General features: G+C 35.0%; 3 protein-coding genes across 6 annotated transcripts; 1 reads left to right on the top strand and 2 right to left on the bottom strand.

The window, feature by feature from the left end:
* Positions 1-39847: 39847 nt before the first annotated feature.
* On the top strand, positions 39848-83431 carry LOC149559273 (uncharacterized). 4 transcript variants are annotated; one of them, XM_089833196.1, is made up of 6 exons: positions 39848-40094; positions 53927-54079; positions 81116-81223; positions 81309-81563; positions 81825-82011; positions 82695-83431. In XM_089833196.1, the coding sequence occupies exons 3-6, from the start codon at positions 81179-81181 to the stop codon at positions 83072-83074; spliced, it is 867 nt and encodes a 288-aa protein (XP_089689322.1). In that variant the 5' UTR covers positions 39848-40094; positions 53927-54079; positions 81116-81178; the 3' UTR covers positions 83075-83431. The 4 variants fall into 4 exon arrangements, with proteins under 4 accessions (XP_089689322.1, XP_089689323.1, XP_089689321.1 ...); XM_089833197.1 differs by lacking the exon at positions 53927-54079 and having other exon boundaries at positions 81128-81223; XM_089833195.1 differs by lacking the exon at positions 53927-54079.
* On the bottom strand, positions 63760-65578 carry LOC149559275 (uncharacterized). The gene is made up of 3 exons (XM_089831331.1): positions 65227-65578; positions 64784-65092; positions 63760-63860 (listed from the first exon to the last, which is right to left on the bottom strand). The coding sequence occupies exons 1-3, from the start codon at positions 65576-65578 to the stop codon at positions 63760-63762; spliced, it is 762 nt and encodes a 253-aa protein (XP_089687457.1).
* LOC149559274 (uncharacterized) lies at positions 65737-67707 on the bottom strand. The gene is made up of 4 exons (XM_089833194.1): positions 66952-67707; positions 66580-66812; positions 66312-66464; positions 65737-66170 (listed from the first exon to the last, which is right to left on the bottom strand). The coding sequence occupies exons 1-4, from the start codon at positions 67623-67625 to the stop codon at positions 65743-65745; spliced, it is 1488 nt and encodes a 495-aa protein (XP_089689320.1). The 5' UTR covers positions 67626-67707; the 3' UTR covers positions 65737-65742.
* Positions 83432-144179: the final 60748 nt, after the last annotated feature.

The raw sequence follows: 144179 nt of genomic DNA, 5'->3' as shown, positions 1-144179 counted from the left end.
TGTTGGAAGGCATGAAGGTTGAGATCAAAGAACCAATTGTCATGTTTTGTGATAATACAACTACATTAACATATCAAAGAATCTAGTAATGCATTCCAAAACCAAGCACATTGCAATAAAATACCACTTTGTCAAAGAATTGGTGCAAGACAAAGAAATTAGATTGGAATATGTCCATACAAAAGAATAGATTGTAGACATATTTACCAAGCCATTACCTAAGAATGCATTCTTGTATCTAAGACATAAGTTAGGGATCATTCCCCTATCCAAAGCTCACTAAAATGAAGTTTTAGTGATGCATCAACAGGAACCAAGTTGAAGATCTATCAATTGATGTAGCATAGTCAAGGGAACATCACATATGAATCAGTACTCAAGGTACATTGATACTCATTTGGTATGTTTTGTCTTTGGCATGTGTTGTCAAAGAGGGAGATTTTAATGTCATATCTTTCTGAAATTTTTTTGAGGGAGAGTTTACAGTCTTTCTAAGAAAAAATTTGAGGAAGAAGCTATGTAATTCCTTCACAAAGGGTGATTACTGCATTAGAGAAGTTTGTGGCATAAAATCTAAGAGGGAGAAACTTTCTATTAGAGAAAGGCTTGTTTTCAAATTTTATTGTGTTATGACATGTTGTGTTGCCATCGATACCAAAGAGGGAGATTGTTGGATACAATTGTCTAATTGTGTGTTGTCTTTGATGTTACACAAATATCATATCAATTGGCAGATAGGGCTTCCTAAGCTCACTTGGTCAGCAAGGAAATTTTCCTTGTCTATCGAGCATTCCTAGAGATTACTCTACGTAGACAGTGTCTACTGAGCTCACTCGAGCATCGAAGGAAATTATGGTAGAAAGTAGTGTTAATCAAGCTCTCATGGTTAATGAAGAAAAGTCGGTTAGAGTTAGTGTTCATTGAGTTCACTCAGTTGCCAAAGAATTTTACAAGTTCACAGTGTTAACCAAGCTTATGTTGGTTAACACAAGAAATCTTTTTAGGATTAGTGTTTACCGAGCAAGGTCGACCAATGAAGGATTTTGTTAATTTGGGATATAAAGTTTAATTATTTCAAGTATTGATTCCAGCTGACTGAGGTAATGATTATTGATTATTGTAAGTTGTACTTAAGCTAACTTGATAATCTAAATGGTATAAATGAAAGTTCAAGATGAGATTCTAGTATGTATGAGTGAGTATGCAAGTGTATTGATTGTTTAAAGAGGAAAGTGTGAGTGAATTTGAAGGATGGCTAGATATCCTTAAGGAGAAACAAAGTTATATTTGATCAAGAAGGATCTAGCGTGAAGTAGAATAGAGATCTGTAGCCAAAAATTCAGTTGCATCTCATTCAGGTCATTTCATTGTTACTTTTTTACCATTGTAATAGTGATTCTAAAATCTCTTAGTAGAGTTGGTTTAACAGCTAGTTGTAAATCCTCTAACAAGGTGACAATTCCATTGAATTATTCTAAAGACCTCTTGCAAGACCACTCCTAACAAGGTGATTATATCCTCTAACAAGGTGACATCTAACAATGTGTTTTGTAACCTTTAACCAGGTTGGCTCCTAATAGGGCTGACTTTAGAAGAGTGAAAATCAATAGCTAGTTACTTGGTAGTTTTTTCCATATTGGGTTTTCACATTAAATCTAGTGTCTCATGTGTTCATGTTATTTCTTTTATGCTTGCATGTTAATCATTGTGAATGTTTAAGATCTATTAAAGTACAACATACATTGCATCTACCAAGTTACAATAATTTATGTGTCTTTATCAAGTGATAACAGTAATTAGTTTTATCTAACATATAGGGTCCATCTATATTTGCAACATATGTATCTATATATCTTATTTTCCTACCCTTGTGATCTCTATGTATGTATGTACATATGTATATACATATCTATACATATGGATATGTATATATGTGTGTGTGTATACAAATACACACATGTGTGTATGTATGTGCGTATGTATGTATATAAACAAAGAGATCTATGTATATATACATACATGCATATATAAATGCACACATATGTGGGAAAATATAAAGAGATACATGTTTAGAAGGAAAAGAAAAGAACATTTACATAGGTACCTCTTCTCCCCCTAAAGAAAATTGCAGAGCACTACTACATTTGGGTCTGAATACACCACAAACTACACTGTCATCACAAATTGTCATTGCAATTTGACCCCGAAAATTGTAGTGCAAAGGGCACACAAATCATAAGGGCACAACATGACAACAAAATCATAGAGTAAGGGCATGGAGATCACAAGGGCATAAAAATGAAATGCGGAGATCACAAGGGCACAACAATGAAATGCAAGGATCAAAAGGACATGACAACAAAATTGTAGATCTCCACTGATCTCTACCAAGGGCATGACATCAAAAAAATTGGGTAAAGAAAAAAAGAATAATGATGCCTTCTGTCTCCCTTGACTTCAAAATATAAAGAGATATTATGTCTTTTTGGCTTCCAAGAAGCCATAACATGAAAGAAATATATTGGCTCTTAGATGCCAAATAAATGTGTCAAGTGTTCAATCAATTTCAAACAAGAAAAAGAATAAAAGGATGGAAGAATATTTGAAGGTTATAAATTGAAAAATATTATGGTGTCACTTTATATTTATATCTATGTGTACGTACATAGGTATATATTAAAATAATATGGTGAAAGATCATTCAAAATCCTTTGAGGTACATATTATATTTTAATTAAATTATTTTATGTTTTAAATTATTTATTTAATAGCTCATGTGGATCTTTTAGTTGTATCCTAAATTTCAAGTCGCTAAGTCCTTACCAAGGTAATTTAAGGTCATACCTGTCAATCTTGATCATTGGACTAAGCTAGTATCGCATTTTGTTGATCCCTTTTAGCAATGCCTCCCCACTTCATCTTCTCCTACAATCACCCATGAAATACTTCCACAATAATAAAATTTTCCATAATAATTTTCATATAGATATTTAAAATAATTTAATTATTAACCATAATTCCAAAATCAAGCAATTGTTAAACATCACATGACAAATAATGGATAACAACCATCTTTATTAATAGTTAATACAATAGATATAAATAACTACCTACTTCACATGATTATGAAAGAAAAATCCATTCAATCTAATGGATATAAGAAAATTTAAAATTAGGTCAAATTTTGGAATGTAACATACCCCCCCCCCCCTTAAAATTTTCATTGTCCTCGATGAATATCACAACAAAACTTAAACAATATCTATTTAGATTATTTCAAGAAAACAAAGGTTTAAGTTTTAGCCCTAAAGAAAAGATGGGGGTATTTATGAAAGAGTTTGTGATAATCTTCCCAGGTGGCATTATCTTTTTCATATTGATCCCACTAGAACTTGCATTGAGTTACTTCTCGATTTCGTAAGTGTAGCTTACGCACCTCAAGTATTCTGAGTGGTTTTATTTCCACCAGCCCTAGTTCTTGCACCTATAATAGGTTCCAATCAATTATATAATCATAATAAGTAATTTATTTCTTAAGGTATGACACATGGAAGATATCATGCATCCTTGCAAGGGTTGGTGGTAAGGCAGTTTTGTAGGCTGTTGGGTTCACAACTTCCAATATCTCAAAGGGTCCCGCATACCTTGGGGCTAACTTGGCATTTTTACCAAAATTAATAGTACTCTTATGAGTTTTTACTCTTAATAGCATCTTTTCTCCAACTAAGAATTCCCTAGGTGTTCTTTTTGCATCTACATAACTTTTTTGTCTGTCGTTGGCTTCCTTCAATCTCTGATGAATTTGGATAATTTGTTCTTCCATTTCCTTAAGCATTTAAGCCCCAATAATAATTTTATCTTCCAATCAATTCCAACTCACATGATTTCTATATTTGTAGCCATATAGAGCCTCAAAGGGGGCCATTTTAATGGTGGATCGGTAGGAATTGTTATAAGTAAAATCTACTGAAGGTAAATACATTTCCCACTAGTATTGCCGATCCATATAGTTAACTCTCAAAAGATCTTCTAATACTCTTTGGCGTTCCAAGAATCTTGCCACAAATTTTTTTTATCTCCCTTCTCATTTCTTTCCAAAAATATAGAGGTTTTATATCTGACAAAATTTTAGTTACTCTAGGGTGTCCTAAATATGGAGTTGAATGAGATTCTTCCAAAATCATTCTCTAAAGTTCAATTTTGTTAGGTATATAAATTCTATTATGATATCTTAACAATTCATCCTCTTCTATCTTAAATTTTGAATACTTTGGGTTTTGTGAGTCTTTGATGAGAGCTAGGCTGATCTCTGCATAAAATTCATCATGCTCTAGATGTTGTAAAATCTAGTCCATTAATCTGAAATTTATAGTAGCCATTGCAAAAATGTGTCTCCTTCTACTTAAAGCATCTGCCACTTTTCTTTCCTTGCCCTTGATGTAACTTATGTTAAATTCATAGTCTGCTAAAAATTTCAGCCATCTTCTTTGTCTAGCATTAAGATTTGGTTGAGTAAAAATATATTTTAGGCCATAATGATCAGATTGTAGATCAAAAGGTTTTCCAATCAAATAATGTCTCTACATTTGAAGAGCATGAACAATAGTTACCAATTCCAAATCATGAGGGGTGTAATTTTTCTCGTAATTCTTCAATTTCCTAGATTCGTAAGGAGTTACCTACTCATCTTGCATTAGCACACCTCCTATTCCTTCTCCTGATGCATTAGTTATAACAATGAATTTCTTTTGTGGGTTAGGTACTCTTAATATAGGTGGTGTGGTTAACTTTTCCTTCAAGTATTCAAAAGTTGATTGACATTTTTCCATCCATACAAACTTCCTTCCCTTTCTCTAAAGTGATGTAATTGGGTAGGCTATCTTGGAGAAATTCCTGACAAACTTTCCATAGAACCTTGCTAATCCCATGAAACTTCTAACTTCTGTCACATTTTTAGGTATAGGTCATTCCTTAATTGCCTTGATTTTTGATGGATCTACAGCTATTCCCTAAGCTGATATAATGTGTCCTAAATACTAAATTTCCTTTTGATAGAAAAGCGCACTTAGAAATTTTTTTGTACAATTTATATTCTCTTAACCTTTATAAGACTTTTTCTAGATGTTTTTCCTCTTTCTTTGAATAGATTAGAATATCATCTATAAATACTAGCACAAACTTATCTAGGAAATCTTGGAATATGCTATTCATTAAGTTCATAAAAGTTGTTGGAGCATTGGTTTTTCCAAAAGGTAACATTATGAATTCATAATACCCATACTTAGTTTTGAATGCAATTTTGTGAATATCTTTGTCCTTAATATGAAGCTAGTAATATCCTAACCTCAAATCATTTTTTGAAAATATTGTTGTGCCTTTCATTTGAACAAAGAGGTCATTAATTCTAGGAAGTGGATACCAGTTCTTGATAGTAACCTTATTGAGCATTTTGTAATCTATGCATAATCTCATAGTTTTGTCCTTCTTTCTAACTTACAATACTGGGGCCCCCCATGGTGATACACTGGGTTGAATCAGTTTCTTGTTTAACATATCTTGTAATTGTATTTGCAACTCCATTAATTTGGTGGTGGTCATTCGATATGGTGCCCGAGAAATGGGTTATGCTCCTGATAACATATCTATAGTAAAATCAAAGACTCGAGATGGAGGTAGACTAGGGAGTTCTTCAAGAAACAAATCTTGATAATTCTTTAGGTAGGGATTTTTTTTTTGAAAGATTCCTTTAAATTTTCTCTAATTTCCCCATCTTCAAAAATGTACTCATCTCAATAAGTGGTTTTTATAGGATCTCTCATATCTTCAACTCTTATTGCAAAAATCTCACAGACTTTTCTTCTACATTTCTTAAGTTGCATGGTAGATATTTTTTTTGATTTAATTTCATGTTTAATCCCTATAATATTTGTAGATTTTCCTTGGCCATCCAAACAATCTTCAATTTTAGCAAGATAATTCACCCTGGCCTTATGCTTACTAAGCCAATTAATTTCAATAATAATGTTGTAAGACCTAAGAGGTACTACATACAGATTCAATTCAGTGGACAAATTTGGAAAGTCAACTCGAGCCTCAAACAGATAGTACTCTACCTTAGCCCTTGACTGGTTTGCATACTCGACTATCCATGGTTTTTTCCATAAAACTAGATCTCTTTGTAAATCTACTTAATAGTTCAGGTGATATAAAATATTCAAAAGCTCTAGTATTAATTAAAATAGAGACAGGGTTCCTGTAGATCTTACTTGGTGTTTCAATCAGGCCTATTTGTTGTTCTGCTTGGCTATTGTCAAGGGTTGTGTGGATTCTTTGTTGATAAACATGTTGTCGTTGTTGTTGTCGAAGAGGTGGTTAGCATGGTTGATAAGTGTTGGGTTTGATAGTGCATTTATTAGCATAATGATATCCCCCACAATTGTAACATCCTAAAGATGGCCCCTTCTTTTCATTTCCCTTATTATTTTTACTTGTACTGAAATTACTTTAAAATCCTAGATTCCATTTCCTTTTGATTTTGGCTTGCTAAACTTATAATCCTTAAACTATTTCTTTTGAGATCTAGTATCTATACCTTTGGTATTCTAGTTTGTTTACCTTTTATGATCTTGAATGGAGTCATCTCTCTTGATTTTGTATTCCTATCGAACAACCTTCTCTAAAGCTTCTTCCATGCTTCAAGGTATGAGAACATCAATCGCTCCTCTTATTCTATTATTCAAACCCATAATAAATTTCCTCATTTTCAGATTTCTATCTTGTTGATATGGCGGTACATACTTTAGTAGTTAGTTAAATTTCTCCTGTTACTTGCATGTAGTCATGTCTCCTTGCTTCAGGTTTTGGAAATCCAACAATTTTTTGTCATAAAAGGTTTGAGGTAACCAATTATTCCTAAAAATGGTTACAAATTTTTCCTAGGTAATTTTAGTGGTTTTAATGTTTTTCTCAACCTCGGTGTTTCCCCACCATGTAGCAGCTTCTCCAGTAAAGTGATATATTCCCCAAATTGCTTTTGAGGTTTCTAAAAGGTTCCTAATTTCAAAGTATTGCTCCATTATAGTTAACCAAGCCTTTGCATCCTCTCTAGATTTAGAACCAACAAATTTGGGTTGTTTGATCTTCTTAATATCTGCGGATAGATCACTCACTATTTCTTGTTTCTTTTATTTTTCAGTTTGAGTGGGTGAAGCTTTTGAGGTTTTCTTGTTGTGTTCAAAGACTTCTATCTCTGTTTTGGGAGGAGGTGAGGATTGCATTTCCTCTTGGTTTTGCCCCATCTAAGTGGTCATCGTGTTCATTCTTTTTTCCATACTCTCCAACTTCAATTTTGTTTCTTGCAAGATCTAAATTAATAAATTAGCATTTTCATGGGTCATGTCATGACTTGCAACATTCTCATCATTACTCTTTTTTTTTTTTTACTAGTTTAACCTAGAAATTTACAAAATTTTGTGTCCATTTATTGTATACATATTTTTAAGTGTTCCTACAACAAATTCAAAGAGTTTGTGATTGAATATAACACATGAATAAACCAATTTATTTAATTAACTTTAATACTTTTGCTACACATTCATGGCAGCTTTATTTACAAAAATTTCCTCTACTGAGGATGTTTACATCATGGAATTTAAACTTCAACATTCAGTCCTGATTCAAATTTGTACATATCCCGCACCATCTAGGATCTGTGGAAATGTAGAAGAGAGTTTCCATAACAAACGTTCTAGTTTTGAATTATTTTATTCCTATATGCTACTTTAGTAGTAGGAGTCCACCTGACTCTTTCCTTCTTCATTTGTTGCAATGCTTGGTTCAATGTTTCATTGTCTTGGGGCATAGAGCAGCAAGTGTAATCAAAGTTTGGCATGTTTTTAATTAAGTATAAGAAGATGGGATGTCGAACCTTCTTGTAGGGTATTTTATGTACTTGCATCCTATACAATTTTTCTATGAATTTTTAGGTTTACATGGAAGGTAGTGTGCCCTAGGTTCAGTATTGAACCCAACGCTTTGATGCCATATGTAACAAATGGTTTTTCATAACAAAAACAAAGATGATTTATAAAGAGTTTTTTCCAACAAATTATTGAACAAATAACTAAATTCCTTTTCACAGGACATTAACTATTTTATCTACCAATAATTAATTGGAATAACCATGTTCAATTGAGATAACTATATCAATGATCATATGAAACAATCGTCAACTATAATAACCATATTAATGATTAACTGAAAGTAACTATATCAATTATCAATTGAAATAACTAGATTAACGATTAACTATCTTTTTCGACATACAACTAAAGTAAATTCTTAACATGGAAAGATGAAAAAGAAAACATACAAGTATTATCCGTGGGTCTTTAGTTGGTTGTGCAAGCCTCAATTTTCGGTAAGAGAAGAAGCATTGACTTAGGCTTAACCTCCCAACCTTGAACCACACTTATCCCCACACAATCTATTGAATTAGAAAGGCCCTCCCTACCCTAGGATTGGGCTTGGGATACTTTTAGTCCCTAAGTATTTTGGTGTTTAGAATGTCTGCATGGATATGGACAGACATGTCTACGTAACTGGCACCACTAACATCAAGTGATCATAGATGGAAAACATGCCTTTAAATGACCTTGGCCAAGGTTTTCTAATGGTTTTAATGACCTGATCATGACCACTTGAATTGGCAAAAGGAAACAATAATAAGGATGAGCATGAGCTATTAATAAAATGATTTTAGTTTTTTTAATTCATCATATCTTACTTTTATTTCTATGTCATTGCAGATTCCATCTCACCTCTTCACCTTTTCCATGGCTAAAAAATCAGAGAGTCCTATGTACCCAAATCTCAAAGTAATCGACTCTGTCCATTGATTCTCAACTTATTCATGATATATATATATATATATATATATATATATATATATATATATATATATATATATATATATATATATATATTCTAGCTTATCACAATCTGTGATTTAAAGAAGATGTCCTTAAAGATTTGTAGAAAATATTGTTTAACTCCAATCTTGAATGGCATAATAAATCATGATCTCATAACATGGTTACTTGGTTGTTAATTTCCATAAACAAATCTAATTTAGTGAAGGTCTATCCTCTAATATCAAACAAGATATTTTTCATTATGATATAAGTTGTAGCTTACTACTATGTAATTCAGTTTTCTCATAACAACTGATTAAGAAAAATTATATTGTAATGTTGGATTTGGATATCCACATAACTTGGAATAATCTAAAAATGGAGCCTTGTTGGATGCTCAGTAACCTACCTGACTTTTTCTTGCAAAGATCTCAAATGCAAATCCTAGTATGAGATTGCTCACAATTTCTAGTAGAATAACTATATATTTAAGAAATCATGGGAAGGAAAGATGTAATGGTTATAATTCAATAACAGTAGTGATATTGGAGCTAAGAAAAATGTAATTGGTAATATGGAAGAAGGTGGTGATGAGCACAGAATTTGAATGTATAAACAAGAAAATCGAGTGAAGAAAAAAAGAATAATGATGCTTTTCATCTCCCTTGACTTCAAAATATAAAGAGGTATATTGTCTCTTTGAATTCCAAGAAGTCGTAACATGAAAGAAATGTATTGGCTCTTGGACCTTGGACACCAAATAAATGGGCCAAGTGTTCAATTGGTTTCAAACAAGAAAAATAATAAAAGGATGGTGTATGCGTGAATATGCGGCCTATGCTAACACACACACTTCAACATGGTCATTGCATGCGGATTCATCCTAAAATGAACATTGGATTGTTCATCCAAAAATCAACCTACAAAGCGACCTGTTGCCTTCTATCTAAAGGGAATTGCTTGTCAGATATCCTCAGATCTGAGGTGTTTAAGCAACCAAACCCTGTAAGAACGAAGGATTTGAAATGAAATTAATCTATATGATTATGAAGATTAATCTAGAATGGAGTATGCATTTAATCTAAGAACAAGTAAAAAAAATTATACTAAATGTATGCATATTAAATCTATAAGAGAATTGCCAATAGTGGCATGTTGTGATGGTTAAGTTGTTGTGTTTTTATCCTTACCATCAAGGTTCAAATCTCATGGGGATGAGGTCCCCCATTTGTGGCCTCACTGGTTCATAGCTCTAGGTCAAAGCGTTTACCCCTCTTTAAATTTTTTTTTTTTTTTAAAAAAAATCTATAAGAGAATTAAACTAACAATGAAAATCTTATGAAAATAAGGAGCTCAAATGAATCCACAATCCAATAGAAATTCAATGCAAATTCTCATTCAACCTCTTTTAAAATGAAGAGATGAGGGTCTCTTAAATAGACTTTCCTAGAATCCATCAACGGTTGAGATCGATTTCAATCAACGGTTGAGATTAAAGGTGAAGTTCAGTCATAAAGGAAGATTCCCAAATTAAAGGGAGTTAACTAATTTAATTTGAGTAAAATAAGGAGTTAACTGATTCAATTTGAGTAGAAAAAGGAGTTAACTCCTTTAACTCATTTTTGATCAATAGTGAACTGGAAATTTCCTTTTTTGAATTGAAGAGAGATTTTGGTGAAATATTTAATTAAATAAAATGAGATATGCTCTCATAATTACCTTTTCTATTTAATTAAATAATCCTTTAATTAATTAGAGACACTTCTTATTTAATTAAATAACTTCATTTAATTAAGTAGGAATGGCTTCCCATTTAATTAAATAACTTTGTTTAATTAATTAGAAGTAAGTACTCCATTTAATTAAATAATTTTCTTTAATTGCTTAGAAATACCTTTCCCATTTAATTAAATAATTACATTTAATTAATCAAGATAGGCATATTTATTAAATTAAATAAATTTAATTCCATAGTACATTAGCCTTAAGATATAATTTAATTTAATTAAAGTATAAATACTTAGTAATTAAATTAAATATTAATCAATAGGTTTAATGTGACTAATATGAGTAAATGCTATAGGAATTAAATAATAAGCATGATGAATGCAGATTTAGGTTTTCTGCATTTGACAATTAAGTCAAGTAGCGAGTAGCAGAATGAGAATTGTCTATTAGAATAGGTCTTAGGATTGATCAGAAATAGACCAGAATTGGTTAAGATGGAAATGAGCCAATTTTGGGGTATTACAGATGGAAGAAGATTTGAAGGTTATAAATTGAAAAATATTATGGTTTATATCTATCTACATACACCTAGTATTGGTCTCAAAACGGTTTTGACATTTGAGTGCCAACACACTTAAACAATTCTTCATTCAATGCCAAGCTACAATGCATGCTGAGACAGAGAATTCAACAAGTGCCAAGTGAACTTCAAGTGTTGAGCAATCTTTAGGTGCCAAGTGAAGTTCATGTTTTGAGTGATGTATAGATGCCAAGAAAAGCATAGGTGCCAATTCACTATAGGAGCTGAGTGAGCTAGTTTTTCTATATGTGTCAAGCATCAGCAATTAGTATGTGCCAAGTAACACATAATCAACATATGAGTTTGTGCCATCACAAACTCAGATGTAAATCATTTTTGGAGCAAACATGGGATGAATCTTGAAGGATCTTGAAGATAAGGTCAAATCTTTCACATTACCTATGTGATTAGCTTGCAACCAATAAGAAAAATGTAGAAGGCATGCAACCAATAAGAAAAGTGCAAGGAATGAGTGGGAAATAAATATTTAATATTGATCGTAGATTCATACCTAACCATAAGTCTTCAAAATCTTTAAAAGGAGGATGAAACCCCTTTATATATGTGGACGAGAGAAGTGCATGGGTGATATATAGTGAAATCCATAGGGAAGTTTGAAAGACTTGGTGAAGAATGGAGCAGTATTGCAGAATCCAATTATTGAAGAATAGAGTATCAGATCCATGAAGAGTGTCATATCAGATCAAGCAAGGATCAAATCAACAAGAGTAGAACAAGGATCTAGAATCAGCACTTGAAGATTGCAAAGCTATCAGGTCAAAGACTTTCTAATACTTTCTAGCAATTGTATTAGATATGGAAATCCTATGGACTTAGGTTGGCCTAGTAGCCATTTGTAAATCCTTTAACAAGTGGCATTCCAAGTGAATGTACAAAAGTCCTTTAACTAGGCCTAATTTTAGTAGGGTAGTGAAATCTTTTAACTAGGTCACTTTTAACAAAGTGTAAATTCTTTAACAAGATAGGCCTTTCATAGGGCAGACCATTGGAAGTGGTCAAATATTGTAAGCTTGAATAGTTACACATTGCTACAGTGATATTTTGTGGGTGTCATCCCCACCCCACTTTTACCTTCTCATTTTGGAGGATTTCTGTGTTACAAAATTTGTGTGTTGTCTATTTTCATTCATGTCTTTACTTTCATGTTTATTAGATAAATTTGATGCATGTAAATAGTTTCAGTTAATGAATTTAAAGAGGTTAAAGTTGTTTACTTTTGATTCACCGCCTTCCCACTCTCAAAAGTAAATCTTCCCACTTGTTAACTCCAACAATTGGTATCAGAGCCTAGTTCTTACAAGAAGGAGCCTTACAGCTTGGAGAAAAGATCTAAAAATGGAAGTCTACAAACTTTGGAAGATCATAGAGAATCGGGCAATTGACATACAACTTGCTTTACATAGTTTAAAAGAAGGTAGAGGAGAACTTAAAAAGTCCTTAAAAAGAAAAGAGATTTTCATAGCTGAGAATGACACATAGTACAAGGAGATTGACACCTCAAATCTATTTTCAAATAGAGATTCCAAAGACTTTGATGCAGCAATAGCAGACCTAAGGGAGAAGAATAGAGCTCAAGTAGAAGAAATCAAGATACTCAAGCTTGAACAAGAATCACAAGCCATGATGCTTTGTGAGGTGACTGAACAGAAAAAAAAAAAAGTCATTGAAGACAATCTATGATAGAAGAAGATAAGAGAAACCTAGCTAATAGATTGAAAGAAAAATTAATTGAGCTTGCAAGAATCTCAAACATGCAGCTAGACACCCTAAGTCAAATGATGAATGCACACCATGAACTAAATGTCAAGGACATTGAGATCTCTACACTGAAAATGCAAAATGAACAACTAAAAAATGACTTGAAAAGAGAGAAGGAGATTGTAGAGAGCTTCAACAAACCTAATGAGGTCATCAAGTACTTTGAGTAGATATTGAAATCACCAAGGGCCAGTAATGATACTTCAGGACTAGGTTACCTAAGCACTGATCAAGGAGAGTCCTCCAAGACTGTAGAAGAAAGGGGTACCAAAGGTAAGAACACTAAACCTACTTGTCATTTTTGTGGTAAAAAGGGACATACCTCTAATGTATGCAGGAACAAGAATTCCCATCAGCATGATAAGCCTAAGAATGCAAGTTATTGTCATAAGTGCAAAAAGCAAGGACATCAAGCACATAACTACAGAACTAGGACTATCAAAACACCAAAATTTGAAGGTGACTACTACAATTGCAAGAAGTATGGACATAGAGCTTTTGAGTGTAGATCAAAGCCTATGTGGACATCAAATTAGGCATCAAGGGAAGGCAACCATGGTCATCACCACAATTGGGACTACAACACCAGGTATAGCTGTCATTACTATCAAGAATATGGACACATTTCTAAAAATTGCATAAGAACACATTTTAGAGGGAACTATAGTAGACGGTTGAGTCAAACCACATGTTTTAGTTGCTTGAAGACTGGTCATTTCAACAGGAATTGCCCAACTAGGTCAAAGGCACCCAACTCAAAGAATGACAAAGGTAAAGAGAAGATAGATGTTGAGCACATCAAAGGAGAAATGAACAAGACAAAGAAGAAGAAAGATAGGAGTAGCACAACAAATGAAGGGATCACTTCACCTAATAGGTCAAGTGGTTACACTTCATCAAACTAAGCAAGAAAAGGCATAATGGACTAATTTACAAAGTTTCACCATACATCAATTCCTAGAAAAGAAAGTACTAAAGAACAGATCAACATGAACAAAGATACAAAGTTGAAGATTTCATAAGTGTTGCCGACTTGCCCTTAGATGCCAAGTAAAAATTCAATACAAGTCGAGTTGATTATCAAGACCATAGGAGCCGAGTTGGTAGAAGGAACCGAGTAAAGAAGAAATCTTAGTTGAGGCTGAGCAAGTAAGACCACAATGGAAGCCGAGTGATGGAAAGATAATGGAAGCTAAGTGGATAGTTGTAAACCTACTAAGCATTAAATGAAATGAAAATAGGGTATATTATCCTATTTTCATTCATTTTTCTTCATTGCAAACAAAGAGCAAATACAAGAAAGAGCGCAAAGAAAATTCCAAGTAGAAAATCCAATGTGTAAGAGGATTTCAATAGCATTTAAGCATATTTCCATCGATTTTAAGGTATTTACGACTATGCCGAGCAACACAGTATCAGTTTTCTTTATGTTGAAACCCTAGTTTGTGTAAAATGTCATCTAGCCAAAGAAAAACTTAGGAGAAGGAAACATTTGAAGTTCAATTAGTGTCCAAAGAGGTTAGGCAACCCAATTTTCATCCAATCCCAGAGGTTGCATACAAGAATGACCTAATCAGAGCCATTTCCATCATACCCCCAAAAGTTGTAATGGTTCAAGATGTAAGGAAATGTTATAATTACAAAATAGGAGCCATAGGTGATATGGAAATGAGGAGAAATTGTGTGATAATGGGGTATTGAAGGAAGAATACAAAATTGTTGAGAGGAAGGGTTTAACGCGTGCCCTAGAATTATCCACTATTTTCAAGACAGAATGGATTAGGTTAGTATTGAGCCGAATGCATGGTGGTAGTTTATGGTTGGAAGACATGCCCATCAAGATCACAAAGAGGATTGTACATAGAGTAATAGGGCACCCAACCCTAGATCGGCCAAAGACTCTTAGGAGTGATGCCAAGGAGGCAATTTAGAAGAACATAGGTGCAAAATAGAATAAAAGAGGGATGACAATTAATACTATCCAAGACCCTCTAGTTGACTTTGTTGTTAGGGTTATAGCACACAAATTTTATCAATCTAGTAGACTCAACAATGTGCCTTGTATTGTAGTGGATGTTGGATACAAACTAGTGAAGAAGGATCATACATATGATCTTGCAGAGCTACAACTACAACAGATCAATGAAAATTTGGTAGTAATCAAAAGAACAAAAGGAGCACAATGCAAATTTGGTGCAATTTTGATATGTATTCTTTTATGTATAGAATAAATTCCCTTCTTTTGGAAAAGTGACATGGAATAATGATAGGTCAATCATAGCTCAAGTCAATGAATACATAAAGCATATGGGAGCTAATTTTGAAACCTTGATGACTAGTTATTTTGGGGATTTTAAGAAATCAATGAAGCAAAGACTTAGAATTCTAGTTTCTTTAGTGGAGAAACATGTAAATGAAGTTTTTTTCTTGTAGATATTGATTTCACATACATACAAGATGCCATACCAAGAGTGAGATGGTTGAGACCTCTTGGATATGAGATAAACATAGACGAAGCATCAGCAGCAATAACTGCACTACTTGCAGAGGAAATTGACAAGGATGCACCACATGTTGGAACTTATGACACCATGAGATCCAAAGTGGATATGGAGTTCAAGACTACCTCCACCTTAAAGAAGAAGGAAAAGCTTGTAAAGAAGCTGAAAGTCAAATTTGGGGAAGGAACTGTAGAAGAAGCAGAGGAAGAAGGTGAAGATGCTAAGAGAGATGAAGAAGAGCAAGATCAAGGGCCACTTTCCCTAACCCAAGGTATGGGAGAGGATTCAGATGAAGAAGAAGGTGTCGAGCAAGAAGCACCAAAGGCTATGACAAAGAAGAAGAAAGCTCAAAAGCAGCCACCTGCACAACCCAAAGGAAAGAAGAAACCTGGAAAGCCAAGTCCAGCCAAGCCAACCACAAGGGCTAACACCAGGGCTACAACACAAGGGGCAAAGGAGTAAGAAAAAAAAAAGGCAATAGAACAAGAAAAACTTGTAGAATAGAAAAAGAGGAGGTAGTGTGTTGCACCTCTAGCATCAAACGAGGAGAGAACAGAATCTGATGAAGATCAATTTAGATTGGTAAGCCATTCTACCACCTCTAAATTGGAAAATATTTGCAATAATATTAGATATAATGCAAATTTATGTAGTCTAAAGACCATAGATTTTAATAAGTTGGCAAAGGAACAACAAAGCATAGTAGAAGAGTCTATCTACACTATGATGGTTAAGTTCAAGACTACCCCACTTGAACTAGATAGCTCAATGCCTAAGGAGCTAAGCTAATTGGTTGAAAATAAATGGCATTACTATCTCAAGATGGAGAAATAAATTAGAGAGTCTGAATTGGCTCATGTAATGCTAGACCTTACTAAAGGTCAAATAACAAAGGCTAATAAGAAGCATGGGAGCAAATTTGCACCCAAATACAAAGCCTTCAATATTTTGCAAAATCAAATTGAAGATATTGTTCAAAAGTCCACACAAATATGGAAATTAATATATGGTTTGACAACTATAAAGGAAGGACAAGAAGACCCATTTGAGGGTAGGAATGATGAAGAAGAAGAAGAGAATGAGGAGGAGGAAGAAAGTACTTGAGAATGTATTCTCATTATACACCAAGTTGTGTGATTCCTCTTATTTCACATAGGAAACCAGCCAAAGAATAATGAGCTTGGAGAAAAATCTAAAGGTTTCTAGCACTCAATTACCAAAAGATCCAGCTCAGAGTGAGAAGCATTTTGTAGCTACGCTTCACACATAGAAGGAATTAGCTATGTTGATAGTAGAGGAGGCCAATATTAAGACAAAATTGATGCAAATTCAATCCTCCATAACTCCACATCTGGAAGTACTTCATGAGGAGCAGGCTTATGTAGAAAATGTTCTAAAGAAAGATCCAAATCTTCCTACTTTAGAAGGCCTTGTTCATCTTGTAGCAGAGACAACCATCTAGCACAAGTCATTGGAGATAACTTTAGATAATTGGGATGCTTCTCTCAAGATGATTATAGAGGTAAATAAAACATTTTTGGCAAAGTATTCTATTCATCCTTAGGACCCTTTGCATTAAGTGTCAAAAAGGGGGAGAATAAGAATATTCAATTCATTATTTATTGCATCTAATAAAAGGGGGAGACATAATGTTTTGGGGAGATATGAATAAGAATGGTTACATAATACATTCTTTGATGGAAGCAATAAAGAATATCCAAAGGATTCAAAAATAGGGTACATAGATACAGATAAAGGCAGATAAGGCAAAAGAGTATCAGATATATCAACATGAGACATATTCAACATGAGAATTTTAGTAACAGGAATGGAAATGGCATAACAACTCAAGGGGAGTTACAAGATTTTGAGGTATACAAATTTTTTGAGTAAGTTTTTGAAGTCTTGTACATATGCCAAGCAAGAATATGTAGTATACTCATGGAGATCAAATTTATAATGTTTAATTAAGTATTTTTGCCACTCATGTCAAAGGGGGAGATTGTTGGTCTCAGAATGGTTTTGACATTTGAGTGTTAACACACTTAACAAATTCTTCAGTCAATGCCAAGTATAATATAGATGTTGAGCTACAATGCATGTTGAGCTAGACAATTCAACAGGTGTTAAGTGAACTTCAAGTGTCGAGCAGTCTTTAGGTGCTAAGTGAAGTTCATGTGCTAAGTGATGTATAGATGCTAAGCAAAGTATAGGTGCCAAGTCACTATAGGATTCAAGTGAGCCAATTTTTCTATATGTTTCGAGCATTAGCAATTAGTATGTGCCGAGTAACACAGAATCAACATATGAGTTTGTGCCTTCACAAACTCAGATGTAAACCATTTTTGGAGCTGACATGGGATGAATCTCGAAGGATCTTGAAGATAAGGTCAAATCTTTCACATTACCTATGTGATTAGCATGCAACCAATAAGAAAAATGCAGAAGGCATGCAACTTGTTGGGACTCAAAATCGAAGCCCTGATTTTGAATACCATTGAGAAATCAAGCCCTATAGACGCTTTTTGATGCATATGTACCCAATTGTACATTTGAGGCCCATGAGGTGATTAATGTTTCTAACACTTTGCATTCAGTGCGTCTACTCGTCCCATGATGATAAATTGTCATTTCAAGCCATTTAGTGAAGTTTCATTTTGAGCAATTGTCAATTCTGCATTTTTGCCTAATTGTTAAACAACGACAGGAGGCTATGTTTGCAATTGAATATCTTGCACCCAATTATGTTTCATGACTTTCCACTTTGGGAGTGTTTAGTGCTCATACCAAAGAGGCTATGTTTCAGATTTTGAGTCATTTTGAATCTATTTGACTAGGTTTTGAACCCCTCAAAGTTGGACATTTAATATTGTCATGCTGATATGAATTGTTCAGAATTCTGGAAGGCCCTATTTGATCTATTATAATTTTGACCCAGTTGACCAAAATGAGAAAATTCCTTTTGCATTGCATTTTAGAGGTTAGAGACATGCTATGTTTCCATTTTGAGCCTATGAAAAATCCATTTGATCAGTTTTCAAATGCATTTCCAAATGCAATTTGTAACTTTTTACTGGTGTCAAAAGGTGTAGATTGGTCGATACCCTTGTTCCAAATGTCATAAATTGAGATCTGTGATAGATGAGACTGAATGGATTGTACCACTATGTTATACTCTGAAAATACTTTAAGTGTTCTAGTTTGCAAGCTTTCACAAATCCATTTGCACACTTTTCTAGGTCAATTCCATTTGCAAAAATCACTTTTCCACCATTGTTTCAATCTGTAAAATCTGAGTAGCCTACTTTGATTGCTTTTCGTTTGCATCCAATTATTTTTTATGAGCCCAAATTGTAGATTTATACTCCCCTCATGACAGTGAACCAATGCCCAAATTTTCGTGCCCCCAAGTGTCCGTTTACCCAGTTTTCAAAGCCAAATCCAAATGTGAATTATGGTTTTCTGACATGTTTACCTGCAAGTAATTCTGAGAGGGCATCTTTGGTGGTCAATATCTTTTGACTGGTAATTTGTCATGAGATGAGATTCAATGGAGTGCAAGTATGCAAAATAGAGAATCAGTGGGTCAAATTTTAGAGCCCAGTCAAGTGTTTGGGTCAGTTTTTAAAGCTAGTCAAAGGACCCTCTAGCATTAAATTGACAATTTGTAGATTAATGGTAAAATGATCTTTAATTGATGGTTCGGTGATTGAACTTATTTCTAATCAGTACGAGAGGGTGAATGGATCACTTTAGCACTTCAAGTGTTTGGAAATGAAAAAAAATTTAGTCGGACCCACTTGGGGCCCGACTAATTTCATCATATTAATGTAAATATGTATGGAATAGTGATTCTCAAAGGTTTTCAAAAGGGGATAAGTTATGAAAGGGAGTCCTTGAATTTTAGCTAACTTCCATGAAGAACAATGATGTTGTGGCAATGTAGAATAGAACATAATGAAGGTGCCTTGAATTTTTTGAAAGACATACAATGTTATTGCTTGGATAGTGCCAAGGATGAGAAGGGTTTCAAGTTGGAATTCTTTTTAATGAGAACCCATATTTTAAGAATAGTGTGCTAACAAAGATATATTACATGGAAGATGAAAATGAGCCTATTCTGGAAGGTGCAGTAGGAACTAAAATTGAGTGGGTACCCGGTAAGAATTTGACCTAAAAGGTAATGAAGAAGTAGCCTAAGAAGGGAGCCAAGAATGCAAAACCAATGACCAAAATTGAGAAATGTTCAAGTTTCTTCAATGTCTTTGATCCTCCCAAGGTTCATGAAGATCTTGTAGGAAGATCAATGGCCCATTTTGAAGAAGCCAAAGATACAAATAGGCATCAGCTATGAAAGCCCATGAACTTCCCTTTCCAATTCATTTGAAATTCAAGTAAAGATTAAGTATGCAAGTAGACAAACTTTGGCTAATAGCCGACCATGATGAAGAAAGCAGCAATGGCAGGGGAGCCCTACGCAATAGGGTAAAAGAAGAGTAGAGGTAGTAAACAAAGGTAGTAATGGGGCATCAGGCACATTAAAGTGAGGCAAGAATAGCCACCAACAAAGAAGACCCACGCATACAAGGAAGGAAAACTCATAGTCCATGGCAAGATGTGACAGGGGAGTTTTGAGCAAGGACAACATGATGAAAGGAACCTCATGCCAGTAGCTTTTGAAATGGAATTGTGAAACAGTCAACATATGCAGATTAGAAGGATGTGTTGAATAGAAGGAAACTCAGGAGAGATTATGGGAAGTGTGAGGAAACATATGATGATCGTCAAGTATGATCTACTACTAGATCTGCTCCTAATTTTGCTACCAGAGTTGTAGCTGCAAGGTGATCATCTCATAGAGATAGCTATGGAGCACATGGATCAAGCTATGTAGATGGTGCACCATGTGGGGTGTCAAGGATAGTTGTTCGACAACCATATCCAGAGGAAACTTATGGTAGGCATGTGGATCAGGCATATCATGATAATTGTGGATGTGATTATGATATTGTTGTATCTGGGTCAAAATGACCTTATACTGTTGTGGATGAGCCATCAAGATACGTGGATCTATCAATTAGGCATTCTAGACCTCAGATGGATTATGGAATTAGTGGCAGTGCATCATAGTATGGAGATTATGGTGAATCTACCAAGCTCAGACAAGGCTCTTAGTTAGGTTATGGAGGTGGTGCTAGACAATATTCTTATGGATTATATGATGGACATCAATTTGGCATGGGTTGTAGAGGTTCTGACTCATCTTTGTATTCAAGTCGTGGCATGAGCAGAGGAAGAAAACAATAAAATTGATTATCCCACATTCCTTGTGTGGATGAAGTTTTAGCTATTTAAATACTACTCCACTCTAATACCATGGTGTCTTAAGACAAGAGCCTTTTAAAAAGCTGAATGCATGCGTGGGGCCCCCGAGGCCAACTTGGACGTGGTTGACGGCAGGAGGCGATCTACAAAATTTTGACCAATCAATGGAGCATGCTGATGTGGCAAGATGCACCCAAATGCCAACATGTGTCCTCATCCAGCATTGGGCGCATGCCCACAAAATTAAGTTGCTCACTAGTTAAATAATGCGGGAATGCACCTAATTAACACGTGGCAGCAGGTCCCAGATGAAGTGAGGTGGTGCCAAAACAGCAAGTTTCAAACCAAATGCTAAGATCTTGACACATGGTGAGATCAGATGGTCAGCACATCCCCACAAAAGAAAGTTGCTCGAGAGTTAAGAAATGCAGGAATGCGAGAAAGCGCCACATGGTAGTGGGCCCAGGTCGATGATGATGTGGCTAATGCAAATCATAGACCATTCAAAGAGCACCACATGGAAGTGACAAGGTAGGTGCTAATTGAGTAGTGATGTGGCATTCTAGGTAGTGATGTGGTGCTCATACTAGCCAATCACGAAGCGACAGTGGCAATCAGTCAAACTAGGTTTGACCTCAAATTTCAAAAGTGAAGCAAAAATAAAGATATTTTAAAAATATATTTTTAATCATTTTATCAGAAAAGGGGCATGTTCAGAAGTCTTTTAAATTCAAAAGGGTTTTATTCTAAAGTTGAAACTTCAGAAATTAGTTTAAATTTTTGAATTTTAAGAAGTGTAGACCTAAGTCATATAGCAAGGGGCATATTTTTCAAACTGACTTTTAGGGGGTTTCCAGAAGGCTAGTATAGCAATATTATATATTGTCGAAATTGGAAGAAGATGAACTTTTTGATTCTGGAATTCATTTTTGCACATGAAGCCATCTATTTGAGCTATAGGAGGTTTTGTCCCAGATTCCTAATTTGCGACTATATTCTAGTGCTGAAGTTCAAAACTGATTTCTGGCATGGTATGAACTGAATGAACATAAAAGATAGTGAAAATGTAGTTGGGGTCAAATTTGATCACTTTTAAGTTAGTTGAATCAAGGTTTTATCAGCATTCTTGATGCATGTCAGATATTTTGGGTTGTATAAAGGTTTTCATCATTTGAACAAGAGATATTTACAAGTTTGTTACAAAGTAATGATGAAACCAAATCAAATCAAATGAGTGGAAAGAGGAAAGAGGTTTTGCAACTGAAAAGGATTGAATTTCAAGTGGAAACATGTCATTCTGAGATTAGATCTAGGAATTCACCTTTGTCTATATCTTTCTTTTTTTCATCCATTATAGGGGTTCCAATCTTGAGTTTTCTCAGATCCGTGATACCACTCTTCAGCATTTTCTCTTGTATTGAGTAGCATTTTAAGTTTTATATATATAGTTCTTGTTTGTTAGGTGATTTGTGAAGTATTTTTGTACATCTTACATGTATTTGTTTTCAGGGAGAATGAATAAAGCACAACAAAAGGGGTTTTTAATTTCAATATGAATCTTGTCTCTTGCTCATAGATTTGTAATCTTTTTTAGTTTGTGAACAAAGAAATGAATTAGGTTGCATTCTATTTAAGGATGTATGTGATTGAAATTTCTTTCTTGTGGAACAAAGAGCCATGTAATTGATTGGTATTTATCACAGGGTTTGCAGATTTCATGATGGGATAGTCTAAGTATGAGATTCATTTTGATGCAGGTGTCTATTCACAAGGTGAAAGATAGATCATGAATCTTGATGTAGGAGTTATTTCAAAGATTTTCAAGAGATGTATGGTTATAATTCATGTAATTGCCCAATAGATAAGGCATTGGTTAGAGATAGGATCACTAGGTTTTGTTGCTCATACCTGGGTCTTGTTGTTATCAACATATTAAATCAATTTTCCCATTTATGTTGAAAGCTATTCAAATCTTAACCCTCACTTAGCTTACTAGTTTCATGGGTCATGTTATTAGTTGTTTCATGCTTGTGATTTCTTGGTTAAGTATAGAAGATTTAGGGGTTTCATCTATTATTCTAGATCTTGATTATGCTCATTGCACTGGTCACATAATTAGATCTTAAGAGGTTCACCCGCCTAGGTTTTGCAGAGCTTGAAGTGAAGAAGGAGTGTAGCCTTATAGTTGGCCTAGGTTCTTGGTGAATTGTGTCCATTATTGGAGATAGCTGCCCATAGATGCATTATTTCCTTGCATACCTAGTTATTCAAACTCTATTAAATCAGGAACCAACACAACCAATAAGAAAAGTACAAGGAATGAGCAGGAAACGAAGATTTAATATTGAGCATAGATTCATACCTAACCCTAAGTCTTTGAAATCTTTAAAAGGAGGACAAAACCCCATTGTATATGCGGACGAGAGAAAAGCATGGGTGATATATAGAAAAATTTAGAGAGAAGTTTGAAAGACTTAGTGAAGAACAGAGCAACACTATAGAATCCAGTTATTGAAGAATAGAGTATCAGAACCATGAAGAGTGACATATTAGATCAAGCAAGGATTAGATCAACAAGAGAAAAACAAGGATCTGGAATCAAAAATTGAAGATTGCAAAGCTATTAGGTCAAATACTTTCTAATACTTTCTAGCAATTGTATTAGATATGGAAATCCTATGGACTTAGGTTGGCCTAGCAGCCATTTGTAAATCCTTTAACAGGGTGGCATTCCAAGTGAATGTACAAAAGTGCTTTAACCAGGCCTTCTTTTAGTAGGGTAGTGAAATCCTTTAACTAGGTCACTTTTAATAGAGTGTAAAGTCTTTAATAGGATAGGCCTTTCATAGGGCATACCATTGGAAGTGGTCAAATATTATAACCTTGAATAGTTAAACATTGTTGTAGTGATATTTTGTGGGTGTCATCCCCACCCCAATTTTACCTTCTCATTTTGGAGGGTTTCTGGGTTACAAAATTTGTGTGTTGCCTATTTTCATGCATGTCTTTACTTTCATGTTTATTAGATAAATTTGATGCATGTGAATAGTTTCAGTTAATGAATTTGAAGAGGTTAAAGTTGTTTACTTCTTATTCACCCCACCCCTTCGCCCACTCGCACCCCCTCAAAAGTAAATCTTCTTACTTGTTAAATCCAACACGTAGATATATCAAAGAGGTGGCATCATTTTATTATAAAGAAAATAATATTATGGTGTCACTTTATATTTATATCTATGTGTATATACATAGGTATATATTAAAATAATATGGTTAAATATCATTCAAAATCCTTTGAGGTACACATTATATTTTGATTAAATTATTTTATGTTTTAAATTATTTATTTAATAGCTCATGCGGGTCCTTCAGTTGTATCTTTCAATTCAAGTCACTAGGTCCTTACCAAGACATTTTAAGGTCACACCTGTCAATCTTGATGACTAGACTAAGCTAGTACCCATTCTGTTGATCTTGTTTAGTAATGCTTCCCCCCTTCATCTTCTCCTGCAATCACCCGTGAAATACTTCCCCAGTAATAACAAGTTCCATAATAATTTTTATATAAATATTTAAAAGAATTTAATTATTAACCATAATTCCAAAATCAAGCAACTACTAAACATCACATGACAAATAATGGATAATGACCATCTTCATTAATAGTTAATACAATGGATATAAATAACTAACTACTTCACATGATTATGAAAGAAAAATTCGTTCAATCTAATGACTATGAGAAAATTTTAAATTAGGTCAAAATTTGGGATGTAACAAGTGCTTCCCATGGGATTTGTAACAAGGGCTTAACTATCTCCTGTGTGCTATAAGTTGAGTGGTTTTATGGGACATTGAGAGATCGATATTTTTGTGCAATAACAACCCCATTCTAATAGTTTAACCATTGAGGAAACTCCATAGTTAGGTGCACTCAAACTAGAGTAATATTGAGATGTGTGACCTCTTGGGAAGTCCTAATGCTTCACCTTTTTTAGCATCACCAGATCCAATAAGTGCTAAGTGTTCCATTTATTCTCATGAGAGATGGATTCATGTTGAATCACTACTCATGAAACATGGGTCAATGAGTTTGACTCAAAAACTATACAGTTAAATCCTTAGAGCAATAGCATAACTTGACTTGTTGTGAAAATTATCTCCTACTTATCAACTGATGAGCTTAAGGGGATTTCTAATGAATGGTTCATAAGGCACAATACTTGGTGTAAGAGTAATTAGATATTTTCTAGTTAACTCTTTTTCACTTAAGCAAAACTTTATGCATATAATAATTAATTATTTTATTAATTTTTATCATGCAACCTAGGTTTTACCTTTTAGTTTTTTTGGATCTCCTTCTATAAGGATTGATCCCTATTTGTAATATTCATTCACTTTTGATAATATCAATTTCTCTTTTTACTTATCAAGAATGTCCCATCTATGGATCTATGATTTCCAACCCCATAGCGTTTGCTTCTTTTTTTTTGTGATAGGTGTTTGCATGAAAATGATTCTTGGGAGTTGTGGGGTTGATCTTTCATCAACTTCATCATGGTATCAGAGCTCTAGATATTCATGCCCATGTTTTGTTTGTGAGAGATTTGGCATTGATTTTCAGATCTGTGGCTTTCACAGGGTTTTATATTGGATCTAGGGGCACCTATTTTTCACAACACTTTGAGCACAAACAGGCATCACCATTGAGCTCACATTGCTCAAAACCCCTATTTCCACATAAAATATGTCCAGTTTGGATGTTGTAGAAATTAAAGGCAAAAAATTTTGAACCTAGGCCGTATTGACTTGGGCACACAAATAAAGGTGATGATTATTTTTTTTTATTAAAAAAATATTCAAAAGAGAGTGCAATTTTTAAAAATATTTTTTTATCAAAATTTTTATTGCAAATGTTTTTTGCAAAATCACATGTATTCGAGAAAGGAAATTTTTAAAAGAGGATACTTAATTTTGGCCTTGCACTTGTTTTTTTAGCCAACCAAGCAACTTTTTTTGTGGGCCCTCTGACATTTCTTTCTGGCCCTTGAGCATGTAGTTGTGCCTTATTTTTGGCAACTTATGTTTGCATGGAATCTTGTTTTTCCTAGAGAAAATATCATCAACCACCAAATTCAACAACAACATTTTCATTTTTGGGTCACCCAAAATCCAAGGTTGACCTATGCCTTCATACACAACCACCTCAGATTTTGGAGGTCCTTTTCTATTGGATGCTACTTATTCTTTTGAGCCATTTTTTTTTGTTTAGTACATGTATCCCATGCACATTTTTTGGTTGAAGGGCATGATTTATAAAGTGGGGGAAGATTTTTTTGAGTCATGTGTCTCATCAACTCATGCAAACTATTTTGACTGCATGCCTCCTATTCATTGGGCTTGTCATTGTACCTTTTCAAATGCCACTTTTTTTAGTAATCCAAGCCTCTTATTTTGCCCATGCTCTAACTCTAGAATTTGGAGACTCTCAATGTGAGGCATTTTTTGAAGCAATTTCATAATGCAATGGTTTTTATATTTATGGTAGTTTTGACCACATTTATTGGGTCAATATTAGTTATTGGGATTTTTTCCACCAATAGAGACATGGCATATTCGACGCCACCTATTTGGCATGTTTGATCTGCATTTGTTTCAAGAAAAAATATTTTTTAATAAATTTTTTTTGACACATGCAAATATCTTAGCCACCAAATTTTTCATGCACTAACCCTTTGTTTTCTATCTTTGTTTTTCCTTGATGATCATTTGACCATAAAAGTTATGCTCATCACTTGTTGATGACAACATTGCATCAACACTCATTTCACCCATTCTAGCTCTGTTTGGACCTATCTTTAGTTTTTTGCTCATATCTTGAGCACATAGACTTCATTTTCTAGAAATAAGATATTGTTGAAAATATGGTTTTGAGCCCATCACAATAGTACAGGTAATTTTCAGTTTTGATGACTTTTTTTGATGTCAAAGTTAAGAGTTCTATTTTGTACCCCAAGAGACATAGCTTGAGCATCTAATCTTTGTATCAGGAATTCTTTATATCATTGGAAAGGTCTTTCCAAGCTCTTTCTAGTGATGATGGTTTTTTTTTCAGATTCTGATCTAGGCACATTCTATTTAGTTTAATACAATTTTGCATCATGGTGAATATCTTGGTTATTTCAAGTTTGGAGATCAATTTTATTGCTTTAGATAATTTTTCATGGGTTGTATTATCTATTGTATCAACCTAATGTTGAAAACAAGATTATTTTGATATGTGAAATCTGAAAACAATCATTATATTGTCAATGATGTCAAAACAATTAATTTTTGGTGAGGCAATTGCTTTTTTGGTTTGAATGCTATCATTAGTTTGATTAATGAAGAGGATTTGAAAAGGAAGGATAACAAGAGCAACTAGAGAAAAGTTGAGTTATCTAGTGTATAAAAGGAGTACTAAGATCAAGTAAGACATGAATGATATGCTATATTGTTTATATACTTGATGCTAAAGTTGATGGATACACTAAGTCTAGAAGATACACTAAGTCTAGAAGAACAAGGAAGAAGAATTGTGTCTTCTAAGCTTCACCAAGTGAATAGATGGTGCTGACCAATGTTAGTACAAGTCGAGCAGAAGATCAATTGGTGCTAGGCAAACTAAAAGTATAGTGTATGCTAAGGGATTTCTAGACAGTTCCAAGTGACAGTAAAAGATTGTATGTACTAAGTGAAAGATTAGTGGATGTTGAGTAACATAGTGTGTGTCGAGCATCAAAGGTTAGTTATTGTCAATAAACAACAATAAGAGGAAGATCGAAGATTCACCAAATCTAAATTGACAAAGTTGATTTCTTGGATTGTGTGAACCATGTAGAAGATAAGCTTAATGAGCTGGTGGCACAGAATTCAAGATAAACCATTTGAGACAAATTCAAGAAGAATTGTTGAAGAAGTTTCTAGAGGGAACAAAACAAAAAGATGGTTAGATTAAATGAATCCTACCTAATTCTAAAATGGATGACTGTGATTAAGAGAAAAATATCAAAATTCTCTTTATAAGGGGATACAAGGCATGAAGAAATAGTTGGCATGTGTGAGAACCCAAAAAAGACAAGGAGTCTAGGATTTTGCTTCATATGGTGGTCAAATAGGAGAGTCTACAAATTGGCATGCAAAGCAAGAAGGCTTATGAGGATGAATGTTTGAAGGGTGAATAAGCTATCAAAGCTAAAGCGTGAAAGCCAAGCGGAATGGAGAACTAAAATAGAGATCTATAATTTACAAGTAAGTTGTGATTTTTTATTAGATCAAAACCTTACTCTTATTTTCTAATCATTGTATCAGTTTAGGGTAAATCCTTTAGATTAAGGTTAACCTAATAGTAATTTGTAAATCATTTAATTAGGTGATGTTCTAATGGAATATCCTAAATTCCTCTAACAAGGTTCACTCCTAATAAGGTAATCAAAATCCTTTAACCCTATCAAATTTTATAGTGTGTATTTTAACCTTTAACAGGGTTAGCCTTTCACAGGGCATTACTTTAGAAGAGTGAGAATTAGTAGCATGTTACTAGTGGTTTTTCACAAATTGGGTTTCCATGTAAAATCCTTGTATCAAATGTGTTATTGAATATGTTATGTTTCATGTTTATATTTCTACAAAGTTGCTTTGACCTAGGATAGTAACCTACAAAGTTTAAATATTATGGATGCATACAAGATACATGTATATGGATATGAGTTTGTTAAGTGCTGAAAAGTTTGATTAGGACATTTGGACCTTGGATGATTGATTCATCCCCAATCTCATGTATTCTAAAGAATTCCAACACCTAATGTCTCTTTTGGTATATTTAGACATCATTTGTATGTATTCTTGCAAACACACTAAGATAAAGTGTCAAATTGCATTTGTATTTTTGCTTCAGCTATTTTTGTGTTGCTTTTCCTTCTTATTCAAGCAGTGTCATCTGAGGAAACTCATAAAAATTATTTTATTCTTTGAATTCATTATATCTTGTGCCTTATTTTATATTCACTACTCTAATTAAAGTGCCACGGGGGGGTTGATGTTTTGCTTTTTTTTCCATGTTTTTCCTTTTTGCATCTTGATTGTGGTTTCTTGACATGTAATACTTTTGGTCCACTTTTCTAGTTGCCTATCACCTCATCCTTGTCTACATTAGGGGGGTTTCTTCTATTGTTTCTCATACTTCCTTGTTTTGATAGAGTGAGCTATGTGTTTAGTATTTGTTCCTATGTACTAGGAAGATGTAGTGGTTGGGTACATATACATTTAGGTGAGATAGATCATTCACCATATAGACAATTTTCTTTTCATTTCTACTTTGGATGTAGCCTTCCATGTTTGATTGATCAGCTCTTCAAACTTTGGTGTTTTATATCATCTATATTTTGAATTCAGTTGTTTGCCTTTCTTTTCCTCCTAATTCAAGTAGTGTCTTCTGATAGCACTCATGCAGATTATAGTCTTCTCTACATGGTCAAGTTTATTTAGTGGAGGTTCTTCATATCAACAATTACTTTTGATAGAGCTTTGTAACTTCTTATGCTTCAGTGGTGTTCTACATGGTCATCATTTGTTTCTATCTTTTGGAACATTCCTTAGTTTGGAGCTGTCTTTAGTCCTTTACTAGTTCTTTCAACATTTTTTCCATCTCATTTTGGAGTAGGGTTTTTCCCATGTGGTTTTCTCCATTTCTCCTCTTTATAGAGATTTGGTTGTGCTTGGGTACCTCATCAGGCATTGCTCATCAAAACCCAAATATATTTTTAGTAGTAGTTTCTATGTTTTTAGCTACTCCCTAAGTTTATATTAAGGGGAGTTGGGGGGGGGGGGGGGGGGGGGGGGGGGTTAGATTAATTAGATATTTTCTAATTAACTCTATTTCACTTAAGCTAATCTTTAAAAAAAAAAATTATAAATAGGCCTTTTCCATTAATTAAAATAATAAAGATACATGTTCACAAAAAAAGGGGCTGCAAGATACAGGATCACCCCATGAGTTCAAATAGCTCAAGGTCAAAAATCAACTATTCATCAAAAAATATATATAAGCAAAAATAAGAAGCTTTAGGCTGTAAGAGTAGTGCTAGCCGAAGGAGGGTCTTTAGCATCAGTTTTCGAAAAATCCTTGGGGTCATTGGTTGGCTCATGAGGAGCCCAACCATCAACAACAACAATATCTTTATCAACTTCTTTTTTTTCCTCACCCCTGGGAGGAGAAATGGCAAGATCCAAATGGGGGAAGCCCACTTGGGGTCATAACGAGCAGATGGCCAACCTACATTAGTGATAGTAGGGGGAGCTACAAGGGACCAACTTGAGCCCAACCTTTGAGGAGGTGAGGCTGAGCGTTGAAAACCACAAAGTCCACCACTGGGAGAGCAGCAATAAGGATGCAACCTAGGGTTCTATGAGTGGTGAGCAAAACTGCTCTAGCCTCACCGATGACCATGGGGAGGAGTGTGGTCACCAAAAAAAGTATCCAGAGGTACTCAATCAATCGTACAAGGGGCATTTCCCCAGTGAGCAAGTAGCTCCCGAAGGTGAGCCACTTCCAACATGACCTTATCAGTTTGTACTTGAATCTACAACATGACATTATAACATATACATGCTTTAGAGTACATTGCAACATAAATATCAAGAAAATTGCAAGAGAATAAAACAACATTACGACCTTTCCAGATTGTAAACAATATCTCCATTCTAAAAGCATGCCAGATTTGGGCATATCTAAAAGGTAGTATGGGAGCATCACCCAAAACTATCATATAATACGTGAAGGCCTCTGGATGGAAAGGCCTAAAAAAATCATAAATCTAGAGCCAGTAATTTTGATCTCTTCCATGGAACCAAAAAATATGCAAAAAGCTTTCAAGTTGGCCACAAAAAGGGCATCTAGGATCTAAGACTCCCAAATGGTGAAGATGAGGGCCCAAAGGCAAACCTTGGAAGAGGAGACACTAGGTAAAGTGAGAAATCTTTGGCTCTGTGATGGTATGCCAAACAGTGGCAAATCTAAGACTCCAAGTCTTATGCAAAGAATGCAAATGCTAGTGCTGGTTGAGAGTGCCAACCATCAGAAGATGGGGCACTAGCCACCAATACCCTAGCCTAGGCTTATAACTAGTCATTGGAGTGGTAGGGTACCACTTCCAATCTTTCCACCATGGGCATGATGAGTGAATTCCTAGCTTGTGCAACAAATTGGGAGGAACCATAGAAACTAGAAGATCAATTGTCTATCGATCTAGACAGATAAGCTTATCTTTTAGGTATATAATAATTAATCTTATTATTAATTATTATCATGCAACCTAGGTTTTACTTTTTAGGTTTTTTGGATCTCCTTTAATAAGGATTGATCCCTCTTTGTAATATTCATTCACTTTTAATAATAGAAATTTCTCCTTTTGCTAATCAAGAATGTCTCATATATGGATCGTAGGTGATTCTTGGGAGTTGTGGGGTTGGTCTTTCATCAACTTCAACACTTGGTGAAGGTTTTGCAAATGAGGTTGTAAGCAGGTGGTTTTAACCATGGAGGAAACTTTATAGTTAAGTGCACTCAAGATGGAGAAGTACTGGGATGGTTGACCTCCTAGAAAGTCCCAGTGCTTCACCTCTGTGAGCATCACCTAGATCTAATGAATGATAAGTGTTCCATTTATTCTCATGAGAGATGGATTTATGTTGAATCACTACTCATGAAATATGGGTCAATGAGTTTGACTCAAAAACTACACAATCAAATCCTTATAGTAATATTTCAACAAGTTATATTTCAATCCATCAATAAAGTATACATCCCCAATGTTAGTTTTAACATCAAGTGTAATAGATCTCTTTCCGTTAATAGGAAACAGAGCATTATTTCCAACTCTAACTGCACTATCATCATAACTTATAAACATAAGAAATTTATCTTTGTCACATGCCATGTGATGTGAGCATCCACTATCTATTATCCAATCAATTTTATTCTTCCCAATTTGTAAGACAAATGCTTTCTCTAATTTTATAAAACTTGATTCCTTAATAAAAACAAAACCTATCTCATCTTCTTCATCACTGTCTAAGAAATTTATTTCCTTGAATTCTATTTTATCATCACTAGCATAGAAACAATATTTTGGAATCTCTAGTTCGTAGGGCTTCCTAGGCTTGACTATTCTTCCTTTCTTAGGAAACTAATAAGATAAATAACTAATTTATTTTTAATGCCAACAAGAAAAATCTTTCTTACCTTTAGGTTCCCTCTTTACAATTGTTGAAAAAAGCTCATTTATTTTCATTTCTTCTTCCTACATCTCTGCCCAATCTCTAGCATAATCACCACTACTGCTTGCACTCTTTGTTATTACCCTTTTTTCATTATGCACAGTAGCTTTGAAAGAAGTGTCAACTCTAAGAAATTTATCCTTTAGTCTACCAGACTCAAATTCTTGCAACTTTATAATCAAACTCTCTTTATTAAAGTCTTTCATAAGTGAAATAACTTCTTCTATTGCAATCACATTAGTATCATAATTTGAGTTAAATATCTCATAATTTTGTAGCATACATCATATTTTCATATAGTTCTAGTTCCTCTAGATCCTTTCATTTTTTTAACAATCTCAGTAATCCTATAAATATATGACCTAACAGGTTCATCTTCTTCTATTGAACATTTTCAAGCACTTTTTTCCAATGTTGTATCCTAACTTTCTTTGTATACTCATCACCCTCATAGAGTTTTCCTAATCCATCCCAAATGTTAAAAGCAAGTTCAAGACTTTTTATCTCAATAAATTCTATTTCTAGAAGTGTAGAGATTAGTGCTTCTCTTGCATACATGTTGCACACAAAGACCTTCTTTTATTCATCAATACAAGTGAGTAGATCATTCTCTTTTTCTACTAGAGTCTTAAAATTTATGATCAACCAATAATTGATCCACATGAAAATCAAATAATTTCTCATCATATCCTTCCAATTATCATAGTTGTCTTCATTAAATTTTGGACTTTCATTCTTAAATGTCATGGATCTCTTTAAGTTATGAAGTTGTCTTATCAAGGACTTGATGATTTGATACCAATTGCTAAAAAGTAAAGTTCACCCCCACAAATGAGAGTGGGTGAGGGGGTTAATTAGATGTGAGAAAATTAAACTTATATCCACCTTATTAAATCCAACTTCAATAATCAAATAAAGAATCATAGCAAGAATTCAACCATACATAGTGACACAATGATTTGTTGACTAGTGAAACCCTTGATTAGAGGGACAACCCAAGTAGAGATGACATCCACAAGATGGTGTACTAATAAAAATTGTTCCTTATTGAAATGATGTGACCTTGTAAGGATCCCATTACAATGTAATCAATGCATTAGTCTTTGTTAGGAGGCTTTAAACCCTTGTTAGAAGGTTCCAACCTTGTTAAAGACTGATAAGAAGATAGATGTACCCCCTATCAAAATTGTTTCAGCCTACAAAAAAGAGTAGATCTTTATGATAACATGTCCAAAAGATAAACTAACCAATATTGTAATTCAATTTCCAATATAGTTCTTTTGAAGTCCAAATCCAATATCCAATCTCTATCCCTTCTCATTTTTAATCAATTTTGCATCCTCAACACATAACTATAACACAATAGCCATAATAAAAAATCACACTAACCACCAAGGAATATATATTTCTTTTACACCTTGACAAAATAACTAATTAGGTGACACAAGGAGGGATTTGAATAGCTAGGGCTAGAGGTACACCTAACTATCCAAACACCTTGCTGACTAAACACAACATAAGAAAACAACATAGAGAAAAACACCAAGGAGAGAAGGAACTTCAAAAATGCTTTATTAATTCATCAAATTATTTGTATACATACCCAACATTAAGGCCTTTTGCGTTACAACCAATGAATACAACTTCAAAATTCACGATCCACCTTCAAACTTGCTATTCTAGGAACATTTTCTCTCAACTATCTAAGTCCTTATACTTTGCATTCCCATCCCAATTCTCTAAGTGATACCTAACCTAGACCTAAACACCCCTCTTTATACTTTCCAAAATGGCTTATAGAAGATTCTACATCATTACATAATAGAAAGGATGACCTTAAAATAGTTTACACACATCCTAATACAAGATCTGAACAATAAATTTGTGATCCAAATTAATTACATAAGTTAGCTCAAACTAAGAACCAATCACAAACAAACTAGTTTAAAGAAGGAACTAAGCATTAGTAAATAACAGCTCCACTTGGCACTTGAAGGAGCGTTCAACCAATACTGGCCATCGACAATGACTATAACTCAGTCAATATTGATAGAATGAATGTGATAACATGACAACCAATAGGTTAACACAACTTCAACAATGATTGCAACTCGACTGATACTGAATAGATCAATAATTACTGGCAATCAACAATGATTGCAACTCAACAATGACTGACATAGTGAACATGGATGAGCATGATAACACATCAACCCAGGATGCTCCTAGATCATTAGGTCAATCTATTAAGGCTTTTCTAATATAAAATAATTACACATGACCTCGTTAAGAAATATACACCTTCTCAATCATTATTACAATAGTGTTTTACACATTACAATACATTTAACACTTTCCTCGATAAGGATCAACACACTACACAAACGAAACAATCCATTAGTGAAACATATCACATGTTTTTCATTTGTGACCTCTCCAGAATAATATTCAAGATATCATAACATAAACATAGCATCACAAACATATCTTCAACCATGATCCAAGCTCGCTCACCTTAATTCCACCTCGCTAATAAGATATGTAACCAATCTATCATCAACTATCTCTATCATAATTCCTTACATATTGGTCTCCTGCCAGTCTTCACCAAATAAACTCTAGCTCATCCAATATTGAATATAAACATACATGAACATAGTTGTAGCATCTATACTTATTTGTAAACATAGTCCTAATCTGACATAGATTCACCATCTCTATGCTAACTTTACTGACTCAATAAACATTATTGATGTGTATAAACCCCATATGTCATGAACTCAAACATATATGTTGACATCAATGACAAAACTTGTCATCGATACAACACATAACCAACATATCTAAGTGCAAACTAGACCTATATTCCCAACAATACTAAAGTATTTTATAATCTTTGGAAATAAATGCTATATCAAAAGAGATTATGTAATAAGGAAGTTTGATCCTAGAAGTGATGAAGGTATATTCCTTGTTTATTCTACTAAGAGTAAATCTTGCAGATGATATAATCATAGATTAAAGAAGATTGTTGAAAGTGTAAACGTGAGAATTGATGAAATATTTTAGTGCAAGAGAGAACTTTTGAGTATGATTCATATGAGAATGTTAATCAAGCAAGAACAAGTTAAAGATAAGTTTAGAATCAGAATGTAAAACAAGAGTAAATTTTTAAGATAGATAATAGGATTCATGTTTAGATTGAAAAACCAAGAGAAGAACAAAGAACACCAAGCTATGTAGCTTTGAATCATCGTGATGGTCAAATTACTAGAAGTGTAAGTAAAGAAGTAATGACTAGAGGTAGAATGAGAAATGAACAATGTCTAATTTCACAGTTTAAACCTAAGAGTACTAATGAAGCATGTAAAGATGAATAATGGGTTACTTCTATGAAGGAAGAACTAGAGAAGATTGAGAGTAACAAGACATGGGAATTGCTTCGCATGCCTAAATACAAGAATGTTATATGAATGAAGTGGGTATTCAAAAACAAGATGAATAAGCAAGGAGAAGGGGTAAGAAACAAAACATGAATAGTATGCAAAGGTTATTCACAACAAGAAGGTATTAATTTTGAACAAACATTTTCTCTTGTAGCTAGATTTGAACCAATTGGACTATTTGGTATATGTAGCTAATGAGAAATTTAAAGTGTACCAATTGGATGTAAATCAACATTCTTGAATAGAGAATGAGAGAAAGAAGCATTCTTTGAGTAACTAGATGGATTTTTATTGATAGACAAAGAAGATGTGGTATGTAAACTTAGGAAAGCCATTTATGGATTGAAGCAAGCTCCGAGAGCTTGGTATGTGAGGTTAGCTAAACACTTGTTGCATTTTGGATTTAAGAAGGAAGTGCAAACAATAATTTATACATGAGAGTTAATTCATATGGCTATTGATTATTGAAGTTTTTGTGGATGACATTATCTTTGAAGGAAATGATGAGGTCAATAAATTATTTTTTTGAGGAAATGAAAGATGAATTTGAAATGTCTATGATAGAAGAAATGAAATATTTTCTTGGATTGCAAATAAATCAGACTAAGGATGATTTCTTAATATCTCAAAATAAATATCTTAAGGAACTACTAGCAAAATTTGGTATGAAAAATTGTAAACAAGTTATGACACCTATCGTTATAGGTTGTAAATTAACTACTAGTGATTCTTTCCCTAGCATGATTTAGACAAGGTGAAAATATATGATTAGAGGTTTAGAGTACTTAACTAACACTAGACCTGACATACAATTGTTATTGTGGAAAGATATCCTGCAAAACCTAAATAATCACACTTACAACACTAAAAAGAATTTTCAAATATTTGAAATGAACTTTAGATTTTTTTATGTTATGAAAGATGAAATTATTTCACATTATATGCATATATTGATGTAGATTGAGCAATAAATATTGATGACATGAAAACTACAAGTTGAGGTACATTTTTCTTTGGAGAAAGATTGATTGGTTTCATGGCTAAGAAGAAAGATTATATATCACAATCTATTGTAAAATCAGAATTTATGACAACAACAAACAATTGTAATGAGTTAATATGGATGAAATAGATCCTAAAGGATATTGTCATAACATTTTCTAAACCTATCATCATGCATTGTGATAATACAACTACAATTAGCATGTGAAAGAATCCAATATTACATTCAAAGACAAAACACATTGGTATTAGATATTATTTTGTGAGAGAGAAAATTATAGAGAAGGAAGTTTTGAAATATGTGAGTACAATAGGGAAAGTTATAGATATCTTTACTAAGCCTTTTCCTAAGGACACCTTTGAATATCTTGAAGGCATTCTTAGGGTGATGGACCCTCCTTATGAAGAGTAATTGATACATAAATGTGTTAGTTAAGGTATATCATATCACATTCATTCACCTAGGCATGATGCTTGGTACTACTCCTTGTGGGGAGTAGTTGCATGATGTAGAGCTAGTCTAAGAGCTCTAATTTGATCATATTTCTATAACAACTTTCTTTAACACTTGACATTGGCTTTTGATTGGCTTGGTCTGATACAATTGTTTTGAACAAAGTTGCATGTATTTCTTTAGGAAAGCACTTTGACAAATAGAAATTTTCCTTAGGGCAAGACATTATTGACGAATTTTCCATTTGACTTTATTTTGGCACACTTTTCCATTGATGTCAAAGGAGAGAATCATGTGAAAAAAATTTCATTAGGGAAGGTATGTGAATATGTAGCTTGAAGACTATATATGTTGAGGATATTCTAAAAGAGGGAGAAATGAAGGAGTGTAGACATCATATCTACATTCACGATAATTTATTTAATATTTTGGACAAGTTACAATTTTTTTGGTAAATACTAGTAGCAAAGTAGAGGTAGTTGTAATATTTTTGTTGTAGCTTGATGGTAAGAAAGAATTAATGCTCACAAGTGTGGAAGATGATAAATGACTTGTTTATGCATGCATGTTTATATTTGTTTGTCACTTGGCTTACTCTAGGAAGATCATTACCATGTAACATCCAATGTATAATAGTGGTAGCCAATTGGATCATTGTAGGGTGTGAATAATGATTGGCAAGTGTTAAATTCTTATTGTAACATGTGGAGGATTTCTTGAAATGATTATATAATTGCTTAAGAAGCATGCATTCCTTAGCATGGTCCTATGTAATTAATCATATATTAGGAAGTCCTAATAGTTTGACCTAATTAATTATTTGTAATGGTTATAAAGGAAAGTTTTTTTCTCATTTATAGTGTATTAATGGGATGTATAGATGCAAGCCTTGATGTTGGATTGTCAAAACAAAGATGAGAAGCTATTGGATGCTTTGAGAAGAGGTATGAGTGAAATCTATCATTCCTGGTGGACTTCAAAGGAACTATTTTGGCAAGTAAGTTGAAGACCAATCAGGTCATATTGTTGGATTTGTCATTCTTTTGTAAATTAACCTTTTACCCCTAAGCAATGAGCTTGAGTAGTGTGCCTTATGTTCTCATTAACTCCTAATAGGGCTAGAACCTTCTAACATGGGTTTAAGGTCTTCTAACATGAATATGTCCTTTAACAAGGATTGTTGTACTAAATGCATTATATTTAATTCCTAGCTAGGTCACATCCTTTCAAAAGGAACTTATATATTAGTACACTATTTCATGGGTGCCATCCCCACCAAGGTTTTCCCCTTAGATCAAGGGTTTTCCTTGAGAAAAAAAACTAGAATGTTATGATATATGGTTTCTTAATGTTGTGTATTTTTGTTTTGATTATTGGAGATTACATTTATAAGTTTCAAATTTGATTATGTTTACTCACAACTAAATAACCCCCTAGTTGTGGTGTGTGGACTTTACTTTTAACACCTGTATAATTCAATATATTACTTAAATAAGGATTGGTTGACATATTAGACATGTGCATCAACCTATCTACACCAACCTATTGTGCATAGTGAAGACCAATCATCACCCTCTTCACGATATATATAATTTGGAAAAATAAGCAAACGTCTCTATCTCCAAACATACTTCATTATAAAATAATTTCCAAACACAATCTACTAGTTAGAACTGAAACTAGATTTGCCTTGCTCAAAAGATACATATAGAATTTGATATTTACCCTTAATTATTATATAAAAAAATTATAATAGTTTGATCATTTAAATGCCTTTCACTTAGACATTAAAAAAAAAACTTGTTAAAAAATAATTTATGAAGAATTTTGTATTAAATATCATATTCTAAAATTGTTGGACTACAAAACTTATGTCCATAACCATAATCTCTATACCAATTCATATATATCAACATCTTCTTCTAGTTTATTAATGTCTATTTTAGCATCTTTCTTGGTTCTATAAAGAGAGACTATGGAATAAAAATGAAATGACACAACAATACACTTTGTGTGAAAATTGTGCTTATAATTGGGCATAGGGTTAATGTTCTCACCATTTTAAAATATAAATGAACATGATGAATAGTTTGTTCCTAGTTCAAATCTTTATGATGCATAAGCAAACAATATAACATTATGATTTTGGCATCTAGGTTTCAATTATAATCCTCTATCATAGAAGAAAACCTTTGAATCAATGAAAATTATAATTAAGACGAAACTTCATGTAGTATAAATAAGAGATAGGTAGTATGAATAAGAAATATGAAGTATACAAGTTCAACTATCTAAGATAAAAGTAAAAGGTCAAGAATAGGAAAATAGATTGACAAAATTTACCAATTCTACTCAAGATAACATGGTATATATACGTATAAAATTTACAATTTTATTTTTAAACAATATTATTTAAAAATTAAATAAAATTAAAAATATTTTCTAATAATGTAAGAAATTAGAATATTAATTACAAATTACAATTGAACAATTTTTAATTTTTTTTTATCATAATATTTTAAAATCTTCTAATTGTAAATCTATAACAAGAATAAAATATATATTAAATAAAATAATAATAATTACCATTGAAAAAAGGACATGCATAAGCTTTTATAATCTATCATGCTAATGACGTGTCTTTTGAAAGTTATAGACTAAATAATTTTTTTCCATGCATTAATTAAATTTATAAATTATATAAAAATAATCCAAAAAGAAATGTTAAAAAACATAAAAAATGTCCTAAAATAGAGGTCTCAAAAAATGAAGACCTTCAAAAACAAGTTATAAACTATTAAAACATGCAGAACTAATGGGTTCTTTTCTCATAGAGACCATCACATTCCAAGTCGGCTTCTAAGTGATGACACAAAAATCCTTTCCTTCTGGGTCATCGCTTGCTCAATTGAACGCTGTTTAGCACATGAAATCATCTCAACAATTCTCATGAAATGGTTTGAATTGTTGCTGTTAACGCGTTAAAGGTTCCAGTCGTTTGCACTTGTATGCTGAAGTCCACATTTTGGCGATCCTTCGAAATATATATAGGTATTTATCCTGAAACTCTCTCTACAACTACTATTTCAGTAATTGTGATGACATTTAAAGTAAAAAGCGAGGTTTTTGTTTTTCTCTTCCCACTTAGTAATCTTGAAGAAAAACAATTGTTTGGGCAATTAGTAACGCCTGTTAATTTTTAGTCTGGCTTTTTGCTCCATATTCGTTTAAAGCCAATTAGATGGGTATAAAGGGTACTGCAGATGTTTTAGCCGGTTTAACTCTAATACTTCCGTGTTAAACACCTTTAAGAGGCGCACGAGTAATGCCCAATTATTTCTATTGAGTGTCATTTTGCTTCAAATTCATTATTTGGGTGTTAGTGATGCTAGTAAGCCACAATATTGCAGTATAATTTCCGATGATTCTTTAGTCTCGATCTTGTGGTGGTATTGCTTGGAAATTGCTAACCTTTGTACTGGAGACTACAAGTAGCAGAAGGTTTCTGTATCGATTTTCGAGTGGTGGTTATTCTTGGTCTATGTGAGAAATCGAATAGTTGGGTAAATACTGAATGCTAGCAAATTTGCAGTGGATTCTGATTTTGCTTCATTTATGCAAAAAGCTAATTGGCTACTAGTGATGCCAGAAAGTTTTAAGTGGGATTCATTTTCCTTCTTCATACGGAAAACCAATTATCTGGGTATATAGGTAATGCTGGAACACACAGCAAGTTCAAGATAATTATCTATTAACTATAGAAGCTTTATTATCTGGATGTACTTTCATTTTATTATATTTTTTCTGATGTAAATAGTGCCAATACTTGGCAGGACTTCGATGTTCAGTGGATGCTAGATCTAGAAGAAATTTGTCTTCTTCTGATTTAGCCCTAATGTCTGAACTGATTCAGCATCCTTTCGAGATTAGTATTCCCTTGCTTGTAAACATTTGTAGAAGCTGCTAGTATAGTGCTAACTAAGGAATATACATTGTTTATATCTTTAGACTCTAAATTATCACTAGAGCCAAGGTTTTTGGATTTGAATCTGGCCCATTGCGGCCTTTGTTACTCCATTTCTGTGTGGTGGTTGATTTTCTAGTTATATAAATCAGCCAGAAAGTGGTGTTTTTTAGGAGATCAATTCTGAAGTTCCAATTTTGCCCAGTAGACATCTTTTCTTTCAAGCTATATTGGCGTATAGCAACCAAGAGATGTGTGATGCATGCGAGAGTAATGAAGACAAATTACAAGAATAAGAGTGTGAGTATAGTTACGTTTAAAAATAGTTGACAAGAGGTATGGATGCGGTTACAGACAATCCCTTGAACACTTCTTCCTTGGTGACCATCTTTTAAACAGGAAAATCAATATATGGTTCGTCAAGGTCAACATGAGAGAAAGAAGAATAGTTTCAGAAACATTTCAAGCACTGTTAAGCACTCTGGACTTTGGAAATACCGTGGCTGTTATGTTGCATTATGTTAAATTTGGTTTTCACTTATCTTGAGAGCCAATCATGAAGTATAGGTCTAATACAACTCTCCCACACAGCTGACGACATTAGGAATAAGTAGTTTGAACTATCAATTCTGGATATTCTCCTAAGCTATAGGTGTCAGAACATGTTTTGAAGTATGTTAAAGCCCCTTACAATCATCTCTTTACTTATGTCAATCGGAACAACATTGTAGGAGGCCTCCAAAAAACTTCCAATTTCTTAACTGTGTTAAATGTTATGAAAAGCCAAAATGTATGTCTTTTTTGTAGCTGTGTTATGTGAGCATCCTCTGAACCAAACTTTTATCAAATCACCAAATGTCATCAGAACACTGTTTAATTATTCTTTTAGAAGATCTCAGTAAAAGAGAAACTGAAATTATTTTTATGTACCTCAAAACTAATTTAATTTATGAGCACAAGTCCTTGATGTAGTGGGTATCTTGTACATAAATAGGCTGTAGCGAATTTTGCGTGTGAGAGTAGGGAATGCCAGGGTTCTGTCTCAAGTTGTAAATAAGACGTGAACTGGTGTCTAACTCAAGTGAACGGAAACGGAGAAATAGCAGGAACACAGCATAACATGAGGAAATACCTTGAATATCATGGAGTATATCTCTTCAAGGCATATGTAAATTTCATTTTCTTGTTTGATAATAAGATCGCCTTTTTGCCATATAATTGGTTTGCTGGGAAAAGCCCTTTTATCCAGGCGGGTTTGTAAGGGAAGAGCCTGTTCTATTTTCTATTCCCTTTTTAAAATTTTTATTGTGTTCATAAATTGACTGGTCAGCCTGAATACCTAAATCCTAAGACTTAAATTGGACCTCAAAACAACATAAAATGTGTATATATGTAGTTATCTGAATGTATTAGCTGTTTTCAAGCTTTTATATACATATACATACTTATATATGCTCTGTCTATTTATATAATGCATGATTTGTTTTTTCCAATTTTGTGTGTATGAATCCAACCCCTAATTTTTTATGCTCTGTCTGTCTGTCTGTATGATTTTCTATTTTCATTTTGTGTTATATGAACTCAACCACAAACTTTTTGTTCTATGTATGTATGACATTTTGTTTTATTTTGTGTGCATCAACCCAACCCCAAATCTTAATGCTCTGTCTGTAAAGCAAACCCATGTACCTAAACACAAAAGAGAAAGAGGAAGTCTAGATTTCATTGAAAATGCCTAAGTTACCAGATTCTGTCCAGCAATCCTCAAAGTCTGGTTTAATTCTGTCCAAAGTCTGGTCCTTGTCAAATTCTCCCCAAATTCTCCTGGAGAGCCACAGATTCGCTGCAAATTCTGTCAGAGGAATCTGGGCAGAATTTGGAGCAAATTTTGAAGAATTTGCTGCCCAACAGCTGAACCTGAGCTGAATTTGGTCTCAAAACAAATTGTGTTTACCTTTTTTAAAGTGTTTTTTGGCTGATTTGGTTTATTTGATCCTCCCAACCCTAAAAGTGACCACTAAAAAGGCCAAAAAAATTGGTTTATTTGTCATTTATGCATTTGAGTGAAAACAAAAACTTGTTTATAGAGGAAATCCAAATTGACAATTGTAGAGGAATTTCTTTAAAAAAGCTAAGATATATTCTTTGAATCCAGGGCTTCAAATCTGAATCTCAATTTTTGATCTAGCTTGGTTAGAAATCCTCTAACCAATATAAAAAAAATTAAGATAACTGCACTTATCTTTTGATGATTCCTTTCACTCTCAAACTGTCCCTTGATATGGAAATATGTCCTATGCATGCGACCAAGCAAGTGTGTGATGTTGTATGTATGGCTAAATGATGCAATTAATATCCTATTATATTGAATATGGTGGTGTATTTTACTATGTTGCTTTACTATTAGCAGAGTGGTGTATGGACTTATTTGTTGTTGCATATACACACACACATATATTTTTTAAAAGATATGTTTTGGTATGGACGAACCCAAAACGAATCCAAATCCAACCCCAAAAAATATTTGGATGAATTCCAAACCCAAATCTCGAACCCACATCTGTACTAGAATCCAAACCGGCAACTTAGGTCAAAATACCAAGTGAGGGTTTCAGCTTGCAATATTACATTGAGAGTGATTGTGAAGTCCAGACTTTTAATAACCCTACAATCAATTATAAAATGTCAAGCTTCATGATGTCTATAGACTCTAGACAAATCACTGCCATATGTTATAATGTGCCTCAAGTCAAGATGGTTCGTTAGGGAATATCCTTAAATCTAGTAAAGCTTGAACGATAATGCACAGGCAAAGCCTATCTCGTCCTCTTCATATGAATAATTTATAACTTTTGTTGGACTGCTGATTGGTCCAAAGCCAAAATGTCAATAATTGTTAATTATGATTTTGATTTCTCTAGCAAAACCTGGTTTCTTTCCCCACAAAATTAAATGCTTATCTTGGTCTTACTATATATTGCTACAGCTGAATCTTTACTTCTCATGCGTCATGATGTGAATTGAATTATAGTATGTTGTGTTGATTGAGTCATTTTGATGTATAACTATTAGGATTTGCTTGACTAAGTTGAGCCACCCTTAAATACCCTTAATGGTTGTTTTAGTGGGTTCGAGCAAAATGTATTTTGGGGTTGGGTTTTATTGATGTGAGGTTTGTTCCGATACAACTTGCAAAATCAAACACACAATGTTTCAAGGTGAAACACTAAATATCCAACTTTCTCTTAATTGCAAATTAAGATCATGAAATGACTTCAAGGTCTCTTTAACTATGGATATTCGCTTATTGAAAGAATGCCATTTGCTAGTAATCACTTAGGGGAGTTATGCTATTCATTCAATGGATATTAACAGTATGCACTTCTAAGACATGACTTCACAATGTGCAATGAAAATATATTTAGCTTATCATAAAAGCTTTTTGGATTCGATTGTGTATGAATTTTCGGCATCAACACTTCGGATCACACTCCGTGATCCATCATCAGGATGAATGAACAGGAGATGTAACTCAATGTTTCGGATCACACTCTGTGATCCATCATTAGGATGAATGTGTAGGAGGTGTAACTTCAACGTTTTGGATCACACTCCACGATCCATCATCAAAATGAATGAGTAGGAGATGTAACTTCAATGTTTCCAATTTTCATTTCAACTTCAACTTAAACTTGCTAACTTTAATTACTTCTTCTAACTATGAATGCAAGGAATCATGGATGGACTTGGACTTACTACATGCAGCTTAATCAACAACTCCACCCACCTAGTGCAAGCTTCTAAGGATTACAAAAACAATTTTCACATTAATATCTCCTCTTCAACCTCATCAAATGGATGCAAACTAGAGATTGCATATAAATTCAAGTTAAGCACCAACAATGAATAGAAAACAATTTTGGTAGTGCTTTGGCTACAATGCTCCAACATAACTCTATTACAAATGATGTGAGCAAGCCTTTATATAGGGAGCTCAATTATAATGCGTGGCCAAGATTGATTTGAAATCAAGGGCTAAGGTTGATCCACATAAGCCCTAATTAGGGTTTCCATAACCATACCTACAAATATCAAATGCCCGCCCAATTACAATTGAGCACCCCCATGCGAGCCAATTAGGAAATTACATTGCCTCTATGGGTTAGTAAGAAAATAGATTAGGCTTAAGCACTAGTTAAGGTGCACTAGTAAATGGGCCAATGAAAAAATTAAAATCTCTTGTTGGCCAATGAGAAGAGAGGTGAGGTAAAAACTCGTAGAAGTAGAAAACTTGTAGACAAATCCACCATTTAATGAACCAATGAGATGATGCCACTTGTATTTATACCAAGCCATCTTTGAGAATATTCCTTTCTTTATCCTTTTTTCTCTTTTGATAGATTCAATGTATCTAGGATCAATATAATAAAGTTCTTCCACTAGGAGACTTGGCATGTTCTCATTGATTGAGGATATGGCTGTGACCTTTTTTAAGTACAAGAAAAACCACCACTTATAAATAATTGTGAAAACTTTAAATGATAATTTCAACATATCAAGTTAGTACTTAGAAAATCATCAAAACCTCGCTATTTTAATTTCCAATAACAAAATTTAATTGGGTAATGCAAATCGAAATCTCATCTCTCAAATTCAAATTGATTTGCAACCAATAATAATTAGCATCATTAAAAATTTGAAATTTTCCTTGTTTAAAATCTATGCTAACTATTTAAATTAAATTGAGTAAATGACTTTGAATGACCCTTTACAAGTTCAAGTTAATTGGAAAATGTTTAATTAATTACCATTTATGATTTATTCTCCATTAATTTCAATTGCCCTTTTGTTAAAATCAATGCCATTTGGATAAATTCAATGCTAAAATAGATGAATTAATTAATCCATCTTTAATATCAATCTTTGCAAAATTATGGTAAATGTAATCCATCTCAATTTAAACCCATTTTTATGTACAAAATCAAGGTAAATTTTAATCTCATCTCATTTAAAACCCATTTACATTATTTTCTTTCTTCAATTTTTTGGTTGTTATTTGTATCATTGAAGTTTGAGCGTGTTTCACAATCTCCCAATAAATTTTAAGATTTCAAATCATTTCATTGAACTCGAGGAGAGATAGGGCGATATTGTGGTTTATATTTCTTATTAATCTTGGAGTGCAAACCACTACCTACTTAGATAAAACCATCAAACGCTAAGTAGAAACCACCCGTAACTTTGGCAAAGATTGAAATCCCAAAAGTTGAAATCACCATACACTTAGGCAAAACCATTACACACTAAGTGGAGATGACTAGAGAGCTAGGCAAAACCATCAACCAACAAGTGGAAACCACTATGTATGAAGTGGAAACCACTCATCACTTAGGAAAATTATACAACTACTTGGTGGAAATCAAGGGCTTGGGCAAGCTGCAACCAATGTGTAGTGGAAAGAAGGGGTGACTTAGGTAAGGTGCAACCAACATGCATTGGAAATCAGAGGTGACTTTGGCAAGGTGCATCCAATATGCGTTGGAAAGCAAGGGTGACTTAGGCAAGTGCATCCGGTGTGCATAAAACTAAAAGTGGAAATTGACATGTGTTTAGGCAAGTGCATGCAAGGTGAAGTGAAAATCACCATGTACATAGGCAAGTATATCTATTTTTGTCTCAATTTAAATTATAATTTCTCAATTTTCACATTTTGCCAAATATTACCAAATATTCCCAATTTTTTGACACCTAGCCAATTTTTGCCAATATTTTAAAGTTGACTTTTGGAAGGCTTGCAAATTCCTTGAATTGTTGCCAGAATCACTCTACTACCTAAACCTATCAGCAAAAAGAGGGGGTTTCCCATTTGCAATGGGGCAATGGTGTTTAAACCTCACGAGTCACAATAGGTTCATTTTGGGTTTTTCCATATGAAAGCATATAAAAATAAAAAGAATATGCTTATTTGCAGCTGTAACTAAGCTCAAAATACATCACAAACGTAGAGTCAAATATCATAACAAACTACGACCATGATATGAATTAAAGTAAAACTAAAATGTCATGATAATAGTTAAACTAAAATGTCACGATATTTATTGAATTTAAAAAATAGTAATGCCAAGTGTCAACAATCAGCCATCATTGATCAAATGTTGTATGACTCAAAAATATCATCATTATCACCATTCATATTGGATAGTTATCTTCTTCCTAAAGGTCATTTGATATCTCGAAACCCTTGCACTGTTCTATTTTAATATTTATTTTATCAGCAGAAGATCCATGGCTTGAATCTGTAAATTATGTGGATCTTCCTCTTAGATGGTGCTTGCTGCAACAAACCTGGGCATAAGATCGCTGAGTGCCAATTTAGAAGGATTCCTTGTTGATTAATTTGCAAGCATCAGTTTGGAAGGATGCAAGCCCTGACAAGGAATTTTCTTGGTGGAACCAAAGTCATTTTTATCGAATCAGTCTGAGGTTTGAACAGATCACCTGTTCCTTCAAAGGTTTGGATGGGGAAGTTACAATATCTGCTAGAAGTCCTGTCTTCCATCAATGCTGAAAAAGTTAACATCTTCAATCTAAAGTCTCCACAGAAGCAGAGAGTAGAGAAATTTTTTGACAGGGTTTTCCTCTTTGAAAATAAAATCAGATTTTGGAAGAGGACGATTTACTGTTTCAGGACATTAGGGAGGAAGAGAAGGACCAACTGTTTCTAGGTAGTTTTAAAATTTTCCCAAAGAGCCATAAATCTAAAGCAAATTGTGGGCCCAATGGAAAGCATGGGCAAAGTTCCAGGTTGGAAATAACAATGGAGGGAATTATTTTGCAGAAAGAGGTTGCATAAAAATTGTCAAGTGATGCCTTTATGTAGGGGGTTATGCTATCAAGAAAGTATTGTCTTTCACATTTGTTGGACCATTTAGACAGTTGGTCTACTTGTTTCCTATCAGCCCTTAATAGGATTAGAACCTTCTAACAAAGGTTCAAGGTATCCTAAAAGGGACCTGTCCTTTAACAAGGACTGTTGTACTAAATGAATTGTATTTGGCTCCTAACAAAGTCACATCCTTTCACAAAGAATCTATATATTAGTACATTATTTTGTGGGTACCATCCCCACTGGGGTGTTCCCTCTAATCAAGGGTTTCCCTAGTCAACGAATCATTGTGTTATGATGTATGGTTTCTTCTTGTTGTGCGTCATGGTTTTAATTGTTGGAGATCAGATTTATAAGTTTAAATTCACTAATTTTTGTTGACAATTGATTCCTCGCCAAGTTGTATGTGGACTTTGTATACCAAAAAACAGATGCACTTCTATAAACCATTACACTTGAGAATACCCATGATGAAGAGCATCTCAAGAGGCATTTTATAGCTTCCTATCTATGACGTGCAAGAGCTATGAGAGTGGCTCTCAAATGAACCTAGCTAAAGCAAATCTTGCAAGGTGCATTATAGAATGAAAGATTAAAGGAGTAGAGACAAGAATGTCAACATCCAAGAATCAATAGAGTGCAATGCAAATGCAAGCTGAATGAGAGATGCAAGAGCTAAGCTAAGAGATGCAAATGCAAGTTAAAGCTAACAAGAATGAAAGTATTACAAATCCTCCTAGTTAAGCTATGTGATCTAAGCTAGAGCATAAAGGAAATTAAGCTGAGAATGCCATGAAGCTACAATAGTAAACCAAGTGAATGCAAAGTGGGTGCAATGTGAATGCAAGATGAGTGCTTCAAATGTTCCAAAATCACCAAGAAAACCTACAACATAACAATAGCATAAGTGAATAGGAGATGAGAGAGTGAGGAGAGAGCCTCCTTTTCAAGAGAAATAGACAATAGAGATTAAGCGGCAAAATCAAGGGTGGAAAATGAGTCTTGAGTGATCCATGTGCACAAGAATCTCACCTAAGCAAGATCAATGGTGATGTTTAAGAGGCAAAAGATGTGTGGAGGAGAATGAAGATTCCACTCACTTTAGAAATTGTGCACCTCATGTGTAGATGAAAATGCCTTTTCCTTTTATTTTAAATTAGGAATAATGCTTTTCATGTGCACACTTAGGATCACTGGGATTTTGGGGATTTAATTTAATTAAAAGGGAGCAAATTCTCTCAATTAAATAAAATACTTAGGATGAATTATGTAAAATTGCTAGAAAGGGGGATCATAGTCCAGAGGACCATTTTTGAGTGGTTATAGACCTTACTTTTTAACATGTCTTCCCTTACAGAGATAATTTTTTTCTATGTTGCATTATTCCTATATAAAATTGTTGCCATTTAGAAGTCAAAGAACTTGGTGCCCTTCCCCCATCATTCCATCCCAATATCATTATTGATTATTGTTTTGAATGAGGAAGTCCACAACTTTATCACCTTTTTCTCCCTTGTGACTGAGTTCAATAGAATCCACATCTAGAATTTGGTTCAAGGGAGACCATTATAGGAATTAGTCTACAAATTATCCAATTGTGAATTCTTAATTTCCCAAGTTAGGTTATTGATGTTGATTTTTTGACAAGAGGAAGTTTCATAGGTTTAAACTACTTGTCCATATTAGAAATTGTTAAAATTCTCTTACAATTTCAACTCCATTGAGGTTTGGGTTTTTGAGAATCTTCCCTTGATTTGTTTTGAGTAGTCAATTATTTGTGGCCTATTCCACCACCAAGTTTAGGTTTAGGGACCATTTTCCACACAACCAATGCAATTTTCCTTTCTTTGGAGGTTCATTGCTAATGCATTTTTTTCATCTTTGTTCATTTTCCCAATTATATTAAATGCCTTTTTTGTGGGGTACATAATATCAGAAAAGTAGACATGAGAACTTTTAGCATTAATATTTGCCAGCAAACAGCAACCATTTCCCTTTCCAGGCAGTTATTTTGCTTTTACAAGAATCTAATAGAGGATTATGAATTATTGATAATTCCACATCCTTTTGAGAATTGGGGTGCCCAAATACCTATGATGGGGGATGTCAATTTTTTATTCCAAAACTAGTAGCATGGCCTCATTAGAGAATTCCCCAAAAAGCATTCTGGTTTTCCACTTTTCCACTTCTTATGTATCCATTGCATTAGAAATTCAGATCTCCTTCCAAGTGCTCTTCCAATAAATTTACCTATAGGGGCAGTGTTTAGAAATTTCTCCATCTCACTGTTAGGTTCATTCTTTGCAATTTGTAGGACTGGCTGATCCTTGGGAGCTTGCAGGTAACCTGATTCTGATCACATATTCTAGTTTTCTGTTTTGCCATAAAGGCTCAATATTGCCATTATTTTCAGTATGTTCTTTTGCAGTATCTTTGTAAGGAATCATTTATCTGCCTAATGGAAACCATGATCTATGGCGTCATTTTTCTTTGGATTGTTGATCTGTGGGATGTCTTAATTCTTTAAGTTTTTGTAGCTGTTTTCTTATACTATATATCTGCAAACTAGTTGTTTCTGGGAATCATCATAAGAATGAGTTCACACAGGAATCAGGTTTCTTACAGGATCTCCTTGCTCTTTTTTGCTTTGAATATTTTGCATCTCCTTTGTTCTTTGAATAATCTGCCCGTCCTCAAGGTTTTAACCACAAGGTGGAATTCTCAGACTCCAGTCTGAAAACTTTCATCTTCAGCCCTTTAAATGCTTGGAATCAGTTCTAAAAATTCAGATTTTGACCTTGCAATTAATCTGCAATCAAGTTGGGAATGGTTTAAGAGCTTGAGAATTTTCTATGATTTTAGAAAACAAAATCGTCTCATATGGAGAAATTATCAGATTTGGTGTGAAAACACACACCTTCAGCCTTTTGAATCCACTAGAGTGATCATGAAATTCGATCTTTTCGTTTTCCTAAACTCCTGCAATCAGATTTGATGAAGTTTGTGAATGACAGAAATTCAAGGAATTTTGCAAAAATCACTCCCCATGGAATTTTTTTTAGGTTAAAATCTGAATTCACTTTTTTTTTTCATCTTACCTTACGAATTTCTTCCTTGGAAGCTAAGGAAAACCTCTGATTTACATCAGCAGTCAGATCTACCAAGATTTTTTAATAGTTGATGCATCTCTCCTCCCTCCTTGGATCAATATTCAGCCCTTCTATGGCTGGGCGACTTTTCCAGCCTTCAAGCTTTTATATTTACCTTTTTTAATCACTTAGTCTATCCTTTGTATTCTTATATGGCTGTAGCTGGCCCTTTTAAAGTAGATTTTGGTTGGAGTTTCACCCACACAAGCAATGTGTAAACGCTTAGTGTATTTTATTTCTTTATTTTGTATTAAATTAATTCTAAGTTAAAGCCCCCTAGGGAAAATCGATTCATGTAGGGATTGCAATTATTTCACCAAGTCCACCCTTTACTCTCTTCAAAGGGGAAATTCAAACTCCGTAAGGAAAATCCATTGTTATTTCCTTTCATTCAAATGGGGAAATAGAACCCATTTAGGGATAAATTCAATCCCATAGTAGAAAATTATTTGCTCATCCTTAAATATCCTCAAGGGAAAATTGATCACGTATGGATCACATCATGTTTTGTTGGGATATTCCTATCTTTGGGACTCAAAATTCCTCTAGGTGTAGACCTAAGGGGGGAATCAATCTACATTTGGTCTCTTAACTTGTATTATTTGTTCTTGGTATGCAGAAGGGGGAAATCTGCCCATATCTGTATTAACAGCACAACACTGGATTTTTAACAGAAAATTCCTCATCAAGTGGGGAAATTTATGCCTTGTCAGATTTTCATCATTTCAAGTAGGGAAATTCATGCCTTGTCTGACAAATTGATTTGCCTTAGGATATTCACATCTGAAGTATGGAAAATCTGTTTTCAGAAGGTTTTTGAGGCCCTTATGCATTAAAAAATGCCTTTATAATGTATTCTGAACTAACTGACTAGCCAAATAATAATAGACTTAGGAGTTTGGGCTTAACTCACTACAAATCAACCCAAAAGGACTTTAATTTTAAAGCTTCCACTTTAATTCACAATTTGACCACTTGATTGCTTAATCACTCAACCCTTTTGAGCTCCAAACTTCCAATTTTGCTGCCAAAACCTAATGAGCAAAAAGAGGGGCTCCACATTTGCAATGGGAAGATGGTGTGGAAACCTCAAAACAAGTTCTCTCTAAGTAGGCCATCCCAGTGTTGGATGGAGAAAGATCCCTAACTTTTGGGTCCAATGGGTGTTATAGCATACCCTTGGGCCTAGTAATGGCTGGAGCGCCCTATTATGGACTCCTCTCCAGCCCTTACTACATTTGATTATTGGAAATGAAGCTATTAATTTAATAATATGATATTAATTGCTTGTTTACTTTAGAAACTTAAATAGATATAATGTGATTTAACGATAGAATATTAGTTGTGAAACAAATTATGTCTTGGAATTGTTTCTTCAGGAAAAATCAGTTGTATCTTACGTAGGGTACATTGCAAGTGGTCTTAGAGCATATCTTAAGTAGGGGATATTACTATTTGTATCAGAGCATTAATCTTGCCAACCTGCGGGATAGACCTACTTAAGCACCATACAATTAGTATTAAATATTCAACCCCTTCTTAAGTGAAGCAAAGAATAATAGACCAACATTGCACTTCTATATGTGTGTGCCTTTCAAATGTATTCTTCATGCATTATGTATATTCATGTGTATGCTTCTTGCCTCGGGTTTATATAAATATATTGCTTCTTTCCTTATGTGTATTAATGTGTATTGCTTCACACCTTAAATGCATTCATGCTTCATGCCTTACATATTTTCTTCTTGCTTTGCATGTAGTTTCTATTGCCTCATGCCTTACATGGCTTAATTTAATTAAATGCTTCATGCCTTACATGTATTCATGTGCCCTATACTCCATACATTACATGTATTTTTCTCTGTGCTTCATGTGAATGTATGGATGTACTTCCTACCTTATGTGTATTTTTGTCTGATGTGTTTCCAACATATTTGTTCCATGTGATTTATATGTGTACCTTTCTCATGTATGTTTTTTTGTCTTGCACGTATGCTTCATATCTTATGTGTATTTATGTGTTTGTTCATGTCTGTTGTGTTTCAGCATGATTGCTTTGTGTGTATAGTTGTGTTGCGAGGTTTTCACACCATCGCCTCAAAATTTTGGGGACCCTCTTTTTCAATCACCTTGGCAATAAATTGTTGAAGTTGTCCAAAAATTTCCAATCTTAGAAAATTTTATGTCTTGGACACCTTTAGATCAAGAAGGAGAAGGTTAGATTCATTTTCACCCAGTTTTAGCTTGATTTTTTGGAGCTTGTAATTTTATCCTTAGGTTGAACAAGTTTCAAAGAACAACACTCGGCAAGATAAAATTGTAAATTTTGTATTTAGATGATTTTTTTTTTGAAAATTTTGGTATAATTGTATAAACTTGAGTAATTTTCAAAAAATGAAATTTTTGTTAGATTTGGGATTTTTGGAAAATCTTGAATTTTTTTGGTGAAAAAAAAAATTAAGTAATTTTGTGATGGTGAAATCAAATAGAAAAATCGATTTTAAACTCTAGAGAAATGATTTTATTTTTGTTAAAATAATTAAAATTGCATAGCAAAATCGATTTAGATTAAATTGCAAAAATTGGCATTAAATGGATTAAATGTGCCTTGAAGATTTTAAAATATTTAAAGAAATTAGTAATTTAAAATTGAAAAAATCGATTTTGGTTTGCCAAATCCGATTTTTTAATGATATATTAATTACTAAATCGTTATTAAATGAAATTGTTTAGCATCTTCAAGGCTTTATTTATTTTATCTTTGCAATTTTGGTCTAACCGACAATTTAAAAATGCAAATTTCATTTTGGCAAAATTAATTTTTAGCTTATCATTTAATCTGGGCCAGAATTGTGCATTAATTAATGTTTTTTTTCCCTCCTAGGTGCAAGTCGGCCAGTTAGAGGAGAGCAAGTGAAATGGGTATAAGAGGAAGTTCTTTCCCCTTATCTCCTCATTCCTCCATCCTCCTCTTCCATGCTTGGGCGAATTTTGAGGAAGGCAGCGATTTTTTCCAGATTTTGACATTCTTGCAAAGGTGGATTTCCATTGTTGGCAATCTGATTTTTTTTCCCATGAAGGCTGCATTTCTGCCCTAGGCAACTTCTTGTGGCAAATAAGAATTTCTTGCCCTAAGTCAAATTTTATGGAGCTGAATTTTGAGGGAGCCGAATTTTGTGGGAGCCGAAATTTGTGGAAGACAAAATTTTGATTTTCAAGAGGGGCTATGATTTTCTCTTAGAGATTCGACGATTTTGTTGGTAAAGAAAACAAGTGATAAAGTCTGATTTTTGTGGCATATGCATGGGCAATTCCAAGAGCACTGAATTCTGATTTCTCCAGCTAGGGCATTAAGATTTAAGGGATTTGAAATTTTTAGGTCTAATCCTAAATTCCAAAAGAAGACTCGGCCATTGATAAAGGTAAGTTCAATTTATTTAGAGTTGAAAGGGGTCCTTAAGCGGATTTTGTTCTTATGCTCTTGTCTAGTTTTGTTTCCTTTGGTTCTTCTTGCATTCATCATCCACAACTTCATCATCTCATCCTCGGTTGAAGATTGGAGATTGATAAGTGGAGAATCCATGATAGGACATTTGAAGAGGCAGCAATAAGCTAGATCACCCTAGGTTGAAGTTGGGAGATATAAGTCTAGTCTATCTTAAGGTAACGGTGAGGCAAAAATAAGTGTTGGTCCCATCCTAGGTTGAAGATTGAAGATTGATAAGTGTAGTGATAAGACTTGGCGAAGTAGAAATAAGTGTAGAATTTATCGATAGAAAGAAGGTTGGAGAATGATAAGGATAGTCCATATCACTTAGAACGAAGAGGCAGAAATAAGTGTTTAGAATGGTAAATGTTAGTACAAGCAAGAACCCTAAGGGAACAAACACTAAGAAAGACAGAGAATATGATGCTCAAAACAACTTTCTTCTCGAAAATGAGGCAAATAACCGATACCAATGTCGGTACACTAAATATGATACAGGTAAAGAATAGACTAAAGGAAGGACAATACCCCATGGCAAAGAAGATATACAGAAGTGGAATTGTACATGCAACAACTTTTCCTCCCACCTTGCCTTGTTCAAAATTGGTTATGGAGTGCGCATCCAGGTTTGATTTGATCAGTAAATCCATCATTTTTGAGGAAAGGGAAGAGGGTGTTGGCCAACATTGGTAGAAAGGTGATCAAAGAAGCATTTAACATTCCCCTATACAAGAGCATGACAATGGTGATGATGGACGAGGTGGCCAAGTCATTTCAGGATAACTAGGAAGCTTATTTCATGCATCTAAAACAGGATTGGCTACACGAGGGAAAGAAAGGAATAACCAGATCATCGAGGCTCACAGTGGCAGACTTCAAATCAGAATATGACAATCTCATTGTGCTCCTCAACCGGATCATGAGCCTAACTCAAGGACTTAAGGCCTTAGGAGAAATTGGCAATGGGTCGGGGCAATATTTGGTGCATGAATGCTATCCACAACTTCATTTGCACAACAACAAGGATTATAAGATATTTTGTGATGCCTTTGCCATGAAGACAATAAGGGTACTACAAGGGACACCTGTTAAGAGACTTTCATCAGAAGCAAAAGCAAAGATAAAGAAGTATGGGAGTTGGTTCATCCAATTTTCGCAATTCACATACATTAGAGTAGCAGGAAGCATAGTCTGTCCCAAGAGACTTCCAAGATACCCACCCGACAAGGTAGTTTTGATGGAATTAGCTAGGGAACTTGAGCATTATGATAGAATAATGAAACTCAAGGGTGAGACAGGCATTACCTTCTCATTCAGAATTGGCAATGATAGTTGCCCCAATCATGTCGTCTTTGCAGCTGCGAAGAAGGAATTGGAATGGTATCATCTAGGATGGTACAGAGCAAAGCAAGGGTTTGATCCTAATGGTTTATCAAGGTATCTCACAGAAATGCATTTAAACATGTTCCCACTATAGAAGACTTTTGGGCCAATGCCAAGGATGACTTTCATGTGAGAAAGCTAGCTTTCTCAAGATTGACGGTGGACATGATGAGAGATATCAAATGGAGAGGCCTTGATATTCTTGATCAACTGGAAGATAATGGAAATGTGTTGAGAGAAGATTATGATATAATAGAAGGAACAGAGTTGAATTTAGTAGATTGGGATGATCATCAGGATCCTTTCTTGGAGTCAGTTACAAGAGCAGTTGATTTGCATACTGAGTCATGGTACTGTTGATGCGAGTTCTGTATCACTACATAACATATTAGTGATTGGATATCTGATACGGAGTATCAAACATACAATCCCTCTCTTGAAAAGTTATTGCTCATGGGATATGAGAATAACTCTAATGTTCCTTACATTTGTGGATACTCGCTCAGTTTTATTGATGTGATTTGTTGGTAATCACATAGGCAGCCTTATGCAAATTGTTGAGGATGACTTGGACTTTGGTGGGATGATGGAGATGGTGGTTCAGTGTGAATGCTAGATGGTGATGATGGGGAAGTGATGGTGGTTGGGAGGTGAATGGTTCTTACAACTGGTATCTATCTAACTCTCTTCTTTTAAATTCTAAGTCCTAAATAACTTGCTATCCTACCCCTACTCCTATGGATGGACGACTAGCAAATGGACTAGGGGTCGAATCTAATGAAAGCTTACCGGCGGCTCCACCTCCATAGATGCAATGATTCTAAGAAAAAATAAACTAGTTTGCCACACAAAGCTTCCCAACAAGCCGCTACGATACTAGTGGTCTAGTATTGATCCCTATCAAACATCTACTAATACTACCATGCAACTATTAATCTAAATTACTTGTACTTAGCAACTTGAAATGCAATCAACTTTTACAACTTGAAAGGAAATTTTACTCTTAACTATTTTAAAGTAGAAACCATGCAATAATACCAAAGGCTCTTAATCACCATACAAGTCACAACAATGGAAAAGAAATAGCGAATTTTGGCATTATCTTATGCAACAATTTTCTCCGACCCTTACAAATGAGAGCAAATGGACTTATATAGAGGCCAAAATGTACAACCGACGATAGAGATAAAAAGGCAAAACTGACAATCTAGATTGAATCCTAAAAACCTTAATTAGGGTTGTCACCCCATCGGCCAATGAGAAGATGCCACCTCATCAATGGACCAGTGAAAAAAGTGTAAAAGTGGCAACCAATGAGAAGGCATCAAAATTGCGGCCAATAAAAAATAGACACTTGTCCTATCCTAGAAGAAAGAGAAATTGCCACTTGGGCTTACATTAAATGATCTTCTAATATAACTTTCCCTTTTTCTTTCATTCTCTTAGTTAAGGTAATGAACTTAGCTAGCCTTTCGTTGACTTCCTCTTTAGGAGGACAAGGTGTGTGCTTTATCTTGAGCTCCGCTGATTTCATCACACTGTTCACTGCTTGTAGTGTCTTCTCATGATCTTTCTCATACTCCTTTGCGAATCCAATGAAAGCATTTAGGGAGGAAAGGGTGTTTAAATGTTTCTTCTTGATGGCAACCTTTCCAAACTCATCCAATCTCGATCCAAGTCTTGTCTCATTGATATCCTCTTTTCTGATGTCTTCAAAATCAAGTGCCACTCCAACGTCGCTCATCATGGTTGAAATGGAAGTGTCAACATTTGGGCTATGCTGTGCAATTGCCTTCTGTATCTTTTCAAGTGTTCTAAATCTGGTACTCAATGCAACAAACCAAGATTCAACCGTACTTAATCCTCTCTCATCAACCAACCTAGCCCTCTCCAAATATGCTTCCGTTATTCCAATGAACGCCTATAGCTTAGGAATAGCTAAATCTTTGATGGGAAGGAAATCCTTCCACTCTTCTTCGAATAATCTGAACTTGTTTCTAACAGTCACCAATGACCGGAATGTTGAGATGAAGGAAGGCAAGAAATTTCGCCCATCTTGGATTGAATGATGGATCCAACCCTTGGCTTCATGTAGCTAAGCTGATATCTCTTCCATATTGCTCCTACTGTCTTGAGAAAGGGCTTCTTGGTGCAACTGTTGGATAGGCTGGCAATCTCTCCAATATTTGTTCTCGGCCTTCAACTTTACGATTCTTTCATTTGCTTTCTTCAACCTTTCTTTGATTGAAGCTATACCCTCCTGAATCTCTTCACATTCCATATCATTTGTGTTTCTTCCCAAGTTGTGTTCTACTATCTCATATTCCTGGGCCACAATATCATCCACTGCCTTATTGACTATTGGTATAGCAATCTGAACCTTTTGCTGACCATCATTGTCGCTCCTGATTACCTTTGCCACCGTCTTTGCCATTTGTTTTTGGTTCTCGCTATCACCCTTTTCTATTAATCCTCGGATGCCTTACGTCGTTCGGACAGTTGCCACCTCACCTCTTAGTATAAGGCTATAAGCATTTGCCTTAACCATAGTGGTGCGGTGCATCTCCTCAAATCTGGATTTGGTTCGACTACAAAGCATCACCAACAGCCTCGGATCCCTGACTTATTGCCTCAATATCAATTGGCCCATCATCTTCTCCACTAGTTACTGCCATATCATCTCCTTATTGGTTTTCTGAGAGAGGGGAGTACTCGGTGCTCTCACTGTAACCACTTGATTCCAAATCAGAGCTTACTTCTACTGCGACCCTTTTATCACTTGAATTAACCTCTTGGCTTCTAGCCTCAATTATGCTCTCTCTTGATGGAACTGTATGCTGTCTCTTGGCTGAAGGTTCCGGATGTTCTTTGCTCTTCTCTACCTCCAAGGCTCTCTTCTTGTCTCTGGCTTCACCCTTCTGTCCAACTAATTCTGTTGGACCTTCCTTTGGCTTCATCTTCTCGTGAGTAAGGGGAATCCTTTGTCTTTGTAGCCTCCTTAGTCTTTCATTATACCACGACTCGGTATGCAAATCAACTGCTCTTGTAAGTGCCTCCAAAGAAGGATCTTGATGGTCATCCCAATCTACTGTATTCAATTCTGTTCCTTCTATCGTATTATAATCTTCCCTTAACACATTTCCATCGTCTTCTAGTTGATCGGGAATATCAAGGCCTCTCCATTTGATATCTTTCATCATGTTCACTGACAATCTTGAGAAAGCAAGCTTTCTCACATGAAAGTCATCTTTGGCAGTGGCCCAAAAGTCCTTTGTAGTGGGAACATGCTTAAATGCATTTCCATGAGATACCTTGATAAGACCATTAGGATCGAATCCATGCCTTGCTCTGTACCACCCTAGATGATACCATTCCAATTGCTTCTCTATAGCTGCAAAGGTGGCCCGATTGAGGCAACTATCATTGCCAATTCCGATTGAGAAGGTAATCCTTGCTTTACCGTCATTTCTCATTATTCTATCATAGTGCTCAAGTTGCCTAGCCAATTCCATTAAAACTACCTTGTCGGGTGGGTATCTTGGAAGCCTTTTGGGACAAACCGTGCTCCCTGCTACTCTAATGTAGGTGAATTGGGAAAATTGGATGAACCAACTCCCAAACTTTTTAATCTTTGCCTCTACTTTTGATGAAAGTCTCTTAGTAGGTGCCCCTTGTAGTACCCTTACTATCTTCATGGCAAAGGCATCACAAAATATTTTGTAATCCTTGTTGTGCAAATGAAGTTGTGGATAACATTCATGCACCAAATATTGCCCCAGCCCATTGTGTACTTCTCCTAAGGCCTTTAGTCCCGGACTCTTATATAGTCTAGCAATTAGGTAAAACAGATAAGATCCTATATAGAATTGCTTTTGGTTTTGTACAGTTCTAAGTTGCAACTCCAGGTTTTCGCTTATGATCCTAGCTCAATCAAATCTTCTTTTTCCTTTTTCAATTTCATCAATAAAGAAGTACATTCAATTTTCAAATTGTGTACCTTGAGCTAGGCCCATGATCCAACTGAGAAGCACAATGAGATCTCCATATTCTGACTTGAAGTCCGCCACTGTAAGCTTAGATGACTTAGTTACGCATTTCTTTTGTGTAGCCAATCCTGTTTTAGATGTATGAAATAGGCCTCCTGGTTATCCTGAAATGATTTAGCTGCTTGATCCATCATCACTACTATCATGTTCTTGTACTGGAGAATGTTAAATGCTTCTTCGATTGCTTGTCTGCCAATATTGGCTAACACACTCTTCCCTTCATAAAAAATGATGGATTTATTGATTAGATCAAACTTAGATGTGCATTCCATAACCAATTTTGGACAGGGCAATATAAGAGGAAAAGTTGCTGTGTGTACAATTCCGCTTTTGTATATCTTCTTTGCCAAGGGGGATTGACCTTCCTTTAGTCTGTCCTTTACTTGTATCATGTTTTCTGTACCAACATTGATATCGGTTATTCGCTTCATTTTTTAGAAGAAAGTTGTTTTGGGCATCATATCCTCTTTGTCTCTTTTAGTATTTGTTCCCTTAGGATTCTTGCTTGCACTACCATCCTCCATCTCGTCGCCCTATTATGGGATGGTAAAGTGGTGGACAATGAATGCAAGAAGAACCACAGGAGACAAGAACGAAAGAAGGAAGTCAGCTTAAGGACCCCTTTCAACTCTAAATGATTAAAAGTCACCTCTACCAATAGTCGGATCTTTCTTTTGGAATTTAGGATCAGACTTCAAGAACTTCAAATCCCTTGCAAATCAGAATTTTAATCTTTTAGAATTGTCCACCATTTGCCCCCAAAAATCTGATTTTCATCATGTATTTTTTTTCCAAACTAAAATTGCCCAACTCTGATGTAAAAAAATGCAGTCCCAAATGGAGAAAATCAGACCTCCATCATAAATCGCCTAGGGCATAAAAATCAGATCTGCCCTCAAAAACCAATTCGCCCAAGCATGGAAAGTTTCCAATCTGCCCTCCAAAAGTCATCTAAGGCATAAATCACAGCCCTAATAGAAGGAGAAAAATCACCAAATAATGCAAAAATCTGCCTCCAAAGAGAAATCGCCAAGGTCTGAAAATGCTTAATTGCAAGCAAAATTGCCCAAAAATGCAAAAAATCTGCCTCCCAAGAGAAATCGCCAAAGGAAGAGAAGAGCTGCTCCAAGATATAATTCGCCCAAAATGAAGAGAGGACTGCCTTTGCCAAAATTGCCAACACCTTGAGGAGGAAGAGTAAGAAGTGAGGAGGAAAGGGGAAAGAGGCCTCCTCTTATACCCAACTTTCCTACTTTCCGTAGCTACCCGACTGAGACCTTGGGAGCAAGAAAATATTAATTAGACTACTAATGTTGGCCTTCAATTAAATGCTTAGCACGAAATTAACTTTGCCATGATGAAATTCACTTTTTAAATTTGCCAATTAGACCAAAATTGCAAAAAGAAATTAAATAATGCCTTGGAGATGCTAAATATTTCCATTTAATGATGATTTAGCGATTAATATGTCATTAAAATTGGATTTTGGTTAGCCAAAAACTATTTTTCCATATTAAATTACTAATTTTCATTAAAGGCTTAAAATTTTTCAAGGCAATTTTAATTCACTAAAGCCGATTTTTTTTGCAATTCAATTCAAATTGATTTTGCTAAGCAATTTTGGTTTCAAAAATAAAAATTATTTCTAGAGTCTAAAATTGATTTTGCGATTTGATCTCATCATCGCAAAAATTAATTTATTCATCGAAAAAAAATATTCAAGATTTTCCAAATAACTTCCAAATAACTTCAGTCTAACAAAAAAAGGTCATTTTTGAAAATTATTCAAATTTACACAATTATGTCCAAATTTTCAAAAGAAAATGTCTAAGTACAAATTCTACAATTTTATCCTGCTGAATGTGGTTCTTTGAAATTTGTCCGGCCAAAGGATGAAATTGATCATTCTGGAAAATCAAGTTGAAACCGGGTGAAAATAAATCTAACCCTTTCCCCTTCTAGCCCTGAAGGTGTCCAAGACTCAAACTTTTCAAAAAAAATCGAATCAAAATTTTTGGACAACTCAAAAATTTGCCAAGGTGATTGAAAAAAAGACAAAAAGGGGGTCCCTAAAGTTTTGGGGCGATGGTGTGAGAACCTCACAACAAGTACAATGAAAGATTAAGGAAGCTACAAAGTCAAAGGATTCCCCTTATGAGAAGATGAAGCTAAAAGAAGGTCCAGCGGAATCAGTCAGACAAAAGGGTGAAGGAAGTAGCCAACAACAAAAAACAGTTAGAAGCAAGAAGAGAGCTTTGGAGGTTGAAAAAAGCAAAGAACATTCGGAACCTCCAGCAAATATTGAAGAGATTGCTAGCCTATCCAACAGTTGCACCAGACAGCCCTTCCTCAAGACAGTGGGAGCAACCTAGAAGAGATATCGGCTCAGCTACATGAAAATAGGGATTGGATCCGTGATACAATCCAAGACGGGCAAAATTTGTTGCCTTCATCTCGACATTCCAGTCATTAGTGATTGTTAGAAAAAAATTCAGAATATTTGAAGAGGAGTGGAAGGATTTCCTTCCAGTCAAGAATTTAGCAATTCCTAGGCTACAGGCATTCATTGGGCTCCTAGAGAAATACTTGGAAAGGGCCAAGTTGGTGGATGAAAGAAGATTGAGTACGGTTGAGTCTTGGTTTATTGCCTTGACTACTAGATTGAGAACACTCGAGTAGATATAGAATGCAGTTGCACAACATAGCCCAGGTGTCAACACTTCCATTTCAACCATGATGAGCGACGTTGGGGCGGCACTTGATTTTGAAGACATTAGAGAAGAGGACATCAATGAGACAGTGCTTGGATCGAGATTGGACAAGTTAGGAAAGGTTGCTATCAAGAAGAAACATTTGGGCACCCTTTCCTCCCTCAATGCCTTTATCGGATATGCAAAAGAGTACGAGAAGGACCTTTGGAAGACACTACAGGTAGCAAGTAGCATGATGAAATCGGCTGAGCTCAAGATAAAGCATACACCTTGCCCTCCCATGGAGGAAGTCAACGAAAGGCTAGCTAGGTTCATTGTCTTAGCTAAAAGAATGAAAGAAAAAGGGAGATTTATATTAGAAGATCATTTGATGTAAGCCCAAGTGGCAATTCTCTTTCTTCTAGGGTAGAACAAGTGTCTAATTCTAATTGGCCACCATTTTGGTGCCTTCTCATTGGTTGCTACTTTTCCACTTTTTTCATTGGTCCATTGATGAGGTGGCATCTTCTCATTGGCCGATAGGGTGGCAACCCTAATTAGGGTTTCTAGGATTCAATTTGGATCGTCAGTTTTGCCTCTTTATCTCTACCGTCAATTGTAAATTTTGGGCTCTATATAAGGCCATTTTGCTCTCATTTGTGGGAGAGTTATGTTGGAGTATTGTTGCCAAAATACTATCAAAATTGTTCTCTATTCATTGTTATGGCTTGCATGGTGGATATACATGATCATTTTGGTGTATTGCATAGTTCTTCTCATCTCTCAAATTAAAAGTAGGATTTCATTTCATATTCTTAGAGTAGAAGTAGATGGCTAATTGTATGGTGATATTACTAGATGTTTGATAGGGATCTATAACTAGGCCACTAGCATCTTAGCGGCTTGTTGGGAAGTCTTGTGTGGTAAACTAGTTCTTTTTTCTTTGAATCATTGCATCTATGAGGGTGGAGCCACTGGTAAACTTTCATTAGATTTGATCCCCGTCCATTTGCCAATCTTTCCATTCATAGCAATAGGAGTAGAATAGTGAGTAGTTGATTAGTCGAGGTTTTGAAGAAGAAGGTTAAGAAAGCATAAGCCATTTGAAAACTCACCCTCCATCACCATCAACATCATCTGCCACTCGTACTGAATCACCATTACCATCATCCCAAAATCCAAGTTGTCCTTGAAGGAATAATGTAAGTCCACCTACGTGATTACCAGCAAATCACATCGATATACTGAGTTAGTATCCACAGGTGTAAGGAACATTGGAGTTATTCTTATGTCCCATGAGTATTAACTTTTCAAGAGAGGAATTGTGTATTTGATACTCCATATCAAATATTCAATTGCTAATATGTTATGTGGTATGAAAACCAAAGAAACGTGAATCAGAATCGGATCGGAATCGGCAAGGCCGAATCGAATCGTGAATCGGCAATGAATCGGCGATGAATCGGCAAATTTGAAAAAACCCTTTAAATTTAAAGATTTTAACAATTTAAAACTTATTTCATGCACCCTTTATTGAATATAACTTAAGCACACTATAACATCATCAAATAGAAGTTAAAACTTAACATACATAAACATGAAACATAAAATCCATCACATACGTAACTATGTTATCTAAGATTCTAAAATGTAAATTGTAGGCTAGCTGAAGTAAATAGAAATCAAATGATCATAATGATTTAAATCATAGAATGTATGTAAGATGATCCATAAGACATCAAATCATAAATTTATGTAAGAATCTAAGATGAAGATCCATGAAAGTTTGAAACTTTGAAACATATGTCTATCAATGATTCAGTATCAATATCTGTAAACAAAATATAAAAACAAGGCTCCAGCTCAAGCCTCAGGCTCATAGTCATCATCATCCTCACCATCATCCTCAAGCTCAGCTACAGCCTCAGCCTCAGCCTCTGAGTATCCAATCTGCCTAGTAGCAAGGTATCTAATGTAGGTCCTAGAGGACTGTCGAGCCATATCTCCCGCATATAAGATGGGCTCACGAATGTCGCTAGGGCCTGTGTCTGTGCGTGCACGTGTGCGTCTACCAATGCCTGAAGAACGTGCTCTAGCTGCCTCAGCCTCTATATCCACCTGGTCAATCCACGCACGGTCTTCCTCAGTGAAGACTGGATCTACAACCTCTGTGAGCCACTCTAATTCTGGATCAATCTCCTCCAGAATGATCGGAGAGGAGTCAGTGCCCAAAATCTGTCTGATCCTAAGACGGAGGTTGTAATGAACGAAGACAAGATCATTCAACCTCTGCACTGTCAACCTGTTTCTCCTCTTCGAGTGGATGTGCTCGAACATGGACCAACTGCGCTCACATCCAGAAGCGCTGCTTGGCTGACTCAGAATACGAATGGCAATTTTTTGAAGTTTTGGGGTTGTGGCCCCAAACATTTGCCACCATCTATCTGAAATAAGGGAAAATAAAAATAATTAGTCTCATTTACAAATTACAAATTACAAGTTAACTCTAAAATTACATAATCAACTTTAAGTTTAGAATCTAGATTCATGAACATTGAATATATTATTTAATTTTTACCTGGCTGTATTGTTTCCCGAGCATCTATGGCTACCCTGCTAGAGAAAAGTGGCCCTTCTTTATTATTGAACTTATCAAGCTCAATAATTGCAGCACTGCTATCCTCATCAGTACTCAACCTCTGGATCACTGTATATAATCCGGTGAGAACCTCCTCATCCGCCTTGAAGTCAGGACGGAAACGAAATGCCGAATTCAAAAAGTAAGCTGCTGCATGGATGGGTCTGTGGAGCTGATTCTGCCATCTCCTATCAATTATGTCCCAAATAGGGGCATACTTCTCCTGCACTCCTGCATACTGAGCTCTAATGGCCTCCTTGGCCCTATCCATGCCCTCATATATGTAGCCCATAGAGGGCTTCTCCCCATCAGCAGTTCGTAGGAGAGATACAAGAGGCTCAGTGGCCTACATATAAAGTAAAACAAAAATTTGAGTCAAAACTTAAACATAGAATAATTCAATAATATAAGGTAAAACTAAATCATTAAACAATTAGCATAGTAAACTGTAAAATATTAAATGTTAAATTGCAATAAAATTTCCTTAAGTATTTCTCTAGCAGGTTTCCAAAAACCATCATCATCAAATATGCAATCCACCACATCTATCCCTGCAGTGGTCGTAGCATAGGAAGATGAAATCCACTCCCGCCCAACAAACATGCTCCTCAAATCATCCCTTGATGTCAACAAGGACTGCAAGGTGATGAAATTCGAGGCAAACCTCGTGATCCCTGGACGAGCTAACTCTTTGTCTCCTGTGTACTTCCTCATTGTGCTAAGGACAAATGAATGATTATAAATAAACTTACATATGTTTTTTGCCCTTTCCACACATGACTTGACCCACTCAAGTTTGCCAATTTCCTCCAACATGAGGTCAAGGCAGTGTGCTGCACACGGGGACCAAAATATGGTGGGGTGCCTCTCCATCAAAAGTTTGCCTACAACAATTTTAAGATAATTAGAAATTCAAATTTCAAACATGTTAGAACTTAGGAAACTTAGAAATTCTAAGTTAGAATTAGAAAAAGTTCAAAATTCAAATAAATTTATTTTCAAAACTTAAAAAGTTAAAAGTTTACCTGCAGCAACATAACTTGCTACATTATCCGTCACCACTTGCACCACATGTTGTTCCCCCACCTCTGCTATAACTTCCTCAATAACCTCACATAAGTATGTGGCGTTTTTTACATGAGCAGAAGTATCAATGGATTTGAGGAACATGGTATATCCTACAAGTAACAAAACAACGAATTATAATTACTATTAGCAATCAACAAATCAAAATTTGAAATAGTCAATCACGATTCAAAATTATGTATGTAGGAAAGTAGAATGATCAATCACCTCCACAGGATACAAGAAAATTGAGGAGTGTTCTTCCCCTCCTATCTGTCCAACCATCAGTCATGATGGTGCAACCCTTTTCGATCCACTCCTTTCGGTTGTCCTCAAGCTCATGCCTCATATCCTCAACCATTTCCTCCAGTGGGTATCCACTCAACTCAGCCTCAGTTGGGGCTTTAAACCCCGGACCACAAATGGTAACTGCATCTATCATGTTCTGCCAATAAGGAGTCCTGTCACAAATAGATAATGATATTGATTAGAAATTTAGATGTCAAAAACTAAAATCATAAAACAAGTAGATATAATTAAAGTTTTACTTTTACTTTTAACTTTAACTTTGAAGATAACAAAGAAAAAAGAATCAATTACCTGGCTGCAATAAATGGAATGTTGCAAAAGTACCAGAATTTGCAAATCTCTTTTCTGGCAGCATCATGAATCTCTTTGTTCAAACCCATGCCCTCAAGCGTGGGTTGGGAGCCAGGAGTAGTGCGGGGCACAAAGTAACTATCCATTCTGCTTTTCTGCACTCTAGGCCGCAATAGGTTGGTGTTGGACTCTGTCTCAGTATGAGACCGACTACCACTAACACTCACATGAGCACTAGCACTAGGATGAAAAAGAGGCCTAGAAGAACCCTCCCCAACACAACCTACGGATGCGGAAGCTGATGCAGATGCACTTGCAGATGTAGATGCGGTTGCGGATGTGGGAGCACGGGAGCCAATACCTCTTAACCCTTCAAGTTGCATTTTCTTAGTCAACTTGTCTTGTTCAATTTTTTCTAATGCCACTAAACAAGAGCGTTTTGCCTCAACGGTTTGTTGAGTGCAAACTGTGACATCATGGCCAGGTATGCCAGCAATGTGGTATTTCAATCTATAGATACCTCCCGAATTTATTTTTTCTTTGCAAAATATACATTTTGTTTGATATTTGGTTCTCCCAGGAAACTCTTCATTATATTTCCAGCATTCATCTTTTTTACCCATTGTGGAAATTGGAAAATGAAAGCAAAGGGCTGCTGCAATAAAAAAATTCATGTAAAAAATCAAAGTTTGCAACTAATAAACAAAAACTACAAAACAACAAACCCTAGTTTGCAATTTAGTAAAACTAAAAATAAAAAAATTCAAGATTTGCAAATGAACACTAAAAAAATTTAACAAAAAATGCATACTACACTAACATGCAAAAAAAAAACCAACACTTACCTCTTGCAAATGAGTTGAGGAGTGTTGATATTGACTCCTTAATGCTCCCAATGCAATTTATGGCCTCCCCAAATGGACTTCTGATCTCTTTGGTGCTCTTCCTTCTTGCCGGTTGGAAACCTATGGATTCTCTTTTCTCTTCTTCTCTCTCACTCTTCCTCTCTTCTACTCATACTAAGCAAATAGAAGGCTCTTTAGGGTTATAACAAAGAGGAAAGTCAACTTAGAAAGCAAATAAAACATGTGTTTTTTTTTTAAAATTGAACTTTCTATCCTTGCTGCCGCGGCCGATTTCTGGAGATTCACGATGGCGATTTTGGCGATTTTTGCCATGAATCGCCGATTTTGGCGATTCAGGCGATTCACAAGAAAAAATCGCCGCCAGCGATTTCCGATTCCAAAAAAATCGGGAGCCATGAATCTTATCGCTATTTCGGCGATTTCATGGCGATTTTTGGAACTATGATGAAAACTGACATCAAGAAGTTGTACCTTCCTATTGTATTCCTTATGTCTTGAATTTTCTTCATATTATGTCTGATGTGTTTTGCAAGTCTATTTCAGGTGTACTTATTAACTGTTGCAAAAGCCATATTCTTGCACTCAAATTAAAATGGGGTGCATGTTTTAGATTATCAAGGCCCTTATTTCTGCAAACATGAGTCTCACAAATAACGTTCGCAAGACATTCATAAACACAACATAGGGACTGCTGAACATGACAATTACATGGAAATCTATAGGGTGTATGCCAAAGAAGAGGAAGGGAGAAGTTTGGGAATACAAATGCTCAAGCAATATCTAGTGATAGTGTAAGAACTTGGTAAGTTTGCTCATAAATTGTGAAAGAAAACATGTTAAGAATATTAGTTGTTGACAATATAGACAGACAAACAATAGCAAGGCACTAAGTCATAGGACAGTAGCCATGGAATCATGTAAGGATCAATCTATAGTAACAATAAAATTGTCTGGGGTGCACCTGTGACAAGAGAGTAAGGATCCTAATCAAGATCTTACACGATCATAGTATGTTGGTTAACAGATTTGTCCTCTTCAAATTGCCTTCACAAATGACTCCTAAATGCCCACACTAAAGACAAAATCAGAATCAATAGTTGAATCACTTGCAATGATGACGTGTAAGTGCTCTCTGAATTTTGATACGAAGGTACTTCTCCCTTCATTTTATTTGCAAGGAATAAAAATGCTGGTTATGGTTGAAGGCACAGAAGGCAAGTTACCATATATCCATGGCTATAGGATAGATGTGAAAACTTACACTTGAATTTAAAGAATGCAGAAAAAGGAATACACAGATTACCCTAGCCCAAATTCGAAAGAAAAACTATGAAGAGGACGAGCAGCAATAAATATGAACAGCAGGCTTGTGATAATTAATAATTTTGAATTCACAGATTCAGTAATTCAACTTTCTCTGTTTAATATAATAGAATCTGAATTGAAGTGATTACAAAAACATTTAGGATTTGCAATCCTAAATGTTGCATAAACAAACACACAAATTTACATATGCATCTCTTATTTCTTAATGCAGAAAATTGAGCACACGGACTCCATGTCCATATACAGCAAATAGAGTAAGAAAATGATTTAAAGAAAGCTGTTCCTTTTTCTCCTCTAGCTTTTCCTCCTGTGAAAAAGAAAAAGAACCCCTCTTCCGAAAAACTATTTTCCAATAAATAGATCCTTTTCTGCCAGCCCTTTGTTTCCTGTAACTTAGTTTTTAAATAACTGATTCGTGGAAATCCAAGATTACTTCTCAAGAGGTTTCTAAAGTTTTATAAAAACGCTTTTAACTTTTATGGATACATAATGTTTGGTTTAGTAAGTTAAACATTATCACAACGTTTTTGGTCCCACTCATTCGGTGTTTAGTTACAACCTTCTACAAATAGCACTCACATGTGCTCACTATTTGGAAACTTCTAAGAGATTCTGAGGGTGCATATTGTCTTTGGCTTCCATGCGGAGACAATTTTACGTTTCTTTTAAGTGTTGGTTCCCAAAATTGTAGATTGGAATCCTACGAGTTTTGCCAACTCGATGCTGGGATATCCAACTAGTTATAGCCAACGTGATGGGATTGATTGATGCAATTTAAATCCCCTGCGCTTTTGGCTCTGCAAGGCCAAGGCAGGTATACGAACAAAAGTAAATGATTACAGAAAACTTTAAACTTGCAAATTATGATTTAAGAACAAAAGTAAATGATTATACAAACATGTGTATTTTTAAATAAAGAACAATTATGAATTATTGCAACAAATAAATATATTTAATTCTTGAAAGGAAAAATATGAATTAATTGCTAACGTATGTATGGATTTTGAATCATGAATAATGTAAAGACCAGTGCTAGAATTGAAGGGCAAATAGAGTCAATATTGTAAGTTATTACGTACAATTTTATAAAGTTCTATGCACCTTAGCCCTATACAAATTAGTAATCAAGACACAACGGATCAAATATATAGACACAATTTTAATCTAGTTAGATGTGCTTTAACTCCTGAAAAGATGAATTAGACACAAATATGGAAATAGTTAAATATTTCACTATATCTATGATCATCGAGTTTAAAATATTGTAATTGACCATATCCACTTATCTATCATATGAATTATTTATAGAATTTAAAAATAATTATATAGAACACAACTTAATAATTTTTCAACTCTAAATTTTAGAGTAAATAATCATGCTTACAAAATATGTCAGTAATAAAAGTGCACTAGAGACACTCCTACGGATGATCCATCCAATGCGGTTTGACTCCCATCCAATGCAGTTTGACTCTGGAATCACATAAAAATTTATTCAATAATCCAACATCCAAAGGCTTAGTTAAAAAAGTCTATTTCTTTCTTTACCAATGAAGAATGTAATATATCAAATGTGCGTATAACTTGAGTATGTGAAAGTTTGTAGGAAAAATTTGTATCAATTATGTATGTATTGTCTTTTTTGTTTGCTTTACATCTCTATTTATAACTGTATAGATATTTACACAGTTTACCATCCAACCATCACATCTCTTCAGGACTAAAACTAATTACTCTGTTTCGTTAAATCATGGCATTTTGGGCTATCGATTCCAAAACTGCCGCCTTAGATAAATTACGAATTATGAGCCTTCCGGAATTTTTTTGTTGGACTCGTTCACACTTTCCCATTTGACGAGATTATTATCCTTTTTTAGGGCGTAGATGATGATGATGCTTTCCGCTATTTTCAAATGACCAACTTTCTTCAGATGATCGACTTGCAGCCTCAACGTTGATTCCAACCGGCCATATTGCATCCAAGGACTTAGAATAGGAATTCACGTCATCTCCATTTTAATATTTAAATTTGGAGCAATCTTTCTTGTGGCTTTGCCAAAGGTTTCTTCACTATGCAATCACCAGACCTCGTAATTGTCTCAGGCCACTGCTATCACTGATCCTCATTCAACACACACCATTCAATTGTCTGGCTTTGTTCCGTTAGAATACATGCTCTTCATTCACAATCCGCTTCATATAGTGGTAAGGAATGCAACGTGTTATATGACCGCTATTATCATTTCTTTCCTTTCATAAATTCTGGGCTTCTTGTATCGTTATTCCTTCTTGCTCCAATACGATGCACTTTTGTATGGGAAATAGCACCTCCCAGTTATTGTTACCGCTCAGCCAGAATAATCGTTGTGTCTTGTCTTGTGTCAAATACTTTTCTTGTATTCTAATTGCATCAGTGTTTGGCAGATCTTCCAAATTATAACTATGAAAAAAAACTATTCTCAGTCTGCCTCCTTTCTCTTAATACCGTGAAGATCAATGGCTCTGCTAGATTTGATCATCCGAGTACTGCCCAAGGGGTTCAGAGTTGCTTCTAACTGTACCCTTGAAAAGAACTGACTCTATGATTGTTCTAATTCTTATGAATATATTTGTCTCTGATACTGGTAGGGAGTGTTGATTAAACATTTGCAGATGTGTGTTTTCCTTTTCTGCTTTTCTTTTGAAGCTGTCGAGTCAAGCTGGGAGATTCTGAAGAAAAAAAATGTGAAAAGCATTCAAAATGGAAGCTCCAATTTGTGAAAAATAAGGTTCCATCAGTAAGTATGGCATAGTTGACCGTAGCATTCATTAGTTCAGTTATTTGGCTTGTCTGTCTTTTTGATAATAATTGTGATGCCATCGGTTGGGTCTTTTTAAAAACTAATCCATGTTACATGTCTCAGCTGATGACCTGTTAAAAAGACTGCTATGACAAATGGAATTTTCAGAATTTTTTCCTTCATTCATAACATTTTCTGATTATAGTTATCAAAACGGCCACAGGCCTAAGCAGCTGGATAAAAAAGTTCAGAGTGACTTCATCACCACCACACGAAAGCCAGGCCCATTAGTGACCAGCAATAATCTGTTCAAAGAATATGTCCTCGTGAGCTATAGTGAAGATAGTTTCTTTTTTCATCTTGTCTGGTACTATCCTATGCAACATCTCTAACTGCAGATAGGCAACAAATATACTCAGAGTGCATAGATGACCATCTGTGAGAATTGCAGTGGCTGCAACAATGATGATTGCCACATAATTGACTACTTCTGCCTTATTTCATGGTTACAGGGAGACCCGTCTCCCCCCAAAAGTTGCGTCTCGGAGACTTTTTGCGTCTCCGGAGACCTCAAAAAAGGTTGGAGGACTTCAGGACGAAGTCTCCTAAAGTCTTCCAGTCTCCTAATCCAAAAAGTGACATCTCCCCGAAGTCTCCTGATAAAATATAAATGTAAAATATAATATTAAATAATTTAATATATTTTAGCCCTCATTTTAATGTTTTCAATACAAAAATTAAGACCAATGAGATACAATATTTTGATTATGTGAGTTTTGAAATATTTGACTGTATATTAATGTGACATTACTATTATTATTTACTTTAGTCTTTTAGTTTTACAGTATTACTATTTTCAAATTTTGTATTTAGTATTAGACTCTTTAAATTATTAAAAAAAATTGCCTTCTCCAAGTACCCCCATCTCCTATTTTTGAAAAATTGCCATACCAGTACCAGTACCAATACCAGTACCGGAGACCTCCAAGTCTCTCTGTCTCCTGGTGACCTTGCCTTATTTGTATTCTTCAAAAGTACTAATCCATTGACTCTATTGATGATTGTGTATGACAAGGTGAATGCTTTCCTTTCGATATAGAAGAAACATCTCTAAATGATGACAACTGACATTGTTGGTGCGCATCTTAGAGAAGGAAATTGTCTTATGAAATAATGGGCACTAGAAATTGAATTATAAATACAATTATCTGCCTTTTTGCTCTTTAAAAACTTGTTCAACCCTTTCCCTTTGAGCTTTCATCTTTAATTTCATGGCTTGATGATGTAATCTATAATCAATTATCATACACTTGCGGCTTTTCTAACCTTTCCATTTTGCGAGTGTATGTTTACTCCAAGTTTAACATGAATTTCAAATTTACTTTAACTGTCGTGGCATATGCCAAAGCAAAGATTATCGACTATGCTCTAGCAACTTTATTGTTTGGACCAAACAAAAGTGCTTGATCATATGTCTTTAACGCACCCCTTAGTTATTTTTGTTTCTCGCATGTATTGTCCAAATTGTTTTTGAACTGTCTCATTTCTTGTTTGCATCAATTGTCTCTATCCTTACCGTTGCCATTGATCATTGAGGATAGAGCAACGTAAACATTCATACTGAGCGCCCCTTTATCACCCTAGGATGCTAGCCATGGTGCAATTTTTTATTGGTATACCGTATTATTTGTGATCTACAGTTCGACATGTATAGTTAATTTTGAAAACAATGATATCTTTGTCAGTGGCTTTTTCAATCTATTGGCAAGACTTCTTTTGTTGATTCTATGTGTTGTTTTGGATTCAATTTTCAAGCATCTCTCAGGGATTGTCTTTGCAAGCACATTGTTCTCATCATCAATTACCATAGCTTGACTACTTGAATGGGGATTTTCAGAGTAATTGACAAGTCTATTTTATTGAAATCTAATGACCACCACGATTGTAATGGATCATCTGTGATTCATTATCAGGTGATTTGCTTGTTTAGGAATCTACATTGTTGTCAGAGCAAAGGAACTAGAACTATACAAGGCCTGCATGCTAATTGTTGAGCTCCCATTTTTTTAATGGCGGTCAATACCAGATTTAAGTAATTACTCCAGAGCATTATTTTCAGCATCTCATGTGTCATAATCTGCTACACAATTCTTATTGGGCTGTGATCTTGGTGATTCTTGAAAGTCTCAAAAAGATTGTGCAAAGATAGTTTGTCTCTCTACATTGAGTTCTCACGAAGGCTCAGGTTGTAGAGCTAAAACATGCTCGTGGTATTGTTGCAGAGGCGAGGCAGGCTGGCAAATGGGCAGTTATCAGGAATCTGAAAGCAATTATTAGAGATTTCCCCCCCAGTGATTGGGAAGAGAGATAGGCCCCCGAGGCCAAATGACGGTCCCACCAGTAGTCGAACAAGAGGGAGACCCCCACTTGCTCCCTTCTTGTTAACTGCTACAACAGTAATGGATTGCTATGGTCATTACCTGGTCTTCTACGTGATGCTTTAGGATCTGCTAATATTCTTGTCATTACTGAGACTCACGAGAGTCCTATGCGTCCTCTTCTGGATATTACCGGGTATTAGTGGTTATCTATTTGTCACGAGGAGGTTCGGGCATCTGGTGGGGTACGGGGCTTTGGTGGTATAGCCTGTTTGATTAAGGAGGATATTTTCAGTGGCACTACTATTGTACACTCAGATATGTTTGTCAGATTTATGTGGGTTTGCATTGACCATAAGTGTCACCATCAGAGAGACCTTTATTTTGCTGCTTGTTATTTTCCACTGTCTTCCTCTCACTATGCTATTCATGGTACTGATGATAGAGACCCTTTTATTGACCTTTGCGAGACTATTTCTTAGTTTGCTGCTTTAGGGGACATTATTATTCTCAAAGATTTCAATGCAAGAACTAGAGTACTCCAGACTCCACTTTATGATCGTAGTTCAGATTCTATTTGCTCCACGGAGATTGATCCAACTTCTTAAGGGCTTCAGCGATATTTTGAGGATGCTCTTGGGTCGTTATCAGTGTATTGCAGACATCTACTGTGGCCTTCTGATCTTGAACGACCTTTCTTGCTTTCTTGGATCTGAGTCCTTTACTGGTTGGCCTCATTGTGGTGGTGCTAGTGTCGTTGATTATGTTCTTGCTTGTCCCTCCCTCATCTCTTGCATTTGTAGTTTCACCATCTTGCGCCTTCCTCTAGTGGACCATGCTCTCCTCAATATCCACATTCGCCTCGCCCCTCTTCTTCCTTTGCCCCCTTTCCAATCACCTCACTTTTCATCTGCCACTGCTCACTCGCCCATTTGCTTCCATTTTCTCAATAGTGATTGTGAGCTCTTTTCCGCTCATCTTTTGCGAATCCTCAACCCTTTGTGCTTCTCGGACTTGTGCAAGGCCGCCTCCATGTTTGACTTGCTTGCATTAGCTATCCTTGAGTCTACCACCCTTTCTAGTCCTCATCATCCTCCTTTGCTCCTTCACAAAAAATGTCGTAAGACTTGCCCCATGAACCAGTGGTTTGATTTGAACTGCAAATCTTTCTATCGTTTTATGTGTTCCTCTTTTGAGGCTCGCTCTATTGACTTTGCCTGCATTCACTTGTCTTATCTCCGCTTTCTTCGGATTAAGAAGCGTTCCTTTGCCGCTTCCAAGTGCAAATCCCTTTGCTCCATGCTGATCCGCAACCCCTAGCTCTTCTGGTGCACTCTTTTCCCCCATAGTTCTCCTCCACCCTCCACCCTCAACTTTCGCTTTCTTATGTTGCATACCATGGCTCTTTATGACATTCTTGGGCAGCCTTCTAGCCACCCCTCTCCACCTCCTTTCGTTTGCTTTTTCACCCCTTCCCACATTTATGAGACCATCAGATCCATGAAGTGTAGTAGAGCTGCTGATGAAGAGGGCTTTTAAGCTGAGCTTTTTAAGTTTGGTGCTTTGGTTTTGGGCCCCTATCTCTCTATTCTTTTCAACAGAGTGATCCACTCTGGGTTTTTGACCTCCTGATCCAGGCATCTGATTTATCCTATTCATAAGACCGACCCTATCTCTAATTTGGGGAACTATAGAACCATCATGATTGGGCACACATTTGCCAAACTTTATGCGATGACCCTTAATGCTATGCTATTTATGGAGCTTGATAGGAAAGATTGTAGAGCTAGAGGACAAGTTGGTTTTCGGGTAGATTATTAGACTATGGATCACATCTTCACCCTATGAGCTATTATTGAGGAGGCCAGGCACAGATCGGAGAAGGTCTACTATTGCTTTGTTGATTTTTGCAAAGCTTTTGATTTTGTTCCTAGGGTGGCTCTGTTTGAGAGACTTAGAGAGGTTGGTATTGCTAAGATGTTGTGTACCACTATTATGAGATTTTATGAGATTGTGGTTGGCAGATTTAGGACTCCTGATGGATTCTCGGATCCGATTCATAGCACCATTGGGGTTAAGCAGGGATGCCCTCTCTGCCCTACTTTGTTCAAGTTATATATTGATGAGCTTGAGGACTTCCTCCTGAAGTCTTCACTCCCTGAGGACAGCTGTTATCTTCACTAGGTTTTGATCTCCATCCTTCTTTTTGCAGACGACATGGTTCTCCTTGCTTCCTTTGCAGACATATTATAGAGACTTCTTGATGGCTTGGCTTCCTTTTGTGATTAGCAACAGCTTGTGGTTAACCTGGGTAAGACTCGGGTCATGATCTTTAATTGTTTAAAGACTAATCATCTGCACTTTGTTTTCCAAGGTCAGGAGATTGAGATCACTTCATCTTACACGTATCTGGGGGTTATGTTTTCCAGTCCACGTTTCAGTATGAGACCAGCTATTCAACCTAGAGTTAATAAGGGTATGGGTTCTCTTGCTCTACTTGAGAAATAATGTTTCAAACATCACTTCCAGGATACCTCGTTCAAGTTATCTCTCTTGGACTCTCTTGTGCAACCAGCTATTCTCTATGGGCCCTTCTCTTCTTAGCTCTGATTGGGCCTCGATTAAGCGGGTTCAGGCTTTGTTCTTAGGGCGCATCATCAGATGTCATAGGTTCACTCCTCAAAGTGTCATTTTTGTTGAGTTCAGTGTTCATCCTTTCAGTCTTGTGGCCATTTTTGACTTGGTTTGGTTCCTCCATTGCCTTTGTGGTTTTGTGGATAATGTTGGTGACTGTGACCGTGACCATTACTCCTATTTAGCATATTGGTCGTTTGTTTCCACTGCGAGTGCTAAGTTTGGTTCTCATACACATTGTTGGTATGCACAGGCTTCTTTGCTGGGTTCGATTGGGATTGACATTGATCATCTCCCCCCTTTTCAGTTCTCATTGGATGCCCTGGCTCATCTTCTCCCCTCTCGTCAGGAATTGAATGAACATGTCCAACTTGACATCTATAGACGATACATTGCCACTACCTGGGTTAACCCTTCTAGCAGATTAAGCCCGCTGATGTCCTTTTACGAGGAGCACTTTTTGGAGATTTTTGATGGGATTATTGTCCGTCCTAGCTACCTCTCTCGGCAGTGGTCTCATGCCCTACGCATCTCTTTGGGTTCTTTTAGAGTTGGCTCTTACTGTCTTCGGACCCAGATTGATCACCATATTGATAGGGAGGAGTGGCTTTGTAAGCTTTGCACTTTAGGGGAGGTGGAGTCTGAGATTCATTTCCTTTTTCGATGCCCTATTTATTACGAGATCAGAGGGAGATTTTTCTGTCTATTTCGGGAGTGCTTCTCTCCATATGACTTTTTCAGCTACTATGATCAGCTATGCCTTGCACTTTATCTTCGTGAGGCCACTATGCTTCGTGATAGCATGATCTAGTCACTGCTTCCTCACCCGCACTCGTCTACTTAGCTTATCACTACCTTCTTTACACCATTATCTCCTTTAAGTGGTGTGAAAAGGCCTTCTAGCTCCACTAGATGTACTGGGCTTTCCAGATGTGTCAGATCTCGTTCTAGTTATTTGCACCAGCAACACTCCTCCGCGAGTGGCTAGAGACAGTACAACACCTCTACACATTAGCAAGAGTATCATTCTGTGATTGATTTCTTTTTGCCTAAGAAAGACTCCTTAGTGTTCTTTTTGTCTCTCTTCTTTGGTTGTTGTTTTGGTTTTGTCTTGTATTTTCGGACACCTTGGTGTGTTCTTGCTGGTGTTAGCCTCACTTTTGTAATCTTCCAGTCCCATAGACCTCTTTTTGGTCTTTTGTTGGACATTAATATCATTATCTTATCTTATCTTATCTTATCTAGCCTCTGACTTTATGGATTTATTAGCTATTGACGATATTAGATATGATGAGAACTTTGGCACCTGTGGCATTCCTAGTTGTAATGAGAGAGTTCCTCAATCTAGTAGGGTCGATTTTTTAGCACAATGAACATCATGTGCTACTATCCTACTACCACATGCATTTTTAAGTATCTTAACTATATTGTATCGTTTTCCCCTAGAATGGAATACAGACAATGCAGATTTTTTGCCTTCAGGAAACAAGACTTTGAAGTTCTTGTTGTCATCCCTTCTTTCACTTTTTTTTTAGCTGCCTATGATCATGAGCCATGATAACGGCATGGATTTCAATAACCATTGAGTGTCGTGCCTCTGCAAACAATGGAGTATACATTTTTGCATCTTGTAATTTCAAGCATTTGCTGCCATGAGAGCATTGTAAAAGGCTAAAGTCGGGGAGATGTGAACCTTTGAACTTCTGAAATTGTCGAACCTGTTGAACTTGTGATTCTATGGGTTCAACAACTTTGGTTCAATGGCTCACGTAGGGCTTCAATACAGACAAGTGATTTGATTGATTGAAATGGATAATAAACCAATTACATCCTTTGAGGCGGTGATTAATGGGAAAAGGCTCACCTTAAGATTTTAAATCAGGACTAGCATAGGTAGGCCAACATGGTTTACTACATCTTTCCAAGTTGGACAAAATCTGAACCAAAAATAAGAATATCATCAAGATAGACAACAAATTAAGTTTTGACCCATATCAATCACATGGATTCCTTATGGTGATATTGCTATTATCACTCAATTGTGTGGTTTTTGAGTCAAACTAATTGACCCATTTTTCATGAGTAGTAGTTCACAAGAACTCATCTCTCATGGGAATGATTGGAACACTTAGCACTCATTGCATCTAGGTGATGCTTACAGAGGTGTAGCAGTGGGACTTCTTGGGAGGTCATCCATCCGACTACTACTCCAGCTCAAGTGCACTTTACAACAAAGTTTTCTCCAAGGCTAATTCTTCTTTGCTTGCAACCCCATTTGCAAAAACTTCAAACAGTGTTGTGCCTTATGAATCATTCATTAAGAAGCCCCTTAAACTCAACAATTAATAAGTAGGAGATATTTTCCACAAGTCAAATTGTGATATTGCTATTAGTATTCAACTATGTAGTTTTTGAGTCAAACTCATTTGCCCATGTTTCGTGAGTGCTAAGTGTCCCATTAATTCTCATGAGAGATGGGTTCTTATGAACCACTACTCATGAAACATGGGTCAATGAGTTTGACTCAAAGTTGAATCGAGATAGTAATATCACAATTGACTTGCTTTGGAAAATATCTCCTACTTATCCATTGATGAGCTTAAGGGGTTTTCTAATGAATGGTTCACAAGGCACAACACTTGCTGAGGGTTTTGCAAATGGGGTTGCAAGCAAAGTGGGCTTAACATTGGAGGAAATTTTGTGGTTAAGCACACTTGAGCTGCAGTAGTATTGGGATGGTTGACCTCCCGGGAAGTCCCCATGCCTATGTGAGCATCACTCATGAAAATGGGTCAATGAGTTGACTCAAAAACTACATAGTTAAATCCTAATAGTATCTCCTACTTATCAATGGATTCCGTAGTTAGCTAAAGGGCATTACCAAATAGTATTCTATCCCAGGTGCAAATAAAATGTAGTTTGCAAAATAATATAACTAGGTGATGAAATTTTAGGTTTTAACTTAATGAGAAGTCTTTGTCAAGTTGACCTTTGGGGTTTTCAACTAAATAAGGTCAATGTACAGGCAAAGAAATCATAACTAAACATAGTCCCTACAACAAATAAGGCAAGGTTGTGAAACAAAGAAAATAGTACCTAAGCCATCTTTAGCCAAGACCATTTCAGACCATCAATGGGTGTCATGCTTCTAATTCTCATCTTAATAAGTGTCAGGCTCACCCCTGCTTTAACACAAAGACATACTCATTTTTTTGCAAACATTGACCATATCGATTCCTTTAATATAGATGAAGCCAAAATAGAAATAGATGCCTTTTTGTTCTTCCATGCTAAGGATGAGAGAAAAATATCACACATTACAAACCTTACTCTTGGTTAAACTGGTGAGAGTTATTTCCAAAAGCACATCCTATTTTAAATGTGCGACTTGAGGTAAAATAAGAGTTACACAAAATAAGCTAATTACATCAGAAGGAATATTTAAGGATTACACACCTCCAAGGGTTGGTTTTGTGACCCCACATTGCTAACAAGATTAAGACTGCCATTACTTGAGGAAAAGCAATCATGTGGAGGGTGGACTGTAATACCATACCCCACTGATCACCCCACATCACAAAAATAGCCTCAACTCTGGCTGACTAGTATTAAGAATAAAGTAAAAATATAATAGTTATTATTGAAGAGGGCCAACTAACCCCAGAAAATAATTATTATTATTGTTAACAATTTGTTCTGAGAGGCTAACTAAGCCTAAAGAAAATAATTATCTGAAGTTTAAGTGGCCAACTGAAGATGATTATTTAACTGTATTAAGAAGTAGCAATTAGCAATAAGAAGAAATGAAACTTTTAGATGAGTAGTGGCCTTTGTAATGAATGGTTATGAATTGGTGACTTCAAAAACCTAACATTTACTAATAGTATCTTTGTAACTCCTAACAGGGTTAAGCTTATCACAAGGCGTACTTTAAAAGAGTGCACAATTTTGATGAAGGGTGCTCCCCTTAATGCTGCTTTCTTCTTTATGAACTTTACTAATTATTGTTGCTCTTGAGGCTGTTTTTGATGATCGAATATATATAAAACTTAGCAGGGATTTGCTATAATATGATTCAAAGTTCATCTCATTGTAGATTCCTGATGGAAGTATTTTCTAAGCTTCAAAGTTTAACCAAAGGAACTTTGAATTTGATATGGATATGTGAAAATTGAAACAGTGTATGAAATAGTTTTGCTGCAGTGGAAAGCGGAATCAGACTCGAATAATCCAGATTGCAATAATGGTTGATAATATGACACCTGAATCTGCAGAAGAGTTCTCTGAGGTATTGGGATTTTGCACAAAGGATGAAGTCTTCCATGTATCTTTCACAATCTTTTAAATTGATTTTGAACTTTTTCAATCTTTAGGTTGATAGTGATGAAGATGACATATTTGATGAGGTGCCAAGCATCTATTATTATAACAATGAAGAAGAAGAATCACAACTATACAGTAGTCAGGTTTCTGGAGAAATTTCTAAGGCTTTAGCCTTGGAACAAGAAAATCTGCATGAAAGAACTCTTCCATCCTTTTCATCAGACTTGCCTTCAATAAGGACTATCAAAGAAATGCCATTACATGTTGCTGTCTTAAAATTAGAGGGTTTCTTGGGACAGAGACAGGTAACAATCATCTAGAGTAATTTTTTTTATTGCATTATGATCATCAATTCTTTATTTTGAATTGAATTATTAACATCTGCTTCATGGGAGAACTAAAGTATTTTTAGCAGATAATGCAGTTTTTGCTTGTAGCTATAAATTTCTTTTTTTTTTTTTGGCAAAATTATCTTAAGATATGTTGACATTTACTATCCTTTATCAATTGAAAAATTGAATGTTGTGTGTTGCTGTGTTGGAACTTGGAGTGGATGTAATTTACAGATGTTATCAATGCTAATAGAAGAACTCTGTGGGGAACATTGTTTCAATCATATATTGAATAAGAGGGCACATCCTTGCACAATTTTGCACAAATACTTGAATCCTTATGCATTGAAGAGGAGCAAGTTGTTTGAGATTTTCTTAGATACATTGCAAAGGGAGATGAACAGAGATTCCAATTTAGTGGGTATGTACTTCCATTGTTATGGATCCCTTTCAAGCAAAATATAATGTGGGAATTTTAAGATCCACAAAGCGATAATGTTCAACTACAGTTGTTAAGAACTTTCAGATGAATTTGTGATTTAGAATTTTATGCAATTAATTTTGCATGTAAAATTTATGGCTGAAGAAAATTGTAGTGTGTATCTCTGGTTTGTCATGGTTGTACTGCATTAATGAGTTTGTCAGAAGGTAATATACAACATATGAACCAATCCTCTGCACAAAAGAAATTTGAATAATAAAGTTGTTATGAAAGAAATGAGAGCAAATGTATAAAGCTCTAAAGATCAGATTTCCGTTTTTTCACAAGCTTGTCTCCCTTTTCGTTAGCTTTCTTCCTGCAAACACTTTATTTCACATGTGATGCATATTATGTGAGTTTAGCTCATATATGGTCTTAGGCACTCCCATTATCATACAAAGTACTGTTTGTCCTAGTTATCTTACCTTTTTAATCTGATGGAGCCATTTAATTGCACATAATATTGGCCCCTGAATACTAAGGGGAGATGCAGCTTGTAGTGGGAAAGCTAAGTGCCATTCCTATTGGGAAGTTTAAGCTTTACTTCCGGTTCCCTTTCCAATGATGTGAATTGTGATTTCCATGTAGTTTCTCATAACATCAAATATATTATGGATGTGCAGGTCAAATTCTGAATATAATATCAAAGCGGCAGATTAATACAACAGATGTAATCCAGTATGTTTTTCATGGGACCGCACCTGCAAACTTAGAACCAATTCTCCAGACTGGCATGGAACCATCTTGCCGCAGAAACCTTGCCCAAGCTGATTATTTTGGAATGAATGCTAGTGTCAGCATTGGATATTGTTGTAAACAGAGGAAAGCAAAGCCAGGTGTTTACACATTGCTAGTATTCCTTGTGCTCTTGCCAGGATCAAACCATAATTTTAATCAACGACTAGGCCATTTGTATTTGAAAAATGAAGATCATGAACTTCCCATAATGCAATTGGATGTAGAATATCCAGGGAATCAAGCTGTGCCAAGGATGTTCATATAGGATTTGTTTTTGTTCGCAAATTAGATTCTGAATTACAGTTTGGATGCTCTGTATGCACTTGTATTTCACATTAATTGGGGTTACCATGAGAGTTAATTGATTTTTCATTGTAAAAGAAAGAGAGTTTATATAATCTGAATCAAATATTCTAGGAAAATGAAGGGAAGTGTAAAGGGATCTCAAAGAACTTAAGAAGTTATTCTTAGGTCAGTAAAAGGACAAACTGCAATACGCTGTATTTGGGCAAGTCCACTTGCATTGCTGTAAATACGATGTGTGGATTTATCATCACCATCATATCTGTAATTGTGACTTTCATATTCATTATTATTTATATATATTTCTGCAGTTGTATTATTCTCCCTTTGCACTGTCCTCTATTCTAATGAAGTAATAGAACAGAGAAGCATGATGTATTTAGAACTTCGATTCGATAAAAGTAATGCTCCAAAATTGAACTGCGTTGCATTCCATTGTTGCAGAGGAACATGTGTGTTTGTGCACCTACAAGTTTGCATTTTGCATTCTTACAAATGTATATAGATTTGATGAAAACCTAAGAATATGATCTATAACAAAATTTATCAAATGATTCAGAAGTACAAAATACACATGGATGATTAAATTATTGATGTATTTAGGAGGGTGCATCTAGTAGTGACATTAAAGGAAAAGGTAGGCCTTTGGGTCATTGTCAGCTGAAACAAATTTGCCGTATGATACCTCAGTTGTTGAACTGTCAAGGGGGGATCATTTTCACATTTACCTTGTACAATGCTCTAAAAGATATTGGTTAAACCTTTTTGCTTGCCCATTTATTGGTTGTTTGTTTGTTCTTGTATGATTTAATCACTTACATCAAAGAGGCTGATATCTTACAGGACAATATTCCTTATCATGGAAGCTAACAAACTTCAGAAATCCAACTAATGGCCTGCCCAAACTTGGAAGGAGACACACTGTGCAAGTCTAATTGATTATTGAGTCGTGGGATATCAACTCCACCTTAACACACACAGTCATATTAGCACAATTTTGATTATCCAATTCCAGGAGATATTCGAAGCACAAACAAGTAAATTAGAGTTTAGAATTACTTAACTAGTCTTAACATTGAAAATGACTTTTGCAATGAGGGACTAGAAGAGGCATGCCAATCCTACACGAATGGAGGAGATGAATGCTTAGAGAGGTCAGATCCTAAATTTGACGTACTTATTGTTTATTATATAATAAGTTGACTGTGTATCAAGAAGGTATGGCAAAAAGGAAAGTGAAATAATAGCTACAAATTTGGTTTTGGAATGATGTGTGGAGCCAAGCACAGTTTATCTTTGATGCTGAGTGCACTTATCATCGAGAAGAAATAGAAATGACATAAATTAGTAGGTTAAATTCAGGTGTCTGGAGTTGCATGCCAACTTCAATTCAGTTTGATGCATTCCTAATGCTTGTGTTGGAACTGATGTTGTTGAAATGGTTTTGAATGGTAATGGAGATTTTAGAGGTGAGGAGTTACCATCAACATCATTTTCATAAGAACCTTAATGCACAATTATAAAAAAAGAAATCCATCTTCAACCTAGAACAGGGTAAATCGTTCACTGAGCTAAAAATAGAGGTACTACATGAATGCATGGGTTGTTAGTATGCTTCATTATATTTATTTCTCATGGGTTTGATCCACATGCTTGAATCTTAATTCTCATTGCGGTAACAGGGGGTCTTCTGCTATGGTGCAATGCTGATTTTGCGGATGGACAAATCACAAATGTTTTTGTAGGAGGTTGGCACATACAACATAGAGAATGCAAAACATGTTTGTGGTGTATGAGAGATACATATGATTGAAATTTGTTAGAATTTGCTTCACAGATTCAGACCATGAAGTAGTGTTATCTTGAAGATATGTATGTCAAAGTATTGAATAAAATAAAGATAGCTATTTAATTAGATAAATAAAAAATTATAAAATGAATAATAATCAGTATTACGAGTTGATATTGGATGAACAATTTTCTGCTTTGATAATCTGCAACTGAGCTGTACAAGCTAGATGCTCATCAACCTGGAAGCACATGGCCATTGAAGTATAAGCAGAGCTTGATCCTGTTTGACTAGGTGAGATCAGTCTGCATAATAATGCTTGCTCTTTTGGTATAATGCAACTTGCTGAAAATTGATTGTCGGTGAATGCTTTAGTAAAACATGGCATATGCTAAAAATTATCTGGAACCCCTGGATAACTGCAACCACAGGCATTAAAATTACCACCATAATATAAAATAGGCATAATTTGTGTAGGAAGACCCAACTTAGCCCTTTCTTTTTCATGAGCACAGTGTGTAAAGTCTGCAAGTACTCTCTGAGTTTCCATGTGCTCACTAATGTTATTTTTGGGTGATTTTTTACAAGTTTGACTCCCATTTTTGTAGATGCAGGTAGTGGGTAAAAATGGCAAAATGCTTTTGCTAAAATCCATGCATTTTCTCTTTTGAGATGTCAGTTTTTAGTTTAGTATATTTTGTAATTGGATTTCACCAAAAATAAAAATGACTTGTTAGATATTTTTTATTTTTAGTATTTGCTAAGTTGCCAAGTTCTTACCAAATTTTTTGTGAAGTATTTGCCAAGTTTATATGGAGCTGAAAAATTTGGGCTTGCTAAGTACTCTCCAAGTCTTAGTGAACTAGGTTTATGAGAATGTTGTAAGATAAGATAATGACCCAATGAATTCCCCTTGATTGCAATTAAAGTAATTGACAACTAAAAATACGAAACATGACTTTCCGATTCAGATACTTATAGAGGAGAGAATCAAATAGGTGAGCAACTTACTTCATGTTTTTAAAATTCCTATGTAAGAAATCTCAAATCACTTCCAATTTTTTATAGCAGCTACTTGGCAAGGCCCCTGGTTATATCTAATATTTCAGAACCACATCAAATATGATGTGGCCTCAACACACTTTTTGTTGAGGTGGCAAAAAGTGTCCAATAATAGAGAAAAATTCCAATAGTTGAGCACCCTACTTCATGCTTTTAAAAATCCTATATAAGAAATTTCAAATCACTTCCAATTTTTCGCAGCACCTTAGTAGCCAAGTCCCCTCATATCTAATAATTTAGGACATCATAGGTGAGCACCCTACTTCATGCTTTTAAAAATCCTATGTAAGAAATTTCAAATCACTTACAATTTTTAGCAGCACCTTAGTAGGCAAGTCCCCTCCTTATATCTAATAATTTAGGACATCATTTAATATAATGCAACATCAACATACCTTTATATGTGGCATCATATGTTTTGTTTCTTTTTAGATCCAAGGAACACATTTTGTTCAATTATGAGTAGTCATCATTAACACTACCAACTCAAAAATCACAACTATTAATCCAATAGGTAATCACCCGACTTCATGCTTTTAAAAATCCTATGCTAGAAATTTCAAATTACTTTCAATTTTTTACAACTTACTAGGCAAGGCTCTTGCTTGTATCTAATATTTCAGGACTGCATCATTAAATAGGATACCACATCAAAATGCTTTTTTTGAAATGATTATAAAGGTCCAAAAATAAAGAGAGACCGATGTTTGTGAACTAAGGAGAGAGAATCCAATATGTGACCACCCTACTTCATGCTTTTAAAAATCTTGTGTAAGAAATTTTAAATCACTTCCAATTTTTTGCAGCAACTTACTAGACAAGGCCCTTGCTTATATCTAATATTTCAAGACCACATCATCAAATATGATTTCACATCAGCATGCTTTTTTCTAAGGAGGTTGAAAAGGTCCAAAAATAAAGAGAGATATAAGTTGTTGTGAGGTTTTCACACCATCGCCCTAAAACTTTGGGGACCCCCTTTTTCGGGCAAGTCTTGGCAACTTTCATGAGTGTTGGGAAACTTTTTGGTTGCCTTAGCAAAATTTGGAATTGTTCAAAGGTTTTCGATTTGAAAATTTTACACCTCGGATGCCTTCAAGCCAGAAGGGATTTGATTTGGTTTATTTTTCACCAAGTGCAAAATGTAATTTTTCGGAACATGTAAGTTTATCCTTAGGCCACACAAAATTCGATAACATTTTTTTAATGGTTAGAACAATATTTGATAGGATAAAATTACAAATTTTGGGCTTAGATGATTTCTTTTTGAAAATTTGAAATAATTGTATAAGCTTGAGCATTTTGAAAATGAATTTGTTAGATTTAGTCATTTTGGAAACTCTTGATTTTTTTTGGTGAAAAGGAAATTTTTTATAGTGAAATTGGATTTAGAGTTTGAATTTCAAGTGCAAGGAAAATGATTTATTTTGTTAAAAAATTGAAAGTGTATTGCAAAATTTGAAATTAGATTAAATTGCAAAATCTTATTAAATTGGTTGAAATTTTGCCTAGAGGATTTTAAAAATGTTAAAGTAAATTAGTAATTTAGAAATGAAAATTGATTTTGGCTTGCTAAATTCAATTCTAATGATACTTTAATTGCCAAAACATTATTAAATGAAAAATTTGACATCTCTTAGGCTTATCTTGTTTCTATTTTGCAATTTCTGATCTAAACTAGCAATTAAATGGACTAATTTCACTATGGGCTAAGTAATTTTAATGTTGCATTTAAATTTGGGCCATTAATTAAGGGACTAATTTAATTTTGTTTTCTCTCTAGGCGAGTCGGCCCACTTGGAGAGGCAAAAAGTTCGGTATAAGAGGGGCTTCCCTCCATCTTATTTCCTCATTTCTTTTTTCTCCTCCTTCTTAGGTGTGCGATTTTCTTCAAAGAGAGGCAAATTTCTAGTTAGGGCGATTTTTGGGGTAGATTTTCCATTTCTTGGCAATGTTTTTCTCCCTCTTGTTTGGGTGAATTTTTGCCCTAGGATGATTTTGGAGCAGATTTGATTTTTTCTAGCTTGGGCGATTTTATTTTTGAAGTTTGATTTCTCCATCTTTGGTAGTGATTTCTCCTTCCAAAATTTGGCATTTTTATTTGCTGAAAGGACAATGTGATTAAAGGTCTAATTTTAGCAAGTGTGGGCGACTTCAAGGAAGTCAAAATTCTGATTTTTGCTAGGACATCATTATTTGCAAGGAAGATTGACAATTCTAAGATCTGATATGAACTTGAAGAGGATCCGGTTATTGGTAAAGAGATTTAAGGTAAAATTCTATTCATTTTGGAGGTGAAGATTGGTTTTAAAGTTTTAAAGGTAGATTCTATTTCTTGTTCTTGCTTGGTTCGTTTCTCTTATTTTCTTCTTGCACTCATCATCCACCACTTCATCATTCCATTGGTAGGTTGAAGTTGGGGGATATAAGTGTAGATTTCATGATAGGACATTTGGAGAGACAGAAATAAGTTAGACCACCCTAGGATTCAAGTTGGGAGATATAAGTGTAGTCAATCCTAAGATAGCAAAGAGGCAGAAATAAGTGGTATTCCCATCCCTAGGAAAGAAAGTTGGAGACTGATAAGTGTAGAGATAAGACTTGGAGAGACAGAAATAAGCTAGATTCCATCAATAGAAAGAAGGTTGGAGATTGATAAGTGTAATTCATATAATTTAGAACGAAGGGGCAAAAATAAGTGTGTAGGATGGTAGAAATTAGTGCAAGCAAGAACCCAAAGGGAATGAATACCAAAAAGGACAAGGAAGACATGATGCCTAAGACCACCTTCTTCATGAAAGTGAAGCGAATAAGTGATACCAATATTGACACGGTGAACATGGTACAATTGAATGATAGATTGAAGGAAGGACAATCCCCCATGGCAAAGAAGATCTACAAGAGCGAAATTGTACATGCGGCGGCTTTCCCTCCTACCTTGCCTTGTCTAGAATTGGTAATGGAGTGTGCATCCCAATTTGATATTGTTATCAAGTCCATCATTTTTTATGAAGGGAAGAGAGTGTTGGCTAACATCAGTGGACAAGTGGTTGAAGAAGTATTTAATACTCCCTAGCATAGAGGTATGACAATGGTAATAATAGATCAGGCGGCCAAGTTATTCCAGGGTAACCAAGAGGCCTACTTCATTCATCTAAAGCAGAATTGGTTAGACGAAGGCAAGAAGGGAGTTACCAAGTCATCAAAGCTCACCAAGTCAGATTTCAAACCAGAGTACAACGATCTTATTGTGCTTCTTAGCCGAATCATGGGCATGGCTCAAGGTATGCAATTCAAGAATTGGGTGTATTATTTTATTGATGAAATTGAAAATGGAAAGAGAAAATTTGATTGGGCTAGAATCATAAGTGAAAATCTAGAGTTGCAACTTAGGATAGTGTAAAATCAAAATCAATTCTATATGGGGTCCTATCTTTTCTATTTGATTGCGAGACTATATGAAAATCCTAGACTTAAGACCTTAGGAGTGATTGGCAATGGGCCAGGGCAATGTTTGGTGCATGAGTGTTATACACAACTTCATTTGCACAACACCAAAGATTATAAGATGTTCTATGATGCCTTTTCCATGAAGACGGTAAGGATGTTACAAGGGACACCTGGTAGAAGGCTCTCAATGGAAGTGGAAGTAAAAGTTAAGAAGTATGGGAGCTGGTTCATCCAATTTTGGCAATTTACATATATTAGAGTAGCAGGAAGTATAGTTTGTCCCAAGAGACTTTTGAGGTACCCACATGACAAGATAGTTTTGATGGAGTTGGCTAGGCAACTTGACCATTATGACAAGATGATGAAACTTAAAGGTGAGACATGGATTACCTTCTCATTTGGAATAGGCAATAATACTTGCCCCAATCCTGTCACCTTTGCAGCTGCGGAGAAGGAGTTAGAATGGTATCATCTAGGATGGTATAGAGCAAGACAAGGATTCAATCCTAATGATCTTATCAACGCATCTCACAAAAACACATTCAAACATATTCCTACTATAGAAGATTTTTGGGCCAATGTACAGGATGACTTTCATGTGAGAAAGCTAGCTTTTTCAAGATTGTCAGTGGGTATGATGAGGGCAATCGAATGGAGAGGCCTTGATATTCTTGATCAACTAGAAGATGATGAAAATGTGCTAAGAAAATATTATAATACAATGGATGGAACAAAATTAGTACCGGTGGATTGGGATGATCATCAAGATCCTCCCTTAGAGGTAGTTACAAGGATAGTTGATCTACACATTGAGTCATGGTACAATGAGAAGTTAAGGCAATTACAAAGTTAGAAGGTACACCTTACTTATGAGGAGATGAAATTGGAGGAAGAAGGTCCAATGGAGTTAGTCAGACAAAAAGTGGGGGCATTAGTCAACAACAAAGAGCAGTTAAGAACAAGAAGAGAAATTTGGAGGTTGAGAAAAGTAAAGAACGACAAGAGCCTCAAGCAAAGAGATAAAATGCAACACCATTAAGGGAGAGCATAATTGAGGCTAGAGGCCATGAGGATAATACAAGTGAACAAGGGTTCATGGTAGAGTTAAGCTCTGATTCAGAATCAAGCGGTTATAGTTACAATACCAAGTACTCTGCTCGGAGAACCAACATGGAGATAATGTGATAGTCACTAGTGAAGAAGAGGATAGGCCAATTGATATTGAGGAAATAAGCCAGGTGCCTGAGGTCATTGGTGATGTTTTTCTAGCAAACTGAATCTAGATTTGGGGAGATGCATTGCACCACTATGGTTAAGGTAAATGCTTATGCCGAGAGGTGAGGTGGTGACTATCTGAATAGTTGAAGATATTCAAGGGTTAGTGGAAAAAGAAGCTAGCGAGAAACAAAAACAAATTGCAAAAAAAATGGCAAAGGTAATTAGGAGTGATGATGAGGGTCACCGAAAAGTTCAGATTGCTATACCAAAGGTTAGCAAGGTAGTGGATAGATTGTAGCTCAAGAGTATGAGATAGTAGAGCATAACTTGGGAGAAATCACGGATGACATGGAATGAGAGGAGATCCAGGAAGGTATGGTTTCAAATAGAGAAAAGTTGAGAAAGGAAAACGAGAGGATTGTAAAGTTGGAGGCCGAGAACAAGTATTTGAGAGATTATCAGCCTATCCAGCAGTTGCATTAGACAACGCTTCCTCAAGACAACAAGAGCGACATAGAAGAGATATCAACTTAGTTGCACGAAGTCAAGGATTGGATCCATGATACAATTCAAGATGGGCAAAATTTCTTGCCTTCCTTTGTCTCGACATTTAGGTCATTGGTGGCTATTAGAGAGAAACTTAGAACATTCGAAGGGGAGTGGAAGGATTTCCTTCTAGTCAAGGACTTGGCCACTCCCAGGCTACAGGCATTTATTAAGCTACCAAAGAGATATTTGGAGAGAACCAAGTTGGTAGATGAAGGAGGAATGAGTACGATGGAGTCTTGGTTTGTTGCCTTAACCATCAGATTGAGGATACTTGCAGAGATACAGAACAAGATTGCACAACATAGCCTAGGCTTTGACACTTCCATTTCAACCATGATAAATAATGTTGGGGTTGCACTTGATTTTGAGGATATCAAAGAGGAGAACGTAAATGAGATAGAGTTTGGGTCGAGATTGGATGAGTTGGGAAAGGTTGCCATCAAGAAGAAGCATTTGGACACCCTTGCCTCCCTCAATGTCTTTATTGGATATGCGAAAGAGTATGAGAAGGATCACAAGAAGACACTACAAGCAGCGAGCAACATGATGAATTTAACTGAGCTCAAGATGAAGCACATGCTTTGCCCTCCCATGAAGGAAGTCAATGACAAGCTAGCCAAGTTCATTGCTTTGGCTAAAAAGATGAAAAAAAAGGCTAGAATTATATTAGAAGATCATTTGACATAAGCCCAAGTGGTAATTTCTCCCTTCTTCTTGGGTAGGATAGATGTCTAATTATGATTGGCTACCATTTTGGTGCCTTCTCATTGGTTGTCACTTTTTCTTTTTTTTTCATTGGTCCATTGATGAGGTGGCATCTTCTCATTGGCAGATGGGGTGGCAACCCTAATTAGGGTTTCTAGTATATGATCTGGATCATTGATTTTGCCTCTTAATCTCTATCGTTGGTTGTAATTTTTGCCTCTATATAAGGCCATTTGCTCTCATTTGTAAAAGGTGGAAGAAAATTGTTGCTTAAGATAATATCAAAATTGCCTCTCTTTATCATTTTTGTGACTTGAATAGTGATTAAGAACATTTGGTGTTATTGCATGGTTTCTACTTCCAATAGTTAAAGTTAGATTCATTGAAGTTGTTAAAGTAGATTTTATTTCAAGAAAGTTGTTAAGTAAGAGTAAGAGTAGATGGATAATTATATGGTGATATTAGTGGATGTTTGATAGAGATCTATAAACTAGGCTACTAGCATCCTGGCGGCTTGTTAGGAAGCCTTGCATGGTAAACTAGTCTTTTTTCCTTGAATCATTGCATCTATGGAGGCAGAGCCGCTAGTAAGCTTTCATCAGATTCGATCCCTGTCCATTTGTTAATCTTTCCATTCATAGGAGTAGGGCAACAAGTAGTATAGTAGTTGGATTTCATTCTAAGAAAGTTAGGAAGGCATAAGTCATTTGAACACATACCCCCAGTCATCATCACCATCACAAGAAAAGTCCAAGTTATCTTCGAATGAATAATGTAAGCCTGCCTGCGTGATTAACCAGCAAATCACATTAATATAACTGAGTTAGTATCCATAGGTGTAGGGAACATTGGAGTTTTTCTCATGTCTTCATGAGTATTTACTTTTCAAGAGAGGGATTGAGTGTTTGATATTCCTTATCAAGTATTCAATTGCTATATGTTATGTAGTGGTACAAAACTGACATCAACAAATACTTGTGAACTAAGTCATGTTTTTATTAGTGTGCTAATGTGACATCACATATTTTGTCACTTTTAGATCCAAAGAACACATTTCATTCAATTATGGAACTCTAAAGTCACATCTCTTGATGTAATATTGTTAAAATAGTATCAACCGAGAGACACATCTCCCCACTTCAAGGAATGTCTCAAAGATGAAGACACATCTTTGAGGCTTTTTTGCAAGTATCTAGTCTTCAACAATTTCATGTCAAAGTCTCTCAAAGTCTCCAAGTTTGAGACCACAAAATTAGAAATCTCCCATGTGCATCCAAAGAAAAAGGGAAATTTAAAAAAATAAAAATTATTTTGAGTATCGTTTTAGGCATTTGGAAGCATGACCACTTCTCATTTGGACTGAACAAAGCCCTAACCAAGGACAATATTTTTAATAGATGATATTAGATAGATTTTTTATTTTTGTTTATAGTTATGAATTTTTTGTTTTGCATATCACCAATTTAGCATCAAATTAGGACCTCCAAATTTCCTCATCTCAAAGCAACTATGAAATCTACTGACATGAAATGTGACATCACACATTTGGTTGCTTTTTAGATCCAAAGAACACATTTTGTTCAATTATGGAACTCTAAAGTCACAACTCTTGATGTAATATTGTTAAAAAATAGTATCAACCGAGAGACACGTCTGCCCCCTCCAAGGAATGTCTCAGAGACAAATACACATCTTTGAGGTTTTTCAAGTCTCTAGTCTTCAACAATTTCGTGTCAAAGTCTCCCAAAGTCTTTGAGTTTGAGACCACAAAATTAGAAATCTCTCACGTGCCTTCGGAGAAAAAGGTAAATTAAAAACAAAATATTTTATTTTGACTATCATTTTAAGCAGTTGGAAGCACGACCACTTCTCATTTGGACTGAACAAAGCCTTGACCAAGGACAATGTTTTTAGTAGATGATATTAGATAGATTTTTTATTTTTGTGTACAGTTCTGAATTTTTTGTTTGCATATCACCAATTTAGCATCAAACTATATACTTTTAAATTTCAAACTTCAATATGTAATGACAATTTCAGCAATTATTAATATGATAGTATCATATACGATACTTACTAATCAGATATATAAATCGAGTTTTGAACCATTTTACTCTATATGACACAATATTAAATGAGTAAATGATATTACTATTAGTGTTTAGTTTTAATATTCATACTTAAAACTTTCCATTGTTCTTGTTCTCAAAGCATTATGTTATGAATCTATGATAAAAAAGGTTGCGATCTCCAACTATCCAGTCTTTTATTCTTGAAAAATGGCCATAACAATACCGGTATTGATATTAGTTTTGAAGACCTCCAAATTTCCTCATCTCAAAGCAACTAGCTCAGTCAGAATCGTCTGCAAGAAATCTATCACTGCCATAATCAGTCCATGAGCTTGATCTCAGTGCCCCACCCCACATCGTATAGAACATAAATTTAAATCTCAAGTCCGTGACATTGATATCGATGTCTCATCCCACACCATATATAACATACACTGAAGGCTTTTTCAACCTTTACACTCATGTTAGATCTACAGGAAATACATCAAAAAGTTCAGCAAAAACAAAAATCTTATTTATTTAAGAGAATCTACGACGAGAAGTAAAATGTAACGAGAAGTACTTACTAGACTCCTCATACACGACATGTAGTAAAGGGGTGGTATGGCCAAAAGTTGATTTGGACTTAATGAAAACATCAAATAAATGCAAATCCATCTTCATGTACCTATCCTTCTATAACAGAGATACTGAGTGCTTCCTTTCAGCTTCCTTTCACAAGACTTTTGTCTTCCATGGTTCTTGGCTTTATCTTTCTCTTTATTAGGATAGAACCCAACTACATTCAACGATTCCCCTTCACGAACCCCACAAGTCTTGTCTGCATACACATAGATGTAGATAGGACAGACACCCCATGTGAATATAACTAGATGCAATGGACTAATTTCAGAGACAAAGTGGGATGTAGCCAGATTTGAGAGCAATGCCTCTGTTGCTGAAAAGGATTTTACACTAGGTGTCCTTGATGGAAACCTATTACCTTCAAGGAAAAGTACCTTTGATGCCTTTGGATAGCATTTAAGTCTTCTACATATGTCTTGCCCCATGCCCTTTCACTCAACTCATAAAAAATAATGAAAAGAAACAAGCCCAATAGATTTCAACGACGTGACTTGTGTGTGTCCATGGTTGAAAGTGCTCCTTGTATAATTTTTTAAATTGAAAATCCATGTCCCACAAGGGAGACAAGTCTTGTTTGTTGTCCGACTTAGAGCTCAGTGGGAAATTGGAATTTGTTGCAGTTTCCTAACATCTTCTCCACTCAAATTATATTCAAAATGCAAGACAGCAACCATCCATGCCGTCTTATCATGACACTGCAGACTCATCAACGTCGGGGAAATGACATGATTGTGACTTCCACAACACATCCATTATTCAACTATCTTTGCTTCAACCGACCGACTCTGACATCCAACATAGTCTCCCACAGACATCAAACTTTTGGAACCACAATTTACTTCCAACTATGAAATCTGCCGACATGATGCAGGAGATCCCCCTGCACTGTGGCAGGATGCGGGAGATCCATACCAACCATACATAATGCAATGATCTGTAGATTCACACATCTCCAACTTATTTTCATTTTCATGCACATTGGCACATCATAGGGAAATGATCTATCCTAATTTTGTGCATTAATGTTGAATCTTTCAATTAATTATTTATGAAGTGAAAGAAAGCAACCATGAATTGTTATTTCTCAAATTTAAAAATACTCATTTAATTATGATTATTTATGATCAATGCAATTGCTAGTGCTATCTTATTAAAAATGTCATAGTAATAAATTAATTAATACAATCATAACTATTGGAAAATGTTAACAACAAAATTCTATTCATTTTTGTCAAACCTACCTCTTCTTATAACATTCACAAAATCGGATGTCTTTGGTAATTTTTCATAAAAACTCACAGGTGTACAAGCCTGTTGTATAATATGAGGTGGAAGATTATTGATGGCCATAACTATGAAAAAGATGGGATTATGACCACTTTTAGTCGATAAGACACTTTGGGTTTTGATATTATATTAAAAAGGGTTCTTCAACCACTTTTGTGTTTTCTCATCATGGATGTTGCCAAGCTTAGAATTGAGCCCAACAAAATTGATGTAGTGTTCAAGAAAAAATATGCGGTTTTGGTTGTTTGTAGTGAGGGAGGTAACCTTACCTTTATGGAAAGCAGGGTAGGAGGTTATGATGAGGCAGTGTCTCATCAGTTTGTCTCGAGTTGGAATGAACTAAGGGTCATTGTGAATAGAATTACCTTTGAAGTGAATGAAGATGTAATTGCCAAGGCTATGGGGCTTTCTACAGTGGGCTGCAAATGGAAAAAGACTAGAAAAACCTCGCACTAGGAAAGCCTAAGCTAGTTCTTCAACCCCCAAAGAGCAGTCTGTAAAGAGACAAGGTGGATACAACTGTGAAGACCTTCCTAATATTTGGCCCCACCTTTGCCACATCATTATAAAATACTTCACCCTTGAAGGTAAGTACACAAAATTCTACTTTTATCACCTTCCTTTCTTGAACCACCTTAGAAATAAGGATTTCATATCTATTTTGTTTTATCTACTTAATTTCATGGAAAACAATGTTGTCCATTAAAGAGGCTAAAATCATGCAGAAAGCATTTGTTATCCTTCACCAAGGTCTTATCCATAGACTGTACAAGTTTTATTTGGCCATTTGTCCCCTGGTTAATGTGTTTGTCCAAGTTGTGTCACAAAATGAGCCATCTCCTTTTGGTTCGACACAGGACATTGGTCTCCTCCCCCAGATTAGTACTATCAAGAAAAGGTGTGTCAAAAATTCATTAAAAAAAGAGCCCATTTCCCCTATTTTTGACTCCAAAGATTCCAAAAAAAAGAAAACTGAGAGCCCCCCATGAAAACCCAACCACTGAAAAAAGACAAGAAGGCAATTTTCAATATTGACTCTAATGATTGGATCGAAACCCCAGGAGCCTGTAGGTCGAACAAGCTGGCCAAAGAAAAATGCAAAAAATCCCTCAAGGCCAGTGAGTCCACTAATTCAGAAGCATATGAGGACAATCCAACTAATGAGTCTTCTCAACACTCTTCTAGTTTGAAGAGGGGTCTTGCATCCCTAGTTATCAAAGAAATGACTTTTGGGTGCACCACTACCCCTCCCCTTTCCCCTCTCCATGGCCCTAGTGATAATCCTCCATAAACCCTGACCCCTAGCTCCCATAGGTTGTTGTTGAGGAGGAGACTAAACTTGACACCACCGCCCCCAAAAATGATGGTATGATGGGCAAAATTAAGCACCAACTTTAAGACCTTGAGGAGGCTATGAAAAAGATCCAAAAGGAGGTTCTGGGACTTAACAACATGATGCAGGACACTAACAAGTTTGCTATTAAAGTGATGCATGCTTGTTTTGTTACTTTATGTTTGATGTAGGAGAGGATCAAAAGAGTGAAGCCAAGTTTTGATGAAGACTATAAGGATCTCTTTGATTTCCACACAAAGGAATAGGCTTCAATCCTCCTCTCTAAGAGGCTTGGAGGGAATCATAGTGCTAACTTGATTGTGTGATTTTTTTTGTTTTTACTATTTTGTTCATGGCAACTCTACGGGCTTTGATAACTTTTTAAATCAGATCTATTAGATTTCCACAATCCATGAAAATGAGTTTTTAATTTCTGGATTTGATTGTGTATAGTTTTTTTACCATCAACATTTCAGATCATACTACATGATCCATCATCAGGATGCATGAGAACATGAAGATGGAACTTTTTAAATACATTTACTATTATTGGGCCTATGCGGCCCATGTTTCCTTTGAATAGTACGAACAATGCTACTACTACTTGTTTTAATTTTGTATCAAAATGCTCTACTTCGGTTTATATTTTTCATAGATACAAAAGTGGTTGCTCTGCTATATGTCAAAATGTTAGATATAGTTAACGTGCTATTAATGATTAGTTCTCTACTATACCACAAGCCAACACCCTCTTACTACTTTTCTATTAAAAGAGTATTCAGAATAAAGTACAAATACAAATCATACATGGAAAGGAATGTATAGAATGACATCATAGTGATTGACAAGACAAACAACATTTAAACCATAATTATTTATTATATCAAACACCATACTAAAATTTTTAACCTTAGATTTTGTACATATTATTCTTTATATTCATTTCGGATCTTCATCTTTTTCAAAGTTTCTAGCATGCCATCCAACAAGTTTAAGACCATAGAAAAACTGACATATTTGTTTCTCAGTGCAACTATTTGGGATCTTTGGGTCCCCACGGCGAGATGCTCTGAGGTAAAATCAAGTCCACTTTATATATTAACTACACATGACGATGGGGAACCCACACCATTGTTTGATTCACAATTTTCGGCTATAAATTTTTTGGTGTGGTCACCACCATTATAGAAAAGGTAATGACAGAGCAAAGCTTTAAAAGTTGCATATATTTTGAAAAAGGTGTACTATACTTGTTGAAACGCTATAATTCTGAGCATCACAATCTGGGTACGTGTCAGGGAATCCCTTCACTAACTTATCTCATTTCTTGAGATTATTCCTTACTTTTTCTTTGCCACCACTCCAAGAGAAAGTCTAATCCATTGCATCCTTAGTATGTGGGGACCCTTACATCCAAACAAAACCATTTAATGATTCTATTCTTCCTTTTGGACGTGCCATTCTCTAGTTCAGATTTTTTTTATTTTGAAAAAGGTAAGATTGGGAATTTGGATTGTGATGGTTTGTATAAATATATTGCTTTAGTGGTTTGACGGTGAGATATCTCATTTAATTGATTAGCACTCCCCATTTAACTCAATTTTCAAGTTCAGTTATATCACTCTTTAGTAACAGCATCAGTACTTCTAATGGCTGATCTCTTTTCTTCAGAATTTTAATCTAAATAATCTGAGTCAGCTATGGTTTATTCCTAAATGGGTCTATATACCAATGAACCTTTATATAAATGTTGGTTATGCTATGTGTTTTTACAATTATCTAGATCATAATACTTTAGTAGAAAGAAGCAACGCCATGCATTTAGAGACACATAGATCATAGTTCTTAGTATCTTACAAAAAAGTTTGTTACATCATATACTTTTATACATATATTAGACAACAGTTCTTATTGTCTTAGAAAAAAGTTACTCCATGTATATTTATACATAAATAGATAATAGTTGTTACTATCTTAGAAAGAAATTAGACCATATATTTTCATAAATACGTAGAACATACCTCTCACTATAGTAGAAAGAAGAACTATAGGTACATCAAATATTTGGAAATAACTAGGTGGATTTATGATTTATTTGACACCGTGTCTATTCGAACACACAACTTACATCAAACACTTGGAGGTCCTTAAATAGTTATTATTTATGTTCCCTTTCTATGATTGAATTCTACATAGATGGTGTGTTTTATAATATATGAAAAATCAAGCTAACTCTTAGATTCAATGGACATACAAATAACTTTTTAATTACAATAGTTTTTTGTTAGAGTAGATTATATGAAAAACTATGTTTTAGATTAAGGTAAAAGCAGGTTTTGAAGGAGCCCCGAAACCCATTACATCAAAGAGAAAGATAAACTATTAAGCACAACTAGGTTTTAAAAGGACCTGAAACCAGTAGATATGACCAGTAAAATTAACCAAAAACTCTGGAATCTGAAAGGACAAATAGACTGGAGCAAAGCAGCCAAGAAAGCTATCCAAACCAGATACCAGAAAATCAGAGACAAGACCATAACACCAACCCAAAAGAACCAGTCAGCATAAGGGAACAAAAGATTATCCTTTTAAAATGAGGTTACCCTTACGCGACTGAAGGGTCATATCTAAAGGGGGAGCAGAAGGCTTGGCCTTCTTCCCTTTAACCGCAATCCAACCATCCTCAAACTTTGCTGCCTCGGTCACCCAATCCTCAGAGGACAAAGACCCGTGGAACCCAGGGGACGCAGAGGCCTTAGCAAACACCCTATGAGAGACAGACGACAACTGACCCCTAGGAGGGTCAATCGAAGTAGGGGGAGAGACCAAATCCTTAACCACTAGCTTGGAAAGAACGTTGCCCACAGCCACTGAATCCACAGGATGAGATGCCAAAGCAACCTCCGCAACCACCGGCACGAAAGGAACACTAGTCTCAACCTCTGAAACTGCAGGAGCAACCGAGGATTGTTTCACCGTATAATGCTCAGAGGAGGCCCCAGTCCACCAAGAGGGGGACGCCTGGGTTTGGATTTCCCAGCTACACAACGAGCAACAACGTGACTCGTCAATTGCATTTCCTGCAACGAAAAGGGATTCCCTCGAAATCCAACATTTGAGACCAAGACCCCCTCAGGGAATCCAAACAGACCGCCTTAGGAAGACCTTTAGAAACATCCAAGTCAACAAGGAAGCGAGCACAGGTCGAGTGGAAAATATCTGAAGTGTCAGCATCCACATATAAGAAATCCCTAATAGCGTTCCCAATAGATTCAAAAATTGAATCCTGCCAAAGATGAATCGGAAGATTAGGGAGCTGAACCCAGATAGGGTACTTATTAAAGGCTTCCGAGAGAGGATCAAAATCTATATGCCACAGTTTGGCCATAAGCAGAAATCTACCCTGCCAAGAGAAATTATTGTGACATAAAATAATCTTCTTGTCATTAGAATCTTGAAACTTAGCTATAAAAAAACCTTTAGCACACGGAAATATGTGAACATTATAATCAATCAGTGGCAACCAGTTCTTGGAGATCCAGCCATGTAGATTAGCAAGGGAGGGCCAATAGCCATGGAAGCGAAAAATTGCAGCAAAAGAAGAAAGGTCATCTACCATTTGGAAAATGTCTTCAACTGAATCTGGATCCAAAGGGACCCTAATAGGCTTTAAAGCACTTACAAGTGAAACCAGAGAGGGGCCAGAAGAGTTAACATGAGGGAAAGCACCATGAAGCTCAGCCTCAAAGGCGGCAACGTCAGCGAAAGTTCTTCCCCCGGAACCAAAAGAGCCTGAACCAGGAGCAGGAGAACCAGAAGCCGATAGAGGGGCAAACGGGACCCTACCCCCATCCGCAAAAGAGGCTAGGCGAGATGCAAAAAGAGCCTTAGCCCCACCCACAGAAGAAGCCCCATCCGCAGGAGGAGCGGGAGCGACTCCAGCAGCCATGCTAGAATAGGACAGAGATAGGGGAGTCGCAGCTGATCTTCTAGTTTGAAAAAGCGCCTGGGCGGGAGAGCGAGGAGAGTGGGGAGAGCGACCCACGGAAACTTTCGATATATTTTATTTTTTGCATTTATATGAAAAACTATGTTATTTATCACAATTTTTAAGATAGAAATGAGTTACTCATTAACATTTTAATGAAGTAGAACAAAATAATTAGAAGTCAAAACTAAATGTCATGTAATAGGGGAGACAACCTAATAGTCACCTAGGCTAACTTTGCATACCTACAACTCCTAATATGTACGTTGAAATTTGTCATTTTTTTTCAATGAACTTCTATAGGTGAATGAAGAGCTTAAAGCTAACCTTTTGGCTTTTCCACATTTATAGAGCTCTCTATAAAAGCTCCATTTTGAAATGTTTGCCTAGAACCCGTTATGTTCACCCCCCAATAGCCACTTACCAAAAAAATTGTACATTTTACACAAATGGACCAATCAACAACCAAGAAACCTAAAAAATGATCAACTATTAGTACATGTGCTATCATTTTTTGGGCCTTTTTATGAGTGGTAATTGGGGGGATCTATAACAATAGGTCATTAGAGCATGTGAAGCTATTGGGTCGTCTCCCCTATAGCTCGAACTATATCTTATATGAAATCTATTAGAATTTAGAATTATATTGTGTGCAATTTTTAATTTGGTATTATAGTCAAATGCAATATGAATGTATATGAGAATCTATATTGGAATTTTAACGTCTTCATAAAATTTAAATTTCATTAGGAACAAGTAGTTTCTAAGTTTGACTACCAAACTATCTAATATTCTCATTGGTGGACATATAGTTCCTTGCAAAAGCAAATACAAATATTGTCACAAAGTCAAAATATAAAAAAGGGCTCAAATAACTCTTGAATGTGATAGTGTCCATACATTCCAAGCTCTTGAGAATGAATCTACATAGGGACATTGTTCAATTTTAGTGAAAACCATTTAATAAATATTAAGGAAACAATATACCTCATTAATTATCACTTTTTGGCAGGGGGATGTTGTTGTTGAGATTAGGTGTTGTACACCTTGTATAATGTTTGATACTTTAATAATGTAACTTGAATAAATATTTAGTGTGTTGCATCTAGAAGTATGTTAGGCCAAATTAGATATTTATTTGGGACTACTTGTATAATGTTGGATACTTTAATAAAGTAAATTGATTAAATATTTAGTGTGTTGCATCCAGAATTATGTTTGGCCAAATTAGATATTTATTTGAGACTACTTGTAAAGTTGTATTTAATATTGACTTAGTTGTTCTATGTGTGAGATACAAACTAATTAATTGGGGGAATATATTTAATTTTGTGACGATTTGGTATGAAATAGTAAATTAGTGATTAATGGCTTTGTGTTCTCATAGTTTTAAGGCATTTAGTTTTTATCTTATTACTAGTTGTATTTATATGAGTTTATGAAAGCTAGTGCATGTTTGGTGAATAAGTTTGGGTGAGAAAGTGATCTTTCTTTGTATTGAGTATTCTTTTGAGGAGTGCATATGTATACTAGTAAAGGATAAACAATATGTTGATGTTGATCATGGTCGAGCAAGTACAATGTGTTGAAAACAATTGATTAATTGTGTATTGTCTTTGATGTTACACAAAATGTCATATCATTGCCAGTCAATGCATGCCTAGCTCACTTGGGTGATGAAGACAATTCTCTGTGTCAGCTGAGCATTCTAGAGTTTGCCAAGTTCAGAAGACAATATTTACCTAGTTCATTCAGGCATCAAAGGAAAGTTTGTAGAAGATGAGTGTTAACTAAGCTTACTCGGTTAATGAAGGAAATGTTGGATGGCACAAGTGTTAACTGAGCTCACTTGGTTACCAAAGGAATTTTGTGAATATGCAGTGTTAACTGAGTTCACTTGGTTAACACAAGAAAATCATTTTTGAGTTAGTATCTACCAAGCAAGGCTGGCTAATGAAGGATTTCCTTGTTTTGGCATATTGAGTTCAATTGATCTGATTGTTGGTTCTAGCCAACTAAGGAGATGAATATTAAGTATTCTAAGTTGTATTCAAGCCGACTTGAGAATGTGTAAGATATAAATATAAGGTCAAGTTGAGACTTGAATGTGGAACATAATAGAAGATTTGAAGAGGAAGCGAATCAAAAGGATAAGAAGAATATCCTTGTTGAGATGCAAAGATATATTCAATTAGGAAGGATCAAATATTCAAGTCAAAATTGAGATTTGTAATCAGCAATTCAGTTGCATAAGAAATCAGGTCATTTCATTGTTACTCTCTACCTGTTGTAGCAGTGATCTAAATCTCTTAACAAACTTGACTTACTAGCTATTTGTAAATCCTCTAACAAGGTGGCATTTCTATTTGAAGTGTCTTGAAGACCTCTAAAAATGCCACTAATAATAGGGTGATGAAATCCTCTAATAGGGTCACACCTAATAGTGTATTTTATAACCTTTAATAGGGTTGGCTCCTAACAAGGCTTATTTTAGAAGAGTGAAAATCAGTAACTAGTTGCAATTGGTGTTTTTCCCCCAAATTGGGCTTCCACATTAAATCTTGGTGTCACTTGTGTTCATGCTCTTTCTTTTATGTGTATGCAATTAAGTTAAGTAAGATTAATCATAGATAATATCTTAAGATTCTCATGTTAAGTATATGCTAAGTTACAACATTTGCTAGTGTAAACCGAGTGCATATGTGTATGACGAGCAATAGTAGAATACAATTTAATCATAATTCATGTTTAAATTGCATTGACATCTAAGGGATTTGGGATTTATTTTTGTAGTAACTAATTCACCCCTCCCCTCTTAGTTACTCCTCTTATATTTCCAACAATTGGTAATAGAGCTTTTGGTGCTTACAGAGAGGATTTCAAGGACATAAGCTAAAGATTAGGATGTCTTATCTCCCTTGTCCCCCCCCCCCCTCTCTCTCTCTCTCTCTCTCCCTTGTCTCCTCCGCAAGGTTTGAAAAGGCCGTTCACTACTTCATATTTTAGATTTGTCAGACATCGTACCAGTCTCTACAGGCAACATCAGTCCTATAGGGGTTCTTCACAGCATCTGAAGTCTATGGATTGTCCATAGATGTACCTCTCTATTACGAATTTCTTTGTGATAATGAAGGACCCTTAGTCCTTACCTTGTCTTTCTTTCTTCTTGTTGCTTTGTTCCTTTTCAATCACCATTTGGTGCTTTTGCTTGGTTGGCTCTTCTATTTCTATGCTTAGTCCCATAAACCATTTTGGTTTTTCATGGACATTAATAATTTTATCTTATCTTATCTTATCTTATAGAAGAGAGATTCCCAAGTTGAATAGAGACAACTTTGCAGCATCTCAAGACCTTATGAAGTTGCATTTGGCAACCTTCAATGATTCAGGTTTGAAATACTTAAACACTACTTACACAACTCCTACTGGTACAATGAATATAGATAAGATAAGATAAGATAATATTATTAATGTCCAACAAAAGACCACAATGAGGGTCTATGGGATTGGAAGCTTACACCAAGAAAATAGCAGAAAAATGGAGCACCAAATAGTGTCCACAAAAGAACAAGTACAAAAGAAGAAGAAGAAGAAGAAGAAAGCAGCAGACATCATGGAAAAGATTAGGTATCCATCCTCATAGGGAAAAAGTCCAACAGTGATTGATTAGTGCAGCTACTAGAGGCCCTGTGATGAAGTTGAGTTCTATGAGAGGAGTGTTGTTGGTGAAGAGGTCCCTTGTGAGGTCTCACAGATTTGGAAAGGCCTATATTAGGGAATCTGTACATATGCTTCACACCTAAACTAGAGTTAAGGGTGAGAAGGTCCTAATAACCTATGTCTGGGCCTGACTCCTAGGAAATGAAAGTTGTAAAGTATGATCACGAAGCTGTAAGGATTCATAGAGATAAAGTGCAATGCAATGTTGATCAGTGTACCTAAAAAAACTTGAGAGGGATCTGCAATCTCTAAACAGATAGTAAAATCTCTCTCTAATCTCATAGTATATGGAGCATCTGAAAAGAAAATGAGCCTCAGATTCAACCTCGGCTAAGGTACAAAGTGTGCACACCCGATCCTCTCTAGCAATATGGTGATCAACCTAGATTCAGAGTCTATGCGAGCCCACCCTAAAGGAGTCAAGTGAGATACATAGGGTGTGTGTCCAATATCTATGTAAGAACTCATTGTAAATAATAATCCCATTCTGTATATCTAAGAAGTGCTCGGCATAGAAAGCCATCCTTGGACGTAGTCACCTTGGAGGATCCACCCAAGTCCATATGATATACTGCTTGTAGATGTCAAGTTTGACATGCCTATTCAACTCTTTCCAAGAGGGGAGTAGATGAGCTAGAGCATCTAATGAAAATTAGTATGCAGGGAGACAGTCAATGTCGATCCCAATTGAACTTAGTAGGATAGTAGCCTAAGCATACCGACAACAAGCTCTAGTAGCTAGATTAAAGTCTACGATAGCAACTGAGGAACAATAGGCTAAATAAGGGTATCTGTGTTGGCTTTCAACTAAGTCTACAAAACCATGAAGACAATGGAGAAACCAAATGAGGTCAAAAATGGCTACAAGCCTAAATGGGTGACCTCCAAACACAACCAAAATAATACTATAGGGGGTAGATTTGTGACATCTGATAATTCAATGGAGGAGTAGAGTCTAGGTATGCTCGATCATGTCCCAATCTAAGTGTAAAAGGGGAGGACCCCAAACCATTACACCATAGAGCATTGTGGGTCTTAATAAGGAATCCAGAAGGTATAACTAAGATGATGTGTCTTGAAAGTGGTGTCTGAAGCACTGTCTCTCGAGCATGGCAAGGGAACCCAACCCTTTACTAATATGAGGCTAGATGGATGATCTCAAGCTAAAATGAGATCTAGAAAACTTAATCCCAAGGTATGTGTAAGATGATGTAATCTCAACTTCCCGACCCTAGAACTGAAAATGGAGATGTGAGGTCTTCAAACCATTGAAGACCATAACACAAGTCTTCTCAAGGTTCATGACCAACTATCTCATATCACAAAAAGATGGAAGTCTATCCAAAATCCTCTAAAGACCCTCAAGAGAAGAATTAAGAAGAACCACATCATCAGCAAAAAGGATGGAGATCAATACCTAGTGTAGATGAAAACCATCACCTAGAAGCGAGGAGTGATTGAGAAAAGCCTCAAGCTCATCAATGTAGATACTAAAAAAGGGCAGCCCTACTTCACCCCAATGGTGCTCTAGATAGGGTCGGAGAGGCCCTCTATGGTCTTGAGTCTACCAACCACTATCTCATATAACCTCATGATAGCTGTCAATATGATCTTAGAAATACCAATATCTCTCAGTCTCTAAAAAAGGGCCGCTTTGGGGATGGAATCAAAAGCCTTTCAAAAATCCACAAAACAATAGTAGACTTTCTTCGAGTGGTGCCAATCCTCCTCAATAATAGCCTATAGTTTAAAGATATGATCCATGATTTGGTAGTTTTCCCTAAATCCTACTTGACCCTTTGTCCTGCAATTCCTCCTATCGAACTTACTGGATAAAATAGTATTCAATGCTGTAGCATAAAGTTTGGAAAATGTATGCCCAATCATGATGGTCCTATAGTTTTTGAGATCAGAGGTCAGCCCATACTTATGGATTGGCTAAATAATGTGTCTTGACCAAGAGTCTGGAAAACCAAAACAAACCACTCTATTAAAGGGTCTAGAGAGATAAGGGCCTAAGATTATGGTGTTGAGCTTGAAGAGCTCAGCCTAAAAACCCTCCTCATTAGTTTCCCTGCTACATATCAAAAGTCTGATGGCCTTGTAAATGTTGGAGGTGGAGAATAAGTGACAATGGGGGAGTGGGCTAGGAAGGGGAGTGAGCTGACCCGAGATATCATACAACGTGGAGACATGAGAGGCAAGGAGGAAAAGTTCAAGGGTGGAATGGGGTTGGCTATGTTGGGGGAACATAATGTGCCAAAACAACTTGGGATACTAAATAAGTGTGTCAGAGAGGGATCTATCCTATGAAGCAATAAATAATCACTTCTTATGGCGAAGAAAGCATTTGTAGGAGAGTCATAAGTTGGTGAAAGTGGGGGAATGGGTATCAAAAGCTGAGTGTAAGGAGTAGTGGAAGGTTTTATAGGTACCATCAAACCACTAGTTCATGGGACAAGTATTTCATTGAATGGATCTGAGAGTGCTGGAAATGGAGCGGTGAGGGATAGAGAGGAGAGCCAACTCCCAAATTTTAGTAGCTAGTGTGTGAAACATGATGGACACCTGACTGCGATCTATAAAGCTAGCAGAGTAGAGGAATCTTCTCAAATGGAAAATGAAGAGGTCTTGGTCACTATCCTCAAAATAGAAATGGGTAAGGGGGTGGTTCTGGGAAGGATGGCTAGAGATGGGTGGTAGAGGGTGGGAAGAAACATGAACCAAAAGGCTAAGGAGGGAATGATCTACTAGGGGAAGATGAGAGATAGTCAAGTTTTGGATAGAGGGGAGGAAAGAAGCGAAAATGAGGATATAATCAACCACGTATGCACCCCCACTGTGAGACCAACACTTAAAAATCTCAAAAAACCCAGGAAGCAAGAGAGGCCATTCAGAATAACCAAATCACAGCTCTCACAGAGCTAGAGAAGGTGACGACCATAGCAAGTTAGAGGTTGACTGTGATCCTCAGACAAATGTTGAAGCCCCAAACTAGTAGCATCCCTCTGAATAGTACAGATCAAGTTAGACCCATAGTCATACTAGGGGGTCTAGAGATCTTTAGTCAAATCATAATATCATGATGATTGCCATAGCATTAGCCCTAAACCATGTTGAATTTCATGAAGTCAAAGGATGTGTTGCTGCTCATGAAATGTGGAACAAACTAAAGGATATCTATGGAGGTGATGATAATGTAAAAAGAGCCAAGGCAAAAAGCTTGAGAGGCCAATTTGATCATATGAAAATGAGAGAGGATGAAAACATTACAAAATATGTTGAAAGAATTAAAGCCAGTGTCAGTGCTATCAAAGCCTCTGGAGGAACAATTGAAGATGTAACAATGGTAAGCAAGGTACTCAACACCTTTCTTCTTGCCTATTCAATCAAAGTGTCTACTATTCAAGAAATGAGATGTGATCCAAACAACAAGATAACTTTGGATGCTCTAGTGGGAAGATTGACAACATTTGAATTAGATAGCTATGATAATTATGCTCCTAGTTCCAACAATCTTGAGTTTGTGCTTGAAGCCAAGGTATCACTCAAGAAGAAAACTAAAAGATCTAAAAGAAAACAATTTGAAAGTGAAGAGGAAAATAGTTCTAACAATGATCTTGAAGCTGTTGAAGCATTTCTTGCAAGAAGGTATCCCAAAGGAAAAGGAAAGTATAAAGGTAAACTTACTTTATATGTTTCTCTTGTGAAGTTGGACACATTACTACAAGGTGTCCAAACAGAGAAGAAAAAGATGAAAAGAAGAACGATAAGTACAAAGGCAAGAAGGATTTCAAGAACTATAAAGACTACAAGGACAAAGGTAAGAAATCTTATTTTATGGCTAAAGATTTTGATAGTAGTGAAGATGATGAAATGATGTATATTGCTATAAAAGATGAATCTGATGATGAAGGAGATCTAACTCTCTAACCATTGTAGTAGTGTTCTAAATCTCTTAACAGAGTTGGCTTAACAACCATTTGTAAATCCTCTAACAAGGTGGCATTTCTATTTGAAGTGTCTTAAAGACCTCTAACAAGGCCATGCCTAACAGGGTGATCAAATCCTCTAATAGGGTCACACCTAATAGTGTTTCTTATAACCTTTAAAAGGGTTGGCTCCTAACAGAGCTCACTTTAGAAGAGTGAAAAATAGTAACTAGTTGCAATTGGTGGTTTTTCTCAAATTGGGTTTCCACGTTAAATCCTGGTGTCACTTGTGTTCATCCTATTTATTTTATGTGTATGCAACTAAGTAAAGTAAGACTAATCATAGATAATATCTTAAGATTCTCATGTTAAGTATTTTCTGAGTTACAACATTTGCAAATGTAAATCGAGTGCATATGTGTATGTCGAGTAACAACATAATATAGTTTAATCAGAGTTTATGTTCGAATTGTATTGACATCTAAGGGATCTAGGATTTATTTTTATAGTAACTGGTTCACCCCTCCCCTCTCAGTTACTCCTCTTATATTTCCAACACAGTGAAGAGTGAAAGGTGTGATCCAACCACGATAGATTTAAGTGTGTTATAGAGTGTGATTGATATAGTTTATTCTACATATCATTCTTTCTATTGTTCCCTAATAGTTACAATAGTAAAAATCCTTAACTAGGTGGATCCTAACAGGTCATTTGTTGTAAATCTTTTAATAGGGTGACACTTTAATTAATTACTGTTTAAAGTCCTTTAACAAGTCTACTCCTAACATGACCAGAGGTGAATTCCCTAACATGGTGGAACTTAATAGTATCTTTGCAACTCCTAATAGGGTTAAGCTTATCATAAGGAGTACTTCAAAAGAGTGCAGAATTTTGATGAAGGATGCTCCCTTAATACCATACACACATAATTGAAACAAAATAATAACAATAATCAATGAAAAAAAAAATGGGTTTCTATTATCACCGCAAATGTAGAATTACAAGTTTCCTAAATACAATATGAAAAGCTACATGGATGAATTCTTACAATATTCTTCAACATAGAGCCATGAACTACCACCTAGAACTACCTAAACATCACTATGGGCCTTCCTTATATAGGCAATATTTCACCACCTAAGAAGGTTCTAGATATTAACCCTAGCCCTTGAGGCCGAAAAAAATAAAAATAAAAATTATTTCCTAATTTATTACATATGGTCAACCCTAATTATGTTTTTAGGTACCCCAATTTTAGAGGCCATAACTTTCAAACCATACTTCTAATTTTTAACTATAAGTACTTTTCAAAAATGTTGACTCTTGAACTATAGCACCTGACATGTGCAAGTGCCAATTAGCCTAGACATGAACTCATTTTGGAGCCTTTAAGGCCTTCAAATTTGAGCTCAAAGGTTTTGTACCCAAACCTCATTAACTTCTGCAATACATATGGTATGACAATGCACCCACACTAGCAAGCTGTTATGACTACGATAAAGCTCCACTTGTGAAATCAAAATATTTTGAGATCGTATGACCCAATTACTAAAAATAGGAAGTTTCTATAAATAGAAACTTTGTACTGAAATAACCCTTACTAAAAATGACAAAACAAAAATATTTTTGGGTGATGCAAGATGGCCCTTATAGCCAGGATGCTCCCACATTAGACACTCAGGGTAATTTGAGAAGTGACCCTATTGCATCTCAGGTAATCAGAGAAAAACCAAGGTAGTTAACCTCCTCCCTTGTCAGCCATGATGAATCCTTGACAAGTCATTCTTTCCATTTGACCAGATATTCTTTATGTTCCATGTTCCTTGTACTTCTAACAACTCAACTATCTAGTATGTCCTCAATCTCCTTTGTAGTTGAAGTAGTTGTTGGAATGCTCCACTATGCTTCTATGAATGCATCTTCATAACCTCCTTCTTAATACTCTATTAGATCTAAAATGTTAAATACTAGTGAAAAATTTAGTTTAGCTGAAAAATCTACTTCATATACATTTTTAGAATCATGCCTTTTTACTATCTTGCATGGTCCAAATTTCTTCATTTAGCTTATTACATGTACCCATTAGAAATATATCTTTCCTCAAATGAACCATGACTTCATCTCCAACCTGAAATTCCCTATACCTCATTTACTCATCTTCCTTAGCTTTGTATTGTGTATTCATCCTTGTAATGTGCTACCTCACCTCCTCATGGATGTTCTTCATATGCTTTACAAAATCCTCTGCTTCAACACTACTTATCTCTAACTTATCCAATTGCCTTAATTTAGAAGCATTTTTGGGAGCACTCCCATATACAATTTGGAATGTTAATTTATCAATACCTTTGTTGAAAAAATTATTGTATGCAAATTATATCTTTGGTAAAATTAGATCCCATCCTTTTGGCTTATCTCTAACGAAGCATCCCCAAATTGCTATTCACAACTTATGTTTGTCCATTAGTCTATGGATGATGTGACAAACTGAACTTCAAGTCTATCTTCAATTTCTCGGATAGTGTATGCCAAAAATACTCAACAAACTTGGTATCTTGATTTGAAACTATACTCTGGTAGCCCATGTAGTCTCACCGCTTCTCTGAAAAATAATTCCACCATGTGAACATCATCACTAGTCTTCTTGCAGGGAACAAAATGTGTCATTTTTGAAAATTTATCAACCACCACAAATATTGAATCATGTCCTTTCTTAGTCCTTGGTAAACCAAGAATAAAATCCATGCTAATATCCTCCCACAACTTCTCTAGTGCAGGCAATGGCCAATACAACCTCATATTTGTCTTCACTCCTTTTTCCATCTGACATACTTTGCAATTGTGTACAAAATTCTTGACATCTTGTTGCAATTGTGGCCAATAATAGTTCTTAACAACCAAAGAAATGGTTATATCTCTACCAAAATGTCCAACCAATCCTCCACTACGCTTCTCCTTGATGAGATTCTCTCTCATAGAACTTCTTGGAATGTACAATTGACTCCCTTTGAACAACATACCATCTTGGATTATGAAATCCAACCATTTTTTCATGTCAAGTGTAATAGGTTATGTACAAGATTTCCATGCTTCACCAAAATTAGGATCATTCATATAAAAATTCTTGAGTTCCTTTAACCCAACCATCTCAATATGTATTTATGTCTATTGAAGTTGATGAAGGATCAACCCCACAACTCTCAAAAATCACCTGCATGCAAACACTTGTCATAGAAAAAGAGAAGAAAAAGCTACGGAGGTTAGAATTCTCATATCCACAAATAAGAGATTCTTGATGAGAAAAAGAGAAATTGCTATTATCAAAAGTAAATGAATAAAGTATAAAGAGATCAATCCTTATAAAAGGAGATCAAAACCCTAATAGAAAAAACCTAGGTTACATGATAATAATTAATAAAAGAATTAATTATTATATGCTTAAAGTTTAGCTTAAGTAAACTAGAGATAATAAGTGACTTAATAATTAAATCAATATGATTTGATTAATAAGAAAATAATTTATTACTCTAACACCCCCCCTTTTGATAAACTTAGAGAGAGTAGCTAAAAACCTAGAAACTACTACTGAAAGTAAATTTGGGTTCCAACAACAAGGTCTGGTGAGGTACCCAAGCACAACCAAATCTTTGAAAAAAGGAGAAATAAAGAAAATCACATGGGAAAAACCCTACATAAAAAAGAGATGGAAATATTGTTGAAAGAACTAGTGAAGGAGTAAGGAAGCCTCCAAACTACGGAATGTTCTAGAAGATAGGAACAAAAGATGATAATGAAGAACACAATTAAAGCATGAAGTTGCAAACACTACCAAACTACTAATCTTAAGAACCTCCATGGTATAGAACATGAAAAAATAGAGAAGACTAAGTCTGAAGAGTGATCAATCAAAGATGGAAGGTATCTTCATGATCTCCTGAAATAGGAATGAAAGAATGTCTATATGGTAAATGATCCATCTCATCAAAATGCATAGGTATCCAGCTACTACAATTGCCTAATACATAGGATCAAATAATGAATACATAGCTCACTCCATCGAACCAAGAAAGAAATAAAACCAAAAAAACCCCCTATAATGTTGAGAAGTAAGACATGAACACTCAAACTGAATGCAATCTCTCCTACAGAAAGAAATGAAAATATCGAGAGTGCAAAAGAAGTACAAAAACCTATAATGAAACATCATGAGGCTAATATTGTGGAAGGAACACTGAATTGACAAAGGAAGATGATGAATATGGAAAACATGAAACCCCCCAAGTTACTTTATAATATGGTGCAAGTACAACAAAACACAAAGATGTGCAAGATCCTAAAATGCAATAGAGTGATACTTTATTTTAGTGCATTTGCAAAAATACTACAAAAGGATGTCAACAAAGATCAAAAGAGACATAAGAATAATACAAGAGATAGTACAAACCATGAAAAGTCATTTGAAGCAACAAAATCAATCTTTAGACATGAAACAACCAAGATATCCACTAGAATGCAACAGAAATAAATAAATTGAATAAGATGTGCTTGGAGCAGAATTTGGAAAATAGAATGTCTCAAGATATGTCTCCTAGAGTGAAAAATGGAACCTTTGACTTTGACTATGTAAACTAGCAACCAAACTTCCTCAAAAGTCTAAATAAATTATACCATCACGACGAGCTCAAAACTAGATTTTTGGTGATATTTTGTTTGCTAAAAATGAAGTCCAAATGAGCAAGTTCTAGTTAAAAGACCACAAGAAGGTCAAAAAAGAGCTGGTGGGGAAAATAAAAAATCACTTCCTCGAGATCTGTGCCAAAATAAAAAGGGAACCATGCCCAACAATACAATAAATTACCTTATGATTAATGTGAAACCACACTAATTTATGTACCAAAGTGCCTCAATTTGCATGCCAAAAATCTCAATTTATGCATACACTATCTTAATTTGTGTGCCAAAAATCTTGATTGCATGCCAAAAATTGATGTACCAAACATCCTAATTTTCATGCAAAAAATCTCAATTTTTGTGCCAAAAATCACAAAATCACCACCTTGGGAAACATGCCCAATCTAGAAGCAATATTTTTTTACTTCAGATTCCAACTGTGTCCAAATTGGACAAATTTTTATATTAAAGTAGGGGGTTTTGGGTGCTCTAACCTCAGTTGTGAGGTCCATTTGGGCTCAAAGTACATCGAAAAAGTGACCCCCAAAATCTAATACAAAAAACATTTGAAAAATGAAATGCTTTGAGAAAAAAGACAGTTATGAAAGCCAAGCTAAACTTCTCATAAATAGAACATGGGAATAAAGATTTGGAGCTCTAATACCATGTTGAAGTTGATGAAGGATCAACTCCACAGCTCCCAAGAATCACCTACATGCAAACACCTATCATAGAAAGAGAGAAGTAAAAGCTATGGATACTAGAGTTCCCAAATTTGTAGATGAGACATTCTTGATGACCAAAAACTGAAATTGCTATTATCAAAAGTGAATGAATACATTATAAAGAGATCAATCCTTATAAAAAGAGATCAAAACCCTAATAGGTAAAACCTAGGTTGCATGATAATAATTAATTATTATATGTCTAAATTTTAGCTTAAGTAAACTAGAGATAATAAGTGACTTAATAGTTAAATCAATATAATTTAATTAAGGAGAAAATAATTTATTACTCTAACAATGTCAGCAAAGTTTTCTTATGCTAAGAGAATATGCAACTACGTTAGACTTTCCACTCTTACATTTCAAAAAAAATTATAACTCTAAAAAAACTCAACACATTTCAGATGTCTTTGGTTCAATTTTCCTTGAGTATTCAAATATTGCAAAGCTTGATGACTAGGATACAAAACAAACTCTTTAGGAAAAAGATAATGTCTCCATTTCTTCAATGCTTGAACTATAGCATTAATTTCTTGATCATAAACATAATATTTTCTTTTGGAATCATTCAACTTCTCACAGAAATAAGAAACATGTCTATCTTCTTGGCTCAAAATAGCTCCTATTGGAGTACTACTAGTATCAGAGTCTACTTGAAACACCTTAGTAAAATCTGCAAGTGCTAAATGTTAGAATATTTGGAATAGCAAAGATGGAGGAGGGTGAATCAGTTATCCCCAAGTCTAGATGTATAAATCAAAGATTTAAAAACTCAACAAACTTTGTTGAAGTTGATGAAAGATCAGCCCCACAACTTTCAAGAATCACTTGCATGCAAACACCTGTCACAAAAGAGAGAAGCAAAAAGCTATGGAGGCTAAATTTTTCAGATCCATAGATGAGACATTCTTGATGAGAAAAAAGATAAATTGATATTATCAAAAGTGAATGAATGAATTACAAAGAGATCAATCCTTATAAAAGGAGATTAAAACTCTAACAGGGTAAAACTTAGGTTGCATGATACTAATTAATAAAAGAATTAATTATTATATGCCTAAAATTTAACTTAAGTAAAATAGAGATAATAAGAAACTTAATAATCAAATAAAAATGATTTAATTAATAAGGCAATATCTTATTACTCTAACACCCCCTTAAAATAATCTTAGGGAATAACTAAAAACATAGAAACTATTGCTGATAGAAAAATTTGGGTCTTGGCAATAAGGCCTAATGAGGTACCCCAGCACAACCAAATCTCTATAAAGAGGAGAAATAGAGAAAATCACATGGGAAAAACCCTACTCCAAAAAGAGATGGAAAGAATGTTCCATAAGATAGGAACAAAAGGATGATAATGAAGAACACCACTAAAGCATGAAGCTGCAAACACTGCCAAACTATTGATCTGAGGAACCTCCACTATATAGAATATGACTAGGTAGAGAAGACTAAGTCTAAAGAGCTGATCAATTGAAGATGAAAGGTATCTTCATGTCCTCCAAAAATAGAAATGAAAGAATGTCTATATGGTAAATGATCCATCTCACCGAAATGCATAGGTATCTAGCTATTGAATTCACCTAGTACATAGGATCAAATACTGAATATATAGCTCACTTCATCAAACCAAGAAAGCAATAGAACCAACATAACCCCACATAATGCTGAGAGGTAAGACACGAACATTGAAATTGAATACAATATCTCTTGTAGAAAGAAGAACCAGGAACATCGAGAGTGCAAAAGAAGAACAAACACCTATAATGATAGGTGTCATCAACACATCATGAGTTTAATATCATGGAAGGAACATTCGCTTGACAAAGGAAGATGGTGAATATGGCCAACATAAAACCCCCAAGGGACTTTATAATGTAGTGCAAGTAAAATAAAACACAAAGATGTGCAAGATCCCATAATGCAATAGAGTGGCACTTTATCTTAGTGCATTTGTGAAAATACTACAAAAGGATGTCAACAAAGATCAAAACAGACATAAGATTGATATATGAGATAATACACCCATAAAAACTCATCTAAAAAAAAAAAAAATTGATCCCAATGTGCCTGGAGCAGAATCTGGAAAATAAAATATCTCAAAAAATGTTTGTTGGAGTACAAAATAGAACTTCTGACTTTGACAACCAAAATAGGCCACCAAACAACATAAAAATCTAAATAAACTACACCATCACAATGGGCTAAGAATCATTTTTTTGGCACTTCTTTCAGATTGAAAATGGATTCTGGATTAGCAAGTTATGGCCAAAAAGCCACACGCAGGTCAAAAAGCATTGGAAAAGAAAGGAATTTTTTTTTACCACCTTAGGATCTATGCCAAAATGTCTCAAAATGTAAATCCAACAATACCAAAATTGTCTTGGGAAGCATGTCAGTTTCATACCAAAACTATTATGATTTGCATGCCCAAAAGTCTTAATTTGTGTACCAAAAAAATCTTGATTTTTGTGTTAAAAATCACAAAATTACCACCTTAGGAAGCATGCTAAAAATCTTGATTTACATAGAAAAATTTAGAAAATTAGTATCTTAGGAAATGTGCTAAAATATCAATTTTCAAAACAAAAATCTCAATTTGCATGCCAAAATTTGACAATTGCCACGTTGGGAAATGTAAAAAATAAGAAAAATCACTGCCTCAAGAAACGTGCTTAATCTAGGATCACAATTTTTTGGCCTCAAATTCCAATTGTGTCCAAATTTGACAAATTTTATATGAAAATAGGGGTTTTTGGGTGCTCTAAGATTAACGGTGATGCCTGTTTGGGCTCAAAGTGCACAAAAAATTAGTGACCTCCTAAATTAAATACAAAAAAATCTAAGAAATGAAACACTTTGAACAAAAATCACAGATTTGAAAGCCAATCCAAACTTCTCATAAACAAAATAGTGGGATGAAGATCTGGAGCTTTGATACCATGTTGAAGTTAATTAAAGATCAATCCATAGCTCCCAAGAATCACGTGTATGCAAACACTTGTCACAAAAAAGAGAAGCAACAAGCTATGGAGGTTGAAATTGCCAAATCTATAGATGAGACATTCTTGATGAGAAAAAAGATAAATTGCTATTATCAAATTTTTTTGAATAAATTACAAAGAGATCAATTTTTATAAAAGGAGATCAAAACCCTAACAGGGTAAAACTTAGGTTGCATGATAATAATTAATAAAATAATTAATTATTATATTCCTAAAGTTTAGCTTAAGTAAACTAGAGATAATAAGTGACTTAATAATTAAATAAAAATGATTTAATTAATAAGGCAATATCTTATTACTATAACAAACTTAACCTAATAATTCATTGATCGAAACTATTCACTATAATCCAACATATTCATTTCATTATAGCTCTTTGTTGTTTATGCATCGTCTTGCAGAAACTTATCATAGTCAACAATAAATTTAAACTTAAAATCGCTAAGTAGTATAAACACACAACAAACATCCATATAGTTTTTGACATTAGGATTTAACGTGGAAACCCAATTTGACAAAAAACACCATTAACATTTTACCTCTTTTTCACTATTCTAAAGTGAGCTCTATTAGGAGCAAACCTTATTAAAATTTACAGAACACATTGTTGGGTGTGACACTATTAAAGAATTTAATCACCCTATTAAGAGTGGCCTTATTAGAGAACTTATGAATATTCTATTTGCGTGCTAGAAAATGTGACCTACAAGAAGCATGGGTTAACAAACAGACACTAGTTTAAAACCTTCAAAATGCATCAAGCATTCATCAAAATGCACGGAATAAATATCAACTAATGCTTTCTTGGGTTTTGCAACCCTAAGCAACCAACAAATCCAACCTACCAACCACCTCTATAGCTCAACAAAGGCACCCATGAGAGGCCTTGTTGGTGTGTTAAGATGGGGGTATGTTTGATGTGCTCTCCCAAACACAACAATAAACAAATATTTTGAGTGTGTGAGTGCAAGTGTGAATGCAAATGTGAATGAAAATGCACTAATATCCTAAACTATGTGGAATGAAGAACACTTCAAGAAATGGCTATGGAGAAAGCCATTCTTGAAAGCATTCAAGAATGAAGATGATATGCAATAAAGGAAACTAACTAAGAATGTAAGCTATGGAATGGAAATGCAAATGCATGAAGAAAACTAAATGAACAATGTAAGATTCAAACTAAATCAGCTACCAAATGATTAGCATGAACTTACAAAATCACTATGAGAACTCTACCAATGCAAGCTCAAACTACCATGAAAGCTCAAACTATGAATGCAAACTCAAATCTCAAACCAACATGATAACGATGCAATTAAAATGAGATGCAAATGCTTGAGGCAAGCCCTCTATTTATAGGCTTGAGGGAGGGCTTGGTGAGGTGGCATCCAAGTAGGTGCCACATAACATGACATGCAAGCCATGCAAATGGTCAAGAATTCAAAGTTTACTCACACGTGTGAGAAAACTTGAGAAGAAGAGTGGGAGACAAGAGTGTGTAGGCATGCCATCTCACACATGTGTGAGCACACTCTTAAGCTAATGAGGGGGATTAGGGAGATGATTAGGAATGATTAAGTGAGATTAGAGAAGAAGTAGGCTTAAGAGGATGAAAATGATGGCTATAGGCTAGGCTCTAGGTTAGGCTTAAGATTAAATTAAATGAGATTTAATTTAATCATGGGTTTAGAGGAATTAATAGGATGTGAGGGAATTTAAATAAATAAAATTTATTTAAAAAGAGGAGCATGGAGGATCATGTGTTAAATTAATTTAACACATTAAGGTTAGGAGTATTTAAACTAAATTTAAATACTTAGGAGAATGAACTCATTTAATAATTTAATTAAATAAGTAGAAGAATGTGAGCAATATAATTAATTAATTAATAATTAATTACAATGTCATGGGTAATATTAAAATTAATTAATATAGTGTTTAGGGACAATTTTAAGCATCTACACTATTAAAATATCACCTTGATTAAAGGATTTACAAATGACTGTTAGGTCAACCTTATCAAAAAGATTTTACAACTTCCATAATGGTTAGAAAGTAATAGAAAAAATTTGATCTAATAACATACAACTCACTTTGAAAATTCAAATATTTGTTCAAAACAACTCTAGTTCATTGGTTGGACTCCATCATTCTTATCATCTTAGATTTGCTTGGCAAATCTTCAAGTAATCCTTCAGACCAAAAACTTTGCACATCTCCTTGCAAGTCTATTCACCACTTGTCTTCACAAGTTTTCTAGTCCAATGATACCAAAAAATATCAGATACCTCCTTAAATAGGTAGTTTTGATATTTTTCTGCTCAATCACAACCATAGATCTTAGGGTTTATGATTAGATCCAACACATTCAGTGAATATGTCCACCTTCTTATTCTTCCTCTATTCTCAAAACTTATAGAAACATCTATTCAAAGCTTAGCCTTTGATCACTTCACCAATCCTTTCCTTGTATCAAATAATATAGCTCATCAATCCTTATTGTCAACAAACTTTTCTTATTCCAAGATTTTAACTATGTCGGCTACTAATCTTGACTCTCATAAATTATTCTTTTTCTATCACTCAGTCATCACTATATTCTTATGCTCAGTCTTCACTAAATTACTCAGTCATCACTATACAACTCGGTCAATACTGTCACTCAATAATCTCTTTCACTCGGCCAACATTGTTATGCTTACAATGCTTAAGCTCCTTAATATTTTTCTTCAAATCCATCATTGATTGTGCAATACTAATACTCGATCAAGCTTATCATTATGACTTATTTCAACTGTAAACTTCATCCGACTATCACCTTCACTTCATATATTAATTAAGCAAAAAATGATCTTGTCAAGTAATAACTTATAAAGTTCCCACTGTAATTCCATCTCACTTACATGTCTCAACTCAACCTTTCACTAGGTCATCTCATGATCTCTTCCTTTTAAAATATTTTTCATCAATCAAATGATATAACACTCTACATTGTTAGTGAATGTCTCTCCAGTAGGTTAAAACTTGTATTACCAATAGGTTTGACATTAATGAGAATATAACAATTTTTCCAATTAGGCTCTCAACAATTGTAGCTTCAACACTAAAATAATTTGTTCTATAACTTTATATTTCAACAAATCAAAACTCTTATCTTCTCCTACACTCCACTTAACTCTTTTCTATACCCTCTCATCTTTACAATCAAGGGTCCTCAAATACTACTTAAACCTCTATTGAACTTTCTATAAAAACTTTCTAGTCCATGAAAATATCTTACCTCCTTAGTACTCCTTGGAATAGGCCATTTGAGGCCAACCTTCACTTTCTGAAGGTCTATTTTTAGACCTTCTTCTAAAATTACAAAGCTCAGGTACACCAACTCCTTCTTCACAAAACTACACTTATGATTTATTAGAAACTTTTCTTTCCTCAATTTATCATTATGAAAATACATCAAATTATCCTCCAACATCTTACTAAAGATCAAAATATCATCTAGGTAAATGATGAAAAACTTACCCAGGAACTCCTTTAGTACCTCATTTATGAGCCAAATAAAAGTTCTTGATGCATTGGTTATCCCTAAAGACATGACTAACCACTCATACAATCCTTCCCTTTTCTTGAGGACAACATTCCACTCATCTTCTTCTCTTATGTGAATCCAATGCTATCTACTCTTCAGATCTTTATTTCTAAAATACACAACTCCACTCAGACAATCCATAATATTATCCATCCTTGGAAATATAAATCAACACCTGATTGTGATCTTATTGATAGCCCAAGAATATGCACATAGTCCATTCTCAATTCTTCTTTGGTGCAAATACCGCTGGTATAGAAAGTAGACCTAGAATCTCTCAAATCAACCTATAGGAGTAGATAAGAGTTTCAATTTGTTTGGAAAATTGGGGATAGAAAAGAGTTTAAGTGGATTGAAGGAAAACACATAAAATCCTTGCTTGGAAAATTGGCTCTTGGAATCAAGTCCAGCTGGTGACTAATATTCCTCACTAGTGGTGATTCATTTGGTACATTATCAGTTACAATATCTTGAAACTCTTACAAAAAATTTGTAACTTTTGCATGCACCTCTTCTAGTTATTCTTTACCATCTTTTGGAATTACAATAAACCACATATGTTCATGCCTCATACCCTCTAAGAATTTGTTTCCATCAACAAAATCTAAGATTTTTTTTCCATCAACAAAACATACTCTAGTAGCACTACACACATTTTCATTTGTATCCTTTAATGGCTTAAACTTATGTTTCACTCCATCCTTTGTCAAAGTGTAGGTATTTACATGCCCACAATGTACAACATGCCTATCAAATTGCCACAAAATTCCTAGAAAAATATGTCCATAAGTATGATATCAAAGAGCACCTCATCCTGGTAGCTTCCAATCTTGAACTTCACTAGGCACTTCTCATTGACCATGACTTTGTGGTCATCCTACACCCAAGAAATATGGTATGGACGTGGGTATTTTTGCCTCTTGAGTTCAACTTCATAACCATGTTTTTTGAAACCATATTGTCAGTATTTCCACCATCAATGATCACATCACAACACGTGTCTTCACATTTGCACCTTGTGCAAAACAAGCTCCTCCTTTGATCAAGTTCATGCCGACCACTCAATGGGACTCTTATTTTAACTATGACTTCTCCTATTTTAGCATCTTCAAAATGTGATTATTTTTCATCTTCATTAACATGCATAACTCTGGCCTAGGCTTCTATTCTTATATCAATCCTTCCTTTTTTTTGAGAACATTCAAATTCTCTATGCCCTTCTCTACAGTGAAAACAATTTCCACAGAAACCTCCTCTTCCTCTTTGATCTCTATTGTTCTGATCATGGACATGATTAGAATTATTTCCCCTCTAGTTTTGACTGCTACTACTTGCCTCATCCCTATTCTTATGATCATCATTTTAGCCTCTATAAGATCATCTTCCAGATCTTCCACCATGACCTCTTCCACTATTCTTGTTATCAAACTTCTTGTTCAACTTTTCCTCAACTCTTAGGGAAAACTGGTATGCCTCTTCAATATGGTTCATTTGGACCAAACTCAATTCCTTTGGAATGCTTGGCCTCAACCCATTAAGATAATGAGAAATTTTTTCCTTGTCAGCTTTTGCATGGCCCATTTTCCAAATGAGAACTCATTAGAACTCTTTGATATACTCTTGAATAGATCTTCCCACTTGCTTCAAACCTTGAATTTTCTTTAGTAGATCAAACTCATAATCTATGAGAAGGAATTGCCACTTCAATTTAGCTATCATCTAGTCCATATTGTGGTTTTGTGCTTCCTTCTATTTTTCTCCAACTAAATATCCTTCCACCAGATCTTTGCATGACCCTTCAGTTTGGCCTTCCCAAACTTGACTCTATCAAGATCATCAATATCTTCATATTCAAAGTATTCCTCCAATCCATTGATCCAATCTATCAACTCCTTTGGGTTAAGAATTCTCAAAAAATGTGGGAACTTGAAACTTAAGTCTTTTTCCAATCTTGGAGATGGCCCTAAAAAGCCTCTCTTCTCCAAGGTTTACAACCACCTTTCCTTCAACATTTTATTCTTCTTCTTCTTCTTCATCCTCACTTTTATTTATCTCTTACACTAATATTTATTCCTCTACACATTTGTTATTCCAATTCTTGCATCTATCTCTAGAGGGCTCTAAAACCCTCAGATGTAACACCTACAACTCTTCCACCATGCTATCTTTGTGGAGGCATTTTGGAACTTCTCTTGAAACCTTCATGTAAATTGCCTCACAATCAATAATCTATCTACACACTTAGCCCAAATCATGGTCCTGGTGCAATTTCCTCATAGTCAGCAATCTATTTACACACTTAGGAAATCCTTCTTTGATATCACTTAATGAAGGGTGCTCCCTTTAATACCACAAGCACATAAGAAAAATAGAGAAATAACAAAAATTGGGGAGAACAAAGCTTGAGCTTTCTATTATTGTTGTAAATGCAGAATTATAAATTTGAAAAATAGAATATGAAAAGCCACATGGAAATATTCTTCACAATATTCTTCAATAGAAAATCACAAACTACCACCCAGAACTACCTAAACATCACTACAGGCCTTCCTTATATAGGGAAATTTTTACCATCTGAGAAGGTTCTAGACATTAACTCTAGCCCTTGAGGCTGATAAAAATCAAAATAAAATCATTTCCTATTTTATTACATAGGGTCAGCCCTAATTATGTTATTAGGTACCCCAACTTTTGAAGGCCATAGTTTTCAAACTATAAGTCCAATTTTCAACTATAAGTACTTTTTAGAACCATGAGATCCTAAAATACAATGCCTAACACGTGCAAGTGCCAATCAACCCAAGCACAAACTTGTTTTAGAGCCTCTAAGGCCTTAAAATTTAAGCTCAAAGGTTTCATAACAAAAACCTTAATAACTTCTAGAATACATATGATATGACAATGCAGCTCCAATAGCAAGTTGATATAACTAAGATGAACCTCCACCTATGAAATCAAAACATTTCGAGATCATATGGCCCACTTACTAAAAATAGTAAGTTTCTATAAATAGTAACCCTGTACTGAAATAACCCTTATTGAAAATGAAAAAACATAAATAGTTTTGGGTGATGCAAGGTTTCCCTTACATCTAGGATGCTCCTGTATAAAATTTGTGGGTAGTAGTTCCCACTATGGTTTTCACCCAAGTTGGGTTTTTGTGAAACCAAAAACTTTGTGTTAATCTTATGGATGTTCTATTTATGTATTAAATGCTTTCATGTGATTCTATTAAGCTATTCTTGAGATAAAAGTTTAAAAGGTTGAAAAGTTGAATTTTTGGTAGATTAACAATCCATCCCTCACCTCCCCCCACCCCCACCCTTTCGGGGCAAACTTTAAGAAACCTCTCCTAGAAAAAAGATATTTAAGAATATGGGGAATCCAACATTATAGGGGCAAGAAAATTTTCATCTCAAAGGCAATTTGTTTGTTCCAAGTAGGGAATTTTTAAAAATCTATTGGAAATTTTCTTCTTTCCCTAACAAAATTTATTAAAATTGTGGTGAATTAGAAAAAAGTCCTTGCTAGCACTTAAATAAATGCAAGTAATTTTTTTGGTTAGCCCAAAATGATTTTGTAATGTGAGAGGTGAAATATATTTTTCATAGGAAAATAAATAATATTAGTTTGGCTAATATTGTTTCTTATGGAAAAATTATTTAATTTGAAGGTGAATCTTCCAAGTGCGGTTACTAGTGTCCTTTATCATTGCCACGTGTAGGAACTAGTGTCCATTAAGAGTCAATTAATAATGCATCCTTTAGGGTTTCCAACTTCTCCACCATCACTTTTCTATTCTGAAAGTTATTATAATCAACCATTGATTAGTTGGAGATCAATGACAGAAGATGTATTGTGAGGCCAGTTACTCGAAAAGATCAGGAGTTGTCTGAAATTCTATGGAATGGAGACATGTGGTAAGTTTCACACGACAACCTGAAACTAGAATGTAGTGAATGTCATATCAAGGTTAAAATCATAAATGATGGATTGCCAATAATAATTAGTACATTCTAGGTAGGCACTCCAAGATTAGTGTGAGTATATTTCCCAAAGTTGTGAATTAATTACAAAACCAAAACTAAAGATATGGAAGATTGCAAACAATTTGATACAATTGTTATTTAAAGAGTCTTCAATTCGTCTATCACTATTAAATTCTCAATTCTATTTTTTTTCTCATCTTTTGTAGTTTGCAAAAACTCATAGATTTAGATTTGTTTTTTAGTTTGAAGGTTGGATTTATGAATAACCAATTAGGTTGAGATGCAACATAGTGGATGTAGAAAATCCCTTTTTGGGTAGAATACTATAAATGTTCTTGATCTAGTTTTTAAGGAAGAGTGTAATGGGCCTTTCTTTTGTATTTCTTTGTTCATGGTCTACAACCATAAATTTGTATGGAATGAGAAGAGATACCACATGTGTACATACATTACATCATGTTTCCTCATATCTCTTCTTGATGGGGGCACAAACCAAGACAAAAATGAACACCATAGGAAAAGAGGAATATCATTATAAGAAGTGATTGACTACTATATTTAGTACAATGAAAATAGACTCCACAACATGCCCTGTGGTCTTACAATGTTATCAGATTTTGGAGAAAACCTTTCTCACATTACCTTCTCTCAAACGCCACCAAAGACTACCTTTACAATGCCAAAAATATCCTTAAGTAAACCAAATTAGGTATAGGGTTAGGAATACATTTTATAATATGCCATTTGGAATCCACTAGCAAAACAAAAGGTTCTAGAAAACATGTCAGAAGTCAATGTAAAATTAGAAGAATTCAGAAATGGAAGTCCAACTTGCGAGAGGCATAACTTTTGATTTAGGACTCCAATTGATGAACTGTTTACATTTCTAGAAAGATCTCGAAGCACTCTATAAGCTTATGGACCAGATTTTTTTGTACCCCATTTTTTGGGCCCATATGAGGCCATTTAGTGCCTCAAATTTGACTTTGAAGTGCTCTTAGGAGGTCTCCAGGCAACTTAAAATTGTAATAACTTTCAAACCGTAAAGCCTTTTGACCTGATTCTTTTTTTGGAGTGGTTTAAATTAAAATTATAATCATCCCTCCAAATTAAACCCTCTAATTCATTATAATTATGGTTCAATTACAAAATAACCTATTTTTTACATTGGTATGTATCCCAAGGTGCTAAAAAACTCTAACCGAGAAAACCAATATTGGAGCTACGAGATTTGGAATCTTTATTTGACCCAAATGGGTATCCAAAAATGAAAAAACTTTAAACAAAAACTAACATTAAGCATATTTTTGGGTGATACAAGATAACCCTTACACTAGTGGATGCTCCTACATCAAATACCTAGGGTAGATTGAAAAGTGACCCTGCCACTTTATAGCTTGTAGAGGAAAACCCAAATAGGAAACCTTTGTTGCATCTATCCAGGTTGAGTCTTCTATTGGTCATCCTTTTCATTTCACTAGGTATTCTTCATAGTACATGTTTCTGGTACTTTGGCCCACATGACTATCCAGTATTTCTTCAATCTCTTCCTTCATAGAAGTAGAAATTGGACATGGCTCTAGCATCAACTCCTCATTTGCACCATCGTCATGCTTCTTCAAAATTTTGTAGGGGCCAAATTTATGCATCTTCAGCTTGTTGTAGGTACCCACTAGAAATCATTCCTCCCTCAAATATACCATAACCTAATCTCCATCTTGGAACTCCTTATGTCTCCTCTTTTGATCTGCCTTAGCCTTATACTATAGGTTCATCTTGGTAACATGTGCTCGCACCTCCTCATGTAGGTTATTGACATGTTCAACAAAGTCTTTTTCCTTAGCACTTGTCCTCTCCCCTTGCTCCATCTTCCTCAACTCTAGTGTAGTCCTTGGACTACTCCCATACACAATTTGGAATGGTGATCTACTAGTACTCCTATTTACATAATTATTGTAAGAAAATTCTACTTGTGGTAGAATCAAATCCCATCCCTTGTGTCTATCTCCTACTAAGCACATCAACAAATTGCCCAGACTTCTATTCACTACTTTTGTTTCTCCATCGGTTTGTAAATGATGTGCAAAATTGAACTTCAATTCTGTCTTCAACTTCCTCTAGGAAGCCCTCTAGAAATACCCAACAAATTTAGTATCTCTATGAGAAACAATACTTTTTGGGAGACCATGTAGCTTAAACCTCTCTGAAAAACAAATCTTCAATATGCATTGCATCATTAGTCTTGTAGCATGGAATGAAATGTGCCATCTTGGAGAACCTATCAACCACCACAAATACTAATTCATTACTCCTTTGTGTCCTTGGAAATCCAAGAACAAAATCCATACTTATGTCCTCCCAAGGCTTCAGTGGAATAGGCAATGGCTGATAGAGTCTATTATTGTGACTAAATCCTTTGGTTGTCTGACATACCTGACAACTCTGTACAAACTTCTTCATATTCTGTGACAATTGAGCCCAAAAATAATGTTCTCTAATAATAGCAATGGTCTTATCTCAATCAATGTGTCCTGCCATCCCTCCACTGTGCTTCTCCTTGATCAAGTTTTCCCTTATGGAACTTCTTAGAATACACAATTGACTTCCCTTGAACAACATACCATCCTGAATCATGTAATCTAGCCACCTAGTCCTATCTAGAGTAATAGGTTCTTTACAAGCCTTCCACACCTCTACAAAGTCAGGATCCTCAGGGTAAAAATTCTTGAGTTCATCAAACCCAACCACTTCAACCTATATTACTGTCACCAACTACTATCTCCTACTTAATGCATCTGCAACCCTATTAAACCTTCCACTTCTATGTTTTAATACAAATGTATACCTTTGCATGAACTCTACCCATTTTAAATGTCTCTGTTTCAATTTACCTTTTTATGTACTGCAATGCCTAGTGATCAGTATACAAAACAAGTTCTTTTGGCAACAAATAATGCCTCCATTTCTTTATGGCCTAAACTATTGCATACAACTTCTGATCATAAACATAATACTTCTTCTTTGCATCATTCAATTTTTCACTAAAATAGGGAATAGGTATCTTCTTGGCTTAACACAACCCCAATAGTATTGTCACTAGCATCACAATCCACCTAGAATACTTTGTTGAAATTAGGAAGTGCAGACATAGGTTTCTCTATCACCTTCTTCTTCAGCAATTCAAAACTCTTGGCAGCTCCTGTAGTCCACTTGAACTCTTTTCTATCTCCCATCATTGTTTTGGTTAAGGGTACACATATACTATTGAAATTCCTAATGAATTTCCTATAAAAACTAGCTAGACCATGGAATGACCTCACCTCAGTGGTAGGCTTTGGAGTAGGCCATTCTAAGATGACCTTCACCTTCTCTTGGTCCATTTTGAAACCCTCAACTAATACAACAAACCCCAAATAGATTAAGTTCCTTTTGACAAAGCTACACTTCTTCAAATTAATTAACAATTTCTCTTTTCTCAACCTTTTAAGGACACAATGAATGTGCAATAAATGTTCATCTAATGTCTTACTGAAAATCAAAATATCATCCAGATAGACAATAACAAATTTTCCCAAAATTTTCTTTAGTACCTCATTCATAAACTGCATGGAGGTGCTTGGTGCATTGGTCAATACAAAGGGCATGACTAACCACTCATATAGAGCCTTCTTGGTCTTGAATGTAGTCTTCCACTTATCTCCCTCTCATATCTATATCTGGTGATAACCACTCTTGAGATATATCTTTGTGAAGTACTAAGCTCCACTCAAACAATCCATAAGATCATCCATTCTTGGCAAAGGAAACTGATACTTGATGGTTATTCTATTTATAGCCCAAGAGTCTATACACATTCTCCACTCTCTATCCTTCTTTGGTGCTAGCATTGTAGGTGCTGCACATGGACTTAGGCTCTCTTGAATCAAATGTTTCCTCAACAGCTCTTGAACTTTTCTATTTATGTCCTCAATCTCAATAGGAGTCATCCTATGAGAAAGCTTGTTAGGCAAACTAGCTCTAGGGACTAAATCTATTTGATGACTGATTTTCCTTACTGGTGGCAACCCTTCTAAAAAATTATCAGAGATGACATCTACGTACTCACTTAATAGGCCTAAAACTTCAAGTGGAATTTCACTACTACCTTCCTTATCTTTTCTAGGAATTAAAGCATAACACATATGATGATGTTTCATACCATCCAAAAAATTTCTTCCATCAACAAGACATACCCTAACACTATTCCATACCTTTTCACCCTCCTTTATCAAGGGCTTCAATTTGTGGTGAACTACATCCTTTGTCAAAAAATATGTATTTGCATGACCATCATGTATAACATGCCTATAAAAATGCCATGACCTTCCCAAAAACAAATGACAGACATCCATTGGAATGATGTAACAGAGAGCCTCATCATGGTAACTCCCAATCTTGAACTTTACCAAACATTTCTCACTAACCAGAACCTTATGATCATCCTACACACAAGCAATCTAATAAGGTTTGGGGTGTTTCTCCTTCTTGAGCTTTATCTCTGAGACCATCTCCCTTGACACCAAGTTTTCAATGCTTCCACCATCTACATTCACATCACAACATTAACCCTTGCACTTGCACTTGGTACAAAATAAACTCCTCCTTTGTCTAGGTTTAGTCTCACCACTTAGTAAGACCCTTTTATCAAATAGAACCTCTCCTCTTTCTACATCATCTGAATATGATGACTATGCATTATCACCCACATGAGAAACCCTTGCTTGACCATCAACTCTCCTATCTGTCCTTCATTGGCATTGAGGGCATTCAAAGGCATGGTGACCTTCTTCATTATAATGAAATTAGGTACCACAAAAGCCTCCTCTTCCCAAACCTTGTCCATGTCCTCTACCTCTTCCTCTCTGATCTCTAAAGTTTTGATCATGGGAGTTGTTAAAACCCTTGTTCCTTTGGTTTCAGCTAGTACCCACATCTTCATTTTTCTTTTGGTTTTCATTTCAACCTCCAAATGACCTGCCACCACCCCTTCCTCCTTGACTAAACTTTCTTTTCCCTCGACCAAACCTTTTTTTTAGTTTCTCCTCAACTCACAAGGCAAACTAGTATGCCTCTTCAGTGCTAGTCAATCTAACTAGACTTAACTCCTCCTGAATGCTAGGTTTTAACCCACTAACATAACATATAACCTTCTCCTTATTTGCTTCCACATGCCCCACCCTAATAAGGACTCGATAAAATTCCTCTATGTATTCCTGGACAGATTTTCCTACTTGCTTTAACCCTTGCATCTTCTTGAACAAATCAAGCTCGTAATCAACAAGAATGAACTACTTTAGTTTGTCTACCATGTGATCCCATCTTGTGAATTTCTCCTTTCCTCTTTTATTTCTTTGCAACTGAATCTCTTGCCACCAAATTTTGGCATGGCCTTTCATTTTGGCCTACACAAACTTAACCCTATGAGGGTCTCTGATATATTTATACTCAAAATATTTCTCTAGCTCATTGATCCATTCGATCAACTCATTCGAGTTTAGATTTCTTGGAAACATGCCGACATCAATTTTAGGTCTTTTTCCAAGCTTGGAAATGGCCCTAAAAAGCCTCTCCTCTACCTAGTTTAGGACTTCTTCATCTCCTTCCCCTTCTTGCCCAATTATTTCCTTCTTCTTCATTTTCTTCTACACTTTTGTTGGGTATGATGACATTCATCCCTCTACGAATCTCCTCCTGTAATGCCTGGACTTGTCTCTGGAGGGCTCTAACCTTAGGAGCAACAACTCTAGCCCTTCCACCATACTCCCTTCATGGAGGTATTTTCTTGAATCAAAACCCACAACCACATAGTCTTGGTGCTAACTACCTCATAGTCGACACTTTGTCTACACACTTAAGAAAACGTGCTCTAGTACCACTTGATGGGAATACAATCCAAGACAAAAATGAATGCCATAAGAAAAGGGGAATATTATTATCAGAATTGATCTTCTACTACATTTAATAAAATGAAAGTAGAATCCATGACATGCCCTATGGGCTTGCAATGTTATCAGATTCTAGAGAGAACCTTTCTCACAGTACCTTCTCCCAAACTCCACCAAAAAATTGCCTTTATAATGCCAAAAATATCTTTAAGTAAACTAAATTAGGTTTAGGGTTAGGAATAAATTTTAGAATATTCTATTTGGAATCTACCACTAAAATAGAAGGTTCTAGAAAACATGTTATAATTCAGTGTAAAATTAGAAGAATCTAGAAATGGTAGTCCAATTTCTAGAGGGCATAACTTTTGATCTAGGACTTTGATTGACAAACTATTTACATTTTCAAAAATATCTCCAAGTGCTCTATAGCCCTCTAAACCAAATTTTCTCATCCCCTATTTTTAGGGCTCGTACAAGGCTGTTTAGTGCCTCAAATTTGACTTTGAAGTGCTCTTAGGAGGTCTCTAGGCAACTTAAAACTACAATAACTTTCAAACCGCAAAGCCTTTTGACTAGATTCTTTTTTCTAGAGTGCTTTAAATTACAAGAATAATCATACATCCAACTTAAAACCTCTAATTAATTATAATTATGGCTCAATTACAAAGTAACCTATTTTCTACATTGGCACATATTCTAAGGTGCTCAAAAACTCTAACTTAGAAAACCAGTAGTGGAGCTATGAGAGTTGGAATCTTTATTTAACCCAAATGGGTATCCAGAAATGAAAACAATTTAAACAAAAACTAACACTAAGTATATTTTTGGGTGATACAGGATTGCCCTTACACCATTGGATGCTCCTGCATCACTTCTTGACCTCAAAATAGAGATATTATAATTTTTGATGCTTCTTTGTAAAGTTTTTTAAGAAAGTTTATTTGAAGGACAACATTAAAGCCACTATTAGTAGCTCACTATGGCATGGGTATCCCTTTTGTAAAAAAAAAAAAAGATAAGTCATTCGAATGAGACATCAATATGGCCCTTCCTGTTGGGCCTAAATGAGCAACAATTAATGCACCATCAGAAGTGGGAGTGGGTTAGGAGGGATTTCCTACAAAAGTGGTTTATATTGGATGATGTCAATGAGACTAACTACAAATAGTTGGAGGAATTAAGTGATATAATTACATCAAAAGATTCTTCTTGGATGGGATTCAGATTTTTTTTGTTTGAAGACTTCTCCATTGAAGGTTACAAGTTCCAACTTTATGTTGTTGGAAATATTCAAGATATGATAGATTACTGAGAGGGGAGGGGTGAATTAGTAACTTCAAAAACTTCAAAGAAATTCAACACTTTAATCATAAATACTATTCACCATTCATTCATCTAATCTACTACATGTATGAGAGATCAAACATTCATAACACATGTACATAGTGATTTGGTGACCCATAAACCTTCCAAATAGAAAGTAAAATTGGGGTGGAGATGATACCCACAAAACTTCATTACTGTAGTATGAAGTTGGCCTGTTATGGCTTACATTGACCACTTCTAGTGATCTGACCTGTTAGGAGCACAAAGGACTGCTAGGTCCACCTTGTTAGAGGATTTATAAACATACATTGCAGTATGCACTCTGTTAGGAGATTTATACAAAGACTATTAAGTCTACCCTGTTAAAGGATTTACAAAATTGATTCACCTATTAGGATGAAATAGTGAATCTACTTACAATTTGATTGCTAATTAGATCCTTGTAGTACAGATCACCTCTTGTGATTGATGAATCTTTACTGTTCCTTGTTGACCTTGCTGAATACTCTTCTCTACTACTGATTAACCTTTTATTCTTCAAAATAATTTCATGTTCTTCCACATATTCATTTCCTATCTTGCAAATGATATATTACATTACATATATACCATTCCAATAATTACAATTGCAAGGTCGGCTAAAACACAAGTGAACAAAACATTACTGAGTCGGCCCAATAGTAAATAACTCGGGTTCACTGAACTAACTTTGTGACCTTCTGATTCTCAACATCCACTACATTACTCGGCATCATCATGCACTCAGTAGAAGTGAAGGCTCAGTTCATACTAATCACTCAACTTAGTTCTGAACTTGGTAATCATTGGAGACTCGGTAGATATAGTCTCACTCGGTAAAAATTGAATTCTTCATTTACCTTGATTTCACTCGGTAAACACTACACTTCCATTTCTCAGTAAACACTATAACTTCCATCACTCAGTAAATGTTGTACTTCTATTACTCGATAAACACTACACTTCCATAACATAGCCTAACTACTCATTAGACACTAAGATGCTCAATAGACACTGTGATGCTTAGTGTAAATTGAGAAGCTCAGTTAACACTAGATGTTCGATGTAAATTGAGAAGCTCAGTTAACACTAGATGTGCTCGGTTGCTATATTGATGTAGATAAGTGTTGTCACTAATGGAAATAATAACTTAATGCCAAAAATCTCCCCCTTTGGCATTAGTGACAAAATACTTATGAGCCAAAACATATGTACATAACCTGACTTAATGAATTTTGGTTTTTCAAAATTGATCTTTGTAGAACTATTGCATATAAATTTCTATATATATCTTCTTGATGATGTATATACAAAGATACTTAAGTACACATGCTAACTTTATTGAGTGCTAACTCCCCCTATCACTTATAGTGATAACTCTCCTTACTTATTATGCTAAATCTCTCCCCCTTTTTGATAATAATTCCAAAGGACTACATATATAAAATTTATATGACTACACCAAAGTGAGATAGAAATTCTTGATGTACCTTAAGGATGGTGGTAAAAGTATTATCCCAAGTCTGTTGCAAAATTCGACATCTGGAGAGAGCAATTTGAACTTCTGCTAATAATTGGATCAAGTGATCAGCCACTGAGAAGTTCTAATCTTGGACCAATGTTTTGCAATGAGCAATATGTTTCTACATTGTGTCCGTGATAGGAAGGATCATGTTCTAGATGTCTATGAGTGTAGATAAGATCCTTGCTTCCTCTCTCAATAGTTCTGCCTGTACATCTGCCAAATATTTGATCTTGGTGTGATGGGAGATTATGGAGGAGGAGTCCACCTTTAACTTGGATGTACTTGATTGCATATCAATGTTAATCTTATTTAGCTTATCCTTTATTTCTTTAGTAAAACCAAAAACATCACAAAGTTTGGCAAAAAGTGATGCTGCATTATTAAAAGAATTTTCAAAATTTCCCAAAGATGTTGATAATTCAACTTTCTTGATTGCTATCTTTTGAGCAATATGCTCTAGCACCTTATTATCAATTTTTCTTTTAGCTTTTTCAATTAGTTTCTCTTGTCCGAAAGAATCTTCATTAAATTTTTGTACTGCCTCTTCTAACTGAATCAAAATGTGTTGGGTAGAATCTACTTCAACACTTATGGCATCTGTAATTATATCCTTGGCATTCTCAATTATTCTATATTCCTTATCCCTTTCTGATCTTAACTATTTCTACGTAGCTTTCATCTCTATGAGTTGACTGGCTAACCTCATCTCTTCAATGGTAGCAGTGTCATAGTCAATCTTTGGAATCACTATTTCTGTGTCTAAGTCAATGTCTTCAGCAATTTCCTTTCCAGCGATCATAAGTTTTAATGGATGCTTTTGTTTGACTTCTGTGATGACTGGTTTGACCTTAGGAATAGACACAATAGTGGAGATATAAGGGCTAGTAGTAGGAACTAGGATAAGACTTAAGGATTGAATACCAATAGAAGTACTAAGTGGATCAAGAACTTAAACACTTCCCAAAAATGGTGACACACTCGGTATAGCAATATTTGAACTAATTGGAGTTGAAGTGGATATAGATGATGCTGATGAAAAAAAATTTTAGAACTTACTAGAATTGATGAAAACAAAATTGTGGTACTTACTGGTATACTCACTAATAGTGAAGGAGTTAAGGAGGCTAACTCGGTGGCTGAAGAAGTGACAGACAACTTGGTAGATGAAGTGCTTGGCACATCTATTTTGGATACCTAGAGCTGGGAGGAGGCTGGTAAAGATTGAGCTATTGATGTGGCAATTGTGCTCATAGTCTCACTTGTAGAAGCTATCTCCATAGTGGATGTAATAGTCTTTGGCAGAAAGTGAGGAAGGGATGCAATAACTTCTGCTACAATTTTTACTGGATCTTCTTCATCTTTTTCTTCCTCATGTGCTTCTTCCTCCTTGTCTTCTTCCTCTTTTTCTTCCATTAGTGCATGTAGCTCTCCTAGAGTAACTGTGATGGATGGAGTGCTATCAAAATCATCACTATCATTGCTATCATCATCCTTAATCTCAACAGGATCATCATTGGGATTTTTTAGATGATAGATGTTTTTCCACTTGTTTGTTGCATCTCTTACAACATGCTCAATGTCCTTAATTAAAATCAAACATGTGTGAAATCTAATCATCATTTTACCTTCATGGTTCTTCATTGTTGCCTTTATTTCCACTTTAGTAAGACTCGGTAGAAGATTCTTCAAGGATTGTTCATATATGTCCTTGGCCATTTGGGTGGCTGACTCCCACCTTAGTTGCAATCTATCCAATATTTCTTTGGAGATTTGAGGGGCAAGCTGGTCTAGGGAGTATTTCCATTTTCCCATCTTATTAAGTACCAGTTCCTCAATTTTCATTTTCTCTACATCAGTCCTTGTTTCAAATTTCAATGCTTTGAAATTTGTGATGCTAGCTCCCTCTTCCAATTGTTTCAATCTTTCTTGGAAGGTCAGTTAGGGCTTTCTAAACACTACTTCACCTTTGTTCTTACCTTTTTCTTGCCTAGTGAAAACAATTGTGGAGGCTTTGGGTGGCTTGTTAATGATTACCTTGCCCTTCTTTTTGACTGGCTCTGCCTCCTTTTTTGAATCTTCTTCTATATCTTCTGGTTCCTGCTCCTCTTCTTCATCCTCACCTTTTCCTTCAATAAGAATAAGAGTGCCAGTTTCAGTTTTCAACTTGGCTATCTTCCTTTTTCCTTTGTTTATAGCTTGTGGTAGCTTGATTTCAAGCTCAATTTTGGTCTTGACTTCATCAAAAGTGCCAAAGACAGGAAGCTTAAGATCTATAGGCTCATTTACCAGTGCTTCAATAATGTCCCTGGTTTCATCAATATTAACTTCATAGGGAAGAGGTTTTACCCATGCAACTTGGGGTTTGACTGTCTGAATGTACACTTTATCACAGTCAACCATGAAGCATACATCATCTTTGTAATCTTCAACAAGTTTTGGTGGAATTTGAAACCTATTATTCATCCTTTCTTTGAAATCTTCAAAATAATTATCCATGATGCTATCAAAATTTTCACCCATTTCTACTACAAAATCATTAATCTAATATAGAATTGGAATATCTTTTCTCCACACAACAATTCCTTTAGATGGACTTTTTTTTTGAATATATAAAAATAAACAAGTCAATAAGGAACCAAATTTGCAAGGATTATTCTTTGAAGTCCTTATGTTGTCCATGTTCTTGTTTAATTGTTTCAACAATAATTCTAATAGGTCAAATTCAAGGTTCTTCTTCACAATTTTGAAAGCCAAATCCACAGCCTCATAGGGCACACTGTTCAAATGACTACAACTATAAATTTTGTAGACAATGATGTGAATGCCAAACCTTAATTCAATGTCAGATATAGTGCTAACCTTTAAACCTCTACCATCCCATTTAGCTAGGGTTTTCTTCTATAGTTCATCCTGACCTAGGGTTTTGGTAGTTTTTGCTTTATTGAGTATGGGGAGACCAGTAATCTTATGAATCATTTTCTTGGTGATTAGCACTGGTTGCTCTAACCATAGTTGCCCATTTTGAACATGACTGAGTATGTACCTAATCTACTTAGTTTGGAAACTTCTTGGCATATGCGAGATATTGGTTAACCCTTTGGTCTCTAGATGCTTATGCTTGGGTTTCAAAGAGCCATCAACACTCATTTCTCCTAGGGCATTGTCCATTTCTAGGTTTCAAATCTCTTGAATAGAACATTTAAAATGTGTATGAATATCATTGATAAGAAGTAACTTTGGTGGAATCTGTGATTGAGCTCCATTGGGGTCGAGTGATTCTATAATTGCTGGAACTAGCTTGAAATTTGGCGCCTTCCACTCCACACCTTTAACTAGCATTTTTGAACCCCTTTTTACCTTGGTGTTGCTACTACTCCTGGATGCCATCACTGTTCAGTAGGTGAAAGAAAATTTTGAACAAATTCTCTGCTTGAAAATTGCTTGAAATCGCTTGGAATTTGCTTTGGAATTGCTAGAAATTTCTTGGCTCTGTAATCGCGATGACGAATGAAATCAAATTTTTCCCCTTTTGACAATTTTTTTTTCCATAAATGCTTGGTATGAAGGTAGATGAGATGACATTGCGCTTGAAAAGTTTTCATTCACTTGCTTGGTAGAAGCTTACAACTTGGTGATCAAATAAAACTTTTGTTGCTCCTGACCTAGCTCGGCAAGGTCTTCAACCGACTTTCCTTGGTAGATGCAACTCCACGAAAGATATGCTTTCTTTGATCCTTGTGTATTTGGAATACTGATTTGATCATTTTTCTTTCTTTTATTTTGGAACTGCTTGAGATATTACTAGAAGATGTAGTTCCATATCCTTGTTTATGGATCTAACTGGAGATGGTGGAGTCACCCACTTCTTGAGTGACATTGCCATCATTTGAACTATCTTGCTTAGTAGATTTAGGAATCCACTGTTGCCTCATCTGCTTCTAAATTTTTTCAGCTTTAGCTTTCTTTTCATCTTTAACTCTTCCTATGTTCATGTAGTTTTTAGCTATATGACTGAGTTCTGTACATGTATAGCACCTTACAGTAGTGTCCTTCTTCCTTAGGTGATGTCTTGCATAGTTTATACCAATATGTTCATATTCTCCACAATAATGACATCTGCACCAGGTATTGTAGTCCCATCCAAATATTGCTTTAACAATTTGTTCAGCTGGATTGAATGATTTGGATTTGCATTGGAATGCCTTGTGACCATGCTTCTTGTATTTGTGACAATTTCCTTCAAATTTTGGTTTCTCCTTGCATTCATTAGCTTTGTGACCATGCTAACTGCAATTGTAGCATTTACCATTGAATTTTTCTTTTCCATTGCTCCAACATTTGTTTGATGTAAGACCTAACTTACCATAGTGATTGCAAGTAGGTCTTTGATTCCTTTGGGCACCTTGTTTGGAGGTTTCACCTTTTCCTTATAACCAAGACCTACTTTACCCTTTTCTCTATGAAGATTTTGCTCACTTTGTTGATTTAATTGAGTCATGTCTGCTTGAGATTTCATTATCCTTTCATTGACTTGCTTTTCAATGATTAAATCATTTTCCAAACATTCATTGATTTGTCTTTAAGATCTCAAGTCACTTTGTAAGCTTTCATTGATTTGTCTTTCAGATCTCAAGTCACTTTGTAAGCTTTCTTTGATTTGTCTTTCAAAGATTAAATCATTCCTCAGGCTTCCATTTTTAGATCTCAGATTCATAATTTCTTCATTTTCATTAGATAGTTGATCCACGAGGTCTTCATGCTGAAAGGATTGATTATTTCTTGCCTCCAAGTCTTCATTTGCCTTGTTTCTCTATTCCAAAACTTCACATAGCCTGATTGATTGGATTTCTTGTTCTATTTTAAGGTTTCTTACTTCTTCCTGTAGAGAGCCATTTTTCCTAGGAGTTCATTGATAACCTTATTTGTTTCATTTGAGCTACTTGATGATAAAAGGTCTTCAATCTTTTCTTCAACATACTGATGGTCATTCATTTTTCTTGCAAGTTCCTTCCTTCTCTTCAGGGATTGAGAAAGATGCTCCTTTGCTTCTTTGAGTTGAGCCATGGCCATTTCTAGATCTAGCTTTTCATTTTCAATAGCTTTGTCAAGTCTGAATATCTCCATTGTCCTTTAGATCTTTTCTCAAGCTATCAAAATTTGTCCTAAGAACCAAAAAACTCTGATACCAATTGTTGGAAATATTCAAGATATGATATATTACTGAGAGGGGAGGGGTGAATCAGTAACTTCAAAAACTTCAAAGCACTTCAACACTTTAATCATAAATACTATTCACCATTCATTCATCTAATCTACTACATGTATGAGAAATCAAACATTCATGAAACATCTACATAGTGATTTGGTGACCTAGAAACCTTCGAAATAGAAAGTAAAACTGGGGTGGGGATGATACCCACAAAACTTTGTTACTATAGTATGAAGTTGGCCTGTTAAGGCTTACATTGACCACTTCTGGTGATCTACCCTATTAGGAGCACAAAGGACTGCTAGGCCCACCTTGTTAGAGGATTTGCAAACATACACTAAAGTATGCACTTTGTTAGGAGATTTATACAAAGATTGTTAAGTCTACCCTATTAAAGGATTTACAAAACTTATTCACCTATTAGGATGAAACAGTGAATCTACTTACAACTTGATTGCTAATTAGATCCTTGTAGTACAAATCACCTCTTGTGATTGATGAATCTTTACTGTTCCTTGTTGACCTTGCTGAATACTCTGCTCTGCTGCTGATTCACCTTTTATTCTTCAAAAGAATTTCATTTTCTTCCACATATTCATTTCCTATCTTGAAAATGATATATTAAAGTACATATATACCATTCCAATAATTACAATTGCAAGGTTGGCTAAAACACAAGTGAACAAAACATTACTGAGTCAGCCCAATAGTAAATAACTCAGGTTCACTGAATAGACTTGGTGACCTTCTAATACTTGGCATCCACTGCATTACTCGGCATCATCATGCACTCGATAAAAGTGAAGACTCGATTCATACTAATCAATCAACATAGTTTTGAACTCGGTAATCATTGGAGACTCAGTAGATATAGTGTCACTCGGTAAAAACTAAATTCTTCATTTACCTTGATTTCACTTGGTAAACACTACACTTCCATTACTCGATAAGCACTATAACTTCCATCACTTGGTAAACATTATACTTCCATCACTCAATAAACACTGCACTTCCATAACACAGTCTAACTGCTCGGTAGACACTATGATGCTTGGTGTAAATTGAGAAGTTTGATTAACACTAGATGTTCGGTGTAAACTAAGAAGGTTGATTAACACTAGATGTGCTTGGTTGCTATACTGATGTAGATAAGTGTTGTCACTAATGGTAATAATAACTTAATGCCAACATATGTAGTGTTCCATGTTCATTATTAACACTTCCATGTTCCATGTTGAACCATTCCGTGCCCTAGGAGGCCAAAAATGTTTGTAGATTTTAAAAAAAAGCTATAATCTATTAGTCAAGTCTCAGATTGGGCCTTTTCCTTGGATGTAAATATTGAATATCAACTATTTTGAATATTTTTTCTATGTGAACAATGTCGACTATAATTAATGAAAACTCAACTTTTTGAATTTCCAAATAATTGTGCCTATAAATATGTGAACTATTGTTCATTGTTCTTTTAAAATTGTTTCAACTATTATTGTTATTGAGCGGTGATTTTTTCAAATGTACTATTACATTGTTAATGTTAAATGGATGTTAAAATATTCCAATGACAATTCAACTATTAGTCTATTATAAAAATTGAATTGCTAAAAATAGAAAAAATGGTTTTAACTTTCTGTTTAGAGTTTGATAATAGATTCAAAGTTTAAAGTAGATTTTAAATGTAATAAGTAGTTTTAACTTCTTTTGTTATTATTTTAAGATCCATTAAAGTAAAAGATTAATTTAAAAATTAAATTATCAAATATTCCAATTTTATTATTAGAATGAAAATGGCCTCTGGTAATCTTCGATAATTGATGCATGATCTTCATTCTTAAATAATAAAAGAGAACCTTTTAAATCATTGCAATTGATTGAGAAATTAATAATATAATATTTATTTTTAATAATAAATATTATATTATCATTAATAGTAAAGAAGGTTCACAATCATTTGATGAGATGAGATCAACCCGACCTAGGAGGTATCCCTAGCTGATTTGGAGAATGAAATCCCTTTTGCCTAACTTCTTCCAAAATCATGAAATATGTCACAATTTCCATGTGTCATGATTCTGGAAGAAGTTGGGGAAAAGGGATTTCATTCCCTGAATGTGCTCAAGATAGATCACGGGTCATTTATTTCCTTTTTGTTCAATTTTTTCTGAATATCAAAGGTTTGACATGATAATGTTAGATAGCTAAGAGGGAGGGTGGTGGGTGAATCAATTATAACTAGTTAGCCTATAGGCCTTAAAAGAACATCTTAGCAACTTAATCTTCTTAAAATTTTAGATCATTAACTCAGTAATCAGATCTTACATCACAATTCAAACTGGTAAAAACTTTGCATCAAACTATCAACTTATTGTTCCTTACTATGCTGAGTATGAGAGTAAGCATCTAGCTTATGCTGAGTTGCAACATTAAAAAATGAGCATGAAATAAATATGTAACACAATAAGAATTCATATATTTTGAAATAAGTATTTCATTTAGAAACCCTGTAAAGAGAAAAACCACCTGGGAACTAACAACCCAAATATTTTTACTCTTCTGAAGTGAGCTTTGCTAGGAGCCAACTTTGTTAAAAGTTACATTCACATTGTTAATGTGATATTGTTAGAGAATTTACAACAAAGATCATCTAGACCTTACCACTCCTTGATATTTCTAAATAGTGGCCTTCTGTAAAGGACTTAGACAAATTACTATTAAATGTTACCATATTGAATTTCAAAAGACTATTAAGTCCACTAGGTTAAGAGATTGTTCTTTTATAATGGTAAAAAAATAAAAATGGGATGATATGTTAGGTTTTAGCACTACACCTTGCTTGTTCATGTCTCTTCTTTGCTCAATCTCTTTCTTTTGATCCATTTCTGGCCGATTCACAATCTTCACACTTAGCAGTTCCTTTTCCTAATCTTCACAATACTATTATGCTCAGTTCACCTTATTCTTTCAACAACTTGATCAAATTCAAACACCAAAATCAATAACACCAATCAACATTAATATACTTCACATTTCATCCATTAAATATAAAAAATTATCATTCCTCTAGATCTTCTAGATTTTGCCACTTGATCTCAATTGTTAAATCTTCAACAAGTTCAAATTCATTGAATCTAAATTCTTGAGAAATAAAATTCCAAATTAAACTTTGTACTCCATTTAAAATTGATAAATCTCTCCATTAGGTCTTCTTTGAGTTTCTCCATCAGTTGATCTCATAACTAACTTTATTGTTATCCTTGAAACTTATTGAACATTCTAAATTCTCATAAAAAGATGGCCTCATATTAAATCATTTCTAAACGTCTTCTTTATGTTCATGCTCGATGAATATTACATCTCACTCGGTCAATACTAGACTCAGTTAATGCTGAAATTACTCAATTAACTCTAAACTTCTTCACTTCTTTCTCGAGTGCTTCATGACAACTCTAGTAGCTCAATTAATAGTGTATTCCTTGATTCACTAACCAAGTTGTCTCTCTTATACATCTATATTGAGATCATATAAAGCAATTAAACCAACATTATACTATCAGAGTTTAACTCATTCAAGTGCCCATTGACTACCATATTCTTATCAATGCTTACATCATCATTCTCTTCAAATCATCTTCACCAATCAAATGCTATGAAACTCTACCAAATTAGCATAATGCCTAACCAATTAAGTCTTGACATCAATAACAACATAACAAGTGATATGACTCTTCACATACATTAAGACCATTATTAGTTAGGACTATAAGATGACAATTTTTGCCACTACGACAATGAGAGGACTTAGAGACGTGTGTAATGAAAACCTTATTTTTGTTTTTTATAAAAACAAGTGCCACCATGACAATATGCCATGTAGTGATGAGTATTTTTCAGTTATATATAACTGTAGTATTAGAAAATAGTTTATTAAATGGTTATATTTTAATTTTTATAAAAAAGGTAGGAAATTATATAACTATAATATACAATATAAAATTATTAAAATTTAACATTAATATTTTATTATGTTTCAAAGTTATATTTCTCTTTATTTATGTCATAAAAATGATAAAATTCAAATGCATGAGATATTATAATTAGTGATAAAAGATTATTTTAAATTATTAAACTATTATAGTATAAATTGATAAAAATAGTTAATATCTATAATTCTAATTAGACATAAAATTTATATATTTTTATTTGACATAAAATTTCAAAAATTACAAATTGCCAATGTTTATCACATAATATATTATACATTTGATCTTAGACTTCAAAAACTTTGAAATCAAATTGAATATTCAATGCTCATTCTTATATTTGATAAATATTAAATTAATCATTTACTACTATATACATCTTTACACACACACATGCATATGTATATATTTATGTATACATATACATATATGTATGTATATATGTATATAATTTTTAATATTCAATATGCAATCTATACATGTATAATATATTAACAAGTTATTTAAAAGCAATCTTGATACTAATAAATAAATATTCTCGACCATTGAAAGAAGAGGAGATCAATGGCTTGGAATGTATCTCAAGTCAATTTGGGAATGAAATCCTTTTGCCCAACTTCTTCCATAATCGTGACACATGTCACGATTATGGAAGAAGTTGGGAAAAAGGGATTTCATTCCCAAAATTGACTCGAGATACATCCTGGGTTGTTGGTCTCATCTCATCAAATGCCCCATTGAAAAAATTATTATTATCAACTTCTATTTACTATTAATGACATGTAATTAATATTATTGAAAAATAATAATAAATTTTTAATTGTACAAAGTTCCACATTTAGGTTTTATTTATAATGTTTTCAACACTACATGGTTTTAAAAATTGTCTTCATGAAATAACTTCTACGTCTCTATGAATGCATTTGGACCCTATTTGAAACAAGAGAATCACAAGAGAGTACCCAATCCTTGTTGTCTCTACCAAACTATCACTGCTACTATCCTAGCACACACAACTCAAATTGAAATTTTAATAATCAATTCTAGGTATTTTAATCTATCAATTTGATTGTTTGTGATTTAGATTGGACAATTAGGGCTTAAATTTTGAATTTGAATTGTTATACTTAAAATAATACTAGTGACATCATAACTATTACAACTATTAAATACTAGCTTGAGATATGGAAAAAATAAATTCAAAAACCTCAAGTATGAGTGCAAGAAAAAAGAAAGACATAATGGACCCAAACAACTGGTTAAAATACCAAGTTTCACAAATGAATACCATGATATTTTTGACCTTGTTATCCATGGAGATATGGGAATAATTGAAATTAGACATGAATTGTCTAATAAGTGGATGGATCCAAA

This window comes from Cupressus sempervirens, chromosome 5 (assembly GCF_028749045.1).
Source record: "Cupressus sempervirens isolate cs-2001-9-10 chromosome 5, ASM2874904v1, whole genome shotgun sequence".
Lineage (NCBI taxonomy): Eukaryota > Viridiplantae > Streptophyta > Pinopsida > Cupressales > Cupressaceae > Cupressus > Cupressus sempervirens.
This window is presented reverse-complemented; position numbering and strand designations above follow the sequence as displayed.

Bases quoted from the DNA above. Each gene is read 5' to 3' on its own strand.
- LOC149559275 (XM_089831331.1), bottom strand. From the start codon at position 65,578: ATGGGCTACATATATGAGGGCATGGATAGGGCCAAGGAGGCCATTAGA. The intron at 65,093-65,226 runs GTAAAAATTAAA...CCCTTATTTCAG, and splicing joins TCGGGAAACAATACAGCCAG to ATAGATGGTGGCAAATGTTT. The intron at 63,861-64,783 runs GTGCGTGGATTG...GTAATCACGTAG, and splicing joins AGTCTTCACTGAGGAAGACC to GTGGACTTACATTATTCCTT.
- LOC149559274 (XM_089833194.1), bottom strand. From the start codon at position 67,625: ATGAATTTTTTTATTGCAGCAGCCCTTTGCTTTCATTTTCCAATTTCC. The intron at 66,813-66,951 runs GTAATTGATTCT...TATTTGTGACAG, and splicing joins ATTCCATTTATTGCAGCCAG to GACTCCTTATTGGCAGAACA. The intron at 66,465-66,579 runs GTGATTGATCAT...TGTTACTTGTAG, and splicing joins TTTTCTTGTATCCTGTGGAG to GATATACCATGTTCCTCAAA.
- LOC149559273 (XM_089833197.1), top strand. From the start codon at position 81,179: ATGGTTGATAATATGACACCTGAATCTGCAGAAGAGTTCTCTGAG. The intron at 81,564-81,824 runs GTAACAATCATC...TGTAATTTACAG, and splicing joins GTTTCTTGGGACAGAGACAG to ATGTTATCAATGCTAATAGA. The intron at 82,012-82,694 runs GTATGTACTTCC...ATGGATGTGCAG, and splicing joins CAGAGATTCCAATTTAGTGG to GTCAAATTCTGAATATAATA.